The 109,152-nt window shown below is 47.1% G+C and overlaps 2 protein-coding genes across 3 annotated transcripts; one reads left to right on the forward strand and one right to left on the reverse strand.

The window, feature by feature from the left end:
- Window positions 1–8,268: 8,268 nt before the first annotated feature.
- On the reverse strand, window positions 8,269–34,388 carry LOC132402545 (cathepsin B-like). Of its 2 annotated transcripts, none has more exons than XM_059985405.1 (10): window positions 34,234–34,388; window positions 31,064–31,184; window positions 25,073–25,158; window positions 24,362–24,476; window positions 20,002–20,120; window positions 15,563–15,648; window positions 15,251–15,394; window positions 9,939–10,055; window positions 9,129–9,257; window positions 8,269–8,828 (listed from the first exon to the last, which is right to left on the reverse strand). In XM_059985405.1, exons 2-10 carry the CDS (start codon window positions 31,181–31,183, stop codon window positions 8,734–8,736), a joined length of 1,011 nt encoding a protein of 336 aa, XP_059841388.1. In that variant the 5' UTR covers window position 31,184; window positions 34,234–34,388; the 3' UTR covers window positions 8,269–8,733. The 2 variants fall into 2 exon arrangements, with proteins under 2 accessions (XP_059841388.1, XP_059841389.1); XM_059985406.1 differs by having other exon boundaries at window positions 34,267–34,290.
- A 6,029-nt stretch (window positions 34,389–40,417) lies between these two features.
- Window positions 40,418–108,400, forward strand: LOC132402547 (translocating chain-associated membrane protein 2-like). The gene is given in 12 exon segments (XM_059985410.1): window positions 40,418–40,573; window positions 51,453–51,516; window positions 58,121–58,230; window positions 79,370–79,486; window positions 80,414–80,472; window positions 82,429–82,513; window positions 87,103–87,173; window positions 89,800–89,904; window positions 95,267–95,288; window positions 95,290–95,411; window positions 107,220–107,380; window positions 107,750–108,400. Coding segments are annotated over 12 exon segments (1,113 nt in total). The 5' UTR covers window positions 40,418–40,450; the 3' UTR covers window positions 107,824–108,400.
- The last annotated feature ends 752 nt before the right edge of the window (window positions 108,401–109,152 follow it).

Raw genomic sequence — 109,152 nt, forward strand, 5'->3', positions numbered from 1 at the left:
AACCTGGGAGAAGGGACTCAGCATAGGACGGATAGTAAAAAACCAAAGCTAACGTGCAGTCTAACTGTCAGGAAGGACAGGACAGAATTGCAAACAGCAAGATGAGAATCAGTGCATTAGGAGTGCAGAATCAAAAAGGGTCACAAATTCAATGCACTGAGTAATATAAGGAGCATAACCACCTATCTTGGTTTTATTTTCTATTATGTAGTGCATTGAACTGCTGTTGCTAAGTTACAAAATTCATGTCACATGCTGGTGATAATAAACCTGATTCTGATTCTCAGATGTGAGATAGGATTGGAAGCTAGAAACACAGTAAACCTACAGCACAATATAGGCCCTTTGGTCCACAAAGCTGTGCCGAACATGTTCTTACCTTAGAAATTACCTAGGGTTACCTATAGCCCTCTATTTTTCTGAGCTCAAATGTACCTGTCCAGGAGTCTCTTAAAAGACCCTATCATTTCCGCCGGCAGCCCATTCCACGCACTCACCACTCTGAGTAAAAAAATTTACCCTGACATCTCCTCTCTACCCACTTCCAACCACCTTAAAAACTGTGTTCTCTTGTGCTAGCTGTTAAAGCCCTGGGAAAAAGTCTTTGATTATCCACACGATCAATACCTCTCATCACCTTATACACCTCTGTCAGGTCACCTCTCATCCTCTGTCGCTCCAAGGAGAAAAGGCCAAATTCACTCAACCTCTTCTTATAAGGTATGCTCCCCAATCCAGGCAACATCCTTGTAAATCTCCTCTGTACCCTTTCTATGGTTTCCACATCCTTCCTGTAGTGAGGTGAGCAGAACTGAGCACAGTTCTCCAAGTGGGGTCTGACCAGGGTCCTGTATAGCTGCAACATTCACTCTCTGCTCTAAAACTCAATCCCACAATTGATGAAGGCCAATGCACCATATGCCTTCATAACCACAGAGTCAACCTGCACAGCAGCTTTGAGTGTCCTATGGACTCGGACCCCAAGATCCATCTGATCCTCCACACTGCCAAGAGTCTTACCATTCTGCCATCATATTTGACCTACCAAAATGAACCACCTCACACTTATCTGGGTTGAACTCCATCTGCCACTTCTCAGTCCAGTTTTGCATCTTATCATTGTCCCGCTGTAACCTCTGACAACCCACCACACTATTCACAACACCCCCAACCTTTCTGCCACCAGCAAATTTACTAACCCGGCCCTCCCACTTGCTCATCCAGGTCATTTATAAAAATCACAAAGAGTAGGGGTCCCTGAACAGATCCCAGAGGCACACCACTGGTCACCGGCCTCCATTCAGAATATGACCCAACTACAACCACTCTTTGCCTTCTGTGGACAAACCAGCTCTAGATTCACAAAGCAAGCTCCCCTTGGATCTCATGCCTCCTTACTTTCTCAATAAGCCTTGCATGGGGTACCTTGTCAAATACCTTGATGTAATCCATATACACAACATCTACTGCTCTACCTTCATCATGTGTTTAGTCATATCCTCAAAAATTCAATCAGGCTTATAAGGCACAACCTGCCTTTAACAAAACTATGCTGACTATTCTAATTATATTATACTTCTCCAAATATTCATAAATCCTGCTTCTCAGGTTCTCCACCAGCTTACTAACCACTGAATTTAGACTCACTGGCTTATAATTTCCTGGGCTATCTCTACCCCCTTTCTTGAATAAGGGAACAACATCTGCAACCCTCCAGTCCTCTGGAACCTCCCTCATCCTCATTGATGGTGCAAAGGTCATTGCCAGAGGCTCAGCTATCTCCTTCCTCATCTCCCACGGTAGCCTGGGGTACATCTCATCCGGTCCCAGTGACTTATCCAACTTGATTCTTTCCAAAATCTCCAGCACATCCTCTTTATTAATATCTACATGCTCAAGCTTTGCAGTCTACTGTAAGTCATCCCTACAATCACCAAGATCTTTTTCTGTAGTGAATATGGAAGCAAAGTATTCATTAAGTGCCTCTGCTATTTCCTTTGGTTCCATGTACACTTTTCCACTGTCACACTTGATTGGTCCTATTCTCTCACATCTTATCCTCTTGCTCTTCACATACTTGTAGAATGCCTTGTGTTTTCCTTAATCCTATCAGTAGTGAACCATCTGATTGGCCTATCAGAGTTCTCTTTCGGAACTAGATGACTTGATCAGCATTTCTGATCTGGCTATTGTTCACGATTGCTCTTAATGAAAAAAAATCCACCAACACTTTCTCATGGCCCCTTCTAGCTCTCCTAATTTCTTTCTTAAGCTCCGTCCTGCTCGCCTTATAATCTTCAAGATCTCTGTCATTACCTAGTTTTTTGAAGCTTTTGTAAGCTCTTCTTGACTAGATTTACAAAAGCCTTTGTACACCACGGTTCCTGTACCCTACCATTCTTTCCCTGTCTCATTGGAACGTACCTATGCTGAACTCCAAGCAAATATCCCCTGAACATTTGGCACATTTCTGCCGTACATTTCCCTGAAAACATCTCTTCCCAATTTATGCTGATTGCCTCATATTTCCCCTTAGTCCAATTAAATGCTTTCCTAACTTGTCTGTTCCTATCCCTCTCCAATGCTATTGTAAAGGTGATAGAATTGTGATCACTATTTCCAAAATGCCCTCCCACAGAGATTTGACACCTGACCAGGTTCATTTCCCAATACCAGATCAAGTACAGCCTCTGCTCTTGTAGGCTTATCTACATATTGTTTCAAGAAACCTTCCTGAACACACCTAACAAGCTCCACCCCATTTAAACCCCTCACTCTAGGGACACGCCAATCAAAATTTCCGAAATTAAAATCTCCACCATGACAACCCTGTTATTATTACTCCTTTCCAGAATCTGTCTCCCTATTTGCTCCTCGATGTCCCCGTTACTATTGGTGGTCTTTTAAAAAAAACACCCAGTAGAGTTATTGACCCCTTACTGTTTCTAACTTCCACCCACAGAGACCGTAGACAACCCCTCCATGCCCCCCTCCTTTTCTGCAGCCATGACACAATCTCTGATCAACAGTGCTAAGCCCCCACCTCTTTTGCCTCCCTCCCTGTCCTTTCTGAAGCATCTAAAGGCTGGAACTTGAAGTAACCATTCCTGTCCCTGAGCCATTCAAGTCTCTGTAATGGGCACAACATCATAATTCCAAATACTGAATCATTCTCTAAGCTCATCTGCTTTGTTCATAATACTCCTTGCATTAAAATAGACACACCTCAAACCATCGGTCTGAGCGCATCCCTTCTCTATCACCTGCCTATCCTCCCTCTCGCACTGTCTCCAAGCTTTCTCTATTTGAGAGCCAACCACCTCTTCCTTCATCTCTCCAGTTCAGTTCCCAGCAATTCTAGTTTAAACTCTCCCCAGTAGCCTTAGCAAACCTCTCCGCCAGGATATTGGTCCCCCTAGGATTCAAGTACAACCTGTCTCTTTTGTACAGGTAATGCCTGCGCCAGTAGAGGCCCCAATGATCCAGAAATCTGAATCCCTGTCCCCTGCTCCAATTCCTCAGCCATGCATTTATCCTCCACTTCATTCTATTCCTATACTCACTGTCACGTGGCATAGGCAGTAATCCTGAGATTAATACCTTTGAGGTCCTGCTTCTCAACTGCCTTCCTAACTCCTCCTAGCCATGTTTCATGACCTCCTCCCTTTTCCTTTCTATATCATTGGCACTAATATGTACCATGACCTCTGGCTGTTTTCCTTCCCACTTCAGGATATCGTGGGCACGATCAGCAATATCCCAGAACCCTAGCACCTGGGAGGCCAACTACCATCTATGCTTCTTTCCTGTGTCCACAGAATTGCCTGTCTGACCCCCTAACTATAGAGTCCCCTATTACTGCTGCCTTCCTCTTTCTTTCCCTACCCTTCTGAGCCACAGGGCCAGATTCTGTGCCAGAGGCTCAGCCACTGTTGCTCCCCCCAGGTAGGCTGTTCCCCCAAATGTACTCAAATAGGAGTACTTATTGTCAAGGTATACAGCCACAGGGGCACTCTCTAGCATCTGACTCCTGCCCTTCCCTCTCCTGTTACCCATTACTTATCTGTCTCCTGAAGCCCCGCTGTGTCTGCCTGCCTATAGCTCCCATCACTTACAGATGTTGAATACTCGTGGGTTGAGTTAAACTGCAAGGGTAAAAGGACCCTGATGGCAGTTTTGTACAGGCCTCCCAACAGTAGCTGGAATGTGGACCACAGGTTACAATGGGTAACAGAAAAGGCGTGCCAAGAGCAAAGCTATGATAGTCATGGTTGATTTTAGGGTTAGGGAAGGGTTTGAGATGGCTTTTTAGAACTGTTTTTCATTGAGCCCATGAGGGGATTATCTACACTGGATTGGGTGTTATGTAATGAAGTGGAGATGATTAGGGAGCTTCAGGTATAAGAACCCTTAGAAGGCAGTAATCACAAAATGATTGAGTTCAACTTGAAATTTGATGGGAGAAAGTAAAGATGACATAAGTATTTCAGCAAAGTAAAAGCAATTACACTAGTATGAGAGAAGAATTGGCCAAAGTAAATTGGAAGGAGATGCTGTCAGGGATGACAGCAGAGCAGCGATGGCACAAGTTTCTGGAAAAAATGAGCAAGTTGCAGAATAGATGTATTCCAAAGACAAAGAAATACTCAAGTGGCAAAACAGTACAACAGTGGCTGACAAGGTAAGTCAAAACTAATGTAAAAGCAAAAGTGAGGGCATACAATAATGCAAAAAATCTGCAGGAAGACAGAAGAATGGGAAACTTTTAAAAACCTAGAGAGCAACTAAAAGAATCATTAGGATGGGAAAGATGAAATAAGAAAGCAAGCTAGCAAACTATATCAAAGTGGATAGTGAAAGCTTTTTCAAGTATATTAAAGAGTTGAGTGTGGACATAGGACTGCTAGAAGATTAGGTTGGAGAAATATTACTGGGTAACAAGGAGATGGCAGATGAACTAAATTAATATTTTGCATCATTCTTCACTGTGGAAGACATTAGCAGTGTGTCAGCTGTTGAAAGGTGTGAGGGAAGAGAACTGAGTGTTATTACAAAAGAGAAGATGCTCAAAATGCTGAAAGACCTTAGGGTACATAGATCAACCAGAACAGATAAACTGCAGCCTAGGGTTCTGAAAGTGGTAGTGGTAGAGATTGTGGAGGCATTAGTAATGATTTTTCAAGAATTATTGGACTCCAGCATAGTTCTGGAGGACTGGAGAATTGCAAATGTCTCTCCACTCTTTACGAAAGGAGGAAAGTAGCAGAAAGGAAATTATAGACCAGTTAACCTGACCTCAGTGGTTGGGAGGATGTTATTAGAGTCAATTGTTAATGATGTGGTGATGGAGTACTTGATGACACAGGACAAGATAGTACAAAGTCACCATGGTTTCCTTCAGGGAAAATCCTGCCTGATGAACCTGTTGGAATTCTTTGAGGAGATTACAAGTAGGATAGATAATGGGGATGCAGGGGATGTTGTAGATTTGGACTTCTAGAAGTCTTTGACAAGGTGCCATACATGAGGCTGCTTACCAAGTTAGGAGCCCATGATATTACAGGGAAGTTACTAACATGGCTGGAGAATTGGCTGATTGGTAGGATACAGCAAGTGGGAATAAAAGGATCCTTTTCTGGGTGGCTACCAGTGACTAATGGTGTTCCACAGGAGACGGTGTTGGGACCACTTCTTTTTAATCACTGCTTCTTTTCAATGATGGAATAGATGGCGATGTTACCAAGCTTGTAGATGATACGAAGATTGGCAGAGGGGCAGGTAGCATTAAGGAAACAGGTAGGGTGCAGAAGGACATGGACAGATTAGGAGAATGGCAAGAGAGTGGCAAATGGAATACAATGTTGGAGTATGCATGGGCGTGCACTTTGGTAGTAGAAATAAATGTGCAGACTGTTTTCTTAATGGGGAGAAAATCCAAAAATCTAAGATGCCAAAAGGCATGGGAGCCTTAAAGGTTAATCTGCAGGTTGAGTTGGTGATGAAGAAGGCAAATACAATGTTAGCATTCATTTCAAGAGGTCTAGAAGACAAGAACAGGAAAGTGATGCTGAGGCTTTGAGGCACTGGTGAGGCCTCACCTTGAGTATTGTGAACAGTTTTGGGCTCCTCACCTAAGAAAAGTTGTGCGGGCATTGGAGAGGGTTCAGAGGAGATTCACAAGGATAATTCTGAAAATGAAAGAGTTATCATACAAGGAGTGTTAGATAGGTCTGGGTCTGTACTCACTGTATGTTCTTGATTGGACACGGCATCAAAGGTTACAGGGAGAAGGGAGGAGAATGGGGCTGAGGAGGGGAAAATGATCAGCCATGATTGAATGGCGGAGCAGACTTGATGGACTAAATGGCCTAATTCTGTTCCTACGTCTTATGGAAAGTTTCCTTAATCAGTATGTAGAAGTCCGAACGACAGTGTGCGATACTGGATCTGCTATTAGGGAATGAGAGAGGGCAAGTGACAGAAATTTGTTTTTGGGTACACTTTTGAAATTTTGAAAGTACAGATTAAAAGGTAAAGATAACGTGTGAGGAACCTTGTTTTCCAAGAAATACTGAGACCCTAATTAAGAGGGAAAAAAAAGGTGCTTATGGTTTAAGAGATAAATCAGGAGGGTTGAAAGAAAGCATGAAGTTGCTCAAGCAGACAAGATGAAGGGGGATCAAAAAGGATTCTAACAGGGCAAGGTGTACTCTGGTAGGACCAACCAGGGGAGGTCTTACACAGTGAACAGTAGGGCACTGAGGAGTGTGGTAGAAAAAACTTATCTGGGAATACAGGTCCATAATTTGTTGACAATGGTGTCACAGGGAGTTGAGTGCAAGGGATGGGATGTTATGTTGAAGACTTTGGTGAGGCCTAATTTGGAGTATTGTGTGAAGCTCTGGTCACCCACCTACAAGAAAGATGCAAATAAGGTTGAAAGAGTACAGGGAAAAATCTACAAGTATGTTGCTGGCTCTGGAATCCTGAAATATAATGAAAGATTGAATAGGATAGGACTTTATTCCTTTGAGTGTAGAAGATTGAGAGGAGATTTGATAGAGGCATACAAAATTATGAAGGGTATAGATAGAGTAAATGCAAGCAGACTTTTTCCACTGAGGTCACAGGTTAAGGGTGAAAGGTGAGAAGTTTAAGGGGAACCTTCTTCAGTCGTGAGAGCCTGTAACGAGCTGCTAGTGCAAGTGATGAATGCAAGCTCAATGTTAATGTTTAAGATGGAATGGAGGGTGATGATCCCAGTGCAGGTCAATGGGATTAGTCAGTTTAAATGATTTTGACATGGATTAGATGGGCTGTAGGGCTTGTTTCTGTGCTGTACCTCTCCATGACTCTCCTTCTCAGGGAAGATGTCTCATTGAATATGTATTGTCTGCTCTGGAGACCTTAAGATTTCCGCGTGTCACAATCTCCCAGGACCTGAAGTGGACACCCAACATGGAGACTCTTACCAAAAAGGCTCTGCAGAGGTTGTATTTCCTACATCAACTCAGGAAGTACAACCTGCCTCAGGAGCTGCTGATTCAGTTCTATTCAGGAATAATCCAGTCTGTTCTCTGTTTGTCCTTCACTGTCTGGTTTGGATCAGTTACCAAACAAGACAAGAATAGACTCCAAAGAACCGTCAGGGCTGCAGAAAGGATTATTGGTGTGAAGCTGCCCTCGATCCAGGACTTGTATGCATCTAGAGTCAGGAAGCGAGCAAGCAGTATTATTGTAGACCCATCACACCCTGAACATCACCTGTTCCAACTCCTTCCTTCTGGTAGGTGCTTTAGATCACTGTATGCCAGGACAGTTTCTTTCCGTATGCCATCAGTCTTAGGAACACTTGAATTTTAGTTTATTATAAATCAAGTCCACCTGTACATTCAATGAGGTGGACCTCATTGTATATAGTTTATGATTATTTGCACTATTGTTTTTGTTGCTTTTAATTCTGTACAAAGAGAGCTCAGGGAAACCGGCATCAAATTCCTTGTATGTGTCCTCATACTTGGCGATAACAAAGGATTCTGATTCTAAGTGAAGCAGTGAGCCCAGATAAATCAGATAGAGCTTACTGCCCACCAGTACAATGGACAAAGTGACTCAGCTTTCCAAGTGGAGATAGGAATGGACCATAAACGGTCACCATATCAGTGGTGTGCACCTCTCTGATCAATGAATCCAATATCCCAATGTACCTTGGGCAGTCACATCCCTACCAAAAATTACTCCGCTTTCAAAATAATAAAGCAAAAAGGCATGACTTAAAAAATGTATTTAGGTACAATCAGAAACAAGAGATTCTGCAGATGCTAGAAATTCAAAACAACACACTCAAAATGCTGGAAGAACTCAGCAAGTCAGGCAGTAACTATGGAGATAGATAAACAATTAATGTTTTGGGCTGAGACCCTTCCTTTCCAGTCCTGATGAAGGGTCTCAGCCCGAAACATTAACTGTTTATTCATTTCCACAGATGCTGCCTGACCTGCAGAATTCCTGAGCGTTTTGTGTGTTGCTGTCAGTACTGATTTCAGATCATTGGTATTAGTGTGCTGACGGCTTCTGTAGTCAAGTGTGATAAAGCAGAGAGGTTAGCAGCTGGGCGTCAGTCACTGACTCGTGACTGATGATAGTCAAACTGTAATTAGCTCGGCATTGTGGAGTACTGTTCTCTGATTAATGATCTGATGGGACAGTATCCATGTTGAGGACCAGATGGGCTCACTGGTGGTGGAGGCTGCTTGTGCGAGGGATCCCAGCCACAACTTCATCCTCGATGCCACACTCATTGCTGCCCCTCAGAATCTTTACATACCCTGGCAAGCAAAATAATGAGACGGGTGAAAATGGACAGAGGATACACAGCCTTACCCTCCCCACAGAACCACAAACACCCCCAGAACAACACACCCAGCTCCATACACCCCATATCACCCCCACGCCCTGTCCCAGGTCACCGCCCATTGTCCCCACCCTGTCCTCTACAATATCACCCTCACACCCTGTCCCAAGTCACCACCTGTCTTCCCCACTGTCCTCTACAATATCACCCTCACGCCCTGTCCCACATCACCCATCATCCCCACCATCCTCTACAATCACCCCCAGCAACTCACCATTATCCCCCCAGTCCGTGTTCCAGGAGTTGGCCACCAGCCAGTAGGGCGTCCCGTCCTCCTCACCCCAGCCCAGAATCTTGATGGCGTGACCCCCGATCTCCATCCCAACCTTGTGCTGGTAAACACCTGTGCAGAGGACAGTCAGGAATTAAAGCAGAGGTCGATAGCTTCTGTTTAATCAGGGTGTCAAAGGTTATGAGGAGCAGGCAGGAGAGGGATAATAAATCAGCCATGCTAGGATAGCAGAGTAAACTCAATGGGCTGAATGGTCTGTCTTGTCTTATGGAACTAACAGCAGAGCATCTGAACCCACCAGCGGTGGGGGAGGGACTGTCCAGCCCCTAGAGCATTCCTCCCCCAATGCCCTTTTTACTGAGGCAGAGGTGGACTCAGTTGGACAAGGACGTAGATTGGAAAGGCTCAGGAGGTTGGGACAAACACTACCAAAGGGACATCTTGTTCAGCATGGACCAAAGGGCCTGCTTCAATGTTATATAATGCTGGGGTGGGACTGAGAGGAAAGTACATTACCCTTGTTCCCCACACCTGTGACAGGGGTTGCAAGGACAGTGTTTTCCCCGATGCTCCCCCCACCCTCCTCCTGAATGTACCAGATCGGTACTGCAGGAAGTCTGTGTAGACCAGCAGTGCTCCCTTTGCCCCCGGCCAGACACCCCAGATCGGTACTGCAGGAAGTCTGGATAGACCTGTACTGTTCCCGTTGCCCCCGGCTAGACACCCCAGATCGGTACTGCAGGAAGTCTGTGTAGACCTGTACTGTTCCCGTTGTGCCCCGGCCAGACATACCAGATCGGTACTGCAGGAAGTCTGTGTAAACCAGCAGTGCTGCCTCCACTGGCCCATTCTTGTAGATCTCCTTCATAATCTCCTCAGTGCTCGTGCTGACGCTGTAGGAGTTCATGCCTGTGGGAAGAACCATCACTCACTGTCATCACAAGGAGGGGCACCAACAGTGGGGGTGATAGTGGAGCAGTCATGATGGGAAACTCGATAGTTGGGTGACAGACAGCAGATTCCATGGCTATGAGGGTGTATTCCTCAGGTGCAAAGGGCTTAGCTGCTCAGAAGAGGGAGGGTAAGCAACCAGAGGTCATGGTGCACATTGGCACTAATGACATAGGTAGAAAGGGAGAAGAGGTCTCTGCACAGTGCATACAGGAGCTAGGAAAAATGCTAAAGAAAAGGACACCCTTCCTCTGCATTGCTCCCAGTACTACGTGCTAGTCAGGGCAAGAACAGGCCCTGTAGTACAGATGAATGAGTCACTCAGGAGGTGGTGCTGAGCAGACGGTTTTAGATTTCTGCATCATTAGAAATGCTTCCAGGGAAGGTGTAATCTGGGTGACACTTGAACCCGAGGGGGACCAATATCCCCGCGGGCATGTTTCCTGGAGCTGCTGACAAGGGCTTGAACTAATTTGGCAGGGGGGAAGGGAACTGGAGTGATAGATAGTGTGTACTGAGGCTGTGAGAAAAAAGGCAGAGGATAGGGCAAAACTGCTTTGAGTTGCAGTGTAACAGAGGGCCAAAATCAAAAAGGGTGATGAATAGAGGTTTTATATTTGAATGCATGCAGGACACGGTAGATGATCTTGTACCAGTTAGAGATTGGCAGAAAGAGATCACTGTTGTGAGATTAACATCCAAGAATACACATTGTACCAAAAGGACAGGAAGGTGGGCAGAGGGAGTTGGGTGGCCCTGTTGGTTAAAGAAAAAGAAATCGAAATCAAAACTAATTTAGCAGGGGGCTGGGAACCAGGATGATAGAGCTGAGGATGAGCCAGCAAGTTTACAAGGAGATGATGGGTGTAACATGAACATAAGGACGGACAAACCAATGATTGGGTATAAATGCAGACAGAGCTAAGAATTAAATTGTACCACAGAGGCAAAATTCAAAAGGGTGAATAACGCAGGACTGAGGATGCTGCATTTAAATCTGCGTAGCATTCAGAATAAGGTGAATAAACTCATGGCACCATCACAGATGTTATAATGTAGTGGGCATCAGTGAGTCGTGGCTGAAAGAAGGCCATAGCTGGGAGCTTATTATCAAAGGATATACTTTGTATTGAAAGGACAGGCGGGAAGGTATAGGCAGTGGTGTGGCTCTGTTGGTAAGAGATGGAATTACATCTTTAGAAAGTGGTGACATAGGGTTAGAGAATGTCAAACCTTTGTGTGCAAAGTTAAGAAACTGCCAACTGTGGCTGACAAAGGAAGTTAAGAACTGCAAGAAAGTCAAGAAAAAGGCATATAAAGTAGCAAGAGTGAATGGGAAGTTGGATGATTGGGAAACTTTGATATTGCACCACTGGGAAATGATACAGGTGAGGTAGTAATGGGTGACAAAGAAATGGCAGGTGAACTTAATGGATACTTTGCATCAGTTCTCACTGTGGAAGACACTAGCAGTGTGCCAGAGGTCCACGAGTGTCAGGGAGCAGGAGTGAGTGCCATTGCTATTACAAAGGAAAAAGTGCTAGGCAAACTCAAATCTTAGGGTGGATAAGTCACCTGGACCAGATGAACTACATCCCAGAGTCCTGAGAGAGATTACTCGAGATAACGGATACATTGGTCATTATCTTTCAAGAATCGCTTGATTCTGGCATAGTCCCAGAGCACTGGAAAATTGAAAATGTCACTCCACTCTTTAAGAAGGGAGGAAACCAAAAGAGAGGAAATTATGGGCCAGATAGCCTAACCTCACTGGTTGGGAAAGGGTTGGAATCTATTATTCATGATGTTTCAGGGTACTTGGAGACCAATGGTAAAATAAGTCAAAGACAGCATGGTTTCTGTAAAGGCAGATTATGCCCAACAGATCTGTTAAGAATTCTTAGAGGAATCAACAAGCAGGGTGAGCAAATGAGAGGCAGTGGATGTCACACGTACAAAATGCTGGAGGAACTCAGCAGGCCAGGCAGCATCTATGGGAAAAAGGTACGGTTGACACTTCAGCACGAAACATCAACTGTACTTTAATCCCATAGATGCTGTCTGGTCTGCTGAGATCCTCCAGCATTTTGTGTGTTGCTTGGATTTCCAGCATCTGCAGATTTTCCCTTGCAGTGGGTATCATTTACTTGTATTTTCAGAAGGCTCTTGATAAGGTGCCACATGAGGTTGCCAAACAATATAAAATCTGATGGTGTTGCAGGAAAGATACTGGCATGGATAGCAGAATGGCTGACAGGCAGGAGGCAGTGATTGGGAATAAAAGGGGCCTTTTCTAGTTGTCTGCTGGTAAGTAGTGGTGTTCCTCAGGGGTCAGTATTGGGACCACAACTTTTCACATTGTCAGTGATTTAGATAATGGAATTAATGGCTTTATGGCAAAGTTTGCAGATAAGGAGAAGTGGGGGGGTAGGTAATGCTGAGGAAGCAATGTGATTGCAGCAACAGGACTTAAACAAATTGGAAGAATAGGCAAAAAGTGGATTACAGCGTTGGGAAATGTATGATCATGTATTTTGGTAAAAGGAACAATAGTGCAGACTTATCTAAATCTGGAGAAGGTTCAAAAATCAGAGGTAAAGAGGGATTTGGGAATCCTTGTGCAAGACTCCCAGAAGGTTAATTTACTGATAGTGCTGAAGCTTTAGAAGACACCAGTCAGGCCACACTTAGTATTCAACAGTTTTGGGCCCCTTATCTCAGAAAGCATGCGTTGTCATTGGAAAGAGTCCAGAGGAGGTTCATGAGGATGATTCCAGGAATGAAAGGGTTAACATTTGAGGAGGTTCTGGCAGCTTTGGGCCTGTACTCACCGGAATTTAGAAGAAGGGTGCGGGTTGGGTGGGGAGCAGGTATCTCATTGAAACCAACCGAATGTTGAAAGAACTAGATAGGGTGGACGTGGAGAGGATGTTTCTTATGGTGGGGGTATACAGAACTAGAGGGCATAGCCTCAAAATAGAGGGGCAACCTTTTAGAACAGAAGGAGGAATTTGTTTAGCCAGACAGTAGTGAATCTGTGGAATGCTCTGCCACAGACTGCGGTGGAGGCCAAGTCCGTGGGTATGTTTAAGGTGGAAGTTGATAGTTTCCCGATCAGTCAGGGCATCAAAGGATATGGCGAGAAGGCAGATACATATATGGGATTGAGTGGGATCTGGGATCAGCCATGGGGAATGGCTGAATGGCCTAATTCTGTTCCTTTGTCTTATGGTCTTGAATCCATAGAAAGAAGTAACATAGGATAGGAAGATGTGGAATTATGGGTAGAATTAAGAAATTGCAAGGATAAAAAGGACTATTGGGAATATATGTAGGTCTCAGAATGGTAACCAGGATGTGGGCACAGGAGATAGAGAAGGCATGTAAAAAGGGAAAGCTACAATACTCATGGGGACTTTCAATATGCAGGTAGATTGGGGAAATCAGTTGGTGCTGGATCTCGGGAGGAAATTGTGGTCTCAACCAGAAGCTGCTCTTAAAAACAAAAATCTCTTAGGCATTCCACAAAGCGAAAGGCAATTCTGGATTAGGTATTGTGTAATGATCTAGATTTGATTAGGGAGCTTAAGGTAAGGAATTCTTTGGGGCCAGTGATCATAATATGATAGAATTCATCCTGCAGATTGAGAGGGAGAAGATAAAGTCAGATGTATCAGTAAGGGAATTAGAGGCGTTTGAATAGCGACCAATCAGAAATTGGTAGTGAGATAAGGAGTGACTATACTCACTGGAGTTTAGAAGAATGAGGGGGATCTCATTGAAACCTATTAAATATTGAAAGGCTATGATAGAGTGGATATGGAGAGGACTTTTCCTATGGTGGTAGAGTTGAGGACCAGAGGACACAGCCTCAGAAGAGGGATGTCCATTTAGAACAGAGATGAGGATGGTGGAACTGTGGAATTCAGTGCCACAGATAACTATGGAGGTGTGCAGGGCCAGCAACTGTTCACAATATATATTAACGATCTGGAAGAGAAGACCAAGTGTAGTGTATCCAGGTTTGCTGATGATATTAAATTGAGTGGAAAAGCAAATTACGCAGAGGATACAGGGAGTCTGCAGGGAGATATAGATAGTTTAAGTAAGTGGGCAAGGGTCTGGCAGATAGAGTACAATGTTGGTAAATGCAAGGTCATCATCTTTGGAAGGGAAAAATGGAAGATCAGATTATTATTTAAAAATAAATAATTGCAGTGTGCTGCTGTGCAGAGGGACTTGGGAGTGCTTGTGCATGAATTACAAAAAGTTAGTTTGCAGGTACAGCAGGCTATCAAGAAGGCAAATGGAACGTTGGCCTTCATTTCTATAAGGACTGAAGTTAAGAGCAGGGAGGTTATGCTTCAACCATACAGGGTCACACCTGGAGTACTGTGTGCAGTTCTGGTCTCCTTAATTGAGGAAGGATATACTTGAGGAAGGGGGTGCACAGGAGGTTCACCAGGTTGATTCCAGAGATGAGGGGGTTAGACTATGAGGGGAGATTGAGTCACCTGGGATTGTACTCACTGGAATTCAGACGAATGAGAGGAGATCTTATAGAAACATACAAATTTATGAAAGGGATAGGTAAGATAGAGGCAGGAAGGTAGTTTTTACGTGTAGGTGAGACTAGAGCTAGGGGACATAGCCTCAAGATTTGGAGAGATGAGGAGAAAATACTTCTCCCAGAGAGTGGTGCATCTGTGGAATTCTCTGCCCAAAAGCTTCCTTAGTAAATATACTTAAGATAAGGTTGGATAGATTTTTGCAAAGTAGGGGAATTAAGGATTATGGGGTAAAGGCAGGTAGGTGAAGATGATCTTATTGAATGGTGGAGCAGGCTTGACGGGTCAGATGGCCTACTCCAACTCCCATTTCTTGTGTTCTGTTCTTATAGTTAAATTGGGAGGAGATTGATGGGTTCTTGATTAGCTAGATGTCAAAGGTTACATGGAGAAGGCAAGAACATGGGGTTGAGAGCCATGATGGAATGGCAGAGCAGACCTAATGGGCTGAATAACCTAATTCTGCTTCTATATCATGGTTGTAAGAGGGTGGCCACTTAGCCCATCAGATGTGTGTGTCACTGAAGCGGAAACATGTCTGGTCTGCAGCCCTACCCTCTCCCCACACACCTCCCCAGCACTCACCGTAATGTTTGTCTTGAAAATAGCTGGGGGTGTAGCCAGCCTCACAGTTCTGGGTGCACTGCGGTGTGGGGATCTCCCCTGTACATGGTGGTCGTGACCCATTCACATGGTGCTCACATGGAGGGATTGTGTATGGTCGGCAGCCTGGAAGGGGAGAAAGGGTGACAACATCAACAACGTCTTCACATTTCTGAAGCAGTAAATCCCTCCCACTCCATATACTCTTTCCCTCTTGCTATCACACCCCCACCCAGTAACCAGTTCCTCCTTTATCATCCCTCCACCCCACATTCCATTCCCTCCCGCACTGACCTGTGTGGGAATTGTAGAGCCCCCCAGTCACCAGTCCCTTCTGTGTCCAGTATTTCCAGGCTTCTGATGGGTAGCCCCCATTACATCTGCAGTTGGGGACAGGGGGAGATAACATTAAAGGCACCATGAGACAATAGACAATAGGTGCAGAAGTAGACCATTCGGCCCCTTGAGTCCGCACTGCCATTCTGAGATCATGGCTGATCATTCACTATCAATACCCAGTCCCTGCCTTGTCCCCATATCCCTTGATTCCCCTATCCATCAGATATCTATCTAGCTCCTTCTTGAAAGCATCCAGAGAATTGGCCTCCACCGTCTTTCGAGGCAGTGCATTCCACACCTCCACAACTCTCTGGGAGAAGAAGTTTTTCCTCAACTCTGTTTTAAATAACTGACCTCTTATTCTCAATCCATGCCTTCTGGTATTGGACTCTCCCAACGTCTGGAACATATTTCCTGCGTCAATCCTTTAATTATCTTAAACGTTTCAATCAGATCCCCTCTCAATCTCAATTCCAGTGTGTACAAGCCCAATCTCTCTGCGTAAGACAGCCCTGCCATCCCAGGAATCAACCTAGTGAATCTACGCTGCACTTCCTCAATTGCCAGAATGTCCTTCCTTAAACCTGGAGACCAAAACTGTACACAATATTCCAGGTGTGGTCTCACCAGGGCCCTGTACAAATGCAAAAGAACATCCTTGCTCTTGTACTCAATTCCCCTTGTAATAAAGGCCAACATTCCATTTGCCCTCTTCACTGCCTGTTGCACATGCTCATTCACCTTCATTGACTGATGAACTAGGACTCCTAGGTCTCTTTGCATTTCTCCCTTACCTAACTCTACACCGTTCAGACAATATTCTGCCCTCTTGTTCCTGCTTCCAAAGTGGATAACTTCACATTTATTCACATTGAATGACATCTGCCAAGTATCTGCCCACTCACCCAGCCTATCCAAGTCTCCCTGTATTCTCCTAACGTCCTCTTGGCATGCCACACTGCCACCCAGTTTAGTATCGTCAGCAAACTTGCTGATATAGTTTTCAATGCCCTCATCTAAATCGTTGACATAAGTCGTAAAGAGCTGTGGTCCCAATACAGAGCCCTGTGGTACCCCACTAGTCACCTCCAGCCAGTCTGAGAAACTCACATTCACTGCTACCCTTTGCTTCCTATCTGCCAACCAGTTTTCTATCCATGTTGAAACCTTGCCCCCAATGCCATGAGCTCTGATTTTACTCACCAATCTCCTATGTGGCACCTTATCGAATGCCTTCTGAAAATCTAGGTACACTACATCCACTGGCTTACCCTCGTCTAACATCCTTGTTACACCCTCAAAAAACTCCAACAGATTAGTCAAGCATGATTTGCCCTTGGTAAATCCATGCTGGCTCGGCCTAATCCTATTACTGCCATCAAGATATGCCACTATTTTGTCCTTAATAATGGACTCAAGCATCTTCCCCACGACTGACGTTAGGCTAACAGGGCGATAGTTCTCCGTTTTCTCCTTCCCTCCCTTCTTGAAAAGTGGGATAACATTAGCCACTCTCCAATCTTCAGGAACTGATCCTGAATCTAAGGAACATTGGAAAATGATTACCAATGCATCCGCAATTTCCTGAGCCACCTCTTTTAGAACCCTCGGATGCAGACCATCTGGACCAGGGGATTTATTAGCCTTCAGTCCTATCAGTCTACTCATCACAGTTTCTTTCCTAATGTCAATCTGTTTCAGTTCCTCTGATATCTTATGACCCTGGCCCATCCATACATCTGGGAGATTGCTTGTGTCCTCCCTGGTGAAGACAGATCTAAAGTACGCATTAAATTCTGTTGCCATTTCCCTGTTTCCCATAACAATTTCTCCCAATTCATTCTTCAAGGGGCCAACATTGTTCTTAACTATCTTCTTTCTCTTCACATAGCTAAAAAAGCTTTTGCTATCCCCTTTTATATTCCTGGCTAGACTGAGCTCATACCTGATTTTTTCTCTCCGTATTGCTTTTTTAGTTAAGATCTGCTGTTCCTTAAAACTTTCCCAATCATCTGTATTCCCACTCATCTTAGCCCTGTCATACTTCTTTTTCTTTAATGCTATACAATCTCTGACTTCCTTTGTCAACCACTATGGCCCCTTCCCCCTCTTTGAATCCTTCCTTCTCATTGAAATGAACTGCTTTTGCATCTTTTGTATTATGCCCAAGAATATCTGCCACTGCTGATCCACTGTCTTTCCTGCCAGGGCATCCGCCCATTTAACTTTGGCCAGCTCTTCCCTCATGGCTCCGTAGTCTCCTTTATTTAATTGCAACACTGACACCTCTGATCTGCCCTTATCCCTCTCAAATTGTAGATAAAAACTTATCATGTTATGATCACTACTTCCTAATGGCTCCTTTACTTCAAGATCACTTATCAATTCCTGTTCATTACACATCACCAAGTCCAAAATAGCCTCGTTCCTGGTTGGCTCAAGCACAAGCTGTTCCAAAAATACATCCCTTAGACACCCAACAAACTCCCTATCCTGGGGTCCAGCACCTACCTGATTCTCCCAGTTCACCTGCATGTTGAAATCTCCCATAACGACTGCATTACCTTTAGCACATGCCAATGTTAACTCGCTAATCAACTTGTACCCAATATCCACGCTACTGTTTGGGGGCCTGTACACAACACCCATTAGGGTCTTTTTACCCTTACTGTTCCTCAGCTCAATCCACACAGACTCTACTTCCCCTGTTCCCAAGTCACCTCTTGCTAAGGACTGAATCTCATTCCTCACCAACAGGGCCACCCCACCCCCTCTTCCCATATTTCTGTCTCTACGATAGCACGTATACCCTGGTACACTCAATTCCCAGGCCTGATCCCCTTGCAGCCATGTCTCCGTTATCCCAACAATATTGTAGTTCCCCATTTTCATCTGAGCTTCAAGCTCATCTGTCTTATTTCTGACACTACGCTCATTCAAGTATAGAATTCTGAGCCCATTCCTCCTCTCTTTGCTTAAAACACTGTCTACTGTACCTAATCCAGCTCCTTGAACTTCCATCGGGCAAATTGCACCCTGAATTTTGATGACCTTCTCAAGATCACCCAAACCTTCTACACATTTAACCCCATGCTCCTTCTGACCAACCCTCTGGATCTGGATCCCTGCCCCCTGCACATCTAGTTTAAACCCCCCTGAGCAGCACTGGCAAACATTCCTGCAAGAATTTCTGCTCAAAGGAGCAGAAATAGGCCATTCAGCCCATCAAGTCTCTGTCATTCCTTCATGGCTGATTTATTGTCCCTCTCACTCCCACTCTCTCTCAATGCCTTCTCCCATAACTGTATTGATGAGCTGAGGAATCTTGGAATTCAAATTCATGGCTCCCTAAAAGTAACTACACAAGTTGATAGGGTGGTTAAGATGACATCTGGTATTCTTGTTTTTAATCAATCGAGGCACAACACTGTTCCTGGGCTGTACTCTTCTATAAACTTTGAGCAAATCACCATAGGGTTAATAAGATCACACTGCTAAATACGAGGGTTAGAGATTGGTGTTGGAGAAGTAGGTTTGAATTTGTAGGGCACTAACGGTAGTGTTGACGAAGGAGGGAGATGTTCCAATAGAACTTCACTGGGACAAGTGTGCTGATGAATCACATAACCAGGGCTGTGGAAAGTCAATAGTAGGGGGTGGGTTTAATTGTTTGGAATTGTACAGACAACGTACAAGATGAAGATTAGCTTTATTTGTCATTTACATTGAAACCTGCACTGAAACATACATCCACATCAAATCAAATCAGCGAGGACTGAGCTGAGAAGGTACAGGATCCTGAAGACACACGCTTAATGATCCAGGAACAGCTTTCATCTCCTCTGCCCTCCAACTTCTGAATGGACATTGAACCTACGAACACTACCTCACTACTTTATATTTTTGCACTATATATTTAATTTAGTATCTAAGTCATAGAGGTACAGCACAGAAACAGGCCCTTTGGCCCTTCTAGTCCATACTGAACCATTATAAATTGCCTACTACTCCTAACGACCTGCACTGAGACCAAAGCCCTCCATATCCCTACCATCCAAACCTCGCATAATCAAGCTCACATGCACCACCCAACCAGGACAAGGTACCAGCTGTCCCAGACACCCTCACACCTCCCACCTCCCCAGCAGGGTTTGCTGCAGAGTTGGTCATGTTTGCCCCCTCTTTCCCAATGATCACGTCACCTCCAGGTGAACACCTTGGCTTTCTCCCCAACCTCAGCTGCCGACAATTTTTCATTACCCTCTGCCCTCCTGTTCATCGCCAACTTTCATAATCCACAAGTCACGTGGGTCAGATGCTGTATCCTACATCTTCCTTCCATCACTTGGTTTGTAACAGCCTCCCTCGCCTGTCATCACACAAAGAGCACTCACCCATCTCCGCACTCCTGGCTACAGCAGGTTAGCAGATCTTCAGCAGAGATCTCCGCATTAACCTGACCCATGGAGTGGATACAAATCCTATCTGACATGGCCTCCACGGCGCCAAAGGCCTGGGGAAGAACAAACATCTCATCAACAGCCAGCCTCCACCTCCCTTTGTCCCAATTTCTCCTTCCCCACAGTCCGTCCCAATTCATCACCGCCCCATCCCTGGTGCTGTGGTCTGATCCTCCTCTTTGACCAAGATATTTTCCAACTCAGATTTAGTTAACTGAAATCTTCTCTCATGCTCCTTTTAAGGAAGAGTTATTCTTAGTTCCTTATGCAAGGTGGTTCCTGAAGGCCTACCTGTGATTACTAGGGTGACAGCCCTAGTCCAGGATCCCACCCGGAAGCCTTCAGGTGACCAGGCCTTGGCTTCCTGGTCATGGACCCAAAAACAAAACCAGAAAATGTTCAGCAAGACAGGAAACAGTTGTAGGTCCGAGGCACTGTGTAACCAAGGGAGGTTCTCTCCACACATACTGGCCGGGCTGCTGAGTTTTTCCAAAGTGGAGGTTTTACTGTGGTCAAATCAGGCCTTTGGCTCCATCATACATTTCCCCCAGTGGATTTTCAGGATAAGACTGTCGCCCAGGTTTGGAATATCTTATCTGACCTGCAGAGGAATTTGCTATGGGATGGGAAAGATCCGGTTGTCATGGTCCATATGAGTACTAACGACATAGGTAGAACAAGGAAAGAGTTCTGCTGAGCGAACTTGAGCAGAATTTGAGGGACTAAATTAAAAAGCAGAGCCATAAAGGTAGTAATCTCTGGGTTACTACCCAAGCCACGAGCAAATTTACATAGGGTCAAGAAGATTAGAGAGTTAAATACGTGGCTGAAGGATTGGTGTGGGAGAAGTGGGTTTGAATGGGACGGGCTCCACCTGAACCGTGATGGGACTTGGATCCTAGTGAATCATATTACTAGGGCTGTGGATAAACTAAATAGTGGGGTGGGGGTTCAACAGACTGGGGAAGTATGGAGAAAGTTCAAAGAAAACTGGATAAAGATGAAAAAAATCAAAAGATCAAAAAGAGAAAAGTAAGAGTAGAGTGAAGAATAGTAAAAAATTACAAGATTTTAAAAGCACAATGAGTGCAAGGGCACTTTATCTGAATGCCCGTAGTATCTGAAATAAGGTCAGTGAACTTGAGGCACAAATCAGTACAAAGGGGTATGATTTTGTGGCCATTACAGAGACATGGTTGTGGGGTGGAGTGGATCAAGAATTAAATATCCAAAGATATCAGGTAATATGGAAGGATATGCAGGAAGGTAAGGGAGGTGGGGTAGCACTCTTAAAGATGTCAGAGCGATAGTGAAAGACGATACAAGATCTAAAGTTCTGAATGTTGAATCCATCTGGGTAGAGATTAGGAATAGTAAAGGGAAAAATTTTTTAAATCCACTGGTAGCAGTTGTCTATTGGCCACGGAATAACAACATTACAGTGGCAGAGGAAATAAACAGAAATATCTGAGGCATGCAAGAATGGAACAGCAGTTGTCATGGGGGATTTAACTTGCACATAGACTGGCTGAATCATTTGGTCAAGGCAGTCTTGAGGAGGATTTCATAGAATGCATCCGTGACGGCTTTCTTGAACAGTATGTTACAAACCTACAAGGGAACGTGTCATCTTAGATTTGATCCTGTTCAACGAGACAGGTAAAATCTTGTAGTTAGGGATCCTCTTGGAAAGAGTGATCACAGTATGATTGAGTTTCTCATACAAATAGAGGGTGCAATAGTTTGATTGAAAACCACTGTATTATGTCGAAACAAGGATGGTTTTGGATTTGTCTGGTGCATGCTGGGAACACCAGCTATATTGTGAGATGGTTGAGGAACAGTGGAAGACTTTCAAAGAGATTTTTCACAGTGCTCAAAAATATATTTCAGTTAGAAGCAAGAACAGCAAGGGTTGGGAGAGCCAGCCTTGGCTATCTGAGGAAATAAAAAAAAGCTGAAGAGTACAAAGTCACCAAGAGTAGTGGGAAACTGGAAGACTGGGAAAATTTTAAAAAGCAGAGTACCACTAAATGAGCAATAAAGAGAGGTAAGCTAGATTATGAAAATAAACTAGCACAAAATATAAAAATGGACAGTAAAGGATTTTATAATTATATAAAGTGGAAAAGGGCGGCTGAAGTGAATGTAGGCCCCTTGTTGGATGAGAAGGAATTTGGGTAATGAGGAAATGGACGAGGCTTTGAATGACTATTTTGTGTCAGTGTTCATAGTGGAGGACACATCTAACATGCTGAAGAGAGGTACAATGGATGTGATAGGAGGTGAGGACCTCAAAACAAGAGCTATCACTAAAGAGATGGTGCTGAGCAAACTTGTGGGTCTGAAGATAGATGAGCCCCCTGGTCCTGATGGAATGCATCCCAGGGTGCTGAAAGAAATGGCTGAAGTTATAGTATGATAATTTACCAAAATTCTCTAGACTCTGGGCAGGTCCCGGTGGATTGGAAGAGGGTGAATGTCATGCCACTGTTCAAATAAAAAATGTAGGCAAAAGGCAGGTAACAATAGGCCAGTTAGTTTAACATCTGTAGTTGGGAAAATGCTTGAGGCTATCACTAAAGAAGAAATAGAGGCATCTGGAAAGAAATTGATCCATCAGGCAGATGCAGCATGGACTCAGCAAAGGCAGGTCCTGTTTGACAAACTTACTGGAGTTAATTGAGGATATAATGAGCACAGTGGATAGAGGGGAACAGATGGACATCATTTACTTGGATTTTCAGAAGGTGTTTGATAAGGTGCTGCATTAAAGACTTATCCACAAGGATGCATAGAGTTAGGAGTGGTGTATTAGCATGGATAGAGGATTGGTTAACTAATCGAAAGTAGACAGTTAGGATACATGGTTGTCCATCAGTGGTGAGCGGTGTGCTGGGTCCACAACTGTTCACAATATACATTAATGACTGGAAGAGGAGACCAAGTGTAGTGTATCTAAGTTTGCTGATACACCAAATTGAGTGGAAAGCAAATTGTGCAGAAGATAAGGAGAGTCTGCAGAGATATAGATAGGTTAAGAGAGTGGGCAAGGGTCTGGCAGATGGAATACAATGTTGGTAAATGCAAGGTCATCCTCTTTGGAAGGAAAAATGGAAGATCAGTTTATTATTTAAATGGTGAAAGATTGTAGCCTGCTGTTGTGCAGAGGAATTTGGGAGTGCACATGGATGAATTGCAAAAGGTTGGTTTGCAGGTGCAGCAGGTTATCAAGAAGGCAAATGGAATGTTGGCCTTCATTATTAGAGGGATTGAACTTAAGAGCAGGAAGGTTATGCTGCAACTGTACAGGGTACTGGTGAGGCCGCACCTGGAGTATTACGTGCAGTTCTGGTCTCCTTACTTGAGGAAGGATATACTGGCTTTGAAGGTGGTGCAGAGGAAGTTCACCAGGTTGATCCCAGGGATGAAGGGGTTAGTCTACAAGGAGAGATAGAGTCTTTTGGGACTGTAATTGCTGGAATTCAGAAGGAGGAGGAGATCTATTATGAAAGGGATAGGTAAGATAGAGGCAGGAAAGTTGTTTCCACTGATTGGCGAGTCTAGAACTAGGGGTCATAGCTTCAAGATTCAGGGGGATAGATTTAGGACAGAGATGAGGAGGAACTGCTATTCCCAGAGAGTGGTGAATCTGTGGAATTCTCTGCTCAATGAAGCAGTGGCTGCCTCAGCAAATATATTTAAGACAAGGTTGGATAGATTTTTGCAGAATAGGGGAATTAATGGTTATGGGGAAAAAGGGAGGTAGGTGGAGATGAGTCCATGCCAGATCAGCCATGGCGGAGCAGGCTTGATGGGCCAGATGGCCTACTCCTAATCCTATTTGTTACGTTTTTTTTGGTTTGAGACATCAGGCCAAGTACTCAAAGGGGCAGGGCAGAGAGGGGTTGGTAAAGGATCGGAAAAAGCTGAAGAAAATTGTAAACTCAGCCAGCTCCCTATGGGCACCACCAACCTCGCCAGCATCAAGGACATCTTCAAAAGGTGATGCCTCAGGACATGCCCTTCTCTTTGCTAACATTCAGGAGGAGATACAGGAACTTGAAGACACACTCTCAACATTTCAGGAACAGTACAAGCAGATTTCCAAATAGACAATAATGAACATGAACACCATCTCTTTTTTGCACTACTCAATTTCTTACTTATATTTCTTAATTGTAATTTAAAATTATTATATACTATATTGCAATGCTGCACACCACAACAAATTTCATGACATATGCCAGTGTATTCAACCGGATTGAGATCTGCCCCGCCCAATGGTCCTCACCCAACATGATCCACAGGAACCCTGGTCCCGAATCTCCTTAATTGTTGGGCAGTCTGGCCACTGTTCTCGGGAATCGAAGTTCCTTGGGAGCTTTGCAACGGCGATGTTCTCAGACCTGATGAGTGAGAAAGGACTGATGAGGGCCTAATCTCCTGCACCCACCTCCCCCTCAACCCATCACCCCACACAACCAGATCGAGTCTGTAGACTTCCAGCATCAAAACCTCTTACCCAGTTTAATCCTAAAGTCTCCCCACCCTCATGTCTCGCCAACATTTTGTCCCCACCCCCAACATCTAATCTCCCCTACCCATATCCCAAACCTGCCCCTGCTATCCCACACCATCTGTCGTCCCTCAAACCAGCCCCAGCCATTCCCCAAACCTTCCTCAACTTCCAAACAAGCCCCCAGCCCCACCATCCCTCATTCCCCAAAACAGCACCCACCCACGCCATCCCCCAAACCCTCCTTATTCCCTAAACCAGCCCCCTCCTCACTTCATCCCCTGCACTGGCCTCTGCTGTTCCCCAAAACCTTCCTCATGCCCCAAATTGGCCCTGGCCTCACTTCATTGTCCCCCAAACCAGCCCCCCCCCCACTGATCCTCAAACTAGTCCTGTCATCTCCAAACCCTTCCTCAATCCCCAAACCAGCCCTGGCTCCCCCCACATCATTCCCCAGTCTGCCACATATGCCCCTCCCTCCTTTACCTCAGGGGCAGTCGAGGTCCATTTAGGAAAGTCCCACATAATCGCTTCACCAGGCTGAACGGAACGTTCTGGAAGTTCTGACCAGCCTGGATACAAGAACAAGCAGTTACCCCCAGCCCATATCCAACACATCTCCCCACCCCCAATCTAACATCTCCACTTCCCTCCCTCTCCCCACCTACATGTCAATATCCTCTCCTCCACAGGGACTCACCTTCAGCAACCCACACCTCAGACCCCCATATCCACAGTGACCCCCCCCCTCATCATTTCCAGCTTACAAATGTAGAGGAGAACAAAGTCATTCTTACTCCAGATCCAAAACAGCACAAAAACAACAAACACATCAGATAGCTTATATGCATAGATTAATTATATGTCCATTGAGTGACACTAGGCACAGGAGTGTTTGCACGCAAGATGACTGACAGAAAGTAATGAATTGATTTTATTTCTTGCATACTTCACATGGAGTAAATTTTTTTTAAACACTTAAATCATCTGTTATTACTCATTTGTAATAAATAGCATGCAGAACAGGACAGTCAATATCGCATAGCAACACAATTGTATCAGCATGAATTCATCAGTCTGATGGCCTGGTGAAAGAGAAGTGTTCGGGAGCCTGTTGGTCCTGACTTTTATGCTGCGGTACCGTTTCCCGGATGGTAGCAGCTGGAACAGTTTGTATTTGGGGTGACTCGGGTCTCTAATGATCCTACTAGCCCTTTTTACACACCTGCCACTGTAAATGTCCTGAATCATGGGAAGTTCACACCTACTGATGCGCTTTACTGTCCGCACCACTCTCCGCAGAGTCCTGTGATTATGGGAGGTACAGTTCCCATGCCAGGCAGTGATGCAGCCAGTCAGGATGCCCTCAATTGTGAACCTGTAGAAAGTCCTTCAGATTTGGGGACTCATGCCAAACTTCTTCAACCGTACGAGGTGAGACAGACACTGTTGTGCCTTTTTCATCACACAGCTGGTGCGTACAGACCACGCGAGTTCCTCGGTGATGTAGCTGTTTACTCTCTCAACCACAGATCCATTGATGTCAATAGGTGTGAGCCTGTCTCCATTCCTCCTGTAGTCCACAATCGGCTCCAACATCAACATTGAGGGAGAGGCTGTTTTCTTGACACCACTGTGTCAGGGCGATGACTTCTTCTCTGTAGGCCACCTCATTATTATTTGAGATAAGGCCAATCACTGTAGTGTTGTCAGCAAATTTAATTAGCAAATTGGAGCTGTGGGTGGCAACACAGTCATGGGTATACAGACAGTAAAGGAGGGGGCTTAGGACAGAGCCCTGAAGGGTACCTGTGTTGAGGATCAGAGGTGAGGGAGCCCACTCTTGCCACCCGCCAGTGATCTGACAGCAAGTCCAGGATCCAGCTACACAAGACAGGATGAAGGCCGAGGTCTCTGAGCTTCCTGTCGAGCCTGGCAGGAATTATGGTGTTGAATGTGAACTGTGGTGCAAGGGCAGCATTCTCACATAAGCGGGGGGGGGGGGGGGTCAGCCTTGCTGCTTGGGGAAAGCAGCAACCGTTTTTAAGTCCGGTGGTCCTCGTGTGACTAATACACAGCTTGCCCCCTGTTAGGAGTGGGTCAAACAGTCTGAGCAGGGCCAGAGAGATCCTTCATGATATTTCTGGCCCTGTTGCAGCACCTTTCTGTATATATATCCTTGAACTGGTGCTGGTGTTGTGTTGGGCAGTTTTGTCTGCCCTTCTGATCCACTGCAAAACGGTCTCTGTACCATGCAGTGATGCAGCTTCCTCCCTGGTCCCTTCACTCCTCCAAGACCCAGCTGAAGGAAAAGCTGAGAACTTTACAAAGCTGGGCAATGGCTGGGACTGGACACAACTGTACCAACTGGTTGAGAGCTTGTTAATGAAATGAACACCAATTCTGTGAACTTTACTGGGTTTTCAGCACAGCATTCGAGGCCTCCTCCCCCACAGCCATCAGAGACTTAGAGAAGGTTCTGTTCCAGAGGAAACAGTACTGGAACGGTTTCCTGAAAAACCCAGGAAACCACCGCTTGGTTACATCAACAGTCAATGGGAGAAAGCAACCATTAACAAAATTGGAGAAATTCAAGTTGGAATGGTGAAATGCTTGATCAATTATAAGTGTATGATCAATTATTGGAGTTCAGTGAAACAACAAAATACACTATATTCTTTCACTGTGATGAAAGGAGGGATCCTGATTAGCTGGGTTCTGGTCTGAGGAGTAGCAAATGGAGTTTAATTTGCATAGGTGTGAGATGATGCATTAAAAATAAATCAGTGTTAGATTTTCACAGTGAACGGTAGAGCCCTGACAGGTGTAGAAACTGAGACCAAGGAGCATCACAAACACAAGAAAATCTGCAGATGCACAAAATCCAAAGCAATACACACAAAATGCTGGAGGAACTCAACAGGCCAGGCAGCATCTATTGAAAAACAGTTAACAGTCAAAGTTTCGGGCTGTGACCCTTCATCAGGGCCATGAAGGTTAGGCACATATGGTTCCCTGAAAGTGACTTTCAGACATGGTGGTGAAGCCAGTATTCCGCCAATTAGTCAGGGCCGGTCGGAGTACAGGGAGACGGGGAGCTCGGAGGCAGGGAGATGGGGACAGGGTGGGACACAGTACACATTCTCCTGTGTAAATCAACAGCATTGAGGTTGAGAGGATTCAGAGATCCACATTCCTTGGTGTGAACCTCTCTGAGAGCCTGTTCTGGTTCAATCATGTTGATGACAGCCACCCATACCTCTACTTCCTCAGGAGGCCAAAGAAGTTCAGCATGTCTCTGTCATTCCTTACCAATTTCTATCGATGACCCATAGAAAGCCTCCTATCTGGATACAGAACCACTCTGTCCATCACGTGAAACTGCAGAGAGTCGTGGACGCAGCTCAGCACATCAGGGAAACCAGTCTCCCCTCCACGAACTCAGTCTACACTTCTCACAGCCAGCATCGAAGTCCCCATCCACCCTGCACATTCTCCCCTACACCAGCAGGCAGAAGGTACAAAATCTGGAAACCAATTTACCATTCAATGGACTCGAGCTCACAATTGGAATTGTTTTGCAATTGTCACATATATGATTAAGAGATGGTCTTGCAAACTGTTCATACAAATCAGATCAGAGGGAAAAGAATCAGAGAATGCAGAATAAAGTGTAGGCAATAAGGAGCAAGGCCATAATCATAAGACGGAGGCTTTTGGTTGCTTGTTGTTGCCCTGTTGGGCAATTTTGATCAGACAGGCTTGCAGACAAATCTAATGGTGAATCATTCATTAACTAGAAGAATGAGCAGCCAATTTGGGTAGATTTGGAATTGGAAGCTGTGAAACAGTTTTATTTAACAACTTTGTGATTGGCAGCTACTCTACCTATACAATTAGCTAAAGTTGCTAATTTAAATTTATACCCTGTGATTAAGTATTCTTTACAAATTTGGCTCCAGTTCCGTAACTTTTTTTAATCTATTTAAACTTTGTAGTTTAATTTATTGAAACTATTTTTAAGCCTTCTTTGAGTAATCCAATATTCTTATTTTGGAAAAATAAAGGTATTAATTTTTTTTGGATCTATATATATACACTGATGTCTTTTGAACAATTAGTTGATAAATACTCTTTCATACTCATACTTCTTACAATACCAAGTTAGACATTTCTTACAAAAATATTTAAGTAATTTTCCTTGAAGTTGGTTAACTCTTCCTTGATTTGTGCTAGCCATTCATTGATTCAATTTAAAATTGTACATTGTTATTATTTGATGGAGAGATTGTCTAAAATCTTTCCTAATGTTGATAGTTATTGTGATAGATGCAAAGCTGAGACAGCTACACTGACACACATTTTGGTCTTGCTCTATATTGGAAAAGTTTTGGAAGTCAGTTTTCTTTACAATCTCTAAAGCACTTAAAATTAATTTACAACCTACAAATTAACTGGGCTTTTTGGAATAATTCCTCAAAATATTTGTGGTATTTCTTTGTCTGACCAGCATGTCATTGCATTTGTTACATTGATAGCTGGGAGGGCCATTTTGTTGAAGTGGAAGGACACGTCGGCTCCCACTGTCACAATGGTTCTCTCAAGTGATGTTATGTCTTAGTTTGAAGAAAATTAGAATTCGAACCTATGTTTGATTTTGAGAAAAGATGGGGTTCATTTGCTCATTACTACCATTTGAGTTAATTGATAGATTTCCTCCACGATCTAATTGTAAATTTTGGTTTTTTTTGCTGGCGGTTTGATGTTTATCTTTAGAAGCTTTTTACATGACGCGTGGCTCCGGGGTTGAACACCTATGATTTCCCCCCCTCACTTTTTGTATGGCTCCGGGGTTGATCACCTATGATTTCCCCCCCTCACTTTTTGTATGGCTCTGGGGTTGAACACCTATGATTTCCCCCCCTCACTTTTTGTATGGCTCCGGGGTTGATCACCTATGATTCCCCCCCCTCACTTTTTGTATGGCTCCGGGGTCGAACACCTATGATTCCCCCCCCTCACTTTTTGTATGGCTCCGGGGTTGATCACCTATGATTTCCCCCCCTCACTTTTTGTATGGCTCCGGGGTTGATCACCTATGATTCCCCCCCCTCACTTTTTGTATGGCTCCGGGGTCGAACACCTATGATTTTCCCCCCCCTCACTTTTTGTATGGCTCCGGGGTTGAACACCTATGATTTCCCCCCCTTACTTTTTGTATGGCTCCGGGGTTGATCACCTATGATTCCCCCCCCTCACTTTTTGTATGGCTCCGGGGTTGATCACCTATGATTCCCCCCCCTCACTTTTTGTATGGCTCCGGGGTCGAACACCTATGATTTTCCCCCCCCTCACTTTTTGTATGGCTCCGGGGTTGAACACCTATGATTTCCCCCCCTTACTTTTTGTATGGCTCCGGGGTTGATCACCTATGATTCCCCCCCCTCACTTTTTGTATGGCTCCGGGGTTGATCACCTATGATTCCCCCCCCTCACTTTTTGTATGGCTCCGGGGTCGAACACCTATGATTCCCCCCCCCTCACTTTTTGTATGGCTCCGGGGTTGATCACCTATGATTCCCCCCCCTCACTTTTTGTTTGGCTCCGGGGTTGATCACCTATGATTCCCCCCCCTCACTTTTTGTATGGCTCCGGGGTCGAACACCTATGATTCCCCCCCCCTCACTTTTTGTATGGCTCCGGGGTTGATCACCTATGATTCCCCCCCCCTCACTTTTTGTATGGCTCCGGGGTCGAACACCTATGATTCCCCCCCCCCTCACTTTTTGTATGGCTCCGGGGTTGATCACCTATGATTCCCCCCCCTCACTTTTTGTATGGCTCCGGGGTTGATCACCTATGATTCCCCCCCCTCACTTTTTGTATGGCTCTGGGGTCGAACACCTATGATTCCCCCCCCTCACTTTTTTCTTGCTTTAGTAGGTTTTTTTTCTTTTCTTTTTTTGTGTCACTGTATTTTTCAATCCTAATATTGTTTTCTTTCTCTTTTGAGACATTGTGTTACTTACTTTGATGTATTCTTGAATTTTGGATAATAATAAAAAGATTTGAAAAGATTTAACTAGAACTGAGCTGAGTATGCCTGGACTCTTTTCGATTTTGTTTCATCTTCTGTGTCTTTCACTCGTTTACACATTGTTTTGCTTTGCACGTGGAGAGTCTGATGCTTTTCTTTGAACTGGTTCCATTGTTTTCTCTGTCAATGCGAAGACAAACCCCAGTTGTACACTGCATACACACTTTGGTAATATATGTACTTTGAACTTTAGGAACAGTTAGGACATTTGGCTCAATAACGAGGTAGATTAAGAGTCCATTTTACCTTAGGAGGGAACTGTTCAATGGGAGACTGGTTTCAGTGGGGGTTAAAGCACCCACTCTCAATCCTTTGCCTCCCACGGTCACACCCCCCCCCACCCAGAGACCACACCGAGCGAGGGGGAAGGGGATACTCACCTGCCAGGTGGTGTTGAGTTTATTGATGAGAGTGACAAAGTCTGGCGAGAGGGGATCAGGATTCAGTGAGGGTCTGGCCATCACCATGGCAACGCAAAGCAACAGCAGCTGGAACAGCATCCTGAGGGTGGGAAAACAGCTGTCAGGAAGGGCATCTGCCTACCACTCCTAACCACACCCTCCTCCCACTGGTGTTATCCCCCTCTCTGCCTCTCCACACTTCCTGAAGGACATCCCCACGCTCCATTTCCGTCCCCCTCTCACTACCCCAGAGGGTCACGCCCCAGCCTGCATCCCACACTTCCCAGAGAGGGTCACCCCCACCAATGAGGGGCAGAGAGGGTCCATTTATCCCCTCCTCCCTTACCCCCACTAAACCCTGGCTAGACCACACGAACCCCAACACCACCCACAAACCAATGTCCTCCCACCTACCTCAACAGACCCCAACCCTCCCCACACCCCCACATACTTCCTTACCCCTACTGACCCAACCATAGACCATCAGACACAGGAGCAGTAAAAGGCCATTCTTCCCATCAAGATTACTCCATCAAGTCTGATTTCATTCCCGCTCAAACACATTCTTGTCTTCTCACCATAATCACTGAAGCCCCAACTGGTTGAGAACCCATCAACATCCACTTGAAATATTCCCAGTGATCCAACCCACACAGTTGTCAGTGGCAACAAATTCCACAGATTTACAAGCCTTTGGCTAAAAGAAATTCCTCCTAATCCGTTCCAAATGAACATCCCTCTGTTGTGCCCTCTGGTCTTAGATTAGAAACATCTTCATATCCACTCTATCTGGGCCCCATCAGTATTTAATAAGTTCCAATCGGATCCCCCTTCATTCTTCTAAACTCCAGCAAGTACAGGCCCAGAGTCATCAAACACTCATGTTAACTCTTTCATTCCTTGAATTATTTTTCTGAACCTCCTCTGCACCCAGCTCATGTCTTCTTAGATAAGACCATCAGACATAGAAGCAGAATTCGGCCATTTGGCCTATCGAGTCTGCTCCGCCATTATTATGGCTGATCCATTTTCCTCTCAATCCAAATCTCCTGCCTTCTCCCAGTATCCCTTTAGGCCTGACCAATCAACAATCTAACAAACACGGCCTTAAATGTACCCAAAGTCTCGGCCCAACCCCCCCCCCCCCCCAAGTCCTTTTCCTTAATTTCAAAGAAAGCTTCAGCATTACACATCTGTCCTCCTCCTCATCCCCACACTCACCTACCCCATCTGTCAATCCTACACCCACCCTCCCCTCCTCCCATAGACAGCCAACACCCCAGCCTTTTTCTCCTCTCCCTCCATCCCCAACTCCCTCTCCTCCATTCCCCCCCGCTCACTCCCACTCCCTCCCCCCACCCAATCCTCCCCTCCGTCCGCCCAACTGCCTCTCCTCCCCTCAATCCTCCTCCCTTCAAACCCCTCCCCTCATTCCATCCTACTCCTCTCCCCTCACTCCCCGCTCCTCTCCCCTCATTCACCCATCCCTCTCCCCCTCCCCTCTCTTCCCCTCCTCTACCCTCATTTCCCCCTCCATGCCCCTCCTCTCACTCCACTCCTCCCCTCCCCACTCACTCCACCCACCCCCTCCCATCACTCCACCCTTCCCCCAACTCCCTCCCCTCACTCCCCACCACTCTCCCCTCACACAACCCCTCCCCCACCTCTCCCCTCAATCCCCCACTCAACCCCTCCCTCTCCTCACACAACCCCTCCCCCCACCTCTCCCCTCAATCCCCCACTCAACCCCCTCCCTCTCCTCACTCCCTGCTCCTCTCCCTCCCCTCACACAACCCCTCCCCCACCTCTCTCCTCAATCCCCCACTCAACCCCTCACTCCCTGCTCCTCTCCCTCCCCTTACTCAACCCTCTCCTTCCCCTCATTCCCTGTTTTCTCCCTCCCCTCACAACCCCTCCCCCACTCAACCCTCTCCCTCCCCCCACCCAACCTCCCTCCCATCACTCAACCCCCACCCCTCTCCCCTCACTCCGTGCTCCTCCCTCCCCTCACACAACCCCTCCCCCCACCTCTCCCCTCAATCCCCCACTCAACCCCTCACTCCCTGCTCCTCTCCCTCCCCTCACTCAACCCTGCTCCCCTCCTTCCCCTCACTCAACCCCTCTCCGTGCTCCTCTCCCCTTACTCAACCCTCTCCTTCCCCTCACTCCGTTCCTCTCTCCCCTCACTCAACTCCTTCCCTCCCCTCTCCTCAATCAACCCCTCCCCCACCCCTCACTCAACCCCCTCTCCCACCTAACCCCACCCAATCTTCCTCCCATCACTCAATCCCCTCCCCTCTCTCAACCCCTCTCCCCTCACTCCCTGCTCCTCTCCCTCCCCTCACAAAACCCCTCTCCCCACCCCTCACTCCCTGCCCCTCCCTCCCCTCACTCAACCCCCTCTCCTCACCCTTCTGTTCCCTCTCAACCCCCTCCCTCCCTCACACAACCCCTCTCCCTTCACCTCTTCTCACTCAATCCCCCTCCCCTCACTTCCTGCTTCTCTTCCCTCACTCAACCCCTCTCCCACCCAACCCCTCCCCTCACTCCCTGCTCCTCTCCCTCCCCTCACACAACCCTACCCTCAACCCCCTCCCTGCTCACCCTCCCCTCACAAAACCCCTCTTCCCCCTCCGCTCACAAAACCCCTCTCCCCCTCCCCTCACAACCCCTCCCCACTCCTCTCCTTTCCCTCAACCCCTCTCCCCTCACTCAACCCTCTCCCTCCCAACCCCCCTCACTCCCTACTCCTCTCCCTTTCCTCAAAAAATCCCTCTCCCCACCCCTCCATCCCCTCACTCAAACCCCCTCCCTCAATCCCCCTCTCCCCACTCCCTCCCTGCTCCTCTCTCCACTCCTCTCCCCCCAACACCCTGCTCCTCTCCCTCCCCTCACTCTCCCCAACTCCCTCTCCTCTCACTAGTTCATTCATATTCTCAAACACTCACGCTCACTTTTGCACTCACACCCCATCCTCCATCTCTCAGCCCGTATGCTGTTCCTCTCGCCTCTCTTCTCATTGCAATTCCCTCATCCCATTCTCACCACCAGAGTCCGCCTTGCATGACCCCCTCCACAGTCCTTGTCCTGTCCCTTTTCCCTCTACCTACAACTCTAACCGCCCCCTCCCTTCATTTCTCTTTTCTCACCTCCGTCTCTCGTCTTTCAGTGCCGTCTCTCACCTCGTTCCCGTCTCCGAGATTTAAACGCTTCTTCCGGCATGTGTCTGAGTCAGCGGATCACATGATCCAAACTCATGACAGATCATGTGATTGGGTCCCGTTTGCTCTTTCCCCGTTTCAGGGCGTTTGCGGCCGGGGAGTGGTAGGAATGGGTGAAGAATGTGGTTGGGGGGAGATGATCTAGTTTGCGAAGGGTAAGAATGGAAGTGAGACAGCGGTATCGAGCACAAGAGAAGAACAAGTTAGGAAAGAGGTTCTTCAGCTCATCTTGTCTGGGCCAAATAAGGTGCTTGTGTGAACTTGTTCCCTTTGCCTGTCTTGGGTCCATGTCCCTCTAAATTCGTTTCTGCCCACGAATCTGTCAGAAGTTCCAAGTAAATTTATTTTCAAAGTATATATGTCACTGAATGGAATTGACTTTATTACTCACATTCGTGATGGTGTAAATATTACATTTCCTCTCTGTCTGAATGTGCAATTATAGTACAACAGGACAATGAAATACAGTTGTGGTAGCAGTTTCAGGTCCCTAACAGACAGTAAAAGAGGGGGCTTAGGACACAACCCTGGGTGGGGGCCTCCTGTGTTGAGGGGCAGAGGTGAGGGAGCCCACTCTTACCACCTGCTGGCAATCTGACAGGACAGGATCCAACTACACAAGGCAAGGTGAAGGCTGAGGTCTTTGAGCTTCTTGTCAAGCCTGGAGGGAATTATGGTGTTGAATGGTGAACTGTAGTCCAAGGACAGCATTCTCACATAAGCATTCTTCTTCAGATGTGTAAAGATTGTGTGTGGAGTTGTGGCTATTGTGTCATTTGTTGATCAGTTGTGTCAGTAGGCGAATTGTAGGGTTCCAGTGTGGATGGTAGCATGGTGCAGATCTAATCCTTGACCAGCTCTCAAAGCATTTGCTTATTATTGAGGTGAGTGCAACAAGACGCCGGTCATTCAGGCAGGTTTCCTTGGTCTTTTCATGTACAGGAACAGTGGTGGAGAAACAGCACCCAACAGGATGGACAAACAACAGATGTGCAAAAAACAAACAACTATGCAGATATAAAAGGAAAACAAGAATTATTAAATAAGCAACAGCTATTGAGAATGAGATGAAGAGTTTTTGAAAGTCAGTCCATAGTTTGTCGAAACAGTTTAGTGATCCCTCTGGTTCAAGAGCCTGAGGGGTAATAATTGTTCCTGAACCTGGTGGTGTGGGTCCTGAGGCTCCTGTACCTCCTTCTGATGGTAGCAGTGAGAAGAAAGCATTGCCCAGGTGGTGGGGGTCCCTGATGACAGATGCTGCTTTCCTCAGACAGCACTTCGTGTAGATATGTAGATGGTGGGGAGGGCTTCAGACTGGACCATAAAGGCTACTTTTGGTAGGATTTTCTGTTCAAGGAAACGTGTTTTAAATGATATACTTATCTCCCTAACAACTTCTGGCAGCTCATTCCATATCCCAGCACCATCTATGTGCAAAACTCATGTCCCCTTAATCTTACTCTTCTCACCTTCAAACTCAGTTCTCTTGATTTAGATTCTATACAATGGGAATAAAACTATGACCTGAAACATTGAGTGGGTGTCTTTGGGCTCCTGTACCTCCTTGATGGTAGCAATGAGGAGAGGGCATATCCAGGGTGATAGGGGTTCTTAATGATGGATGCTACCTTTTGAAGGTGTCCTCGATGCAGGTGAAACACTTTTGTTTTGGTTTTTCCGATTCTGTATAGTGGTCCCTTCACACCAGTTGGAATGCTCTTCACAGTAATCTGTAGAAATTTGCTGGAGTCTCATACTCCTGATGAAATGCTGTTGCCTTCGTACCTTTGTAATTGCCTAGAATAGGAACTCAGATGGTGACACCTAGGAACCTAAAACTGTTCACCTTTCCACTGCTGATCCCTCAATGAGGACTAGTGCTGGTGTGTGTTCCTTTGGCTTCCTCTTTCTGAAGCCCACAATCAGTTCTTTGGTTTTACTGATGTTGAGTCCAAGGTTTTTGTTGCAACACCACTCAAACTGCTGATCTATCTTACTCATCTGAAATTCTGCCAACAATAGTTGTATCTTTGGGAAATTTATAAATGGTGTTTGACCTGTGCCCAACCACACAGTCATGGATGTGGAGAAGGTAAAGCAATGGGATAAGTGTTGATTGTCAGTGAGGAGGAGATGTTATTTCTGATCTGCAGACTGATCTCCCAGTGAGGAAGTCAAGGAGCCAGTTGGAGAGAGAGGTATAGAGGCCCAGGTTTTGGAGCTTGTTGATCAGAACAGAGGGTTTGATTGTGTTGTAATGAATAAAAAGCAGCCTGATGTAGGTGTTGCTATTGTCCAGATGGTCCGAGGCTGCATGAGAGCCAATGAGATCACATCCACTGTTGAATTGTTGTGGCAGCAGGCAAATTGCAGTTCTTGTTTATGCAGGAGTTAATTCTAGCCAAGAACAAACTCTCAAACCACTTCATCACAGTAGATATGAGTGCTACTGGGTAATGGTCACTGAGACACTCAAGTGCTGCTCTTGACCACTGGTATGTTTGAAACAGGTGGGAACGTCCGACCTTCAACACTTCTGTCAGTTGGTTGGCCCAGGTTTTCAGAGCCCTACCAGGTACAGCATCAGGGCCTGATGCCCTGTGAGGAATCACCCTCTTGAAAGCTGTGCTGATGTTGGCCTTAGAGACAGAGATCACAGAGTCACTGGAAGCTTTAGGGATTGGCAAAGGTGTAGTTTTATTCTCCCTTTCAAAGTGAGCATAAAAGGTGTTGAGCTCATCTGCGAGTGAAGAATCACTGCCACTCATGTTGGGTTTTGCATTGCAGAAAGTAATGGCCTACAAACCCTGCCAGAGCTGATGTGCATCCAATTCCATCTCTGACTTCAACCAGAATTGATTTTTACATTCTTAAAATAGCTTTCTGTAAGTCGTACCTGGCCACAGATGTAGCCCTCAGCAGATTGTGAATCTCCTGGTTCATCCACAGCTTTTGGTTTGGGTATGTCTGGTATGTTCTCAAAGGCACACACTCATCCACACAGGTCTAGATGAAGTCAGTGACAACAGTGATGTATTCATTCAGGCTCCCACCGCTGGTGCTGCTCTCTATAGTCTCTGCTTCTATGATGAGAGTGGACTTTCCAAAGTGCAGGCGTGGGATGGCATGGTAAAGGTGAACTTACTCATTTGATATTTATTTTAGCTGTATTATAGACATAGCAATTTATTTAATATCTCAGTCACATTAGAGTTATATTGTAAATATATTAGAAACATAGAAAACCTACAGCACCATACAGATCCTTCGGCCCACAAAACTGCCGAACGTGTCCTTACCTTAGAAATTACCTACAACTTACCCATAGCCGTCTATTTTTCGAAGCTCCATGTAACTGACCAGGAAACTCTTAAAAGATCCTATCATATGCGCCTCCACCACCGCTGCTGGCAGACCATTTCATGCACTCACCACTCCCTGTGTAAAAAACTTATCCTGACTACTTACTTCTGAGCACCTTAAAACTGCACCCTCTCGTGCTAACCCTTTCAGCCCTGGGAAAAATCCATGCAATCAATGCCTCTCATCATCTTATACACCTCTATCAGGTCACTTCTCATCCTCTGTCACTCCAAGGAGAAAAGTCTGAGTTCACTCAACTTATTCTCATAAGGCATGCTCCCCAATCCAGGCAACATCCTTGTAAATCTCCTCTGGACCCTTTCTATGATTTCCACATCCTTTCTGTAGTGTGGTAATCAGAACTGAGCACAGTACTCCAAGTGGGGTCTGGCCAGGGTCCTATATATCTGCAACATTACCTGTCGGCTCTTAAACTTAATCCCATAATTGATGAAGACCAATGCACTGTATGCTTTCTTAACCACAGAGTTAACCTGTGCAGCAGCTTTGAGTGTCCTATGGACTCGAACCCCAAAATCCCTCTGATCTTCCATATTGCCAAGACTCTTACCATTAATACTATATTCTGCCATCAGATTTGACCTACCTACTTCACACTTTACTGGGTTGAACTCCATCTGTCACTTCTCAGCCCAGTTTTGCATCCTATTGATGTCCTGCTGTAACCTCTGACAGCCCTCTACATTATCCACAACACCCCCAACCTTTGTGTCATCAGTAAATTTACTAAACTATCCCTCCACTTTTCTTATCCAGGTCATTTATAAAAATCACAGAGTAGTGGTCCCAGAACAGATCCCTGAAGCACTCCACTGATGATTAACCTCCATGCAGAATATGACCCGTCTGCAACCACTCTTTGCCTTCTGTGGGCAAGCCAGTTCTGGATCCACAAAACAATGTCCCCTTGGATCCCATGCCTCTTCACTTTCCCAATATGCCTTGTATGGGGTACCTTATCAAATGCCTTGATGAAAGCCATATACACTACATCTACTGCTCTACCTTCATCAATGTGTTTAGTCACATCCTCAAAAACATTGTTTGATTAAGCATTCTTTATTGTTTACATAATTAGCTTTGAGTTACATGTACGAAGTTCATGAATGGCATACGCCTTCAGACCACAGTGCCAAAAGCACGCTTTGCTTAAAGTAAAAATGAAATTAAACATGTTATCTCTGGGCTCCCACCTTTTCTTTTGAGTAGTTTTATGTTTCAGAGTAACAAAACACAAGGGTCCATGCCCCTTGCAGACAGCAGCAGAATTGAACCCAGGTCACTCACACTACCATGGCAGCCCTGAATTCAGATTTCAGGATGGCTTCCTGAGTCAGTATCTGGAGGAGCTTACTCAGGAGGGTGCAGTACTGGACCTCCTCTTCGAGGTGAGGCAGAAGCAACACTCAGGGAGCAACTGGCTCTTGTGCCCAGAAAGAGGAGAGCATGGACTGGATGGTGGGGTCCATGATGAACCAGGTGCCTTTCTCATGGCAATGCTCCTTGTAGATGGAGTGAGCTTTGTTGTGATGGACCCTCTGCAGACTTCTCCGTTCCTGGTCACTGTGCAGATTTCTCAAATTTTTGTTGACATGCTAAATCCACACAAACTTCTTTCTACTGGAATCCCATTACAGGAGGGGTGTGGAGGCTGTGTCACTGTGGTGATTTCTGCACTAACCGTAAACATGAACACATTTGGGATTATTTCTCTCAAAGTGTCTGAGGCTAGGAAAGACCTAGGCACATCTATAAAATTATGAGAGGCATAGCCAGGGTAGAAATGTCAAATATCAAATGGCAGAGATTTAAAATGCAAGGGGGAGTTCGGAGTGAGTGGTGAGTGCCTGGGCTGGTGTAGGCAGGCACTGCAATACTGTTGGATAGAACATAGAAACACAATTAGGCCATTTGGCCCATCGAGTCTGTTCCAACATTCCACATGGCTGACTTACTATCCCTCTCAAACAGATTCTCCTGCCTTCTCCCCACAGCCTTCCACACCCTTACTAATCAGGACCCTGGATGATCCATTTCCCTCACAAGTATTCCCAATCCCCCCCAAGTATCTCTTCATGCCCTGACCAACCAAGAATCTATCAACCTCCACTTTAAATGTATTCAATGACGTGATTCACAGCTGCCTGTGGCAATGAGTTCCCAGATTCATCAGCCTCTAGCTAAAGAAATCCCTCCACATCTCTGTTATAAATGGATGTCCCTCTATTCTGAGGCTGTGCCCTCCGGACCTAGACTCTCTCACTATGGGAAACATCCTCTCCGTCTGCACTCTGTTGACATTCGATAGGTTTCAATTAGATCCCCATTCTTCTAAATTCCAGTGAGTAAATCCCCAGAGCCAAAAAAAGCTCCTCATGTTAACCCTTTCCTTCCCGGAATTATTTCCCTGAACCTCCTCTGTGACCTCTCCAATGCCAGCATATCTTTTCTCAGCTAAAAGGTCCAAAACTGCTGACGATGGTCCAGGTGCGACCTGACCAATTGATTATGAAGCCTAACTTATTATATTCTTTTCCTAAGTTGGTGAAGTCACATGAACAGGGAATAGATCATTGCTGCGGAAGATAGGATTTAGATTGATTACAAAACTTTCGACACGGACACACGGCGCACAGCTCCCGTCCTGATCTGATCTGAGAATCCGCTCGCCTCCGATACCGATGGGCCCCAGCGCTGTCTTGCGGCTTTACCGCTTTAAGCTGCAGCGACGGGAGCGCGGTAGGCGGGGGCGCGCTCGGCCATGGCTGCCTTCCGACGGCGCGGCCGAGCGCACTCGGTGTTTAGCCACGAATTCGTGATTCAGAACCGGGCGGACATCGCCGCCGTCCTCGTTGTCTTGGTGCTCATCGGTCTTATGTTCGAGGTGAGGCGGCAGTGAGCCGACCCGGTGCTGCGGACGGGATCCAGGGCGCGGGGGAAGAGCTATTCTTGTCCGGGACCCGAACCGCCTCAACTTCACCAACTTAGAAAAAGTTCGGCCGTGGTCTGGGTCCTGCGCGCCCCCGTCTCACCCCGGGACGGGGCAGCACCCGCGCTCCCGGTACTCCCCCGTCCCCAGTTCGCTTCCTTCCCCCGCCCAACATCCAAACTGGACCCCGCCCCGGGTCCAAGATGCCGCGGCCTGTCAGCGTGTTGGGGGTGGTGGGGGGGAGAGCGCCACGTCTCCCAGGTGGAGGTTGTAAGGAGGGGAGGGGAGATGTGGGGTGGAAGAGGGAGTTAGGAGGTGGAGAGGGATTTGGATGTGTGGTGGAGTAGGTGAGATGTGGTAAAGGTTTGAGAGGGATTGTGCAATGAAGGTTTGGGAGGAGGGAGTTAAATTGGAGAGTGGATTGTCCGAGAGAGTGTCCTCGTCATACATTCTGGGCCAATTCACCCGTGTTGAATACGATACCTCCTGAGCTAGTACAACTTCAGAAAAGTTGGTGCGTATGGGCCGCTTTGAGTCGGGCGTTTCCTATCCTTGTCCAGGTGCTTTTCAATGTTGTAATTGTAACTGCCTCCACCTCACCCCGCATACCCAGAACTGTCAGAGGCGGGATTGAAAATCTGACAACATCCAGCATGGAATCAGGCGCTCCTACCCTGGTTTGACTGTCCAAAGTGCAGCACCACTTTACAATTACTGAGCACAGCTCCCTAGCTGATCAAGATCGCAGTAGTCTGTTTCGCTGTCAAAGATACTCCTTAATGTAGTAAACTAGCTCATCATGTCAAGTGTGTTCACTCCAAATCATTCACATAAGTAATGAATGTAGCAGTCCCAACACTATCCCTATACATCCCACTAGTCAGGCCTGCAATGGAGAGTATGAACTATGAAGGCAAGCTAGCAAGTAATATCAAAATGGATAGTGAAAGCTTTTTCAAGTATGTTAAAAATAAAAGAGAGATGAGTGTGGATATAGGACTGCTAGAAAGTGAGGCAGGAGAATAATAATGGGGGACAAGGAGATGGCTGATGAACTAAATGAGTATTTTGCACCAGTGTTCACTGTGGAAGACACTAGCAGAATGCCTGATGTTGTAGTGTGTGAAGGAAGAGAAATGGGTGCAGTTATTGTTACAAGTGAGAAGGTGCTCAAAAAGCTGAAAGACTTAAAGGTACACAAGTCACCTGAACCAGACGAACTGCACCCTAGGGTTCTGAAAGAGATATCGTTAGTTAGCTTGACCTCAGTGATTGGGAAGGTGTTGGAGTCAATTGTTAAGGATGAGATGATGTAGTCCTTGGTGACACAGGACAATGTAGTACAAAGTCAGCACAGTTTCCTTCAGGGAAAATCCTGCCTGACAAACCTGTTGAAATTCTTTGAGATTACAAGTAGGATAGATAAAGGGAATACAGTGGATTTTTGTTTCAATTTTCAGAAGGCCTTTGACAAGGTGTCACACATGAGGCTGCTTACCAAGTTAAGAGCCCATGGTATTACAGGAATTTTACTAATATGGTTAGAGCATTGGCTAATTGGAAGAAGGCAGCGAGTGGGAATAAAAGGATCCTTGTCTGATTGGCTGCCAGAGACTAGTGGTGCTCTGAGGGGTCGGTTTTGGGACCACTCCTTTTATGCTGTAAATCAATGATTTAGATGATGGAAAAGATGGTTTTGTTGCCAAGTTTGCAGGTGATACAAAGATTGGTGGAGGGAGCGGTAGTGTTGAGACAGGTAGGATGCAGAACGGCTTAGATTAGGAGAATGCGCAAGAAAGTGGCAAATGAAATATAATGTTGGAAAATGCATGGTCATGCACTTTGGTAGTAGAAATAAATGCACGGACTATTTTCTAAATGGGGAGAAGATCCAAAAATTTGAGATGCAAAGGGACCTGGAAGTCCATGTACAGAACACCCTAAAGGTTAACACACAGGTTGAGTCAGTGGTGGGGAAGGCAAATGCCATGTTAGCATTCATTCCAAGAGGATTAGAATATAAGAGCAAGGATGTGATGCTGAGGCTTTATAAGGCACTGGTGAGGCCTCACCTTGAGTATTGTGAACAGTTTTGGGCTCCTTATCTTAGAAGAGATGTGCTGACATTGGAGGTTCACAAGGATGATTCCAGCAATGAAAGGGTTATCATACAAGGAATGTTTGATGCCTCTGGGTCTGTACTCGCTGGAATTCTGAAGGATGAGGGGGATCACATTGAAACCTTTCAAATGTTGAAAGGCCTAGACAGAGTAGATGTAGAAAGGTGTTACTCTAGGACAAGAGGGCACAACATCAGAATAGAGGGGTGTCCATTCAAAACAGAGGTGTGGAGAAATTTCTTTAGCCAGAGAGTAGTGAATTTGTGGAATCTGTTGCCATGTAAAGCTGTGGAGGCCAGGTCATTGGATGTATTTTAGGCAGAGGTTGATAGCTTCTTGAATGGACATGGCATCAAAGGTTACAGGGAAAAGGCTGGGAAATGGGGTTAAGGAGGAGGAACAAAAAAAGGATCAACTATGATTGAATGACGGAGCAGACTCGATGGGCCAAATGGCCTAATTGTGCTCCTATGTCTTATGATCTTATGGAGAATCAACCTTCACCCATCACCCTGTGCTTCCTATCAACGAGGCAATTTGGAATCAACTTTGCCAGCTCCCTGAATCCCATGCAACCTATATCATGCAGGACCTTGTCAAAGATCTTACTAAAGTCCATTCACAGGGCATTCAAGATTCCATATAAGTCTGTCATGTGGGAGCTCAAGTCCATCTGGACAACGTTTGCTGCCCTACCGTCAATCATCCCCTTAGTTACCTCTTTAAAAATTCCAAAAGATCTGCCAAGCATGACCTACACACAAAATCACACTGACTATTCTTGATTAGGTGTTGACTGTCCATGTGATGGTAGATCTTGTCCCTCAGAATTTCTTCTAGTAACTTCCCTACAACTGAAGTCAGGCTCAACAACATGGAGTTCTCTGGCCTGTCCTTGCTACCCTTCTTGAACAATGGAACAACATTGGGCACCCTCCTGTCTTCTGGAACCTCATCAGTGGCTAACATCGAAGCAATTTTCAATACAAGGGCCTCCACAAACACAAGACACTCTGCAGATGCTGGAAATCCAAAGGAACACACACAAAATGCTGGAAGAATTCAGCAGGTCAGGAACCATCTATGGAAATGGACAGTCAACGTTTCAGGCTGAGAACTGAACATGATGAGTGAAGCTAGTTGGGTAGGAAAGGTAAAACACTGGAAAGGAGAGTGTATCAATGGAGAAAGAAAAAGAGGAGGGACAACAGGGGGCGGTGATAGGCAGGTGAACTGAGGTAAGAGGCCAGAATGGGGACTAGGCAATTTTTCCTTGGCCTCCCATAGGTCCAGGGGTGCACTTGGTCAAGCCCAAGGGAATTGCCCAGCTTAATGTACTTCAAGGCTGCACATACGTCCTTCCTTGAAATATTCAGATGTTACAAGACCTCATAACTTATTCTCATTTCTTGGGCATCCATGATATCCTCCTTCCTCCTTGGTAAATACCAAGAAGAAACAGACATTGAACATCTCAGCCATCTCATGCGGCTCTACACTTAGACGGCCCTGACGGTCTCTGAGAAAATCTCGTCCCTCCCCAGATGTTCTTTCACTATCAATATAACTGAACAACCTAGGGATGTATCTATCCTGTGCCTTCTGAAATTTTTCCCAGAAACTCCAGCCATTGATGTTTTGTCATTATCCCTGCTAGTGTCCCCTTCCAATCAACTTTGGCCAGCTCCACTCTCATACCTCTGTAATTCTCTTTATTCTGTTGTAATACTGATACATCTGACTTTATCTTCTCCGTTTCAAACTGCACTCTATCTTTTCATGATCACTTTCTCCTAAGGGTTCCTTTATATTAGGCTCCTTAATCAAATGGGGTTGATTACACAACACCCAATCAACGATTGCCTTTCCCTGAATGGGCTCAACTACGTGCTGTTCTCAAAAAACCATCTCGTAGGCATTCTACAAATTCTCTGTCTTGGAATACAGCACCAACCTGATTTTTCCCAGTCTACCTGCATAATAAACCTCCCCATGACTATCATAAAATTGCAATTTTGACATGCATTTTCTATCTTCCCTTGTGATTTGGAGCCCACATCCTGGCAGAGGCCTGTATATAACTCTCATCAGGATCTTTTTACCCTTGTAGTTTCTTAACCACACAAGGATTCTATATCTTCCAATTATATTAACTCGTTCTAAGGATTTGATTTCTTTTTTTTACCAACCAAGCCACCCCACCACCTCCACCTACCTGCCTGTCTTTTCTATACAATGTGTATCATTGGATGTTAAGCTCCAATTAACACGAGGTTCTGTAGATGCTGGAAATTCAGAGCAACACATGCACAAATTGCTGGAGGAACTTGGGTCAGGCAGCATATATGGAGGGGGAATAAGTCAATATTTTAGATTGAGAGCCTTCATCATGTTAATCTTGCAACAATGATCTTTCAGCCACGACTCATTGATGCCCAGAGCATCATACCTCCCAGTCTCTTAACAGGTTCATCTACCTTATTCTGTATCTGTTTGCTGCATGCATTCAAATATAACGCCTTCAGACGTGTTTACCACCCTTTCCAATTTTTCATGTTGCCTGAAGTTAAATTCTTATCCCTTTCTAAGCATCTGGTCATATTCTGGAGGTTAGTAAGTGTCCTGCACACTCTTTCCCTTTTGGGCAACACGTTGATGTAGCAGTTAGCACAATGCTTTCCAGCAACAGGGTTCAATTCCTGCCTGTGTCTGTAAAGAGCTTGTACATTCTCCCAGTTACTGCCTGGGATTCCTCTCACATTCCAGAGATGTAACAATTAGGGTTCGTAAATTGGGGCATGGTGACACAATTAGGGTTAGTAAGTGCTGTGTAGGCACGGTGACATGGTTAGGGTTAATGAGTTGCTGTGTTCGTATGGTGACACAGTTAGGGTTGGTAAATTGTTGATATGGTGACACTCATTGGCTGCCCAGCTTAGTCCCTGCTGATTTGATGCAAACGTATGTTTTGGTGCAGGTTTCAATGTATATGACAAATAACACTAATCTCCATCTTGTATGTTGTCTGTACAATTCCAAACAATTAAACCCAACCCCTACTATTGACTTTCCACATCCCTGGTTATGTGATTCGTCAGCACACTTGTCCCAGTGAAGTTCTGTTGGAACTTCAGTGCCTACAGATTCAAACCTACTTATCCAACACCAATCTCTGACACTCGTATTTAACACTGTGATCTTATTAACCCTGTGGTGATTTGCTCAAAGTTTATAGAAGAGTACAACCCAGGAACAGTGTTGTGCCAAACCAATTAAATAACTAATCAAATGCTTACACAATCTCCCTATCCTGCCATTTTCCTCACATTAATAAACCTGTGTAAACATCTCTCTCTAACGTATTTGCCTTACCTCCAGACACCCACCATTCCCTGAGTCCTCGCTTCTCAATGAAATTATCCCTTACATACGTGCCCTTTGGTATTAAACATTTCAACCCTGGGAAAAAGCTGCTATATGGGTCTCCCTCTCCACACAGCTGATGAATCCAAAGGAACGGCGGAGACCGATACAGTTTGGCACCATTAGTATCACAGGAGTTGCCATCAGTGTTGAACTCAACATGAGGGACTCCAACTCTGGACTTCTGCTGAGGTTTTCCTCCCAAAGCCTTCCCCATGTGGGTATAGCTGTTAGACAGCGGAGGTTTGAGATTGGAGTTTTCCTTCTAGATGAGCTGCCAACACAGCTGACAAGCCGAATCTGCCCAAAGCGACTGGTTTTAAGGCGCAGTAATTCACCCTTGCCTCTTCTTCTGTGAGTAGAAACGGCTCCACCAGACTTAGTAGCTAAGCCATATGTGAAGGCCAGGAGCTGGACTTGGTTGTCCAAGCCTATTTGAGCCGCACACTATCGGAAGCATTTGATAGGTAGTGGGAGCTTATCTTCATACCACCCCCAGCTGTAACAGCCTGAAGGAACTTGCACTATCTATGCCTGTCATAATCTTATCAATGTCTGTGATCTGCCCTTAGCCTCTGCCGATCCAGAGAAAACAACCCAAGTTTGTCCAACCACTCATTGTAGTACATGCCGTCTTATCCAGGCAGTGCCTGCACCCTCTCCAAAGCCTCAACATCCTTCCTATACCAGAACTGTATGCAATACTCTTCATGCAGCCTAACTCGAGTTTTATAAGGCTGCAACTTAACTTCCTGACTTTTGAACCCATTGCCAGGATGAATAAAGGCAAACATGTCATATACCTTCCTAACCACCCTATCAACCTGTGTAGACAATTCATCCACCTTACCTATCATTCTAGTGTTGAAATAAAGACATTTCAGCCCCTTAGTCCCAGCCTGCTCCTTTCATTCTGACATGTTGTTCTCACCAGTTCAAAGTAAATCTAATATCGGTGTATCTATCACCAAATGCCAACCTGAGAGTCATTGCAATAGATACAAAGAAACAGTGGGATCATTGAAAAAACTACATACAAAGACAAATGACTAGTGTGTAAAAGAAGATAAACTGTACAAGTACAAAAAAAATCACAACAGGTGATCACTCTGGATACGGCTGTGGGGATGACCTAGCAGAGGAAAGTCACTGCAGATGGCTCTCTGGCTCTGTGACTCAGGAAGGAAGTGGGGAGAAGAGGTGAGCTGTGGTAATGGAATTTTTTAGTTAGAGCCATAGAGAAGTACGCACAGAAAGAGGCCCTTCAGCCCATCTAGTTCATGCCAAAACCATTTAAACTGCCTACTCCCATCAACTCACAACAGGACCATAGTCTTCCATACCCCTACAGTTCCTGTACCTGTACAAGCCTCAAACTTTGAAATCAAGCTCGCAGGCACCACCTGCACTGGCAGCTCATTCCACACTCTCACTACCCTCTGAGTGAATTTTCCTCCCATGTTTCCCTTAAACTTCTCGCCTTTCACCCTTAACCTATGACCTCTGTCGTCCCACCCAACCACCGTGGAGAAAACCTGCTTGCACTTACTCGTCATAATTTTGTATTTCTCTATTAAATCTCTCAGTCTTCTACATTCTAAAGAACACAGTTCTAACCTGTTCAATCTTTCCTTGTAACTCAGGTCCTCCAGACCCGGTAACATCCTTGTCAATTTTCTCTGTACTCCTTCAACTCTGTTTACATCTTTCCTGTAGTTAGGTGACCAAAACTTAACACAATATTCCAAATTAGGCCTCAATGTCTTACACAACTTCAACATAACATCCCATCTCCTGTACTCAAGTACATTGATTTGTGAAGGCCAATGTGCCAAAAATTTTCTTTATAACCCTATCTACCTATGACATCACTTTCTGTGCATTATGGACCTGTATTCCCAGATCCCTTTGTGTACCACTCTCCTCAATGTCCTGCCGTTCTCTGTGTAAGTCCTACCCTGATTTGTCCTCCCGAAGTGCAACACCTCACGTTTGTCTGCATTAGATTCCATCTGCCACTTTTCTAGCTGGTGCAGTTCCCTTGACAGGCTCTGATCCTTCCTCACTGTCCACTACGCGCCCAGTTTTGGTGCCGTTAACAACAAATGATCCAGTTCACCACATTATCATCCAGATGGTCGATACAGATGACAGTGGACCCAACACCAATCCCTGCAGCACTCCACTAGTTATAGGCCTCTAGTTAGAGGGGCAACCAACTACTACCACTCTCTGGCTTCTCCCACAAAGCCAATGTCTAATCCCATTTATTGCCTTGCAGACTACCTTTGTATCGATTTAGAGTTTTCCTGATTTCAGAATCCCTTACCTGTAGTGTCCCCCACACCTTCCCTTCTAATCTTACTCCACTCTTCCTATTTGTGTTCCCAAGCACCCTCCTCAGCCCCCAACAACCAAATTTGTTCTCCACCCTTTCCTACTTTCATCCATGTATTGCACAGTGGATACCTTCCCCAACTGGTTCCATCTGCTATACACCTTTGTATGGTCTCCATTCTCAGCTTCTCACCTCCTTTATCTCAGCATCCAGCATTGCTTATCTCCCTTTGGTAGAGTCTCCAACTTTCAGTCTCTTCTCACCTCCCCGCTGGTTCCATCTCACTTTCTTTCCCATCTCTGTATGCCCCATGTTTTCATTCACACTTCCTCAACTGCTTCCCAGATGGTTTTTCTTCACCCTTCCCCTCTCTGAAAAGCCTAGGTGGAATGGATGTGGAGAGGATGTTTCCAATTGCCTAAGTTGGCACAACTCAGAATAGGGGAATGTCCTTTTACAACAGTGATGAGGGGGAATTTCTTCAGCCAGGGGGTTGTAAGTCTGTGGAATTCATTGCCACAGTGGCTGTGGAGGGCAAGTCTTTGAGTATATTTGAAGTGAAGTTTAATAAGTTCTTGATTAGTCAGGGCTTTAAAGATTAAAGGGAAAAGGCAGGAGGATGGTGTATGATGGATGTACCGAGTGTCTCTGTATGCCAGCTATCCTTTCTCTCTCCACCTGAAACGTTGGCAATTCTTCTCTTCCCCCCCCCCCCACCCTACCAATGCTGCTCGACCCATTAAGTTTCTCCCACGATTGCTTGTTGCAGCAGATCACGTTAACTGCTGTCTATTAGTGTAAGAAATAGCAGTGGTAACAGTGCAAAAGCATCTCCCCGGGCTAATTCCTGGAATGGTTGGGTTTTCCTATCGTGATTGCCTAAAAGGTTTGGTCTGTACAGGTATGAGCTTTGTAGTTCCTGGAACTTTTAGACAATAAGACCATAAGACATAGGAGCAGAATTAGACCATTTGACCAATGAGTCTGCTCTGATATCCCATCATGGCTGGTCTATTAGCCCTCTCAATCCCATTCTCATGCCTTCCCCTGTAACCTTTGACACCCTGACTAATCAAGAACTTTTCAATCTCTGCTTTAAATATACCCAATGATTTGGCCTCCACAGTCATCTGTGGCAATGAATTCTACCGTTTCACTGTTCCCTGGCTAAAGAAATTCCTCCACATTTTCCGTTTTAAATCATGGGACGGGAGGCCTAGGGAGAAAGAAAGGGGGAGGGGAGCACCAGAGGGAGATGGAGAACAGGCAAGGAGTGATTGTGTGAGGGGCAGGGAGAGAAAAAAGAGTAAAAAAAAGGAGGAAACCACTCCATCCTCTCCATGTCCCATGATCCTTTCCCTTCTCCAGCTCTGTATCCCTTCTGCCAATCACCTCTCCATCTCTTAGCTTCATCCCTCCCCCTCCTGTCTTCTATCATTTTGGATCACCCCTCCCCATGCCACTTTAAAATCTCTTAATATCTCTTCTTTTTTAGTCCTGATGGAGGGCCTTGCCCGAAACGTTGACTGTACTTCTTCCTATAGATGCTGCCTGGTCTGCTGCGTTCCACCAGCATTTTGTGTGTCTTCACATCCATTCTAGCCATGCCTTTCAACATTCGATAGGTTTCAATGAGATTCCCCCCCCCCCCCATTGTTCTGAACTCCAGTGAGTACAGGCCCAGAGCCATCAAACACGTCTCATAAATTAACGCTTTCATTCCAGGCATAATTCTCGTGAGCCTCTTCTGAACCATCTCCAATGACAGCGTATGATTTTTTTAATAACTCTTGAGCAATACACTAAGAATACAGCATCAATACTGGGGAAGTAACAGTTGAGATTTTGAGCTTGGGAGAGAGGCAAGTAGTCAATTCCTGGGATACTGCCATCTCACTTTACCGGTACAGTTTTGTTGCTCAGCTGCTGGTCACTGCCATTTAGTTCTTCACTGACTTTACACTGTCTTTCATTCCCTCGGTCACTGATTTTACACTGTCCTTGGTTCCCTCGATCACTGATTTTACACTGTCCTTCGTTCTCTCGGTCACTGATTTTACACTGTCCTTTGTTCCCTCGGTCACTGTTTTACACTGTCCTCTGTTCCCTCGATCACTGATTTTACACTGTCCTTCGTTCCCTCGGTCACTGATTTTACACTGTCCTTCGTTCCCTCGGTCACTGACTTTACGCTGTCTTTCGTTCCCTCGGTCCCTGACTTTACGCTGTCCTTCGTTCCCTCAGTCACTGTTTTACACTGTCCTTTGTTCCCTCGGTCACTGATTTTACATTGTCCTTTGTTCCCTCGATCACTGATTTTACACTGTCCTTTGTTCTCTCGATCACTGATTTTACACTGTCCTTTGTTCCCTCGGTCACTGATTTTACACTGTCCTTTGTTCCCTCGGTCACTGATTTTACACTGTCCTTTGTTCCCTCGGTCACTGATTTTACACTGTCCTTTGTTCCCTCGGTCACTGATTTTACACTGTCCTTTGTTCCCTCGGTCACTGATTTTACACTGTCCTTTGTTCCCTCGGTCACTGATTTTACACTGTCCTTTGTTCCCTCGGTCACTGATTTTACACTGTCCTTTGTTCCCTCGGTCACTGATTTTACACTGTCCTTTGTTCCCTCGGTCACTGATTTTACACTGTCCTTTGTTCTCTCGATCACTGATTTTACACTGTCCTTTGTTCCCTCGGTCACTGATTTTACACTGTCCTTTGTTCCCTCGGTCACTGATTTTACACTGTCCTTTGTTCTCTCGATCACTGATTTTACACTGTCCTTTGTTCCCTCGGTCACTGTTTTACACTGTCCTTTGTTCCCTCGCTCACTGACTTTACACTGTACCCTCACTCACTGATTTTACACTGTTCCCTCGCTCACTGATTTTACACTGTCTTTTGTTCCCTCGTTTACTGATTTTCAACTGTCTTTTGTTCCCTAGGTTACTGCAAAGACTGCCTTCATGTTCATCTCCCCACAATACAATATCAGCACAAGTACAGCAGGTAACTGAGCTTCTCAGATTCAATGGTGGACCAGGCCTGGGCTGGCTGGGACTAGACATTAATGTGGTATTGGGTATCTGGCCGTTGGGGACCATGCAATATTTAAACTGCTCCTTCCCTGGGATTAAATGCTTGTACTGTATACATGTCATACGGTAATATATGATCAGGAGGAAGCTGCTTGCCCAAGAAACAAGATGCTGGAGGAAATCAGCAGGTCTGGCAGTGTCTGTGGAGAGGAATAAGCAGTTGACATTTTGGGCTGAGACCCTTCAGGACCAAAAAGGAAGGGGTGGAAGCCAGAATAAGAAAGTAGGGGAATTATGTGGGGGGGGGGGGTGGGGTGAAGTGAGAAGCTGGGTGGTGATAGGTAGAAAAGGTCAAATGGCTGAAGAAAAAGAAATCTGACTGGAGAGGAGGCTGGACCATGGGAGAAAGGGAAGGAGAAGTGGAACCAAACCAGGAGGGGGAGAAGAGGAGGAGCCAAAGGGAACCAGATTGGGGAATGGAAAAGTAGAGAAGATGGAGAAATTACCGGAAGTTGGAGACATTGATCTTCATACCATCAGGTCAGAGGTTATCCAGATGGAATATGATAAGAATAACTTATTTACAGAGACTTTTTACACAGTCAATGTAATGCAAAGTGCTTTACAATGGGGTAAAAGTGCAAACAGAAAAATAAAAGACAAAATGATGTTCATCAAAAGCAAGCTTAAATAAAAAGGTTTTGAGCTGGTGTCTAAAAGCATCAACTGAGTCTGCATCCCTTTTAGTTTCAGGTATCGAATGACCTCTCATTCTAGTCTTACTCACCCTCAGTGGAAACCGCCTGTTTGTGCTTACCCTATCTTTTCCCCTCAATTTTGTAAGCCTTTATCAAATCTTCCCGCATTGTCCTGTGGTCCAGGGAATAAAGACCATAAGACACAGGAGCAGAATTAGGTGATTCATCCCATCAAGTCTGTTCCACAATTTCATCATGGCTGATCCTGGATCCCAATCAACTCCTACACCTGCCCTCTCACCGTATCCCTTGATGCCCCGACCAATCAGGAATCTATCAACTTCTGTTTTATCTATACCACTGGACTTGACTTCCACCGCATTCCGTGGCAGAGCATTCCACAGATTCACCTCTCTATGGCTAAACAAATTCCTCCTTACTTCTGATCTAAAAGGTCACTCCTCTATTTTGAGGCTGTGCCCTCTAGTTCTGGATAACCCCACCATAGGAAACATCGCCTCCACATCCACCCTATCTAGTCCTTTCAACATTCGGTAGGTTTCAATGAGATGCCCCTCGCATTTTTCTAAATTCCATTGAGTACAGGCCCATATCTGCCAAAAGCTCCTCTAATCTCAACCCCTTCATTCCCAGAATCACCCTCATGAACCTCCTCTGGACTCTCTCCAATGACACTTCTGAGATATGGGGCCCAAAACTGCTGACAATACTCTAAATACGACCTGACTAGTGTCTTCTAAAGGCTCAGCATTATCTGTAAATTAACCTTCTGGGAGTCTTGCATGAGGATTCCAAAGTCTCTCTGCACCTCTGATGTTTGAACCTTCTCTCATTTAGATAATAGTCTGCACTATTGTACCTTTTCCCAAGATATTTCCCACACTATTTCATCTGCCACTTTTCTGCTCATTCTTCCAATTTGTCTAAGTTCTGCTATATTGCTTCCTCAGCACGACCTACCCCTCCACCTGTCTTTAAATCATCTGAAAACTTTGCCACAAAGTCATCAATTTCATTATCTAAATCACTGACAAACAATGTGAAAAGCACAGTCCCGGTGCTGACCCCGAGGAACACCACTAGTTACCAGCAACCAGCCAGAAAAGGCCCCTTTTATTCCCACTCGTTGCCTCCTGCCTGTCAGCCATTCCTCTATCCATGCCAGTATCTTTCCTGTAATGCCATAGGGTTTTATCTTGTTATGCAGCCTCGTGTGTGGCATCTTCTCAAACGCCTTCTGAAAATCCAATTAAGTTGCTTCCTCGAAGAATCCTAACAGATATGTCAAGCAAGATTTCCCTTTACAGAAAGCATGCTGACTTTGACTTATTTTATCATTAGTCTCCACGTACCCTGAAACCTCATCCTTAATAATAGACTCCAACACTTTCCCAAACACTGAGGTTAGGCTAACTGGCTTCCTATCTTTTGTCTTCCTCCCAGCTTAAAGAGTGGAGTGACACTTGCAATTTTCCAGTCCTCCAGGACCATGCCAGAATCAAGTGATTCTTGAAAAATCATGACCAATGCATCTGTTATCTCTTCAGCAACCTCTCTCAGGACCCTGGGACGTAGTGCATCTGGTCCAGATGACTTATCCACCTTAAGACCTTTGGGTGTGCCTAGCACTTTTTCCTTTGTAATACCAATGGCACTCACTTCTGCTCTCTGACACTCACTGACCTCTGATATACAGCTAGTGTCTTCCACAGTAAAGACTGAAGCAAAGTGCTTATTAAGTTCATTTGCCATTTCTTTGTCCCGCCTTTCCCTTCATGTATAACTCTTTTAGTTGCCTTCTGTTGGATTTAAAAATTTCCCAATCATCCAACTTCCCACTTTTGCTACCTTTACATGCCCCTTCCTTGCTGTCCTTAACTACCCTTGTCAGCCACAGTTGCCTACCCCTGCTATTTGAGAGCAACTTCTGTGGGACATGCAGTGCCTAAAAGGTATTCACTGCCCTTTGGAAGTTTTCATGATTTATTGTTTTACAACATTGAATCACAGCTGATTTATTTGGCTTTTTTGACACTGATCAACAGAAAAAGACTCTTTCATGTGAAAACAGATCTCTACGAAGTGATCTAAATTAATTACAAATATAAAACACAAAGTAATTGATTGCATCAGTATTCATCCCCTTCAAGTCAGTATTTAGTAGATGTACCTTTGGCAGCAATTATAGCCTTGAGTCTGTGTGGATAGGTCTCTATCAGCTTTGTACATCTGGACACTACAATTTTTCCCATTCTTCTTTACAAGTGCTTAAGCTCTGTTAGATTGCATGAGTTTGTGAGGGAACAGTCCTTTTCAAGTCCAGACACAAATTCTCATTTGGATTGAGATGGCATATGGTACAGATGGTATACTTTTGATGCTGTGCAGTGTTTGGTTTACACCAGACATTGCATTTAGTCTGATGGCCAGAAAGTTCAATTAAGATTTCATCAGACCATAGAACCTTCCTCCAGCTGATGTCAGAGTCTCCCACATGCCTTCTGGCAAACTAGCTGAGATTTCATGTGATGTTCTTTCAACAGTGGCTTTCTCTTTGCCACTCCCCCATCAAGCTGTGACTGCTGAAGCACCTGGGCAACAGTTATATGCACAGTCTCTCCCATCTCAGCCGCTGAAGCTTGTAACTCCTTCAGAGTTATCTTCGGTCTCTCGGTGGCCTCCCTCACTAGTTCCCTTCTTGCACAGTCACTCAGTTTTTAAGGACAGCCTGCTCTAGGTAGATTTACAGCTGTGCCGTATTCTTGCCATTTCTTGATGATTGACTTAACTGTGCTCCAAGGGATATTCAGTGACGTGGAATTGTTCTTGTATCCATCTCCTAACTTGTGCTTGCTTTTCAATAACCTTTTCGCGGAGTTGATTGGAATGCTCTTTTGTCTTCATGGTGTAGTTTTTGCCAGTGTTGGCGTGTGGCCAAGTGGTTAAGGCATTTGTCTAGTGATCTGAATGTCGCTAGTTCGAGCCTTGGCTGAGGCTGTGTGTGTCTCCTTGAGCAAGGCAGTTAACCACACATTGCTCTGTGACGACACCGGTGCCAAGCTGTATGGGTCCTATTGCCCTTCCCTTGGACAACATTGGTGGCAGTTTGGGCAACTGCTGGTCTTCCACAAAAAAAACCTTGCCCAGCCTTGCACCCTGGAAATTTTTCAAGGTTTCAAGGTGCAAATCCATGGTCTATCGAGACTAACGGAGGCCTGCTAATACTACTACTACTAGTTTTTGCCAGGATACTGACTCAGCAGAAGGAGGACCTTTCAGATAATCTGTATTTTAACTGCAATCAATTGAAGCACCTTGACTACATATGGGTGATCTATATTTAACTAATTATTGTGACTTCTAAAACCAACTAGTTACACCAGTGATGATTTGGTATATTAATGGGGCGAATACTTATGCAATCGATTATTTTGTTTTTTATATTTGTAATTAATTTAGATCACTTTGTAGAGATCTGTTTTCACTTTGAAATGAGACAATGTTTTTCTGTTGATCAGTGTCATAAAAGGCAAATTAAATCCACTGCGATTCAATGTTGTAAAACAATAAAATATGAAAACTTCTGAGGAGGGGTGAATACTTTTTATAGACACTCTATCTATCCTTCACTATTGCCAGAAACCTCAGCCATCTCTGCTCTGCTGTCATCCCCGTCAGTATCCTCCTCCAATCCACCTGGACAAGCTCCTCTCTCATGCCTCGGTAATTCCCTTTATTCCGCTGTGATACAGATACATGTGACTTGTGCTTCTCCCTCTCAAACTGCAGTATGAATTCAATCATATTATGATCACTGTCTCCAAAGAGTTCCTTTACTTTGATCTTCCTGATAAAATCTGGGTTATTACACAACACTCAATCTAATTTCCCCAAGTAGGCTCAAACACAAGCTGCTCTAAAAATCCATCTCGTAGGCGTTAAACAAATTCCCTCTTTTGCAATTCAACACCAACCTGATTTTCCCAATCCCCAGCGTATTGTTGTCCCCCCATTACAATTGTGTCATTACCCTTATTACATACCCTTTCCCTTTGCAATCTCAACTCCACATCTTGGCTACTATTTGGAGGCTTGTATATGATTCCCATAATGTTTTTTTTACCCTTGCAATTTCTTAATTCCACCCACAAAGATTCAACATTCTCTGACCCTTTGTCACCTCTTTCTAAAGATGTAATTCCATCTCTTACCAACAGAGCCACACCACTGCCTATGCCTTCCTGCCTGTCCTTTCAATACAAAGTATATCCTTTGATAATAAGCTCCCAGCTATGGCCTTCTTTCAGCCAGAACTCCATAATGCACACAATAGTATACCAACCAATTTCTCATTGCACCACAAGTGCGTCCACCTTACACGCATTTAATACATTCTTCACCCTTTTGAATTTTTGAATTTTACCTCTGTGGTACAATTTAACTCTTTGCTCTGTCTGCATTTATACCCAATCATAGGCTTGTCCTTCCTTACATTCATGTTACCCCTATCATCTCCTTGTAAACCTGCTGGCTCATCCTCAGCTCTGTCATCCTGGTTCCCATCTTCCTGTCATATTAGTTTAAACCACTCCCAACTGCTCCAGTAAACCTGCCAGTCCCCTCGGATTCAAGAGCAATCTGCCCCTTTTGTACAGGTCTCGCCTGCCCCAGAAATGGTCCCAATGATCCAGGAATCCGAATCACTGAATGAAGTTCCAGCCTGTTCAACCCTTCACTAGATTCAGGTCCTCAAGCCCTGGTAATATCCTTTGAAATTTTCTCTGCACTCCTTCAATTAGTGCTTTTTATCTGCCTGCACTTTCTCGGTATAACACTTTATAGTATAGTTCTCCCTTGTTTTACTTCAAATCACTGATGTGAAGAAATAATGAACTGTATAGGGAAATGGCATTCAAATGCTCTTATTGTGCCTCGTACATAATAAACCAAAATACACCTTATGAAACTTACCTAGCTAAAGTAATCCATTGTGTCAGCAGAGGTCCACATTCCCTTTCTCCCTGACCATCCAAGAGTCTCCCTCATGCCGTCATTGTGACAGCCTCCATGGTCACCCCCAGCAGCACATTTCAGGTACCCACCACTCTGTAAAGACAAACACGTGCCCCAAACATCTCCTCTGAACCTTTCCCCTCTCAGAATGTACACCCCTACAATACTAGGCATTAAAGAAAATTACAGTATAGGCCCTTCAGCCCACTCTGTTGAGCTGCCCATTTCAGCTACTTGAAGATCAATCTAACCCTTTCCTCCCATGCAGCCCTCCATTTTTCCATCATCCATGTGTCTTACCTTAAATATCCAAATAAACCTGCTTTGACCACCACACTCCGTCTCTATATGAAAACCCCACCTCAGACATCCATCTGTACTTTCCTCAAAACGTCTTAAAATTATGCTATCTAAATGAACCATTTCATTTTGAGCCTGGGGGAATCTCCTGAAGGAAACATTCTCACCACTGATGTTTTGATCTGCTTCCGCACCCCTCCCACTTTCTGAAACAGCAGTGGATACGGTCCTAGTCTGTTCAGCATTCCTCATGGGGTATTCGTTCAACAAATCATCTCTGAATTACTTCCATAATCTGCCCTTCAGCAAGGAATCCGGGGCTGTAGGCAATATAGCAGACGATTTCACCAGCAGCCTTTCCATCTAAGAAGAGCTTGTGCCTTGTGTTCTGTTGTAGACAATAGACAGTAGGTGCAGGAGCCCTTCCAGCCAGCACCGCCATTGTTGGGAGGTGTGGGGTTGGGCTGTGGTGTATCGACGTTCCAGGGTGATGAGAGTTTCTCCAACTGCTCAGCTAATGGTTCTTACCTCTCCCTCTAACAGATGGGGATGTTGTTTATTATGTCTACGGAACCAGTGACTGTGTTACCATCTCATTCTATATCTTCATTACCATAATCTTACACGCTGTTGTCCAGGAGTACGTGCTCGATGTAAGTACAATTGTCTTATCCTATATATTTTTATTTTGAGATGCAGAGTGGGACAGGTGCTGCCAGCCCAACGGACTGTTCTGCCAGTAACCCCAGATTTAACCCCAGTCTAATAACAGGACAGGCACTGCTGTCCAGTGACCCTACACTGATTTAACCCCAGTCTAATAATGGGACAGGCACTGCTGTCCAGTGACCCTACACTGATTTAACCCCAGTCTAATAATGGGACAGGCACTGCTGCCCAGTGACCCTACACTGATTTAACCCCAGTCTAATAACAGGACAGGCACTGCTGTCCAGTGACCCTACACTGATTTAACCCCAGTCTAATAATGGGACAGGCACTGCTGCCCAGTGACCCTACACTTATTTAACCCCAGTCTAATAATGGGACAGGCACTGCTGCCCAGTGACCCTACACTGATTTAACCCCAGTCTAATAACAGGACAGGCACTGCTGTCCAGTGACCCTACACTGATTTAACCCCAGTCTAATAATGGGACAGGCACTGCTGCCCAGTGACCCTACACTTATTTAACCCCAGTCTAATAATGGGACAGGCACTGCTGCTCAGTGACCCTACACTGATTTAACCCCAGTCTAATAATGGGACAGGCACTGCTACCCAGTGACCCTACACTGATTTAACCCCAGTCCAATAATGGGACAGGCACTGCTACCCAGTGACCCTACACTGATTTAACCCCAGTCTAATAATGGGACAGGCACTGCTACCCAGTGACCCTACACTGATTTAACCCCAGTCTAATAATGGGACAGGCACTGCTGCTCAGTGACCCTACACTGATTTAACTCCAGTCTAATAATGGGACAGGCACTGCTGCCCAGTGACCCTACACTTATTTAACCCCAGTCTAATAATGGGACAGGCACTGCTGCTCAGTGACCCTACACTGATTTAACCCCAGTCTAATAATGGGACAGGCACTGCTACCCAGTGACCCTACACTGATTTCCCTGTCTAATAACGGTACAGGCACTGTTGCCCAGTGACCCTACACTGATTTAACCCCAGTCTAATAACGGGACAGACACTGCTACCCAGTGACCCCACACTGATTTCACTGTCTAATAATGGGACAGGCACTGCTGCCCAGTGACCCTACACTGATTTAACCCCAGTCTAATAACGGGACAGGCACTGCTGTCCAGTGACCCTACACTGATTTCACAGTCAAATAATGGAACAGGCACTGCTTCCCAGTGACCCTACACTGATTTAATCTTAGTCTAATAACAGGACAGGCACTGCTACCCAGTGACCCTACACTGATTTAATCTTAGTCTAATAACGGGACAGGCACTGCAGCCCAGTGAGCCTACACTGATTTAACCCCAGTCTAATAACGGTACAGGCACTGCTGCCCAGTGACCCTACACTGATTTAAACCCAGTCTAATAACGGTACTGGCACTGCTGTCCAGTGACCCTACACTGATTTAACCCCAGTCTAATAATGGGACAGGCACTGCTACCCAGTGACCCTACACTGATTTAACCCCAGTCTAATAATGGGACAGGCACTGCTACCCAGTGACCCTACACTGATTTAACCCCAGTCTAATAATGGGACAGGCACTGCTGCTCAGTGACCCTACACTGATTTAACCCCAGTCTAATAATGGGACAGGCACTGCTACCCAGTGACCCTACACTGATTTCCCTGTCTAATAACGGGACAGGGACTGTTGCCCAGTGACCCTACACTGATTTAACCCCAGTCTAATAACGGGACATACACTGCTGCCCAGTGTCCCTACACTGATTTCCCTGTCTAATAACGGTACAGGCACTGTTGCCCAGTGACCCTACACTGATTTAACCCCAGTCTAATAACGGGACAGACACTGCTACCCAGTGACCCCACACTGATTTCACTGTCTAATAATGGGACAGGCACTGCTGCCCAGTGACCCTACACTGATTTAACCCCAGTCTAATAACGGGACAGGCACTGCTGTCCAGTGACCCTACACTGATTTCACAGTCAAATAATGGGACAGGCACTGCTTCCCAGTGACCCTACACTGATTTAACCTTAGTCTAATAACAGGACAGGCACTGCTACCCAGTGACCCTACACTGATTTAATCTTAGTCTAATAACAGGACAGGCACTGCTACCCAGTGACCCTACACTGATTTAATCTTAGTCTAATAACGGGACAGGCACTGCTGCCCAGTGAGCCTACACTGATTTAACCCCAGTCTAATAACGGTACAGGCACTGCTGCCCAGTGACCCTACACTGATTTAAACCCAGTCTAATAACGGTACTGGCACTGCTGTCCAGTGACCCTACACTGATTTAACCCCAGTCTAATAATGGGACAGGCACTGCTGTCCAGTGACCGTACACTGATTTAAACCCAGTCTAATAACGGGACAGGCACTGCTACCCAGTGACCCTACACTGATTTAACCTTAATCTAATAATGGGACAGGCATTGCTGTCCAGTGACACTACACTGATTTCCTTGTCTAATAACGGGACAGGCAGTGCTACCCAGTGACCCTACACTGATTTAACCCCAGTCTAATAATGGGACAGGCACTGCTGCCCAGTGACTCTACACTGATTTAACCCCTGTCTAATAACGGGACAGGCACTGCTACCCAGTGACCCTACACTGAATTAACCCCAGTCTTATAATGGGACAGGCACTGCTGCCCAGTGACCCTACACTGATTTAAACCCAGTCTAATAACGGGACAGGCACTGCTACCCAGTGACCCTACACTGATTTAACCTTAATCTAATAATGGGACAGGCATTGCTGTCCAGTGACACTACACTGATTTCCTTGTCTAATAACGGGACAGGCAGTGCTACCCAGTGACCCTACACTGATTTAACCCCAGTCTTATAATGGGACAGGCACTGCTGCCCAGTGACTCTACACTGATTTAACCCCTGTCTAATAACGGGACAGGCACTGCTACCCAGTGACCCTACACTGAATTAACCCCAGTCTTATAATGGGACAGGCACTGCTGCCCAGTGACCCTACACTGATTTAAACCCAGTCTAATAACGGGACAGGCACTGCTACCCAGTGACCCTACACTGATTTAACCTTAATCTAATAATGGGACAGGCACTGCTGCCCAGTGCCCCTACACTGATTTAACCCCAGTCTAATAATGGGACAGGCACTGCTGCCCAGTGACCCTACACTGATTTAACCCCAGTCTAATAATGGGACAGGCACTGCTACCCAGTGACCCTACACTGATTTCCCTGTCTAATAACGGGACAGGGACTGTTGCCCAGTGACCCTACACTGATTTAACCCCAGTCTAATAACGGGACATACACTGCTGCCCAGTGTCCCTACACTGATTTCCCTGTCTAATAACGGTACAGGCACTGTTGCCCAGTGACCCTACACTGATTTAACCCCAGTCTAATAACGGGACAGACACTGCTACCCAGTGACCCCACACTGATTTCACTGTCTAATAATGGGACAGGCACTGCTGCCCAGTGACCCTACACTGATTTCACAGTCAAATAATGGGACAGGCACTGCTTCCCAGTGACCCTACACTGATTTAACCTTAGTCTAATAACAGGACAGGCACTGCTACCCAGTGACCCTACACTGATTTAATCTTAGTCTAATAACAGGACAGGCACTGCTACCCAGTGACCCTACACTGATTTAATCTTAGTCTAATAACGGGACAGGCACTGCAGCCCAGTGAGCCTACACTGATTTAACCCCAGTCTAATAACGGTACAGGCACTGCTGCCCAGTGACCCTACACTGATTTAAACCCAGTCTAATAACGGTACTGGCACTGCTGTCCAGTGACCCTACACTGATTTAACCCCTGTCTAATAATGGGACAGGCACTGCTACCCAGTGACCCTACACTGATTTAACCCCAGTCTAATAATGGGACAGGCACTGCTACCCAGTGACCCTACACTGATTTAACCCCAGTCTAATAATGGGACAGGCACTGCTGCTCAGTGACCCTACACTGATTTAACCCCAGTCTAATAATGGGACAGGCACTGCTACCCAGTGACCCTACACTTATTTAACCCCAGTCTAATAATGGGACAGGCACTGCTGCTCAGTGACCCTACACTGATTTAACCCCAGTCTAATAATGGGACAGGCACTGCTACCCAGTGACCCTACACTGATTTAACCCCAGTCTAATAATGGGACAGGCACTGCTACCCAGTGACCCTACACTGATTTCCCTGTCTAATAACGGGACAGGGACTGTTGCCCAGTGACCCGACACTGATTTAACCACAGTCTAATAACGGGACATACACTGCTGCCCAGTGTCCCTACACTGATTTCCCTGTCTAATAACGGTACAGGCACTGTTGCCCAGTGACCCTACACTGATTTAACCCCAGTCTAATAACGGGACAGACACTGCTACCCAGTGACCCCACACTGATTTCACTGTCTAATAATGGGACAGGCACTGCTGCCCAGTGACCCTACACTGATTTAACCCCAGTCTAATAACGGGACAGGCACTGCTGTCCAGTGACCCTACACTGATTTCACAGTCAAATAATGGGACAGGCACTGCTTCCCAGTGACCCTACACTGATTTAACCTTAGTCTAATAACAGGACAGGCACTGCTACCCAGTGACCCTACACTGATTTAATCTTAGTCTAATAACGGGACAGGCACTGCTGCCCAGTGAGCCTACACTGATTTAACCCCAGTCTAATAACGGTACAGGCACTGCTGCCCAGTGACCCTACACTGATTTAAACCCAGTCTAATAACGGTACTGGCACTGCTGTCCAGTGACCCTACACTGATTTAACCCCAGTCTAATAATGGGACAGGCACTGCTGCCCAGTGACCGTACACTGATTTAAACCCAGTCTAATAACGGGACAGGCACTGCTACCCAGTGACCCTACACTGATTTAACCTTAATCTAATAATGGGACAGGCATTGCTGTCCAGTGACACTACACTGATTTCCTTGTCTAATAACGGGACAGGCAGTGCTACCCAGTGACCCTACACTGATTTAACCCCAGTCTTATAATGGGACAGGCACTGCTGCCCAGTGACTCTACACTGATTTAACCCCTGTCTAATAACGGGACAGGCACTGCTACCCAGTGACCCTACACTGAATTAACCCCAGTCTTATAATGGGACAGGCACTGCTGCCCAGTGACCCTACACTGATTTAAACCCAGTCTAATAACGGGACAGGCACTGCTACCCAGTGACCCTACACTGATTTAACCTTAATCTAATAATGGGACAGGCATTGCTGTCCAGTGACACTACACTGATTTCCTTGTCTAATAACGGGACAGGCAGTGCTACCCAGTGACCCTACACTGATTTAACCCCAGTCTTATAATGGGACAGGCACTGCTGCCCAGTGACTCTACACTGATTTAACCCCTGTCTAATAACGGGACAGGCACTGCTACCCAGTGACCCTACACTGAATTAACCCCAGTCTTATAATGGGACAGGCACTGCTGCCCAGTGACCCTACACTGATTTAAACCCAGTCTAATAACGGGACAGGCACTGCTGTCCAGTGACCCTACACTGATTTAAACCCAGTCTAATAATGGGACAGGCACTACTACCCAGTGACCCTACACTGATTTAACCCCAGTCTAATAATGGGACAGGCACTGCTGCCCAGTGCCCCTACACTGATTTAACCTTAGTGTAATAACAGGACAGGCACTGCTGCCCAGTGACCCTACACTGATTTAACTTTAGTCTAATAACGGGACAGGCACTGTTGCCCAGGGACCCTATACTGATTTAACCCCAGTCTAATAACGGAACAGGCACTGCTGCCCAGTGACAGTACACTGATTTCCCTGTCTAATAACGGGACAGGCACTGCTACCCAGTGACCCTACACTGATTTAACCCCAGTCTAATAACGGGACAGGCACTGCTGCCTAGTGACCCTACACTGATTTAACCCCAGTCTAATAATGGGACAGTCACTGCTGTCCAGTGACTCTACACTGATTTCACTGTCTAATAATGGGACAGGCACTGCTGCCCAGTGACCCTACACTGATTTAACCCCAGTCTAATAACGGGACAGGCCCTGCTGCCCAGTGACACTACACTGATTTAACCCCAGTCTAATAATGGGACAGGCACTGCTACCCAGTGACCCTACACTGATTTAACCTTTGTGTAATAACAGGACAGGTACTGCTACCCAGTGACCCTACACTGATTTAACCCCAGTGTAATAACCGGACAGGCAGTGCTGCCCAGTGACCCTACACTGATTTAACATTAGTCTAATAACAGGACAGGCACTGCTACCCAGTGACCCTACACTGATTTAACCAAAGTCTAATAACGGGTCAGGCACTGCTACCCATTAACCCTTCACTGATTTAACCCCAGTCTAATAATGGGACAGGCACTGCTTCCCAGTGACCCTACACTGATTTAACCCCAGTCTAATAACGCGACAGGCACTGCTACGCATTGACCCTACACTGATTTAACATTAGTCTAATAACAGGACAGGCACTGCTACCCAGTGACCCTACACTGTTTTAACCCCAGTCTAATAATGGGACAGGCACTGCTACCCAGTGACCCTACACTGATTTAATCCCAGTCTAATAATGGGACAGGCACTGCTACCCAGTGACCCTACACTGATTTAAACCCAGTCTAATAATGGGACAGGCACTGCTACCCAGTGACCCTACACTGATTTAAACCCAGTCTAATAATGGGACAGGCACTGCTACCCAGTGACCCTACACTGATTTAAAACCAGTCTAATAACGGGACAGGCACTGCTGTCCAGTGACCCTACACTGATTTAACCCCAGTCTAATAACGGAACAGGCACTGCTGCCCAGTGACCGTACACTGATTTCCCTGTCTAATAACGGGACAGACGCTGCTACCCAGTGAGCCTACACTGATTTAACTTTAGTCTAATAACGGGACAGGCACTGCTGCCCAGTGACCCTACACTGATTTAACCCCAGTCTAATAACGGAACAGGCACTGCTGCCCAGTGACCGTGCACTGATTTCCCTGTCTAATAACGGGACAGGCACTGCTACCCAGTGACCCTACACTGATTTAACCCCAGTCTAGTAACGGAACAGGCACTGCTGCCCAGTGACCGTGCACTGATTTCACTGTCTAATAATGGGACAGGCACTGCTGCCCAGTGACCCTACACTGATTTAACCCCAGTCTAATAATGGGACAGGCACTGCTCTCCAGTGACCCTACACTGATTTAACTCCAGTCTAATAATGGGACAGGCACTGCTGCCCAGTGACCCTACACTGATTTCACTGTCTAATAATGGGACAGGCACTGCTACCCAGTGACCCTACACTGATTTCACTTTCTAATTACGGGACAGGCACTGCTACCCAGTGACCCTACACTGATTTAATCCCAGTCTAATAATGGGACAGGCACTGCTACCCAGTGACCCTACACTGATTTAATCCCAGTCTAATAATGGGACAGGCACTGCTGCCCAGTGACCCAACACTGATTTAAACCCAGTCTAATAACGGGACAGGCACTGCTGCCCAGTGACCCTACACTGATTTAACCCCAGTCTAATAATGGGACAGGCACTGCTACCCAGTGACCCTACACTCATTTAAACCTAGTCTAATAATGGGACAGGCACTGCTACCCAGTGACCCTACACTGATTTAACCCCAGTCTAATAATGGGACAGGCCCTGCTGCCCAGTGACCCTACACTGATTTAACCCCAGTCTAATAACGGGACAGGCACTGCTGCCCAGTGACCCTACACTGATTTAACCCCAGTCTAATATTGGGACAGGCACTGCTGCCCAGTGACCCTACACTGATTTAAACCCAGTCTAATAATGGGACAGGCACTACTGCCCAGTGACCCTACACTGATTTAATCCCAGTCTAATAACGGGCAGGCCCTGCTGCCCAGTGACCCTACACTGATTTAATCCCAGTCTAATAACGGGACAGGAACTGCTACCCAGTGACCCTACACTGATTTCACCCCAGTCTAATAATGGGACAGGCACTGCTGCCCAGTAACCCTACACTGATTTCACTGTCAAATAACAGGACAGGCACTGCTGCCCAGTGACCCTACACTGATTTAATCCCAGTCTAATAACCGGACAGGAACTGCTACCCAGTGACCCTACACTGATTTCACCCCAGTCTAATAACGGGACAGGCACTGCTGCCCAGTAACCCTACACTGATTTCACTGTCAAATAACAGGACAGGCACTGCTGCCCAGTGACCCTACACTGATTTAACCCCAGTCTAATAATGGGACAGGCACTGCTGCCCAGTGAGCCTACACTGATTTAACCCCAGTCTAATAACGGGACAGGCCCTGCTGCCCAGTGACCCTACACTGATTTAACCCCAGTCTAATAATGGGACAGGCACTGCTGCCCAGTGAGCCTACACTGATTTAACCCCAGTCTAATAATGGGACAGGCACTGCTGCTCAGTGACCCTACACTGATTTAACCCCAGTCTAATAATGGGACAGGCACTGCTGCTCAGTGACCCTACACTGATTTAACCCCAGTCTAATAATGGGACAGGCACTGCTACCCAGTGACCCTACACTGATTTAATCCCAGTCTAATAATGGGACAGGCACTGCTACCCAGTGACCCTACACTGATTTAACCCCAGTCTAATAATGGGACAGGCACTGCTGCCCAGTGACCCTACACTGATTTAATCCCAGTCTAATAATGGGACAGGCACTGCTACCCAGTGACCGTACACTGATTTAATCCCAGTCTAATAATGGGACAGGCACTGCTGCTCAGTGACCCTACACTGATTTAACCCCAGTCTAATAATGGGACAGGCACTGCTGCTCAGTGACCCTACACTGATTTAACCCCAGTCTAATAATGGGACAGGCACTGCTGCTCAGTGACCCTACACTGATTTAATCCCAGTCTAACAATGGGACAGGCACTGCTACCCAGTGACCCTACACTGATTTAACCCCAGTCTAATAATGGGACAGGCACTGCTACCCAGTGACCCTACACTGATTTAACCCCAGTCTAATAACAGGACAGGCACTGCTGCCCAGTGACCCTACACTGAATTAACCCCAGTCTTATAATGGGACAGGCACTGCTGCCCAGTGACCCTACACTGATTTAAACCCAGTCTAATAACGGGACAGGCACTGCTACCCAGTGACCCTACACTGATTTAACCTTAATCTAATAATGGGACAGGCATTGCTGTCCAGTGACACTACACTGATTTCCTTGTCTAATAACGGGACAGGCAGTGCTACCCAGTGACCCTACACTGATTTAACCCCAGTCTTATAATGGGACAGGCACTGCTGCCCAGTGACCCTACACTGATTTAAACCCAGTCTAATAACGGGACAGGCACTGCTGTCCAGTGACCCTACACTGATTTAAACCCAGTCTAATAATGGGACAGGCACTACTACCCAGTGACCCTACACTGATTTAACCCCAGTCTAATAATGGGACAGGCACTGCTGCCCAGTGCCCCTACACTGATTTAACCTTAGTGTAATAACAGGACAGGCACTGCTGCCCAGTGACCCTACACTGATTTAACTTTAGTCTAATAACGGGACAGGCACTGTTGCCCAGGGACCCTATACTGATTTAACCCCAGTCTAATAACGGAACAGGCACTGCTGCCCAGTGACAGTACACTGATTTCCCTGTCTAATAACGGGACAGGCACTGCTACCCAGTGACCCTACACTGATTTAACCCCAGTCTAATAACGGGACAGGCACTGCTGCCTAGTGACCCTACACTGATTTAACCCCAGTCTAATAATGGGACAGTCACTGCTGTCCAGTGACTCTACACTGATTTCACTGTCTAATAATGGGACAGGCACTGCTGCCCAGTGACCCTACACTGATTTAACCCCAGTCTAATAATGGGACAGGCACTGCTGCCCAGTGACCCTACACTGATTTAACCCCAGTCTAATAACGGGACAGGCCCTACTGCCCAGTGACACTACACTGATTTAACCCCAGTCTAATAATGGGACAGGCACTGCTACCCAGTGACCCTACACTGATTTAACCTTTGTGTAATAACAGGACAGGTACTGCTACCCAGTGACCCTACACTGATTTAACCCCAGTGTAATAACCGGACAGGCAGTGCTGCCCAGTGACCCTACACTGATTTAACATTAGTCTAATAACAGGACAGGCACTGCTACCCAGTGACCCTACACTGATTTAACCAAAGTCTAATAACGGGTCAGGCACTGCTACCCATTAACCCTTCACTGATTTAACCCCAGTCTAATAATGGGACAGGCACTGCTTCCCAGTGACCCTACACTGATTTAACCCCAGTCTAATAACGCGACAGGCACTGCTACGCATTGACCCTACACTGATTTAACATTAGTCTAATAACAGGACAGGCACTGCTACCCAGTGACCCTACACTGTTTTAACCCCAGTCTAATAATGGGACAGGCACTGCTACCCAGTGACCCTACACTGATTTAATCCCAGTCTAATAATGGGACAGGCACTGCTACCCAGTGACCCTACACTGATTTAAACCCAGTCTAATAATGGGACAGGCACTGCTACCCAGTGACCCTACACTGATTTAAACCCAGTCTAATAATGGGACAGGCACTGCTACCCAGTGACCCTACACTGATTTAAAACCAGTCTAATAACGGGACAGGCACTGCTGTCCAGTGACCCTACACTGATTTAACCCCAGTCTAATAACGGAACAGGCACTGCTGCCCAGTGACCGTACACTGATTTCCCTGTCTAATAACGGGACAGACGCTGCTACCCAGTGAGCCTACACTGATTTAACTTTAGTCTAATAACGGGACAGGCACTGCTGCCCAGTGACCCTACACTGATTTAACCCCAGTCTAATAACGGAACAGGCACTGCTGCCCAGTGACCGTGCACTGATTTCCCTGTCTAATAACGGGACAGGCACTGCTACCCAGTGACCCTACACTGATTTAACCCCAGTCTAGTAACGGAACAGGCACTGCTGCCCAGTGACCGTGCACTGATTTCACTGTCTAATAATGGGACAGGCACTGCTGCCCAGTGACCCTACACTGATTTAACCCCAGTCTAATAATGGGACAGGCACTGCTCTCCAGTGACCCTACACTGATTTAACTCCAGTCTAATAATGGGACAGGCACTGCTGCCCAGTGACCCTACACTGATTTCACTGTCTAATAATGGGACAGGCACTGCTACCCAGTGACCCTACACTGATTTCACTTTCTAATTACGGGACAGGCACTGCTACCCAGTGACCCTACACTGATTTAATCCCAGTCTAATAATGGGACAGGCACTGCTACCCAGTGACCCTACACTGATTTAATCCCAGTCTAATAATGGGACAGGCACTGCTGCCCAGTGACCCAACACTGATTTAAACCCAGTCTAATAACGGGACAGGCACTGCTGCCCAGTGACCCTACACTGATTTAACCCCAGTCTAATAATGGGACAGGCACTGCTACCCAGTGACCCTACACTCATTTAAACCTAGTCTAATAATGGGACAGGCACTGCTACCCAGTGACCCTACACTGATTTAACCCCAGTCTAATAATGGGACAGGCCCTGCTGCCCAGTGACCCTACACTGATTTAACCCCAGTCTAATAACGGGACAGGCACTGCTGCCCAGTGACCCTACACTGATTTAACCCCAGTCTAATATTGGGACAGGCACTGCTGCCCAGTGACCCTACACTGATTTAAACCCAGTCTAATAATGGGACAGGCACTACTGCCCAGTGACCCTACACTGATTTAATCCCAGTCTAATAACGGGCAGGCCCTGCTGCCCAGTGACCCTACACTGATTTAATCCCAGTCTAATAACGGGACAGGAACTGCTACCCAGTGACCCTACACTGATTTCACCCCAGTCTAATAATGGGACAGGCACTGCTGCCCAGTAACCCTACACTGATTTCACTGTCAAATAACAGGACAGGCACTGCTGCCCAGTGACCCTACACTGATTTAATCCCAGTCTAATAACCGGACAGGAACTGCTACCCAGTGACCCTACACTGATTTCACCCCAGTCTAATAACGGGACAGGCACTGCTGCCCAGTAACCCTACACTGATTTCACTGTCAAATAACAGGACAGGCACTGCTGCCCAGTGACCCTACACTGATTTAACCCCAGTCTAATAATGGGACAGGCACTGCTGCCCAGTGAGCCTACACTGATTTAACCCCAGTCTAATAACGGGACAGGCCCTGCTGCCCAGTGACCCTACACTGATTTAACCCCAGTCTAATAATGGGACAGGCACTGCTGCCCAGTGAGCCTACACTGATTTAACCCCAGTCTAATAATGGGACAGGCACTGCTGCTCAGTGACCCTACACTGATTTAACCCCAGTCTAATAATGGGACAGGCACTGCTGCTCAGTGACCCTACACTGATTTAACCCCAGTCTAATAATGGGACAGGCACTGCTACCCAGTGACCCTACACTGATTTAATCCCAGTCTAATAATGGGACAGGCACTGCTACCCAGTGACCCTACACTGATTTAACCCCAGTCTAATAATGGGACAGGCACTGCTGCCCAGTGACCCTACACTGATTTAATCCCAGTCTAATAATGGGACAGGCACTGCTACCCAGTGACCGTACACTGATTTAATCCCAGTCTAATAATGGGACAGGCACTGCTGCTCAGTGACCCTACACTGATTTAACCCCAGTCTAATAATGGGACAGGCACTGCTGCTCAGTGACCCTACACTGATTTAACCCCAGTCTAATAATGGGACAGGCACTGCTGCTCAGTGACCCTACACTGATTTAATCCCAGTCTAATAATGGGACAGGCACTGCTACCCAGTGACCCTACACTGATTTAACCCCAGTCTAATAATGGGACAGGCACTGCTACCCAGTGACCCTACACTGATTTAACCCCAGTCTAATAACAGGACAGGCACTGCTGCCCAGTGACCCTACACTGATTTCACTGTCTAATAACAGGACAGGCACTGCTGCCCAGTGACCCTACACTGATTTAATCCCAGTCTAATAACCGGACAGGCACTGCTACCCAGTGTCCCTACTCTGATTTAAACCCAGTCTAATAACGGGACAGGCACTGCTACCCAGTGACCCTACACTGATTTAATCCCAGTCTAATAATGGGACAGGCACTGCTACCCAGTGTCCCTACTCTGATTTAAACCCAGTCTAATAATGGGACAGGCACTGCTACCCAGTGACCCTACACTGATTTAACCTTAATCTAATAATGGGACAGGCTTTGCTGTCCAGTGAAACTACACTGATTTCCTTGTCTAATAACGGGACAGGCACTGCTGCCCAGTGCCCCTACACTGATTTAACCTTAGTGTAATAACAGGACAGGCACTGCTACCCAGTGACCCTATACTGATTTAACCGCAGTCTAATAATGGGAAAGGCACTTCTACACAGTGACCCTACACTGATTTAACCCCAGTCTAATAACGGGACGGGCATTGCTGCCCCGACAAACCGTGAGTCTCATCCCAACATGGGACAATTTGCAATGACCAGTTAACCTATTCACCTGTCCATGAGAGAGACCAGAGCACTTGGAGAGAATTGTCGCATTTAATGGAGTGGGCAGATAAACTCCGTAGAGCGATGGCGTGATTGTACTCTGAGCTGTAATGGTGTCACGTTAACTGCCATGCTACCATAATGCCTCTTTTGCTGAGATAGTTGGAACTGTGAGTGTTCCTTGGGAAGTGTTGTGACTGTGGTAAAGGGAAAGCAACGAGCTGTGCTCCGAGGAAGACAAAGTGAAACCGGTCTGTATGGGATACTGTGATTCTGATATGGGAGACAGTATTGACATTGTTGGACGTACTGCTCATTATGGCATAAGATCTTGTGGGATGTGATGTTTTTCTTGAGAAAGATGACTAGGAGAAGATCTGTGTGGTCCTTCAGCCCATCTCAGCCCCCCAGATCGTCGCACTGTCTGCACTATCTCAATCACCACGTTAGGTCAGTAACCTATATATGCTGGGATAAGGATGGCACTTTTGTCCTTGGTTTTGATGTGGATCGGTTTTACCTGCATGCTGCAGTTGCACCAAACAGACCTTGTTCTTAAATGTCCTGTGGCGCTGAAGACCAACAACCCTCCAGCTGTGTTAGCTATGTTTTCCATATTATCATCCCCACATCCCTGTATCTCCCACCTTTTTGTAGTTTTCCTCCATTTACCCAACAATTAACTTTTTTTCTTTCTGCCACACTGTATAATCTTGCATTTTCTAGCATTGTTCTCCATCACTGAACCTGGCCGATTGAATCACAGAACCATAACCAGCTGGGCCCCTCGGTTTATTTTCTCCATGCTGATTGTGATACCAGGCAGCACTGATCCCATTTGCCCTCAATAGGCTTGTATCTCTTTCTGCGTTTCCTGTCAAATACCTGCCACACCCATCCATGCCAAGCAACATTGTGGTGAATCTCTGCACTTGAAATCAGAATTAGATTTATTATCACCAGCATGTACATTTTCTCCTGCAGTGTGGCCACCCAAATGTATGCGATATGCCAATTGTAATCCAGCCCATGTTCTGTGACAACTCAACTCTTAGACTCAATGCCTGGACTCTGAAGGCAAGCATACCTCACTATGCTGGCCGGACGTGTGGCCCGCCTCGGGAAGCTACAGACACACTGTCTGTGTGTTACTGCTCCTGAGCTCATGCCATTAACTTTATATATCTCCCAGAATTTGACTTTGCAAATTGCATTATGTCAAACGATTACCTGGGGTTTAAACTCGATCTTCCACCGCTACACCGAGCTTTCCAGCTAATCTACATCCCACACTATCTCAGACAATCTTCCTCACTATCTACAATGCCACCAATTTCTGTATTATCCCCAAAGCTATCTCTCTGCAGTTGTAGGCACTTCCTCAAATCCATGAACTCAATTCCTCACCGCACTTCAGTATTATATCTTTATCTGCCACGTTCTTGTCCATTCCATCAGTCTGTCATATTTCATGATCCATGTATCCCGATTTCTTCTTCATTCCATCATTGTGTCCATATATCCTGATCAGTGTATCCTGTGTTCTTGTCCATTCCATCAGTCTTTCCGTATTTCCCAATCCGTGTATCCCGTGTTCTTGTTCTTTCCATATAACTGTCATGTTTCCTGATCCGTGTATCCCGTGTTCTTGTCCATTCCCTCAGTGTGACTGTATTTCCTGATCCATGTACAGGCTTCCCCCGCTATTCGAAGGTAGAGCGTTCCTATGAAATGGTTTGTAAGCCGTAATGTCGTAAAGTGAAGAAGCAATTACCATTTATTTATATGGGAAAAATTTGTGAGCGTTCGCAGACCCAAAAGAAACCTACCAAATCATGACAAATAACAAATAAAACCTAAAATAACGGTAACATAGAGTAAAAGCAGGAATGATCTGATAAATACACTGCCTATATATAATAGGAATACTTTTCTGCAATTATTGAAGCACTGTCCATAGCGAAAATCTCACGCAAGCGCTCTCGGCAGAAACACTTGGCGCAAGCACTCTCAGCAGAAGCACTCTTTAGTAATCTTTAAGCTATGAAGCTGACAGATCATACCAAATAACACATAAAAATACACAGCCTATATAAAGTAGAAATAATGTATGTCCAGAGTAGTTTCATTTACCAGAATCGAGAAGAGATTGAACACACTGAAGATGGTGTGTTAGGCTGAGTGGTGGGAGGTAGAGGAGACTGGGGTGTCATCTCATCGTCATCTGTTTCCATCAGGGCAGGCAGGACACCTTCTTCTATGTCTGCCTGCCTCGATGTCAAAGGTCGAGTTTCGTCGTCTGCTGTGACTGATGTGGAAGGTTTGAAAAATGACAGTATGCTTGACTGCTTAGCCTCGTACATTATTCTATCATACAGTTCTTTGTCAGTACTCAAACCATCCTGCAAATATGCCCTAAACCTACGTACCCTTTCAAAATTAAAGTCATACTTTTCTGCAATCGTTGCAGCGTTGTCAATCACAGCAAAAATCTCATGCAATTGCTTCACCTTCAGTTCCTGGGCGACTTTATTTTCTGGCTGTTCGCTACTGCATTCGGTTTCAATTGTTATCCTTTCCTCTTCATTAGCTCTTCATCTCTCAGTTCTTGGTCATGGGATGCCAAAATTGCTTCAACATTAGCTTTGTCAACTTCCAAACTCCTTACTTCGTTCACCATGATCGGAATGCTTAATTATGTCTAGTTTTACGCTAAGTGTAACACCCTTAAGCGCTCTTTTAGGCTTTTCCGATACCTTAGAACTCATCTTGCTAACGGATGCACAAAATAAATCGACATAAAGCACAGAAGCTCACAGGCGCGTGTTTAAGCAATGCCAGCTAGAATGCAGTTCTGGGGGAGGAGCTCGGCTGCTCGGGGCGCTTGCTGCCTTTTCTCATAACAGTGAAAACACCTTCTGTTAGCGAAAACAGGTAACTAATGTGGGTCTTTCGTAACAGCAAGGTGTCGTAAAGCAGATGTTTGAGAAGCGGGGGACACCTGTATCCTGTGTTCTTGTCCATTCCATATGTCTGTCTTTATTTCGTGATCCATGTATCATGTGTTGTTTTCTTGAAACCAATTTCACGTTATCTGTTACATTCAGCCTATCATTCAACCCGTTAGGTATTTCGGCAGCAAATACCTGAGCAAGTACATCACCCGTTTACTCCCACCTGCATAGGATATAACCTGAAATGTTTAATTTCCAGTGAAAGGTTGTCTGAAACCCTGGATATAGTGACCAGCTGTGGCCCTGATGAGGCCAGGCACAGGTTGGAGGACTAAGTCCTCACATTCCCGTTTGCTGGCATCAAGGTTGAATTCCTGATGACCTCTGCCCTCTGTTTTCCCTTATCAATATGGCCTTGTTGCCCCTTCCCACCACCTTCATGACCTGCCAACATCATGGCAGCTTATTGCAAACACGAAGAAATCTGCAGATGCTGGAAATTCAAGCAACACACACAAAATGCTGGTGGAACGCAGCAGGCCAGGCAGCATCTATAGGGAGAAGCGCTGTCGATGTTTCAGGCCGAGACCCTTCGTCAGGACTAACTGAAAGGAAAGATAGTAAGAGATTTGAAAGTAGGAGGGGGAAGAGGAAAATGCGAAATGATAGCAGAAGACCGGAGGGGCTGGGGTGAAGCTGAGAGCCAGAAAGGTGATTGGCAAAAGGGATACAGAGCCAGAGAAGGGAAAGGATCATGGGATGGGAAGCCTAGGGAGAAAGAAAGGGGGAGGGGAGCACCAGAGGGAGATGGAGAACAGGCAGAGTGATGGGCAGAGAGAGAAAGAAATAAAACGGGGGAGGGGGAAAAAACAAATATATCAGGGATGGGGTAAGAAGGGGAGGTGGGGCATTAACGGAAGTTAGAGAAGTCAGTGTTCATGCCTTCAGGTTGGAGGCTACCCAGCTGGTATATAAGGTGCTGTTCCTCCAACCTGAGTGTGGCTTCACCTTCATAGTGTCCCATTCCCATTCTTGTATGTCTATCCATGGCCTCCTCTACTGTCAAGATGAAGCCACACTCAGGTTGGAGGAACAACACCTTATATACCAGCTGGGTAGCCTCCAACCTGATGACATGAACATTGACTTCTCTCACTTCTGTTAATGCCCCTCCTCCCCTTACCCCATCCCTGATATATTTGGTTTCCCCCCCACCTTTTTTCTTTCTCTCTCTGCCCATCACTCTGCCTGTTCTCCATCTCCCTCTGGTGCTCCCCTCCCCCTTTCTTTCTCCCTAGGCCTCCCATCCCATGATCCTTTCCCTTCTCCAGCTCTGTATCCCTTTTGCCAATCACCTTTCCAGCTCTCAGCTTCACCCCACCCCTTCCGGTCTTCTATCATTTTGCATTTTCCCCTCCCCCTCCTACTTTAAAATCTCTGACTATCTTTCCTTTCAGTTAGTCCTGACGAAAGGTCTCGGCCCAAAACGTTGACTGCACTTCTCCCTATAGATGCTGCCTGGCCTGCTGCGTTCCACCAGCATTTTGTGCGTGTAGCTTGTTGCAAGCTGATTCTTGCAGATCCACTATTTCCTTCCTTTATAATCGTTCTATTAAATCTAAATTCTGCTTCAAAGAATTACTAATAATGTTCTTTTCTACCTGTACTTGTTCTGTTACTGTTCCCTTTATTCTGTTCTTCTTTGATGCACTGTGTAATGATCTGTATGAACAGCCTGTAAGGCAAGCTTTTCACTGTATCTCACTACAGATGACAATACAAACTGATTCTAGTTCCTGGTGTCCTTCCACCTTCCCTTTCCCCTAGCTCCACTGTCCTCTCCTGTCATATTCCTTCTTCAGCTCTTTACCACATCCACTATCACCTCCCAGCTTCTTTCTTCATTTCCTTTCGTCCCCTTCCTCTCCTTCCCAGTTTCCCCATTACCCACTTGCTTGTGGTCCTCCTCCTCCCACCGTTCTGCTCTGGCTTTTGCCCCTCTCCACCCTTTCAGTCTCAGCCTGAAGCACTGATGGTCCATCTCCCTGCTTGACCTGACCAGCTGAGTTTCTCCAGTATTGTTGACAACATCTGCCTCTCTGCTTTTTGACACCAACAGGTTCCTCAAACACTGTTCCCCTTCAGTGATTCCATTTTGTCTCTTCCCAGTCCTCATTCTTGGAGTCTTCTGACATTTCCTCAGTAGAATTCTAATGTAACCCCTCACACTGGTGCTGTGCTAACTAATATTCCTCCTTTAAATAATGTTACATTGTCTGCTACTGTCTCTCTGTGGGAATCCTGTTAGAATTGATGGAATTCTTGAAGATGACTGCTATCGCCTCTGCAGCCAACTCTATCGAAGCCCAACAACCCAGGTCATCAGGTCCTGGGGATTTACTGCTCCTATCTTCAATAACAATTTTATACTAATACTAATTTCTTTCATCTCCTCATTTGCTCTAGACCTCTAGTCCTCCACTATTTCAAAAGGAAGATGGTTGTGGTTGTTGGAGGTCCACCATTCCAGCCCCAGGACATCAGTGCAGGAGTTCCTCAGGGCAGAGTCCTGGGCCCAACCATCTTCAGTTCCTTCATCAGTGACCTTCCTTCCGTCAGGTCAGAAGTGGGCATGTTTGCTGGTGAATGCTCAGTGATCAATTCCATTTGTAACACTTCAGGAAATGAAGCAGCACCGCACCTGCATTCAGCAAGATTCAGGCCACATTCAGGCACGGATTGGTTAGTGATGAGTACCACAGAGCGACTGTCTTACCCACCCTTGATAATCAGCATTGCCGTTGTGGAGTTCCAACCATCAATGTCCTGGGAGTGACCATTGAACAGAAATTCAGATGCACCGGCCGCGTAGACACTCTGATACAGGACACGAGTCAGGGTCTCACCTCCTGATACCCAAAACCTTTCCAACACCTACAGGACACCAGTCAGGGTCTCAACTCCTGATACTAGAAACTTTTCCAACATCTACAGGACACCAGTCAGGGTCTCAACTCCTGATACCCCAAACCTTCCCTATGTTTCCAGGACACGAGTCACGGCTCAGCTCCTGACACCCTGAAACCTTTCCAGCACCTACAGGACACAAGTCAGGAATGTGAGGGGACATTATCCACATGGCAAGAAATACTCTCATGAGGATTACCCACTTGATCAGCTTTCCATCTACTCCCGAACAACACTGCCTCCCTCAACCATTGACACTCAGTGTTTGCAGTGTGTACTGTCAAAAAACTGTACCAGGCTAATCTAACAGCACTCCCAAAAGATGACTTCCACTGTGACTGAGGAACTGCTTCCCCTCCTGGACTCACCACCCTGACCTGGAAATACATCTGAGATAGGAGCAGGATGTGGCCACGGTCCATTGAGTCTTCTCTGTCATTCCATCATGGCTGATTTATTATCCTTCTCAACCTCATTATCCCTGTAACCTTTGATAACCTGACTAATCAAGAAGCTATCGTTCTGTAGAAAAAAAATACTCCATCTCTGGATATAAACCCTGGAAATCCTTCTCCACCAACTCTATGGATGCATCTTCCCCAGAAAGACAGAGGAGGGACTCACCTCCTTTCCTCAGGGTAATGGGGATGCGTTGGCTTTGCCAGAAAGACAAGAGGAGGGACTCGCCTCCTTTCCTCAGGGTAATGGGGATGCGTTGGGCTTGCCAGTTGGAGCAAGGGCTGGGAAATTGAAAGGGTGGGGAGTGAGTGTGAGGGGCAATCTGTAGAGATTTCTGTGAAGGTGCAGGTGTAGTGTAGGAACAAAGTGATTTTATTTTCGATGAGCTTCCCTTTCAGCACGATTGTGGAGAGGTTGATAGGATGAATTCTGGGAGGGGGTCCAGTTGGAGATGATGATCGTGCTTACTTCCACCGACATGATCTGTTCTTTGTGATTTAGTGGCAGTGGTTCAGGGCAAAGGTATAAAAATCTATAAACTGCATAAATAATGCAAAAAAAAGTGAGGTAGTGTTCATGGATCATTCAGAATTGTGATTGTAGAGGTTAAGACACTGTGACAGTGTCTTCAGGTTTCTGTACCTCTGCTCCAGCAGTGAGACAAGGACGTGCCCTCTTGTGCTGAGATACTCGATAATGATCACTGCCTTTTTGAGGCATCACCTCTTGAAGGTGTCGTCAGAGGTGGGGCAGCTTGTACTGTTGTGGAGTTGGCTATCTCCAAGCCTCTGTGGCCAAGGCCTGGGATCTGCCCGTGGGAGGGAGGGGTGGGTGGTTGGTGAGCAGAGAGCACACCCAGTATCTCCGGGGGTTCTGGTGTCCGGTTCACGGCTGCAATCGATAGATTACTGGGTCACTTGGGAAAAGGGGGATTTAAAAGCAATCGTCCCACGAGTGGTGGAGAGGGGTTTAAGATTATGTGTGGCTCAGGGACAAAGGGGGAGCTGGGAGAAGGTGGACAGTTGGGGATGGAAGTAAGCCAGGACAGCTCAGGGGGCAAAGTTCAGAACCATGACGGGTTAATAGCTTGATATTTTTGTTTCAGAAACTGAACAAGAGGCTGCACCTCTCGAAGGTCAAACACAGCAAGGTGAATGAGTCTGGCCACTTGGTAGTTCTCCACCTTGGCTCAAGTGTCTGGGGCCTCTACATCATCGTCAGCGTGAGTGAGCCTCCTACCTCGCTCATCCCTGGAGATCCCGGGACCTTCCTCCCTTGACCCTGGAGAATAGCCCTGCCCCTAGATGCCCCTTCACCTACAGCCACACCACTCTTCCAGTCTCTCCTCCTGAAATGCCCTCTTCCCCCATTCCCTGAGCTTATCCTTGAGTGGCCTTCCCCCTCACCCCCCCAACTCGCCGTTTCTGCCTATCCCCACTGGGGCCCCTCAAACTCCCTACAATTACTCCTGCACCTCCCCCATCTCAGTCACCTGGCTCCATCCCTGCAGAACTGCCCCCCACCTCTCATCTCCTGCCCCTTGTCTTGACACTGCTCACCCAGCCATCTGCCCCCTCTCCCAGCTCTGCCCCTTCTCCCAGCTGTCTGCCCCTTCTCCCAGCTGTCTGCCCCCTCTCCCAGCCGTCTGCCCCCTCTCCCAGCCGTCTGCCCCCTCTCCCAGCCGTCTGCCCCCTCTCCCAGCCGTCTGCCCCCTCTCCCAGCCGTCTGCCCCCTCTCCCGCTCTCCCAGCCGCCTGCCCCCTGTCTCCCTATCCCAGCCGCCTGCCCCCTGTCTCCCTCTCCCAGCCGTCTGCCCCCTGTCTCCCGCTCTCCCAGCCGTCTGCCCCCTCTCCCGCTCTCCCAGCCGTCTGCCCCCTCTCCCGCTCTCCCAGCCGTCTGCCCCCTCTCCCGCTCTCCCAGCCGTCTGCCCCCTCTCCCGCTCTCCCAGCCGCCTGTCCCCTGTCCCCCTCTCCCAGCCGCCTGTCCCCTTTCCCCCTCTCCCAACCGCCTGCCCCGTCTCCCCCTCTCCCCTCTCCCAGCCTGCCCTCTCTCCCCCCTCTCCTGACTGCCTGCCTGTGTCTTTGTCTTCCCCCCCACCCCCCCACCCCCAGCTCATATCCCACAACTGTTGTGACTTTGTCTCTTTGCAGGAGGGTTACATCAGTTCCCCGTCCAGTCTGTGGGAGGATTATCCACACACCCACCTCACGTAAGTCTGCGCCCCTACCCAACACCCTGGGTGTTGGTGGGGAGAAATGTGGGTGGGGTCATGTCGCTGGATTATGTGGAATATTGAAAGGTCTCGTTAGTGATGTGGAGAGGATGTTTCCTACAGTGGGAGAGTTACAGATCAGACGGCACAGCCTCGGATTAGAGGGATGTCCATTCAGAACAGAGATGGGGAGGATTTTCTGTGGCCAGAGGGTGGTGTAGCTGTGGAATTCATTGCCAAAGATGGCTGTGGAGACCAAGTCATGATCTATGTTATGATAGTTCCGAGGTTAGTCAGGGTGTCAAAATCTACAGGAGAAGGCAGGAAATGGTTGAGAGGGATGATAAATAAGCCATGTTAGAACAGAGGAGCAGAATTGATGAGTCAATTAGTTTAACTCTGCTCCTGTTTGTTATGATCTAACTATGGGCACTGTGTGTGTGTCAGTGTATGTACATTGGCTGGGTGACCACAGGAGGACAAGAATCCGAGCCCTTCTTGGTATGCAGAGGGGTGAAGCAGGGGTGTGTGCTAGCTCCAGTGCTCTTTAACATCTTCCTTTTGTGTGTTACCAAGCTTCTCCAAAATGAGATTGAGGATAGCAGTGGTGTGGCAGTGAACGTCAGATTAGCTGGCAACCTCTTTGACATCAAGAGGCTCCACGCAATCACCAAACTCCGTAGAAAGCGGATCCTGGAGCTGCAGAATGCAGACGACTGTGCTCTTGTGGCCCACACTCCGGAGGATCTTCAGACTGTCCTTGCTGTGGTGGTGAGAGCGTACAGCACGATGGGGCTGACCGTCAATACCCCCAAGACAGAAGTGGTTTGCCAGTGGAGTACTAGTGTCCCACCCACCCTATCTGCTTTCACTGTTGGTGATGAAAAGCTATCAGCGGTGCCATCTTTCAAATATCTGGGCAGCATTCTCTCTGAGGATAGCGGCATTGACAACGACATCCAGAGCCACATTAAACAGGCATCAGCTACCTTTGGGAGACTTCGGTGAAGAGTCTTTCAGAACAGGAGCCTTCGTCCCTCCACAAAGGTCACCGTACACCAAGCGGTCTGTGTCACCACCCTCCTTTATGGCTGTGAAGCTTGGGTAACCTACAGGCATCACATCAAGTCCTTGGAGCGCTTCCACATAAGCTGCCTTCAGCGCATCCTGGGAATTACTTGGCATGAGCGGGTGCCTCACGCTGAAATACTCGTAAATACCAACTGCAGAAATATTGAGGCCATGATCACCCAGTATCAGTTGCAGTGGCTGGGGTATGTGATAAGGATGCCCCAATGTCGGCTGCCCTGCAGAGTGTCATACAGCCAAGCTACATCACGATCGACGCTCAGCTGGAGGGCCGAAGAAGCGCTATAAGGATCAGATGAAGAATGCTTTGAGGAAGTGCAATATCTGACCTGAGGACCTGGAGGATGTTGCTGCTGACCGTAACACTTGCGACAGCTGTGTAGGGATGGGGTTCATATTCTGGAGATGGAAAGAACAACCAGAAGACAGCAGAAGAGAGCCAGGAGAAATGCAGCCATGGTTGCCACCACTACCACAAATACATGTCCCACCTGCAATAGATCTTGTGGGTCCAGGATAGGACTGTATAGTCATCAAAGATCGCATCGTTAAAGGAGTGGACGTCGTCATCGGATTCCGATGGAAAACCGAAGAAGACATTGGGTGGGGTAGTGTGGGGGTATTTTGTAGTGTGTGTTGGGTGTGGCAGTCTGTGAGGCACTGTGTGTGGGGGTTCCACCATCTTCCCTGGGGATGGTGGAACCCTGGACCTATTTCAATGTCAGTGCTCCAGAGTGTCCAGTGTGAGGCTGTGTCCCATAGCAAGGTGTTGGCGAGGGCTGTGTGAGGAAGGAGTGTTGGCGGGGCAGGAAGGGTAGGGTGTTGTAGTCGAACAAACATTGACTAAATTCTCTGTCTTGATAGCTTCCAGATGAAGTTCTTCTATCTGTACCAGATCTCATACTGGATCCACATGCTCCCAGAGCTTTACTTCCAGAGAGTGCGCAAGGTGAGTTCAAGCTCAAGTTTAATTCTTGTTCGTTGTAACTTTGGAAGGGCCAACGAAAAGAAGTGAGGCTTAAGCAGATCAGCCAATGTTGGAACGGCAATTCTGTGTGCTTAGCCCCCTGCTGTACTCGCTTTACACCTGTGACCGTGTGGCGAAGTACTGTTTGCTGACACCACGGTTGTGGGCTGTATCACAGGCAGTGATGAATCAGCATACAGGAGAGAGATTGAGTGGTGTAATAGCAACCTATCATTCATTGTCCATAAGACCAATAATTGATAGTGGACTTCAGGAGAGGGAAAACAGAGGTCCATGAGCAAGTCCTCATCAGGTGATCAGAGGTGGAGAGGGTCAGTAACTTTAAATTTCTGGGTGTCTATCTCAGAAGATTTGTCCTGAATCCATTAAATAAATATAATTGCAAAGAAGGCAAGACAGCACCTCTGCTTCCTCAGTTTCCTGGAAGATTCACCATGTCATCAAAAACCTTGGCAAACTTCTATAGATGTGGTGGAAAATGTGCCAACTGGCTGCATTACGGTGTGGCACAGGAACACCAATGCCTTTGAGCAAAAAATACTACAGAAGGTAGTGGATTTGGCCTAGTACATCAGGGTAAAACCCTCCCAATCGTTGAGCACATCTACATGAAATGTTGTCATAAAAAAGCAGCATCCATCATCAAAGATTCTCACCACCCAGGTCATGCTCTTTTCTCACAGCTACCATCAAGTAGAAGGTACAGGAGCCTCAGGAATTGCACCACCAGGTTCAAGAACAGTTACTACCCCTCAACCATCAGCCTCTTGAACAGAAGGAGATAGCTACACATTTAAGGACTCACTTAAGGACTCTGTTATATTGCTATTTCATGCTTGTTATTTATTGCTATTTATTTCTATCTGCATTTTTGCAGTTTGTTTACAGTTAATAGTTCCTGATGTTTACAGTTGCTGTTCTATAGATAAGATCATAACACATAGGAGCAGAATTAGGCCATTCAGCCCATCGAGTGTGCTCCACCAATCCATCATGGCTGATCCTGGATCCCACTCAACCCCAGAACTGAGCACAGTACTCCAAGTGTGGTCTGACCAGGGTGCTATATAGCTGCAACATTACCTCTCGGCTCCTAAATTCAATTCTACGATTGATGAAGGCCAATACACCGTACGCCTTCTTAACCACAGTGTCAACCTGTGCAGCTGCTTTGAGTGTCCTGTGGACTCGGACCCCATGATCCTTCTGATCCTCCGCACTGCCAAGAGCCTTACCATTAATACTATATTCTGCCATCATATTTGATGTACCAAAATGAACTTCTTCACACTTAAGAACATAAAATGCTGGCAGAACTCAGCAGGCCGGACATCATCTATGGGAAGAGGTAGTGTTGATGCTTCGAGCCGAAACGTCGTCACTACCTCCTCCCATAGATGCTGTCTGGCCTGCTGAGTTCTGCCAGCATTTTGTGTTTTTATTTATTTCCAGCATCTGCAGATTCACTCGTGTTGCCTCTTCACACTTATCTGGGTTGAACTCCATTTGCCACTTCTCAGCCCAGTTTTGCATCCTATCAATCCCGCTGTAACCTCTGACTGCCCTCCAGACTATCCACAACACTTCCAACCTTTGTGTCCTCAGCAAACCTACTAACCCATCCCTCCACTTCCTCATCCAGGTCATTTATAAAAATAACGAAGAGTAAGGGTCCCAGAACAGATCCCTGAGGCACACCACTGGTCACCGACCTCCATGCAGAATATGACTGTCTACAATCACTCTTTCCCTTCTGTGGGCAAGCCAATTCTGGTTCCACAAAGTAATGTCCCCTTGGATCCTCTGCCTCCTTACTTTCTCTATAAGCCTTGCATGGGGTTTGTGACCTGTACACATAGGAATTTAGAAGAATGAGGGGAGGATTTTGTTGACACCCATTAAATATTGAAAGGGCTAGATAGACTCATGTGGAGAGGATGCTTCCAACAGTGTCTGAGTCTGGGACCAGAGTGCACTGCCTCAGAATAGAGGGGCATTCATTTAGAATGGAGATGAGTAATTTCTTTAGCTAGAGGGTGGTGAATCTGTGGGATTCATTGCCACAGAAAAGGCAGGAGAATGGGGTTGAGAGGGATAATAAATCAGCTATGATGAAATGGTGAAGCAGACTCAATGGGTTGTGGCGAATTCTGCTCCTCAGTCTTATGGTCTTGCGGTCTAAATTGTCATTCAGCCATACACATGAATACAGCCAATTTAAGCAGAGTTCTTGTGAGGCCAAGATGCAAAGCACAGTGCCAACAGCTGCACACAGCACATATAATTATGATAGCAGATAAAAAGACATTACGTTGAAAAAGAGTAGGGAATTCAAGGACGTGGCCCATGGATGGTGGAGGTGCAGATTGGCAATGTGGTCAGCACAGACATTGTGGGCCGAAGGGCCTGTTCCTCTCCTATATTGTCCCGGCATGCAGCTTGGCCTGATCGCAACAAGTAACGTGTTTGCCCCAGTATTAACAGGTGATACAACAGAGAGTCTGTGGTATCATAGCTCAATTCCCTATCATCGACTTCCTGCTAGTTACCACTGACCAGAGCCACCACTTTAACATCAATACCATAACTTCATTAGATATTGGAGCAGAATTCGGCCATTTGGCCCATCAGATCTGCTCTGCCATTTCATCATGGCTGATCCATTTTCCCTGTCAGACCCAGTCTCCTGCCTTCTCCCCATATCCCTTCATACCTTGACCAATCACGAACCTATCAACCTCAGCCTTAAATATACAGAGTGACTTGACCCCCATGGCCAACTTTGGCAATTCCACAGATTCACCACTCTGGCTAAAGAAATTCCTGCTCATCTCTGTTAGGAAGGTTCAGTCGTTAGGTATTAATATTGAAGTAGTAAAATGGATTCAACAGTGGCTGGATGGGAGATGCCAGAGAGTAGTGGTGGATAACTGTTTGTCAGGTTGGAGGCCGGTGACTAGTGGTGTGCCTCAGAGATCTGTACTGGGTCCAATATTGTTTGTCATATACATTAATGATCTGGATGTTGGGGTGGTAAATTGGATTAGTAAGTATGCAGATGATACTAAGGTAGGTGGCACTGTGGATAATGAAGTACGTTTTCAAAGCTTGCAGAGAGATTTAGGCCAGTTAGAAGAGTGGGCTGAAAGATGGCAGATGGAGTTTAGTGCTGATAAGTGTGAGGTGTTACATTTTGGTAGGACTAATCAAAATGGTCAATGGTAGGGCATAGAGGAATGCAGTAGAACAGAGTGATTTAGGAATAATGGTGCATAGTTCCCTGAAGGTGGAATCTCATGTGGATAGGGTGGTGAAGAAAGCTTTTGGTATGTTGGCCTTTATCTATCAGAGCATTGAGTATAGGAGTTGGGATGTAATGTTAAAATTGTACAAGGCATTGGGAAGGCCGAATTTGGAGTATTGTGTACAGTTCAGGTCACCGAATTATAGAAAAGATGTCAACAAAGTAGAGAGAGTACAGAGAAGATTTACTAGAATGTTACCTTGGTTTCAGCACCTAAGTTACAGGGAAAGATTGAACAAGTTAGGTCTTTATTCTTTGGAGCATAGAAGATTGAGGGGGTCCGATAGAGGTATTTAAAATTATGAGGGGGATAGATAGAGTTGATGTGGATAGGCTTTTTCCATTGAGAGTGGGGGAGATTCAAACAAGAAGACATGAGTTGAGAGTTAAGGGGAAAAAGTTTAGGGGTAACACGAGGGGGAATTTCGTTACTCAGAGAGTGATAGCTGTGTGGAATGAGCTTCCAGTAGAAGTGGTAGAGGCAGGTTCGGTATTGTCATTTAAAGTAAAATTGGATAGGTATATGGACAGGAAAGGAATGGAGGGTTATGGGCTGAGAACGGGTCAGTGGGACTACGTGAGAGTAAGTGTTCGGCACGGACTAGAAGGGCCGAGATGGCCTGTTTCCATGCTGTGATTATTATATGGTTATATGCCGGAAATCCAGACAAAGATGCTGGAGGAACTCAGCAGGCCAGGCCCAGATGTGAATGGGTTAACTGTTTATTTCCTCCATCGATGCTGCCTGACCTAAAGTGCTGCAGTGTTTCGTGTTTGTTGTTCACAATCAGTAGCATGGCTGCAAGACAGGAGACAGATCCGAGGCTGGCTTCCTGTGTTCAGTGATTCACCCCCTGATGCCCCATCAACAAGGCACAAGCCAGGAGTGTGATGGAATTTGCCTGGATAGGTTCAGCACTGACCATTGTTGATTATCGAGGACAAAGCAAACCCTGTCATCGATATCCTTTGGTCCATCTCACTGTGGCTGCAGGATACGCTGGCAGCTCGTCCCAAACCCACCACCTCCACTGGCCAGAGGGGATATTAGGAACTCTCCAGCAGCCCTGTGGGAGCCCCTCGCCACAGGATCAGCACCTCCTCCTCAAAGGGAGCGAGGATAAACCGTTCTGCTGTGGGAATGGGCAGCGGGACTGAGGTGCTGATGTTTGCTGACCGTGTGCGTGGAGAGGCTGCTCAGGCTTGTTTGGTTGGTGGGTGACGTGCTGCGTTTTGTGTCTGACAGGAGGAGATTCCACGTCAGTTACTCTACATCACCTTGTACCTCCTGCACATCACAGGGGCCTACCTACTCAAGTAAGTGTGCAGCAGGGGTAACTCCACTGGTCTGTCTGCTGAACCCTGGACAGGTAGAACAGCCATTTCCAAGTTCTGGGCAATCTCAGCACTGATTTCAAACCAGGGATTTGTACAGGGTTGGGAAGTGAATATGGAAAGGTTGAGGTTACTTTCATGAGGTGGATTTCAACACAGCAAAGTGAGGTGATGTATTTTGGAAAGTCAAAATGGTGTAGGATGGTAGGGCACTAGGGAGAGTATTGGAACAGAGGGACGGGGAGATTTAGGAGTGCTAATACAAAGTAGCATTGCAGGTTGACAGGCTGGTGAAAAATGTGTTTGACACTGGCCTACATTAGTCTGGGTACAGAGTACAGGAACTGGGATGTTATGTTTGGTCACCCTCTTGTAAAATGATGTGAGTAAATTGAACATTTACAAAGATGTTGCCAGGACCAGAGAGCCTGAGTTACAGGGAGAGATTGGCCATGCTAGATCTTATTCCTTGGAATGTAGGAGAATGACGCGTCATCTTATAGAAATGTTTAGAGGTCTGTGAGGCATAGATGAGGTGGATAGTAACAGTCTTTTCCCTAGGGTAGGGGCTTAGGTTTCTGGTGAGGGTTTCAAAGGGACCTGAGGGGGCAACATTTTCCACATAGAGGGGTTTGACTATAGTGGTGCTAGAAAGTTTGTTAACCCTGTAGAATTTTCTCTATTTCAGCATAAAATGTCATCATCATCTTGTAAATCCTAAGACTAGATAAAGAGAACCCAATTAAATAAGTAACACAAAAACATTTAATTTAGTTATTGCGAAAAATGATCCAATATAGCATGTATTTGTTGGAAAAGGTATGTGATCTCTTGTGTCACACACACAAAATGCTGGTGGAATGCAGCAGGCCAGGCAGCATCTATAGGAAGAAGCACTGTCGACGTTTCGGGCTGAGACCCTTCGTCAGGACATAGGTATGTGAACTCTAGTGTATTGCCTTCTACAAAAGCTATTTGGAGTCAGGCATTCCAATCAATGAGATAAGATTGGAGGTGTGGGTTGTAGAGGTGCTCTGCCCCTACAAAAAAGATGCAAAGTCTTCTCAAGCAAAATCTGTTAATGTGCACCATGCCTTGATCAAAACAACTTGTAGAGGGCCTTAGAAGGAGGATTGTAGAGATGCATGAAGCTGGAAAAGGTTACTAAGCATTTCTAAATACCTGAGTGTTCATCAGTCCACAGTAAGAGAAATTGTCCACAAATGGAGGAAATTAAGTACTGTTCCTAGCAGTGGGCATCCTGCAGTGATCACACCAAGAACACAACATGCAATGCTGAAAGAGGTGAAAAAGAACACAAGGATAGCACCCAAAGACCTGCAGAAATCTCTACAACTTGCTGATAAGAAAATACTGAACAAAAATGGTGTTCATGGAAGGACACCACAGAGGAAACCACTGCTCTCCAAAAAAAAACATTGCTGCATGTCTCAAGTTTGCGAAAGATCACCTGGATGTTCTACAATTGTTCTGGGACAATGCTGTGTGGACAGGTAGGACAAAAGTTGAACTTTTTGGCAGAAATGCACATTGCTATGTTTGGAGGAAAAAGGGCTCTGCACACCAACACCAAAACCTCATCTCAACTGTGAAGCATGGTGGAAGGAGCATCATGGTTTGGGGCTGCTTTGCTGCCTCAGGGTCTGGACCCTTTATAATTATTGAGGGAACAATAAATGCAAAACTGTATTAAGACATTTTACTGGAGAATGTCAGGATAGCAGTCCGTCACCTGAAGCTTAATGGAAGTTGGTTAATGCAACAAGACATTAAATCAACAAAAGCGTGGTTTAAAAAGAAGATTTGTGGTTTGGAGTGGCTGAGTCAAAGTCCTGACCTTAATCCTTTAGAAATGTTGTGGAAGGACCTGAAGCAAGCAGTGCACGCAAGGAAGTCCACCAATTCCCAGACTTGAAGCAGTTTTGTAAGGAGGAACGGCCTAAAATTCCTCCAAACCAATGGGCAGGACTGATCAACAGTTACCAGAAGCGGCTGGTTGAAGTTATTTCTGTATAAGAGGGTCACGCTAGTTACTGAAAGTAAAGGTTCACATACTTTTTCCAGCAAATAAATGTAATATTAGATCATTTTTTTCAATAAATAAATTAATAATGTTTTGTGTTATTTATTTAATTGGGTTCTCTTTATCTAGTTTCAGGACTTGTGTGAAGATCTGATCACATTTTAGGTCATATTTATGCAGAAATAGAAAAAATTCTACAGGGTTCACAAACTTTCTAGCACCACTGTATATGGAGCGAGCTGCCAAAGGAAATGGTTGGGGCAGGTACAATAGCATCATTTGAGAAGTGATTCAGTAGGTCCATGGAGAGGTGAGTCTTGGACAGATGGGGTCACAATGTAGGAAATTGACACTGGACAGCATAGACTAGTTGGGCCAAAGGGTCTGTGTCTCGCTGTACTCTGAGGGGCAATGTTGATGTGAGAGGGGAAATTTTCTGAGGGGGAGCAATTAGGTTGTTGGGCCGAGGAGGGATATTGATGTGGGGAGAACTGTGAACAGTAGCAGCAGGGGTGAGGGTTGTAGATACGGAGACGTGTACTGACTGATGTTTTGTGTGTGCAGCCTGACGCGGTTGGGGCTCGTGTTACTGGTGTTACAGAGTGTGGCAGAATTGGTGTTTCACCTGGCCCGGCTATTGTACTTCACCAATGAGGACAACCAGAGGCTGTGAGTGCACAGGGGCAGAGGCAGCGGGTGGGGGTGGGATTGTTAGGGGCATTGGTGTCATTGATGGGGGAGTGGGGGTCATCGATGGGGGAAGTTTAGGGTAAGTGGGTGAACGTTAGACTTTGAACCTTCTCAATCACAGACTGGTGAGCAGAATCAGTTGCTGGTGTGCTGGGATCCTCCCCCACTGCACTGATCCCCACAGTGAGCCCCCTCCCACACTGATTCCACCCCCACCCCCACTGACAGGACAGGTCCACCAGCAGTGAGCCCCCTCCCACTCTAAACCCCCCCTCCCACACTGACCCCACCCCCACCCCCACTGACAGGACAGCTCCAGCAGCAGTGAGCCCCCTACCCCCCCCCACTGACAGGACAGGTCCAGCAGCAGTGAGCCCCCTCCCACACTAAACCCCCCCCTCCCACACTGACAGGACAGGTCCAGCAGCAGTGAGCCCCCTCCCACACTGACCCCACCCCCACTGACAGGACAGGTCCAGCAGCAGTGAGCCCCCTCCCACACTGACCCCACCCCGACTGACATTGACAGGTCCAGCAGCAGTGAGCCCCCTCCCACACTGACCACACCCCCACTGACAGGACAGGTCCAGCAGCAGTGAGCCCCCTCCCACACAGACCCCCCCCACTGACAGGACAGGTCCAGCAGCAGTAAGCCACCCCCCCACACTGACAGGACAGGTCCAGCAGCAGTGAGCCCCCCTCCCACACTGACCCCACACCCACTGACAGGACAGGTCCAGCAGCAGTGAGCCCCCTCCCACACTGACCCCCACCCCCAGCCCCCACTGACAGGACAGGTCCAGCAGCAGTGAGCCCCCTCCCACACTGACCCCACCCCCACCCCCACTGACAGGACAGGTCCAGCAGCAGTGAGCCCCCTCCCCACACTACCCCACCCCCCCCCACTGACAGTACAGGTCCAGCAGCAGTGAGCCCCCTCCCACACTGACCCCACCCCCACTGACAGGACAGGTCCAGCAGCAGTGAGCCCCCTCCCACACTGACCCCCCCCGCACTGACAGGACAGGTCCAGCAGCAGTGAGCCCCCTCCCACACTGACCCCCCCCCGCACTGACAGGACAGGTCCAGCAGCAGTGAGCCCCCTCCCACACTACCCCCCCCCCCCACACTGACAGGACAGGTCCAGCAGCAGTGAGCCCCCTCCACACTAAACCCACCCCCTCCCACACTGACCCCACCCCCACCCCCACTGACAGGACAGGTCCAGCAGCAGTGAGCCCCCTCCCACACTGACCCCACCCCCACCCCCACTGACAGGACAGGTCCAGCAGCAGTGAGCCCCCTCCCACACTGACCCCCCTGCACTGACAGTACAGATCCAGCAGCAGTGAGCCCCCTCCCACACTGACCCCACCCACACTGACAGGACAGGTCCAGCAGCAGTGAGCCCCCTCCCACACTAAACCCCCCTCCCACACTGACCCCACCCCCACCCCCACCCCCACTGACAGGACAGGTCCAGCAGCAGTAAGCACCCCCCACACTGACAGGACAGGTCCAGCAGCAGTGAGCCCCCTCCACACTACCCCCCCACTGACAGGACAGGTCCAGCAGCAGTGAGCCCCCTCCCACACTGATCCCACCCACACTGACAGTACAGGTCCAGCAGCAGTGAGCCCCCTCCCACACTGACCCCACCCCCACTGACAGGACAGGTCCAGCAGCAGTGAGTCCCTCCCACACTACCCCCCCCCCCCCACTGACAGGACAGGTCCATGCAGCAGTGAGCCCCCTCCCACACAGACCCCCACCCCCACTGACAGGACAGGTCCAGCAGCAGTGAGCCCCCTCCCACACTGACCCCACCCCCACTGACAGGACAGGTCCAGCAGCAGTGAGCCCCCTCCCACACAGACCCCCCCCACTGACAGGACAGGTCCAGCAGCAGTGAGCCCCCTCCCACACAGACCCCCCCCCACTGACAGGACAGGTCCAGCAGCAGTGAGCCCCCTCCCACACTGATCCCACCCACACTGACAGGACAGGTCCAGCAGCAGTGAGCCCCTCCCACACTGACCCCACCCCCACTGACAGGACAGGTCCAGCAGCAGTGAGTCCCCTCCCACACTACCCCCCCCCCCTCCACTGACAGGACAGGTCCAGCAGCAGTGAGCCCCCTCCCACACTAAACCCCCCCCACACTGACAGGACAGGTCCAGCAGCAGTGAGGCCCCCTCCCACACTGATCCCACCCACACTGACAGGACAGGTCCAGCAGCAGTGAGCCCCTCCCACACTGATCCCACCCACACTGACAGGACAGGTCCAGCAGCAGTGAGCCCCCTCCCACACTAAACCTCCCTCCCACACTGACCCCACCCCCACCCCCACTGACAGGACAGGTCCAGCAGCAGTGAGCCCCCTCCCACACTGACCCCCCCCGCACTGACAGTACAGGTCCAGCAGCAGTGAGCCCCCTCCCACACTACCCCCCCCCCCCACTGACAGGACAGGTCCAGCAGCAGTGAGCCCCCTCCCACACTGATCCCACCCACACTGACAGTACAGATCCAGCAGCAGTGAGCCCCCTCCACACTGACCCCACCCCCACTGACAGGACAGGTCCAGCAGCAGTGAGTCCCCTCCCACACTGACCCCACCCCACTGACAGGACAGGTCCAGCAGCAGTGAGCCCCCTCCCACACTACCCCCCCCCCCACACTGACAGGACAGGTCCAGCAGCAGTGAGCCCCCTCCCACACTAAACCCCCCCTCCCACACTGACCCCACCCCCACCCCCACTGACAGGACAGGTCCAGCAGCAGTGAGCCCCCTCCCACACTGACCCCACCCCCACCCCCACTGACAGGACAGGTCCAGCAGCAGTGAGCCCCCTCCCACACTGACCCCCCCTGCACTGACAGTACAGATCCAGCAGCAGTGAGCCCCCTCCCACACTGACCCCACCCACACTGACAGTACAGATCCAGCAGCAGTGAGCCCCCTCCCACACTGACCCCACCCCCACTGACAGGACAGGTCCAGCAGCAGTAAGCACCCCCCCACACTGACAGGACAGGTCCAGCAGCAGTGAGCCCCCTCCCACACTACCCCCCCCCCCCCACTGACAGGACAGGTCCAGCAGCAGTGAGTCCCCTCCCACACTGACCCCACCCCCACTGACAGGACAGGTCCGCAGCAGTGAGCCCCGTCCCACACAGACCCCCCCCCCCCACTGACAGGACAGGTCCAGCAGCAGTGAGCCCCCTCCCACACTACCCCCCCCCCGCACTGACAGGACAGGTCCAGCAGCAGTGAGCCCCCTCCCACACTAAACCCCCCCCCTCCCACACTGACCCCACCCCCACCCCACTGACAGGACAGGTCCAGCAGCAGTGAGCCCCTCCCACACTGACCCCACCCCCACCCCCACTGACAGGACAGGTCCAGCAAGCAGTGAGCCCCCTCCACACTGACCCCACCCCCACCCCCACTGACAGGACAGGTCCAGCAGCAGTGAGCCCCTCCCACACTACCCCCCCCCCCGCACTGACAGGACAGGTCCAGCAGCAGTGAGCCCCTCCCACACTAAACCCCCCCCTCCCACACTGACCCCACCCCCACCCCCACTGACAGGACAGGTCCAGCAGCAGTGAGCCCCCTCCCACACTGACCCCACCCCCACCCCACTGACAGACAGGTCCAGCAGCAGTGAGCCCCCTCCCACACTAAACCCCCCCCTCCCACACTGACCCCACCCCACCCCCACTGACAGGACAGGTCCAGCAGCAGTGAGCCCCCTCCCACACTGACCCCCCCCGCACTGACAGTACAGGTCCAGCAGCAGTGAGCCCCCTCCCACACTGACCCCCCCGCACTAACAGGACAGGTCCAGCAGCAGTGAGCCCCCTCCCACACTGACCCCACCCCCGCTGACAGGACAGGTCCAGCAGCAGTGAGCCCCCTCCCACACTGACAGGACAGGTCCAGCAGCAGTGAGCCCCCTCCCACACAGACCCCCCCCGCACTGACAGGACAGGTCCAGCAGCAGTGAGCCCCCTCCCACACTACCCCCCCCACTGACAGGACAGGTCCAGCAGCAGTGAGCCCCCTCCCCACACTACCCCCCCCCCCCCACTGACAGGACAGGTCCAGCAGCAGTGAGCCCCCTCCCACACAGACCCCCCCCCTACTGACAGGACAGGTCAGCAGCAGTGAGCCCCCTCCCACACTACCCCCCCCCCCCACTGACAGGACAGGTCCAGCAGCAGTGAGCCCCCTCCCACACTGACAGGACAGGTCCAGCAGCAGTGAGCCCCCTCCCACACAGACCCCCCCCCCCCCCCCCACTGACAGGACAGGGCCACCAGCAGTGAGCTCCTCCCACACTGACAGGACAGGGCCACCAGCAGTGAGCCCCCTCCCACACTACCCCCCCCCACTGACAGGACAGGTCCAGCAGCAGTGAGCCCCCTCCCACACTACCCCCCCCCCCCCCCCGCACTGACAGGACAGGTCCAGCAGCAGTGAGCCCCTCCCACACTGACCCCACCCACACTGACAGGACAGGTCCAGCAGCAGTGAGCCCCCTCCCACACTGACCCCACCCACACTGACAGGACAGGTCCAGCAGCAGTGAGCCCCTCCCACACAGACCCCCCCCCTACTGACAGGACAGGTCCAGCAGCAGTGAGCCCCCTCCCACACTACCCCCCCCCCCCACTGACAGGACAGGTCCAGCAGCAGTGAGCCCCCTCCCACACTGACAGGACAGGTCCAGCAGCAGTGAGCCCCCTCCCACACAGACCCCCCCCCCTACTGACAGGACAGTCCAGCAGCAGTGAGCCCCCTCCACACAGACCCCCCCCCTACTGACAGGACAGGTCCAGCAGCAGTGGAGCCCCCTCCACACTGACCCCACCCGACTGACAGGACAGGTCCAGCAGCAGTGAGCCCCCTCCCACACTGACAGGACAGGTCCAGCAGCAGTGAGCCCCCTCCCACACTGACAGGACAGGTCCAGCAGCAGTGAGCCCCCTCCCACACTACCCCCCCCCCCCCCCCACTGACAGGACAGGTCCAGCAGCAGTGAGCCCCCTCCCACACTGACAGGACAGGTCCAGCAGCAGTGAGCCCCCTCCCACACAGACCCCCCCCCTACTGACAGGACAGGTCCAGCAGCAGTGAGCCCCCTCCCACACTACCCCCCCCCCCACTGACAGGACAGGTCCAGCAGCAGTGAGCCCCCTCCCACACAGACCCCCCCCCCCCCCCCACTGACAGGACAGGGCCACCAGCAGTGATCTGCCCGGGTTACCATGAGGAGGTTCAGTGGGTTGCTGTGGCTTACATGTTGACTGAGCTCGCTGCCTTTGACCAGGTTTAACGTGTGGGCAGTGGTGTTTTGTCCTGACCCGTCTTGTCACCCTCACTCTGGCCGTGCTGGTTGTGGGCTTTGGTCTCTCCCGGGTCCAACATCAAACCTTCAACGTGGAAAAAGGAATCTTTAACTCCCTTCCAATCCGGTAAGTAGCAGCCAGCCTTCCTCTGAGAGTTGGAAGTGTGGGGAGGCAAGTGAAGAAAAGTACTCGGGCAAGTGGCTTCCAGAAACTTCACTGGCAGGCTGAGTGAAGGTAAATCTAAAATTAGACCTGCCTCAAACACTCCATCACGCAGCTCATTCCATTTGCCCTCTGCATGACATGTTGCTATTCGTGTTTCTATTAAATAAGACCATAAGATGTAGGACCAGAATCAGGCGATTTGGCCCATTGAGACTGCTCCACCATTCAATCATGGCTGATCCTTTTTTATTCTCATCCTCAACCTCATTTCCTGGCCTTCACTCCGTAACCTTGGATACCATGTCCCATCAATCTCTGCCTTAATTACACCCAATGACCTACTCTCCACCACTGCATGTGGCCACACATTTCCCACCCTCTGGCTAAAGAAATTTCCCCACATCTCTGTTTTGAATGGTCGCCCCTCTATCCTGAGGCTGTGCGCTCTTGTCCTAGACTCTCCTACTATGGGAAACATCCTTTCCACATCTACTCAGTCTACGCCTTTCAAATTCAAAAGGTTCAATGAGATCCCCCTCATCCTTCTAAATTCAAGCGAGTACAGTCCAAAGCCATCAGATTTTCCTCGTATGGTAACCCTTTCATTCCTGGATCATCCTTGTGAACGTCCTCTGGACTCTCTCCAATGCCAGCACATCTTTTCCAAGATGAGGGGCCCAAAACTGCACACATACCAGTGCCTTATAAAGCCTCAGCATCATGTCCCTGCCCTTGTATTCTAGACCACTTGAAATGAATGTAAACATTGCATTTGCCTTCCTCACCACCGACTGAAATGGTAAGATAACCTTTAGGGTGTTCTGCACAGGTAATCTCAAGTCCTTTGCATCTCAGATTTTTGTATTTTCTCCCCATTTAGAATATAGTCCGCACACTTATTTCTACTACCAAAGTGCATGGCCATGCATTTTCAACATTGTACTTCATTTACCATGTTCTTGTCCATTCTCCTCATCTGTCTAAGTCCTTCTGCATCTTATCAACACGTACAACACGCTGGAGGAACTCAGCAGGTCCACAATCTCTAATGTTACTACCTCTTCAGAACCCTAGAGTGCAGTTATAGACAATAGACAATAGGTGCAGAAGTAGACCATTCGGCCCCTCGAGTCTGCACCGCCATTCTGAGATCATGGCTGATCATTCACTATCAATACCCAGTCCCTGCCTTGTCCCCATATCCCTTGATTCCCCTATCCATCAGATATCTATCCAGCTCCTTCTTGAAAGCATCCAGAGAATTGGCCTCCACCGTCTTCCGAGGCAGTGCATTCCACACCTCCACAACTCTCTGGGAGAAGAAGCTCTTCCTCAACTCTGTTTTAAATAACTGACCTCTTATTCTCAAAATAACTGACCTCTTATTCTCAAATAAGTTCATCTGGTCCGGGTGACTTATGTACCTTTATGTCTTTCAGCTTTTTAAGCACCTTCTCCCTTGTAATAGTAACTGCATCCACTTCTCTTCCTTCACACACGACAACATCAGGCATTCTGCTAGTGTCTTCCACAGTGAAGGCTAATGCAAAATACTCATTTAGTTCATCATCATCCTCCTTGTCCCTCATATTATTTCTCCCGCCTCATTTTCTAGCAGTCCTATATCCACTCTCATCTCTCTTTTATTTTTACATACTTGAAAAAACTTTTACTATCCACTTCGATATTATTTAGAAACAGAAAACCTACAGCACAATACAGACCCTTCGGCCACAATGCTGTGCCAAACACATACTCACTTTAGAAATTGCCTAGGGTTACCAATAGCCCACTATTTTTTCTAAGCTCCATGTACCTATCCAGGAGTCCAGAAAAAGACTCTATTATATCCGCCTCCACCACTATTGCTGACAGCCCATTCCACGCACTAATCACTCTCTGCGTTTATATAAAAAAAAACCTACCCCTGACATATCCTCTGTACCTGCTTCCAAGCACCTTAAAACTATGCCCTCTCGTGTTAGCCGTTTCAGCCCTGGGAAAAGCCTCTGACTATCCACATGATCAATACCTCTCGTCGTCTTGTACACCTCTATCAGGTCACCTCTTATCCTCCTTCACTTCAAGGAGAAAAGGCCATGTTCACTCAACCTATTCTCATAAGTCATGCTTCCCAATCCAGGCAACATCCTTGTAAATCTCCTCTGCACCCTTTCTATGGTTTCCACATCCTTTCTATAGTGAGGCAACAGAACTGAGCACAGTACTCCAAGTGGGGTCTGACCAGGGTCCTATATAGCTGTAACAATAGCTCTCGGTTCTTAAACTCAATCCCATGGTGGATGAAGGTCAATATACTGTATGCCTTCTTAACCACAGAGTCAACTTACATAGCACCTTTGAGTGTCTGTCCTATGGACTTGGACTCCTAGATCCCTCTGATCCTCTACATGCCAAGAGTCTTGCCATTATTACTGTTTTCTGCCATCATATTTGATCTACCATAATGAACCACCTCACACTTATCTGGGTTGAACTCCATTTTTCCCATCTCAGCCCAGTTTTGCATTCTTTCGATGTCCCACTGTAACCTCTGACAGCCTTCCACACTATACGTACCCCCAACCTTTGTGTCATCAGCAAATTTACAAACTCATCCCTCCACATTCTCAGCCAGATCATTTATAAAAATCACGAAGAGTAAGGGTCCCAGAACAGATCCCTGAGGCACACCACTGGTCACCAACCTCCATGCAGAATATGAGCCGTCTACAACCACTCTTTGCCTTCTGTGGACAAGCCAATTATGGATCCACAAAGCAATGTCCCCGTGGGTCCCATGCCTCCTTACTTCCTCATAATCCTTGCATTGGGTACCTTATCAAATGCCTTACTGGCTTACTGAAATCCATATACACTACATCTACTGCTCTACCTTCACCAACCTGTCTAGTCATATCTTCAAAAAATTCAATCAGGCTCATAAGGCACGACCTGCCCTTGACAAAGCCATGCTGACTATTCCTAATCATATTATGCCTCTCCAAATGTTCATAAATCCTGCCTCTCAGCATCTTCTCCATCAATTTACCAACCACTGAATTAAGACTCACTGGTCTATAATTTCCTGGAGTATCTGTACTCCTTTTATTGAATAAGGGAAAACATCCACACATCCAATCTTCTGGAACCTCTCTTGTCCTCATTGATGATGCAAAGATCATTGCAGGGGCTCAGCAATCTCCTCGCTTGCTTCCTACAGTAGCTTGGGGTACATCCTGTCCAGTCCTGGTGACTTATCCAAATTGATGCTTTCCAGAAGCTCCAGCACATCCTCTTTCTTAATATCTACATGCTCAAGCTTTTCAGTCCTCTGTAAGTCATCCCTACAATCGCCAATATCCTTTTTTGTGTGAATACTGAAGCAAAGTATTTATTAAGTACCTCCACTATCTCCTCCAGTTCCATACACGCTTTTCCACTGTCACACTTGATTGGTCGTATTCTCTGACGTTTTATCCTCTTACTCTTCACATACTTGTAGAATGCCTTGGGGTTGTACTTAATCCTGCTTGCCAAGGCCTTCTCATGGCCCTTACTGGTTCTCCTAATTGCATTCTTAAGCTCCTTCCTGCTAGCCTTATAGTTTTCTAGATCTCTATCATTATCTAGTTTTTTGAACCTTTCGTAAGCTTTTCCTTTCTTCTTGACTAGATTTTCAACAGCCTTTTTCACACTGTGCTCCCTGGACCCTACCATCCTTTCCCTGTCTCATTGGAACGTACCTATGCAGAAGTTCACACAAATATCTCCTGAACATTTGCCTCATTTCTTCCGTACATTTCCCTGAGAACATCTGTTCCCAATTTATGCTTCCAAGTTCCTGCCCAATAGCTTCATATTTCCCCTTACTCCAATTAAACGCTTTCCTAACTTGTCTGTTCCACCCCTCTCTAATGCTATGGTAATGGAGATAGAATTGTGATCACTAACTCCAAAATGCTTTTCCACTGAGAGACCTGACACCTGACCAGGTTCATTTCCCAATATGAGATCAAGTACAGCCTCTGTTCTTATAGACCTATCTACATATTGTATCAGGAAACCTTTCTGATCACATCTTAAAACTCCACCCCATCTGAATCCCTTGCTCCAGGGAGATGCCAATCAGTATTTGGGAAATTAAAATTTTCCACTACCACAACCCTGTTATTATTACACCTTTCCAGAATCTGTCTTCCTATCTGCTCTATGATGTCCCTGTTAGTATTGGGTGGTCTATAAAAAACACCCAGTAGAGTTATTGACCCCTTCCTGTTCCTAATTTCCACCCACAGAGATTCCATAGACAATCCTTCCATGACTTCCTCCTTTTTCTGCAGCCATGACACTGATCTCTGATCAGCAGTGCCATGCCCCCACCTCTTTTGTCTCCCTCCCTGTCCTTTCTGAAACATCTAAAGCTTGGCACTTGAAGTAATCATTCTTGCCCCTGAGCCATCCAAGTCTCTGTAATGGCCACAACATCATAGCTCCAAGTACTGATCCACAATTTAAGCTCATCCACTTAGTTCATGATGCTTCTTGCATTAAAATAGACACATCTCAAGCTATCAGTCTGAGTGCATCCCTTCTCTATCACCTGCCTATCCTCCCTCTCACACTGTCTCCAAGCTTTCCCTATTTGTGAGCGAACTGCCCCTTCCTCCGTCTCTTCAGTTTGGTTCCCACCCTGCCAGCAATTCTAGTTTAAACTCTCCCCAATAACCTTAGCAAACCTTCCTGCCAGGATATTGGTCTCTCTCAGATTCAGCAGCAACTGTCATTTTTGTGCAGGTCACACCTGCCCCAAAAGAGGTCCCAATGATCCAGAAATCTGAATCCCTGCCCCCTCCTCCAATCCCTCAGCCATGCATTTATCCTCCACCTCATTCTATTCCTATACTCACTGTCACATGGCATAGGCAGTAATCCCGAGATTACTACCTTTGAGGTCCTGCATCTCAACTTCCTTCCTAACTCCCTGTAGTCCATTTTCAGGACCTTCTCCCTTTTCTTACCCATATTGTTGGTACCAATATGTACCACGACCTTTGGCTGTTCACCTTCCCACTTCAGGATATCATGGACTTTATTTGCTAGCTTGCTTTGATATTTCATCTTTTCCCTTCTAATGATTCTTTTGGTTTGCTCTCTGTAGGTTCTTAAAAACTTCCCAGTCCTCTATCTTCACACTAATTCTTGGTTTGTTGTATGCCCTTTCTTTTGCTTTTACAATAGCTCTGACTTCCCTTGTCAGCCATGGTTGTACTATTTTACCATTTGAGTATTTCTTTTTTTTTGGAATATGTGTGTCCTGCACCTTCCTCATTTTTCCCAGAAACACACGCCATTGCTGCTCTGCTGACATCCCCGCTAGCAGCTCCTTCCAATTTACTTTGGCCAGCTCCTCTCTCATACCACTGAACTTCCCTCATTCCACTGAAATACTGCTACATCAGACTTTACTTTCTCCCTATCAAATTAAAAGTTGGAACTCAAATCATATTGTGATCACTGTTTCCCAAGGGTTCTTTTATCTTAAGCTCCCTCATCACCTCTGGTTCACTACATTACAACCAATCCAGTATGGCTGATCCCCTAGTAAACCCGATGACAAACTGCTCTAAAATGCTATCTCTTAGACATGCAACAAACTCACTCTCTTGAGATCCATTGCCAACCTGATTTTCCGAATTAACCTGCGCGTTGAAATCTCCCATGATTACGATAACATTGCCCTTTTGACTTGCCTTTTCTATTTCCTGTTGTCCATCTCCCAGTCACTGTTGGGAGGCCTGTATATAACTGCCATCAACGTCCTTTTTTTGTAGTTTCTTAACTCATCCCCCAAGGATTCACCATCTTCCGATCCAATGCACATCTTTCTAGTGATTTGATGCCATTCTTTACCAGTAGGGCCACACAAACCCCTCTGCCTGCCTTCCTATCCCTCTGATACAGTGTGTAACTTTGGACATTCAGCTCCCAACTACAACCATCCTTCAGCCAAGATTCATTGATGGCCACAACATTGTACCTGGCAACCTGTAATAGTGTAAATATATCCCCCCTCATCTTAAATGTGGAAATAAGACTGTGCATTCACCCTGTCTATACTGCTGATGATTTTATGCACTCACTCACCTAACTGGTCACCTTCTCTCCATAACTGTTTATGGAGTGCCAGCTGAGGATGAAATTCTTCCGACACAAGGTGAGCGTGGAATTTATTGACACAGATGCCTGTGGAAGCCAACTCATTGGGAATATTTAAAGCAAAGGTTGATAGGTCCTTGATTAATCAGGGCATCAAAGGCTATGGGGAGAAGGCAGGAGAATGGGGTTGAGAGGGATAATAAATCAGCCATGATGGGGCGGCAGAAAACACTCGATGGGCCAAGTGGCCTAATTCTTCTTCTATGATTGATGGTCTAAATCATTATAAATGGCATTCAAGCGGCTGTTAGATAGGTACATGAAAATGGAGGGTCACAGATACACGAATCCCTTCTGCCTGAATGTAATTAGGTGTCATTTTTATTAGCTGGGCTCATCATCATAGGCTGAGGGGCATTGTTCCTGTTCTAAATCTCTTCTACACTCTTTCAAGTTTCACACTATCTTTCCTGTATCAGGGTGGCAAAACTAAACACAATATTGCAAATGCAGCCTCACTGTTATTTTTCACAATTGCAACATAACATCCCAACCGCTGTACTCAAAGCCCTGATTGTTGAAAGTCAGCATGCCTGTTACTTATACACTTTCCCAAAATCTGCCTCTGGATCTGCACGTTGTGCCTTAGTGGGTTGGGGGGGGGGGGGGGTCTATAAACAAATAGCTCCATTCCTATTTCTAAATTCCTTCCACACTGACTAAGTGGATGACACCTCCCTTTCTGCAGCTGATTAGTAATTAGTGATTAGTAATGCCACTTCCCACCTCTTTTGAAACATCTAAGCCTCAGAACATCTGGCAGCCATTCAAAGTTGAAAGTAAATTTATTATCAAAGTACGTATATGTTACGATATACAAGTTTGAGATTCATTTTCACCAAGGCATTGATATGAGGTTACTGGCAGGTTGGTGAAGCTTGTATAAAAGGCGAGCTTTGCGGGCATTCAGACATTCCGGAGGCCCAATCGGTGCTAATAGCAGATACTCCTATTTACTTAACTTCGAAGTAAATAAAAATACAGAAGAGACAAGCCTGGTGGCTTTGGTTGGGAGTAGGCCAGTGGTGAATGTCAGGCTTTGAGTCAAGAGGCCGAGGCCAAAGAAACAGGTTAGAAGGGTTAGTTTTTCCTCTCGTTATTGCTGACTTGGTTTAGGTTGCCCATTGTACAGTGCAGGCAGGATGGCAGATATGGCAGTGCAATTCTCCTCCTGTAGGATGTGGGAATCCTACAGGAGGCAGATCAATTTATAGATACAACTTTTGAGCAGGTGGTTACACTGTGAGTGCAGAATTCCAGGAATAGAATGGTGAACGCTGAGAGAGGAAAAGGGAGAAGGAAGTCAGTGCAGGGTCTCCCACAGCAACAGGTATACCCCTCTGGATACTGATGGGGGGGATGGACTATCCGGGCGAGGCAGCAGCAGCCAGAGCAAGAACACTGAGGTGGGCTCTGAGCCTCAGAAGGCAGGGTGAAGTCAGGTGGAGCGATAGTCATGGGGGACTCGACGGTTAGGGGAACAGATTGGAAATTCTGCGGCAGCAAAAGAGATAGCAGCCTCCCAGGTGCTGGGGTCCAGGATGTCTCCGAGTAGTTGCAGAATATTTTCGAAGGAGATGGAGAGCAGCCCAAGGTTGTGGTACATATTGGTAGCAATTACAGAGGCAGGAGAGGAGTAGAGGTCCTACACAGTAAGTTAGGAAGGAGGCTGGAGAGCAGGACCTCCAAGGAGGTAATCTCTGGATTACTCCCAGTGCAACAATCTAGGAAAGGTCAGAACAAGAAGATAGTGCAGATGAACGAGTGGCTGTGGGAGATGGTGTATGGGGCAGGGGTTTCGTTCATGGATCATTGGAACCTTTTCTGGGGAAAGGGTGTCCTGTACAAGTGGGTTGCACCTGAACTGGAGGAGAACCAATATCCTGGGAGGGAAATTTGCTAAAGCTGTCGGGGAAGGTTTAAACTAGATTTGCAGGGGGTGGGAACTGAAGTGAAGAGGCAGAGGATGGAGCAGTTGGTGCACAAGTAGAGACAGCTTGTAGGGGTTTGTGAGGAAGCATAGGCAGATGTTAGAGCAAAGATGCACTCAGCCAGGTGGTTTGAGATGTGTCTATTTTAATGCAAGGAGTATCAAAACAAGGTGGATGAACTAGACCATGGATCGATATGTAGAACTATGACATTGGGGCCATTACAGAGACTTGGATGTCTCAGGGGCAGGAATGGCTGCTGAGTGTTCTGGGCTTTAGATGTTTCAAAAGGTTCAGGGAGGGAGGCAAAAGAGGTGGGGAGTGGCACTGCTGATCAGGGATAGTGTCACAGCTGCAGAAAGGAGGACATAATGGAGGGATTGTCTACTGAATCATTGTAGGCGGAAGTCAGAAAGAAGAAGGGGTCAATAACTCTACTGGATGTTTTTATAGACCCCCCCCAATAGGAACAGAGACATCGAGGAGCAGATAGGGAGGCATTTCTGGACAGTGCAGTAATAATAGGGTTGTAGTAATAATAGGATTGTTGTGATGGGTGATTTTGACTTTCCTAATATTGACTGGCATCTCCCTAGAGGGTATAATTTGTTAGGTGTGTTCAGGAAGGTTTCCTGATACAATACGTAGATAAGCCAATAAGAGGAGAGGCTGTACTTGAACTGGTATTGGGAAATGAACCTGGTCAGGTGTCAGATCTCTCAGTGGGAGAGCATTTTGGAGATCACAATCACAATCTGTCTCCTTCACCATAGTGCTGGAGAGGGACAGGAGCAGACAATTTGGGAAAACATTTAATTGAAGTAGGGGGAAATATGATGCTATTAGGCAGAAACTTGGGAGCAGATGTTCTCAGGGAAAACATTCCTGAGAATTGTGTACAGTTCTGGTCACCGTATTATAGGAAAGATGTCAACAAAATAGAGAGAGTACAGAGAAGATTTACTAGAATGTTACCTGGGTTTCAGCACCTAAGTTACAGGGAAAGATTGAACAAGTTAGGTCTTTATTCTTTGGAGCATAGAAGGTTGAGGGGGGACTTGATAGAGGTATTTAAAATTATGAGGGGGATAGATAGTTGACGTGGATAGGCTTTTTCCATTGAGAGTAGGGGAGATTCAAACGAGCACATGAGATGAGAGTTAGGGGGCAGAAGTTTAAGGGTAACACAAGGGAGAATTTCTTTACTCAGAGAGTGGTAGCTGTGTGGAATGAGCTTCCAGTAGAAGTGGTAGAGGCAGGTTCAGTATTGTCATTTAAAGTAAAATTGGATAGGTATATGGACAGGAAAGGAATGAAAGGTTATGGGCTGAGTGCGGGTCAGTGGGACTAGGTGAGAGTAAACGTTCGGCACAGACTGGAAGGGCTGAGATGGCCTGTTTCCATGCTGTAATTATTGTATGGTTATAAATGCACAGCATTTCTGCATAGGTAGGTTCCATTGAGGCAGGGAAAGGATGGTGTAGGGTATGAGAACCACGGTGTACAAAGGATGTAGAAAATCTAGTTAAGAAGAAAAAAAGCTTATGAGACGTTCAAGAAACTAGGTATTGTTAGAGCTCTAGAAAATTACAACGGTGCCAGGAAGGAGCTTAAGAAGGAAATTAGGAGAGCTAGAAGGGGCCATGAGACATTAATCCTTGACGAGCAGGATTAAGGAAAACCCCAAGGCATTCTACAAGTACGTGAAGAGCAAGAAGATGAGCCATGTGAAAGTAGGACCAATTGCGTATGATAATGGAAGTACGCCTGTGGAGCTGGATGAAGTAGCAGAGGTACTTAATGAATACTTTGCTTCAGTATTCACCAGGGAAAAGGACCTTGGCAACTGTGGGGATGACTCACAGCAGACTGAAATGTTTGAGCGTACAGATGTTAAGAAAGAGGATGTGCTGGAGCTATTGAAAGGTATTAAGTTAGCTAAGTTGCCGGGACTGGATGAGGTGTACCCCAGGCTACTGTGGGAATCGAGGGAGGAGATTGCTGAGCCTTTGATGATTTTTGTATCATCAATAGGGACGGGAGAAGTACTGGAGGATTGCAAGGTTGCAAATGTTGTTCCCATGTTCAAGAAAGGGAGTAGAGATAGCCCAAGAAATCGTAGACCAAATTATAGACCTAATTGTTGGAGAAGGTCCTGGGAGACAAGATTTATGAGCATTTGGAGATGCATAATCTGATTAGGGATAGTCATCATGGCTTTGTCAAGGGCAGGTCATGCCTAATGAGCCTGATTGAATTCTTTGAGGATGTAAAAAAACATTGATGAAGGTAGAGCTGTGGATGTAGTGTATATTGATTTCAAAAAGTCGTTTGATAAGTTCGCCATGCAAGGCTCATTCAGAAAGTAATGAGGCATGGGATCCAAGGGATCCAGAATTGGTGTGACCATAGAAGGCAAAGGGTGGTTGTAGATGGTTTGTACTCTGCATGGAGGTCGGTGACTAGTTGTGTTCCTGTCCACACAGACTCAAGGCTGTAATTGCTGCCAAAGGTGCATTGACTAAATACTGTCGTGAAGTCAGTGAATACTTAGGCAATCAATTATTTTGTGTTTTATATTTGTGACTAATTTAGATCATTTTGTAGAGATCTGTTTGCACTTTGACACGGAAGAGTACTTCTGTTGATCAGTGTCAAATAAAGCCAAATTAAATCCACTGTGATTCAATGTTGTCAAACAATATAAAAACTTTCAAGGGGGGAGGTGAATACTTTTTATAGGCACTGAGTATCCAGTCCCTTTGCCCTGCTTTGAATCCTCCTCTTGGTTTTGTAGCAGAACCTCAGAAGGTTGTCACTCATAACCACCTCACTCCCACTTCTCCCAGACATTGCACGGGAACAGAAGCCATTCATTCCAGCCAGCATGTCCAGCTGCGTTAATTCCATCTTAGGTTTTATGGCCAGACTGCTTGTGGAGTATTGTTTGAGGTTTTGGGCCTCTTATCTAGAAAAAGATTTGCTGGCATTGAAGAGGGTCCAGAGGAAGTTCATGAGAATAATGTCAGGAATGAAAGGGTTAACATATGAGGAGCGTTTGAAGGTTCTGGGCACGTACTCACTAGAGTTCATAACAGTGAAGGGGATCTCACTGAAACCTATTAAATGTTGAAAGGCCTTAACAGACGTGGAGAGGATGTTTCCTGTGGTGGGGGAAGTCAAGAACTAGCGGGCACAGCCTCAGAATAGAGGGGTGTCTATTCCGAATGGAAATGAGGAGGAATTTCTTTAGCAAGAGGGGTGGAATTGATTGCTATAGGTGGCTGTGGAGGACGAATCTTTGGGTCTATTTAAAGCGCAGGTTGATGGGTTCTTGTTTAGTCAATTTATCAAGGGTTGTGGGGAGAAGGCGGGGAATGGGGCTGAGAAGGATAATAAATCAGTCATGATGGAATAGTGGAGAGACTTGATGGAGTGAATGTTCATGTCTTACAGTCAATATTAATGCAGCTGTTGTTCAAATGTCATTGCAACCAGCTGCCCTGCTGGCGTTGACCGTAGGCCTCCCCACACCCACCCTTGCTCACTGTTCTGGGGGGAGGGGCAGCGAGGGGCTGTTTGGTGTTAACCGGTGATGTGTATTTGCCCTTCTCCCCAGACTCACCATTCTTCTGGCTGCCTGCCTCCCCCAGGGGTGGATGATGTGGCGTTTCATCAACTTTCAGCTGCGTCGCTGCCGGGAGTCCCAACTGGAGCAGGCAGCACGCAGGAGGGGCGCAGTACCCGGGCCCCGGCCCAGGGGCCAGCGCAGGGATGCAGGTCAGTGAGGAGCGGTGGGCTACTGGGCGTGGGAGGGGGCTGTGCTGCCACATGGGTGGGAGGTAGACTTGGATGTGGGGGCCTGTTTGTGATGGATGGGTTTGGGCTCAGAAGGGTGTTGGGCTCAAGGCATCTGCAGGGGGTTGTCAGGATCTTGGCTGCCACCTCAGTAACAGCTCTCCCTCCCCCTGTCCCACCCCTCCTCCTCGCCCTCTCCTGCACCCTCACCATCCTTTTCTCTCTCTCCTTCCCCTCTTTCTCCCTCCCCCTCCCCTCTTTCTCTCTCTCCCCTCCCCTCTTTCTCTCTCTCTCCTCCCCTCTTTCTCTCTCTTCTCCTTTGCCTCTGCACTGCCTCTCTATTCCCCACAGGTTACCAAGAGAACGGCTTGATCAAATCTGAAAACGGAGTTTCCCCTCGAACTCGCAAACTCCGCTGCTCCTGACTTGCCGGATCAATGTGTGGACTCACCAAGTGGCTGATCCGACAGCACTGTGCTCCCCACCATCCAAACCCGAAGCAGTCCCTAGCCTACAGTGTCTCACCTCCCCATCCCATCTGGTGCCTCCCTCACCACGTACCACAGGCAGCATAAAGAGCCCTGTCTGAACTCTGTCCCACCTTGGGGCTCCAAAGGCTGTACACAAATGTATGAGCGGGCATGCACTAGTGCATGCATGTGCATACATGCACGATTGTGTCTGTGATTGTGCCTGTCAATGCAAGCGTGTGTGCATCTCTGGACGTCTGCACTTGCCCCTGCTGAGGAGTGCAGTGTCTGCCTGTAGTACCGATGGTGACGTGAGGGGCTTGTCTCAGAGTCTTGGGTCGAATGGTCACCAAACCTGAGATTACACAAAAGGAGATACTGGAGGGAGGGTCGGGCTCTTGTGCACCTGGCTCCAGTGGGGAACCCTCTGTTTCAAAAGCCCCACCTGCAGGGGCATCGCTGAGAGGTGACTGTGGGAATTGGGACCAGCTGAACTGTGATACAACTTAGTAAAAGAGCAACATGACATTAAGTGTTGGTGAAGTGAGTCTCTCTGTTCTAGCTGTAAGAGAGGGGTATGTCGATAGTGTGGTGAGTCTCTCATTTCTGACTGTACGGGAGTGGGTGTGGATAGTGATATGAATCTCTGAGTTGTGACTACAGGGGTTACGGGTAGTGACATGAGACTCAGTTCAGACTGTACAGGAGGGGATGTGGGTAGTGACATGAGTCTCATTTGTGACTGTAAAGGAAGGGTTGTGGATAACGACTCTCGGTGTTGACTGTATGGGAGGGAGGGTGTGTGGATAATGAGGTGAGTTTGTTCTGATTGTGCAGGAGTGGGTGTAGATGGTAATGTGAGTCTGTCAGTTTTGTCTGTATGGGAAGGGCTGTGGATTGTGACATGAATCTCAGTTCTGTCTGTACGGGAGTTGGCATTGATAGTAATGTGAGTTCAGACTGTATGGGAGGTGTGTTGATAGTGTCGTGAGTCTCTCAGTTCTGACTGTACTGGAGGGTGTGTGGATAGTGAGGTGAGTCTCTTTTGACTGTATAGGTGGGGGTGTGGATAGTAATGTGAGTCAGTTTTGACTGTACCGGAGGGGTGTGGATAGTGACATGAATCTCGATTCTGACTGTACGGGAGGGGATGTGGATAGTGACGTGAGTCTCTTGGTTTTGACTGTACTGGAGGGGTGTGGATAGTGACATGAATCTCAATTCTGACTGTACGGGAGGGTGTGTGGATAGTGGGGCGAGTCTCTTTTGACTGTATAGGTGGGG

This window comes from Hypanus sabinus, chromosome 12 (genome assembly GCF_030144855.1).
Source record: "Hypanus sabinus isolate sHypSab1 chromosome 12, sHypSab1.hap1, whole genome shotgun sequence".
Classification (NCBI taxonomy): domain Eukaryota; kingdom Metazoa; phylum Chordata; class Chondrichthyes; order Myliobatiformes; family Dasyatidae; genus Hypanus; species Hypanus sabinus.

Excerpts from the sequence above, each read along its gene's own strand:
- LOC132402545 (XM_059985405.1), bottom strand. The coding sequence starts at position 31,183 with ATGCTGTTCCAGCTGCTGTTGCTTTGCGTTGCCATGGTGATGGCCAGA. Across the intron at positions 15,395-15,562 it reads GCTCTACAATTCCCACACAG|GCTGCCGACCATACACAATC; the intron begins GTCAGTGCGGGA and ends CTCCCCTTCCAG. Across the intron at positions 9,258-9,938 it reads CTTCCTGCAGTACCGATCTG|GTGTTTACCAGCACAAGGTT; the intron begins GTATGTCTGGCC and ends TCCTCTGCACAG.